Here is a 132537-nt window from a genome sequence, read left to right on the forward strand (position 1 = left end):
AGCATACATGCCAAGCAAGATGGAATCTGGCATACAATTTTGGTTGCCACAATGTAAAAAGGATGTTGAGACTCTAGAAAGAGTGCAGAGAAGAGCAACAAAGATGTTCCAAGGGACTGGAGGCTACAACATATGAAGAACAGTTGCAGGAACTGGCTATGTCTAGTTTAATGAAAAGAAGCATTAGGGGAGACATTATAGCAGTACAGTATTCCAATATCTCAGGGTTTGCCACAAAGAAGAGGGAGTCAAACTATTCTCTAAGGCAGTGGTCCCCAACGTTTTTTCCACCAGGGACCAGTTTCAGCAAGACAATTTTTCTATGGCCCGGTGGGGGCGGAAAGGGGTGTGGTTGGGGGCGGGATTAAGCATGGGGGTGCTGGTCCTCCCCGCCCCTCTTTCCCGCCATCGCCCTGTGGCCGGCAGAACCTGCCTCCCAAGCCCTCTTGCCCAGCGGGGGCTAAGCGCTGGAGACAGGGGGTCAGGCTGGCCCTCCTGCCTCCCCCCAGCCAAAAACGCAAAAGCGCCCCGCGGCAGAAGCCAAAAGAGGCTTGAGCCTCTCGGTCCTTCCCACCCCTCTGTCCCGTCCATCGTCCTGTGGCCGGCAGAACCTGCCTCCCGAGGCCTTTTGCCCGGCGGGAGGTGAAGCGCTGGAGGGAGGGGGTGGCGGCATGAGGGCCGGCAGCTGCTGACTCCACGGACCGGTGCAACATGCCCCGCGGCCCGGTACTGGTCCACGGCCCGGTGGTTGGGGACCCCTGCTCTAAGGCACCTGAGGGTAGAACAAGAAGCAATGGGTGGAAATTAAACAAGGAGAGAAGCAACTTAGAAATAAGGAGAAATTTCCTGACAGTTAAAACAATTAATCAGTGGAACGGCTTGACTGCAGAGGTTGTGAATGCTCCAACACTGGAAGTTTTTAAGAAGATGTTAGATAACCATTTGTCTGAAGTGGTATAGGGTTTCCTGCCTCAGTAGGGGGTTGGTCTAGAACACCTCCAAGATCCCTTCAAACTCTGTTGTTGTTGTGATGATGATGATGATGATGATGATGATGATGATGATGATATCCAGAGAGACCCAGCTGCTCTAGCCTAGAGGTGGAGCTCTGGCCTCATAATCAGGAGGTTGGGAGTTCATTCCTAGGTAGAGGCAGATATTAGGGTCTTCTGTTTGGGCAGGTGGTTGGACTAGATGACCTGCAAGGTCCCTTCCAACTCTCTTATACTGTTAAACCCCAAGGACAGCCAACAATACCCAGTGCTAATTTCTATATAGAAGCTCTCAACGAAGTATCAGAACTGAGAGGTCCTCGGTGCTCTTTGAGTTTGGTTGTTTTTCTGCATGTTTCATTAACCAACCAGGTATTATCATCAGTGCCACCATTACCTAGTTGGGTAATGAAACATCTGCAGGAATACAACCAAGAACTCCTCATTTCAACTCTGAGCTACAAATATTCTATTTTATTAGAACAAGAACTCCAAGGTGTTTTTTTTCTCCCAAAACATAGCATCATGACTCCATGGCCCTGCTATCACCAGGAGATTGAAAGATCTGACCTTGACTAAGTAAGCCATGATTCTGGGATGGAAACCCAAAGCCTGAGACTTTCACAGGTTTACCCTGATGTGAAGACTCACCCCTCCTTCTTTATTCAATAAACAGTAGTAAAACCAAGCAGATTAGCTCAGAATGTACTCTAAACTGTAGACTTTTTTTCAATATGATGGGAAAACCAAAATATGTTATCAAATGCCTTGAAATAACAATGGCCTTCTACCGTCCCTGTCCTATTGTCTTCTTTTGTTACTTTTTATCATTACTTATCTAATGTTTTATTTGTACAAATTATCACCCTATAATTGTTTGACTAAATAAATAAATAAAATAAATAAAATAAATAAATAAAATAAATAAAATAAATAAAATAAATAAAATAAATAAAATAAATAAAATAAATAAAATAAATAAAATAAATAAAATAAATAAAATAAATAAAATAAATAAAATAAATAAAATAAATAAAATAAATAAAATAAATAAAATAAATAAAATAAATAAAATAAATAAAATAAATAAAATAAATAAAATAAATAAAATAAATAAATATTGGCATATGAATGGATTTTAAAAAGGATGCAGACGGCAGGAAGAACTTTGTTTTCAAACAAGTAGTTACATGTCCCCTCCTCAATCTCAAAACACAGGCATTTAGTTAGTATTTTCTGAAGGAACCTAATTGCTTCTTAAAACTTTCACCATATGTTGGTTGAGCTTTTTATTCAAAGTTGACCTCTAATGGAAATAACTGACTTCCTTTCTTTCCATTATGGGTATGTAATTCATCAAGAATGCCTCCACAGACATTGCAGTATTGATACACTGATTAAACAGATGAAAAACAATGTTCTCCCCCCTCCCCCCCCCAGTGTGTTCTGCCAAGAAACATAAGGGAGACAGAGATACAGAATGCAGTATTACATTGCATTGCATTACATTACATTTATACAGTATGTCAATTTGTGTCTTACATCCATTACTTGGGAACTCTCACTAACTATCCTATAATATTAAAATATCAAAAAAATAAACAAATTAAATCAGAAGAGTGCATCGCACACATCAAGAAGGAAAACAATACAAATTCCTCCCTAAACTACTTTAAACATACCATAGGACCTGACAAAATTGTCAGGCTTTTATAACTTTATGAAAGCTCGGGAGAGTTGAAACCACACCAGTCTTAGGGGACACACTGTTCACAAGTCTGGAGCAGCTATCAAGAAAACACATCTAAATCTCATAAGATGACAGTGTTTTACAGCTGCAGCCAGGAGTTTTGTCATTGTTTCATATCTTACATGTCAAGCCAAAACAACAATACATCCGATAAATTATCAGGACCTAAGCTATGAAGGCTGTAAGGGTAGCAACCAACAGCTCCAGAAGTTCAACAGTAGCCAATACAGCATACCATGCAGTCATATGACATAGATAAGTTACAATGAAACTATTACAATTGTGTAGCTACATATAGGACCAATTGTCCCTTCTGACTGGCCTTCAAGTATCATACAAACATCTAAGCAGAAGATAAACAAACTAGAGCACAGATGCCTGTGAAGATCATCATATAATTGATGCACAGAATAGATGGTTAGCCAAGACCCTCCTGGCTATGACTGCCTTCTGCTTCTTGAGCAGCAGCTTAAAGTTGGAGAGAGCCCACAAATTATGGTATATACCAGTTCTAGCTGGAGCAGTGCTATGCCACTGAGAAATAAAATAGGTTAATCATTGTGAGTACAGGTCCTTGAAACAGCCAATTGCTCATGCCAAAGTTAAATTAAGCATCCACTTCCTAATCCAGACCATTATAATCTCCAGATACTAGGACAAGCCCTCTACAGTACACGGCTTGGGATCAAGATATAAAGCTAAGTATTTTCATATATATTGATATTTGCTTTTATGCTGGTGAAATAATCTTACCTAGTGGCCTCATGATGATGATGATGATGATGATGATGATGATGATGATGATGATGATGATGATGATGATGATTTAAATATGTATGGTGCGTGACTCTCAATGATTCAGGATAACTCCGAAAAATCAAATAAAGTACAATAAAGTACAATAAAAACCCTAACCCTAACCCTAGGGAGTTAAGGATTCTCTCTTACCAAAGGGCTTGATGAAGAGCAAGGTCTTCACAGCTTTCCTATATGGTCAAAGCAATGGAAACTGCAGTTTAATGTTTCCAAATGTAAAATAATGCACTTAGGGAAAAGGAATCCTCAATCTGAGTATTGCATTGGCAGTTCTGTGTTAGCAAACACTTCAGAAGAGAAGGATTTATGGGTAGTGATTTCTGACAGTCTCAAAATGGGTGAGCAGTGTGGTCGGGTGGTAGGAAAAGCAAGTAGGATGCTTGGCTGCATAGCTAGAGGTATAACAAGCAGGAACAGGGAGATTGTGATCCCCTTATATAGAGCGCTGGTGAGACCACATTTGGAATACTGTGTTCAGTTCTGGAGACCTCATCTACAAAAAGATATTGACAAAATTGAACGGGTCCAAAGATGGGCTACAAGAATGGTGGAAGGTCTTAAGCATAAACGTATCAGGAAAGACTTAATGAACTCAATCTGTATAGTCTGGAGGACAGAAGGAAAAGGGGGGACATGATCGAAACGTTTAAATATGTTAAAGGGTTAAATAAGGTTCAGGAGGGAAGTGTTTTTAATAGGAAAGTGAACACAAGAACAAGGGGACACAATCTGAAGTTATTTGGAGGAAAGATCAAAAGCAACGTGAGAAAATATTATTTCACTGAAAGAGTAGTAGATCCTTGGAACAAACTTCCAGCAGACGTGGTTGGTAAATCCACAGTAACTGAATTTAAACATGCCTGGGATAAACATATATCCATTGTAAGATAAAATACAGGAAATAGTATAAGGGCAGACTAGATGGACCATGAGATCTTTTTCTGCCGTCAGTCTTCTATGTTTCTATGTTTCTTTATATAATAGCAGAATGGAACATTTGGATCTGGGTGAGGAATCTTTTTCTAGAGGGCAGGAGTTGCCACCATGAAGTAATATAATGTGTTGTCTGTCAGGCCACTCTTAAAGCAAACCAAAGGCAGAATAGCAAAACATAATCGTGATACATCCATTCTCGGAGAAGCCACACAGGAGCTGACAACTGGTTCCACAGTCCAGCTTGAAGTTTTGATGCTTAACTTTAAAGTCTAAAGTGGCTAGGAAGCCAAAATCCTGCAAAAGCCTGGACCTGCCTCTCTGTGATTTCATACTATCATTGTATCTTCAGCAGTTTTTATGGTGATTAAATGTGTTTAGAACTGAATTGTCCCATATTTATACATTTCTATAACATCAAATGGTTAAATAATGTAAATATTGTTCTGACTTTGCAAGTTTCGGTACAGAGTTCTTCAGTATTTAAATATTGTGGTACACCAATAAAGCTAAAACAGCATGTTTTTTAAAAAAGCCTGTCTATCCCCGAAATAAGGATTAAACATTTTAAAGTCTAAATGTGGAAATTTTTAGAAAGAAGTCAAGAACCATCTGCTGCTATACACCTGCAAAATACTGTACTCCCCACAATGACCTAAATTCTGTCAAGAAAGGATAAATAAAATCCATATAGAGCAAAAAATATCCCCTCTGTTTTAGAAAAGAATGAACAATTATTCAAGAGTGGATGAAGAGGTATAGCAGGAGTAATAGTTTATGCAGATGCCTACATCTAAACCACATTTATGTGACTATACAATTATTGCCAAATATATGATTCACAGTCTATTATTGAATAAAATTTATGTTTAATATCATAGTGCAAAATGTAATGAGAACAGATAGGGGTAAAAAACATTTTGGAGGGGGTTTATCAGCTGAACTACCAGTATTTTAAAAATTCACACAATGCACTCTACAACTTGTCTATGGGATGCTGAATCTATCTCCTGTGCTTTTACCAAACATTCAAAACAATCTGTTAGTGCCCCCTGCTGGCCCTGTTATAGTATTTTTCCAAACAGTTTGTTATCTAAGGAAGTAGTCAGAGTTTGCTTTTAATAATTTGTTGATTGTAAAAACTATTAAACACTATCAAATGAATAGGAGTTTGTTGCAGTAAAATCTTGGAATAAATGTGATTGTATAACTCATAACAGTGCATGGGTCGCACAATGTTAATATTCAGTGAACATGAACTTTATTACATGTTCAGTTCATGAGTCTCAACTTGAAAATCCAAAAATGTCTCAGAATCAAATTACCAGAACTTTGAGCCTTATAATTTTGTGGAGCATTGAGCTCTGTGATAGATCCTTCTCCCAATAATTAACAGGTCTTTTCTGCAGTAGTGCTTCCAATATTCTATCCTGTTAATATAAATTCACCCCAGTTAGATAAGAATCAGAGGTGAGTTCCAACTTACTTCACTGCCAGTTTGTGCCCTCCTGCACCATGTGGATGTGCCTCGTGAAGCATGCTCATGCATGCACAGTAACAAAGAAAGTTGGAAGCACAGTGCCAGAACTTGGCTTCTGCACATGCTCAGAAGGATTTTTTCTAAAAAAAAAATATTAAAATTTTTTTAAAAGATGGTGGCACCCACAGACCAGCACTGACCAATCTGATTCAGTGACATCATCATGACATCACTGGGGGGGCGGCGCTACCAGTTCAAGCGAACCAGTCCAAACTGTGAGGAACCCATCCCTGGTAAGAATCCTTGGAGGTCAGAGTGCTACTCTTTGTGATAATTCTGACAAGGTTTTGGTCAAATTCCCTCAATCTGTCAAAGACCTTGGAGTACTCATATCCAATGACCTAGAGCCCACAAAGTCCTAGAGCCCACTGCAACAACATTTCCAAAAAGGCTTTAAGAGTTGTTAACCTAATCCTTCGCAGCTTCTTCTCTGGTAATTTTGAACTGCTAACAAGAGTTTACAAAACATTTGTCAGACCAATCCTAGAATACAGCTCACCTGTATGGAACCCACATTGCATATCTGACATCAACACAATTGAGAGTCCAGAAATATTTCACAAGAGGAGTCCTTCACTCCTCTTCTAACAACAAAATACCTTACTCCGCCAGACTTGAAATTCTTGCTTTAGACAACTTACAACTTACAACTCCATCGTCTGACTTAATTATAGTTCATAAAATCATATACCAAAATGTCCTACCTGTTAACGACTACTTCACCTTCAACCACAACAACACACAAGCACGAAATCGATTTAAACTAAATGTCAACCGCTCCAAACTTGACTGCAAAAAATACGATTTTAGGAACAGAATAATCAATGCCTGGAATGCACTACCTGATTCTGCAGTTTCTACTCCTAATCCCAAAACCTTTAGCCTTAGACTATCTACAATTGACCTCTCCCCCTTTCTAAGAGGTCTGTAAGGGGCGTGCATAAACGCACCACTGTGCCTACCATCCCTGTCCTATTTTCTTTTTTGTTACTTTTTATCATTACTTATCTAATGTTTTATTTGTACAAATTACCACTCTATAATTATTTGACTAAATAAATAAATGAATGAATGAATGAATGAAATTAATTCATTGTTGAATTTAGGACTTTTCCTATTATTCTAACACCCAAACTGTCTGAAAACCATGTTTTAACAAATTACAAAATATAAAAAGTAACATTACCCCAACTGAAAAGAAATACTGAAGTCATTAATAATAAAAAAAATCCTGGAAAAGAAAAGGATTTTTTTCCATCTCCCTAAACATTTGACAAGTGCAGATCTATTGATTTCCTTAGGGAGAAGGGAGATGCAGAGATGCAGTTGGAAGTCTTTTCCCATATTTATTTATTTATATTTATTTATTTATTCAAATTTTTAATGCCACCATTCTCCTTAGATTCAGGATGGCTTACAACATGTTAGCAATAGCACTTTTTAACAGAGCCAGCATATTGCCCCCACAATCAGGGTCCTCATTTTACCCACCTCGGAAGGATGGAAGGCTGAGTCAACGTTGAGCTGGTGATGAGATTTGAACTGCTGACCTGCCGATCTACCAGTCAGCTTTAGCAGCCTTGCACTCTACCCACTGCACCACCTCGGCTCATACATACATCCAATCACCAGTTTCTGGCACCAAATATGTTCTTTAGAAGGCCTTCTCCAGTTAACTGAAGTAACTGACGAGGTTTGTAGTGGTAGAGATTATCTCATGATAATCAGGCCCACCTATGACTTTAACTGTGCTAGGTAGACACCTTTTAGTATAGACATTTTAGTATAGGTATCACATTATCCCTATACTTTGGTTTAGCAGGTGGTTCTGAAGCTAAGTAGATTTGAGTATGGCCAGTGGTGGGCTATGAGCCAGAACGCTAAATTGTGCTCACCACCGTGGCTCCTAAGTTCTTGCAGGACCAGCGCGATTTTGCTGCTGCACCTGTGAAAGTAGCAAAATCGCGTATGGAGCTGCAGGTAAAACCTCACTGAGACACGGGTGCAATTTTGTTACCTCCACAGGTGCAACAGCAAAATCGCACTGGTCCCGGAAGAACTTACGAGCCATGGTATAATAAATAAATAATAAATAAAATAAAATAATGGTTCACTTAACAGCTGTGGCTAGAAAAGTTGCAAAATGGGACAAAATGTTTCTCTTAGCAACCTGAGACAAATGTGTCACTTAACAACCTAAATTTTGAGCTCAATTGTGGTTGTAAGTTGAGGATTCCTATAAAAATGTACAGTATATATTGTCTGCCGTGGCCCTTTAGTTTCCTATGGTGATAAAAGAACTTAAGCCATAAAATACACCTTTATGAATTTGAAGATTGTCTAAAAGATTTCCATCATATTTTTTTCTAAAGAAGTCAGCATTAGTACTATGATATCTTGATAAAATTCAGGGCTGAGGACAAAAAAGAACTAGTGCATAATATTTTGGTATTCTACATGCATGTATTATCCAAAATGTCAGAAAAATAAGCAATCTGAATAGGCATAACAAAAAAAAGTACGTAAAAGCAGATAATTTATTCTAGACCCATTCTTTGTGGGTACACATACACATCAGCACAGTGATTCTGCCTAATGTTGTTGTGGATCAGAATATCTTGTATGAATGATTGAATTGCAACTGTTTATATAAATCCATTCTGTTCATTCATATGGGTTGGTACAAGGGCAGCAGAATAGTACTGCTTCATCTTTAATACAGTGTTGCATTACAGGATGATGATTATTATATCATTCTTGAAAAGCCAGGACTGATAAAAAAAGGTAAAGGGAATGTATTACAAACTGGTGCTGTAGGCATATTTAATAAAGTAGCATAAACCTGTGTGTGTGTGTGTGTTCCAATTTTCTCCCCAAAACTATCCAGCAGTAGGCAGAAAAGGTGAACATTTATTACAGGGAAAACATTAAACCACCACCACCACCTCCTCCTTCTCCTTCATATTTTCTTGGTTATTTTATTTATTATCTTTTACTTAAGCTGCTGAACCATTATTCAAACGTAGCTTCATCTGATATGTTGACATTAAAATAACAACAATTTACAAATAATGTTAATTTGATTTTTTTCTCGGTTTTATTGGATTTCTCAATATCTGGTAGAGCATAGAAAACTTACATGATAGAATAATACTTCAATAGCAAAGGGAGGTACCCAATGATGATAGTCTGTATCTCTGTCTTAATAAACAATAAAATAATGAGGAGGAGGAGGAGGAGGAGGAGGAGGAGGAGGAGGAGGAGGAGGAGGAGGAGTCCTCGGAGAGGGTCAGCATACAAATCTAATAAATTATTATTATAATTAATATGATGATGAAAATAATGCTGGCTGGTTTGTAGACTACTGGGAAGAAATAGCTGGTTCTTGTGGTTGAGTGATAAAGCAGAGGAAAGTCTTCCTGAAGTTCTCTTAGTTGCAAAGAGTTTGCAAGAGCCAGCACTGATTAAATAATTCTATGCTTTATGTCCACCATAAGGAAACCAAACAAAGAAAGAAGGTAAAGAAAGTATTTATGTGATATTATAAAAGTAGCACGCCCAAGTCTACGGAGAGGGACGGCATACAAATCTAATAAATAAATAAATATATATATAATAGGCAGTATCAGAAGAAAGTTCAGAGGTCACCAGAAAAGATAAGGAAGAAATAAATCTTGGAAAGAATATAAGCTAGAGCTCAGAATGTGTAGACAAAAAACCCACAACATTATACAGTTATTATTATTCGTTCTATGACCAGGTTCTTAAGTAGAAAAGTTTGTAAGAAAAAGCAATTTTTCCCATAGGAATCAATGTAAAAGGAAATAATGTGTGCGATTGGGAAACCACAGGGAGGGTGGAGCCCTGTTTCCTCCCAGGAGATTCCTAGAGAGGCCCACTGAGGCTTCTCCCCACATTTCTGGCCCTGTTTCCTCCCAAGAGATTCCTAGAGAGACCTCATGGAGGCTTCTCCCTGCCTTTTCCGGTTACAGTTTCGGGTTTTTAAGTAGAAAATGGTTCTTGAGAAAAGACAAAAAACACGTCAACACCCAGTTCTTATCTAGAAAAGTTTTTAAGTAGAGACGGTTGTAGGTAGAGGTACCAATGTATATTGTAAGTTTACAATAGTGGGTGAGTGTGGTGTGTGTGTGTGTGCAAGGATTGGCTTCTTACATAAGATTGGCTTTAACTCTTTCTCTTCCTTTCATAACTTAAATTTTCCAGAATTACAGAATTTGAGATATTCTTTGTATATCATTCAATTTAAGAAAAAAGTTTGTTGACACATTTGATGTTAGTGTGGACAGCTTTTCTGGCCCACAAATATTATCACACACTGTTGTATGATGATCTAGCAAAACAACAAAAAATAACCCAAAATGTTGACATAAAACAATGTATTTTATTTGCTAGGAACAACGTTGTTTCTTTGAAATTAAAAGGTATCACATTGTTGGTTTCCAGGATAATATAAAACACCCACTTTGACATAATAGATAAGTCTGTTGGAGTAGAAACAGGAGGACTGTAAGTTCTAGTACTTCCTTACGCATACAAGAGTTGGATAAATTGGATAAGTTGTGACAATCATTCTCTCTCAGACCAACCCAACTCATTAGGATTGTTGCCTGGGGAGAAATATGAAGAAGGAACATTACATGTATTATATTCTACAAAAGAATATTTAAAGAATAATATTTGTGATTGCTGATACAGGGCATGTTTTTGTCTAATAGTTTGCCAAGCTGTCTATAAATGGAATATATTGTCCATGTTCACTTCCAATTTATTTTTAGTATATGTTCTCATTTTATAAAAAAATATAAAAAATCATGTTTGGCCATTTTCTTTTATAACTCTGCCATCTTTTGTTTTTTGTTAAATTTGTAGACTTGGCATATCTTTCTTCCAGAAAAGGGAAGCACTATGGATTTCTATAAATGTACAGGATGAGTACATTGAGTTCTTACATTGAAAATGATTGTCCTTAGAGATGTGACTTAGGTGCCTACTGCAAGCTCAGTGAATGGTGACAAATTGAAGGAAGACATCTTTCACAGCAGATTAGATTCATTAACCTGTAACACTTTTTCAGACTTTCTTTCCTCATCATTTTCAGAATTTTATACCATTTAGATATCACTGAGGTGACATACTATACATTCAAACCCATTTTGTAACCCCAGAGCACTCTGTCACAAAAGCCACATCATTTCTGTCATTCATATTCAGTCAGTAGGAAAATTTCTTATGTCTTTTATTTCCACAGTAGGAACTGAACAACAGTTGCACACCTATTATTACTAGTAATACATTTGAATTCTGAGTGCTACTTTTCAGCTTAAAAGATTTGTAGAAGACAATTATTATGAAAGTGAACTACTGGTATCTTAACCATGGGAAAATACACAATTCTCCCTAGGATGGACAATTTCAGTTCATTTTAAATCTTCCTCTTTAGAGGAAAATTCTCAAGTGTTGATGTGTTGAAGCATCTAAAGGAATCAAGCAGGTTTGGCTTATTTAGTTTACCTCAATTTAACCATTTATACTGATGCGAGATTTCTTGACAGCATTTAGTACCAATCTTCTAAGACTGGAGAGCCACAGTGGTCATTGGACTGCTGCATTATTGGCTTCTTCTGAAAGGAACTAGAAACTAAGAAACAGGATCTGTAGACAATACTAAAGGTGGAATTAGAAGACAGGTCCAAAGACAGGATAATAATAAACTAGGAAATGAACCAAATAAACCAAAAAGATGGCAAGTTAAATAGTAAATCAATGTTCCCCAATCCAAGTGTAAAAGCTGCATTTCAGATCATGCAGAACGCAGCCGCGAGAGCCATCGTGGGGCTTCCAAGATTCGCCCACGTTTCTTCAACACTCCGTGGCTTGCATTGGCTGCCAATTGGTTTCCGGTCACAATTCAAAGTGTTGGTTATGACCTTTAAAGCCCTACATGGCAGTGGACCAGAGTACCTTCGGAACTGCCTGCTACCACACGAATCCCAGCGACCAATAAGGTCCCACAGAGTTGGCCTTCTCCGGGTCCCATCGCTTAAACAATGTTGTTTAGCGGTCCCCAGGGGAAGAGCCTTCTCTGTGGCGGCCCCGGCCCTCTGGAACCAACTCCCCCCAGAGATTAGAAATTCCCCCACCCTCCTTGTCTTTCGTAAACTATTCAAGACTCACTTATACCGCCAGGCATGGGGGAGTTGAGAGACCTTTCCCCCAGGCCTTTTTTTAATACTTTGTTTTATGTTTGGTATGAATGTGCTGTTTGGTTTTTAAAATAATGATAGGGTTTTATATGTTTTTTAATATTAGATTTGTTTCATTACTATTTTGTTTTATTACTGTTGTGAGCCGCCCCGAGTCTTCAGAGAGGGGCGGCATACAAATGTAATAAATAATAACAATAATAATAATAATAATAATAATAATAATAATAATAATAATAATAATTTGAGTACCCCTTCATCTTAGACGGTTCTAGCAAATTGATCTCTTACAGCCAAATCTATTGTTAACAGACTTTGAGTGAGGTACAGCAAAGTCAGAAACCAAAGTATAAACCCAAGCAAATTAAAACTAATATCATTAATGGACAGTATCCATTTAATTAAGTCTACATTAAAAATAATCAATTTAGTCATGGAAAACAGTGGAAGCATGCTATAAAATGAGCATGTCATTAAAAGCAGAAAAATGAAACAAATGAAGCAAATGTAACATCAGGAACTAATGAAGGAATAATCCATGGGGCAAAGTGTATTAATCCAGTATATGGAATTCTTGCTAAACCCATTCATGATATAAATATATTTAGCTTTATAAATGGTTTAACAGCAAGTATCATTTTATGGGAAACCACATTCTTAAATAGTTGTTAAATTGCAGAAAAAATGGGGAAGCAATTACAATAAAAAAGTTCTAAAGAAGAAACAATTGGAGAGCCAGTTTAATCCAGTACAGTGTTGGTGAACTTTTTCAGTACCAAGTGCCAAAATGGGAGCACATTCACACATGTAGAAGAATGCCAGAAACTGGAAGAGTAGCTCCCTGGCTATGCACAGACTGGCAAAGACCGAATCAGATCCATGTCACCATCTTGGTGTCACCATCCATGACACTGTCACCAGCAGGTCACTAGCGGTTCAGGCGATCTGGTCTGAACTGGGAAGAACCCATCCCTGCTCAGAAGGATAGAAGGCAGACTCAACCTTGAACAGGTCAGAATCCTATTGCTGGCAGTTGACACAATTAGCCTACAATCCCAACCACTGTGCCATCATAGCTCTTATCAAGGGTAAAGATGAACACACAAAGATGTTATCTTTTTACTGAAACTCAAATTGCACAAATCTACTAAATTACTAGGAGTTTATGAAAGTAATAATAATGTATCTCTCAGAGGTCAACCTTAATTAGTCACAGCAAAAGATCAATATTCCTTAGAAAATTCTGTATTGCCTAAGACAAAGCATAGGAAGTTTATAAAGAGGTTGTTTTCATTTATTTATTTCCTTTGACTAGCATTTCACACAAAAGCACAAGGAAAAGAGTTGTTTGCGGAAAGAGTTGTACCATGCAATTCCTTGTGGCTCTAGATGCGATAAATCATTCTTTCAATAAAGTTGAATACAGGTGCTATCCTGGATTTTAGAAAGTTGTGTGATACTTATATAAATGAGTAAAACACTTCTTCAGTACAGCTGCCCAATTGAAAAGGCACAGGTTGCTGAAGATAGGTTTATGAACACACAGGTTTGATTTGATACATATGAAAGAAGTGGGCTTCATTCCTGGTTGTTGATCAGATACATTTCAAGGCTACCTGTCTCATGCATTGCCCAAAGCATTATCTCATATACCAAAGAGAAGTGATACTGGTAGTTTCCAATTTGCTTGTTGCCTATTCAGTAATCTCAATTTGAGTTATCACAGGAAGAAAGTGTAACATAATTCAAGTCATGTACAATAAATGTTTTATCACATTTATTTTTTAGCCTATGCCAAAGAAACTATGTGTCTCTAAACACATACATAGAAATGAAACATACCAATATGAATCTCTGTGAAAAAATGATGTCATGTCACTGAAAACTCTAAAAAGAGGTTTTTTTCTTTTACAAAAAAGATGACATCTTATTTTGCTAACATCACCATAAACGTATTGATCGTTGTACAGCTCCTAGCATTTTCTAGAGTAACACCAAGAAATCACTAAGAAAGAGCCTTGAGTTCCCTGGTTTGATTTGTTTCAGTAAATTGAAATTCAGTGAATCGTTGCTGCAAGGCCCATCAAGGGACCTATGACAAGCATTGCTTATCATTCTTATCATCCCTGCTAGGCTTTTGCATGCTCCCTGTTGAAGTTTGGTAGAAGATGCTGCTAATTCACCACTGAAAACTATTTTATAAAACCATTATGCCTTAAAGCAGTGATGGCTAACCTTTTTCTTGTCATATGCCAAAATGTGGGGTGCAAAATGCATGTCCATGCCACCACCCATAATGCAATGCACCCCCGCTCATGCATGTATGACCTACCATCAGGGGTGGACTGCTGTCCAGACGGGGGGGGGAGCAGTGGAGTATTGAAAATGGAGCTCCATTCAAGAGCACCCAATTTGCACTGAAAGATGTTGAAAGAAAATGCAGGGCATCCTGCAGAAGCCACGCCCACAGTCTGGTAGTAAAAATTTTGGTAGCCCTTCACTGCCTACCATGCTCCCCCATGCATGTGCATGCTGTTCCCCCATGCTACCTCTGCCCCTCTGTGCATGTGCATGTAACCTTCTGCCTCCCAATTTGGTCCTAATAGGCCTCCCTGCAGTGCCTGGGACCAGAAATAGACTGTGGGGTGATGCTGACCCCAGGGGTGGATTCTAACTTACCTTGCTGCTGGTTTACTTCTTCCCACACCATGTGGGCACAACTCATGGGTGCATATGCACTTTCCACACAATTCAAAATAAATCCCACCCCCAAAATGGTGATCCATGCATTGTGCCAGAAACTCAGCTTCTGCATATGTTCCATATGAATTTAAAATTTTTAAACTCTTTCTTTGGGAACACAATTAGCAAGCACAGAATAGTAAACTATTAATTTAAAAATATAAGAAAATAAGAAGAGCCCTGCTGAATCAGGCCAAAGCCCATCGAGTCCAGCATTCTGTGTCACACAGTGGCACACCAATTGTCCTGGGAATCTTGAGCAGAAAGAGGAGGCAAAACCTTCCCTTTCCCTCGACCCCCAACAAATGGTACTCAAGGGAATCCTGCCTGCTTCAAACAACATAGAGGCGGCACATGGACATCTGTTTCAATAACCACCGATACATTTGGCATCCATGAATATCTCTAATCCTGCTTTGAAGCTATCAAGGCTGACAGCTGTCACAACCTGTTCTGGAAGTGAATTCCATAAACCAACAACCGTCTGGGTGAAGAAATAATTACCTTGATTTGTCCTCACTTTCTTACCTATGAGCTTTAGAGAGTGCCCCCTAAATATTTTTTTCTCTATCCACCTTTTCTATCCTAGGCATGATTTTATACACTTCGATCAAGTCACCCCTTAAACACCATCTTTCAAGGCTGAAAAGACCAAGGCATTGCAACCTGGTTTCATAAGGGAGATGCTCCATTCCCTTGATCATTCTTGTTGCCCTTTTTTTACACCTTTTCCAGTTCCATTATATCCTTCTTGAGGTGCAGAGACCAGAACTGTACACAGTACTCCAAGTTGTGGTCTCACCATCGATTTGTACAGAAGCAATTCAACACTTACCAACTTATTTTCGATTTAAGTATTTAACATGTATCATTAGCAAGATTGGTAATTTCTAATGAACTCTACTTGTTCACTAGAAATCGACACCGATTTGATAATCAATCAATCAATATGACTGAAACAATCATATGTCAAAGAGCAAGATTAAGTTTAAGTTTAAGTTTTATTAGATTTGTATGCTCTGGATGCTCTGGAGAGCAGGGCCTGTGACAGAAAAACCTCTCTTCTGAAATCAACCAGTTGAAATTCTTCAGTGAATAGCATCCATAACATGTCCTTCCTGCATGATTGGATGAAATGAACTGATGTAATTGGGACAAGAAGGTTCTTCTGGTAACCTGAGTCTATGCCATGACATGTTGAATAGGGGCCAAAAGGACACTGTCTCTGGATGCAGCTCATACAGCAGAGATGTTACATGCATAGGCCTAAGGGTGTCCAGAATTCATTGTACAGTGGTCCCTTGACTTTTGTAGGGGATACATTCCAAGACCGCCTGCAAAAGTCAAATTTCCGCAAAGTAGAGATGCTCCCTTCCTTCCTTCCTCCCCCTCCCTCCTCCATTTCTGGTTTTACTTACCCTCAGAACCCGCAGGGGCAATGGGGTGGCAAGCTGGGGGCTTTGCTGCACTCGCTGCCGGCATCTCCCATGGCAGTGGCAGCAGCACCAGTGCTCAGGGTCAGGGCATGGGAAGGGGAAGCTCAAGGCAAGAGGGATCCAGGCCAGGACTTGAAGCTGGGATTCCAGGCCAGTCAGCTGGGAGGTCCAACGCTATCACTAAGTGGGTGGGTGAAGAAGTGACGGGCAGCAGTAAGTGACGGCAGCAGAAAAAGAGGCAGCTGCAGCCTTTGGTGCTTGAGGTGACACTGAGGGTACTGAAGGGTTGTGACAGGCCCACTGCAAGCCATTCCCACAATTAGCGTGCAGCCCCCTGACCCCACAATGCCCTTAGCTCCTCCCCACTTGAGAGATTTAGGGTGGTCTTGTCTGCCACAAGGCTCAGCTTCAAGTGGAGCATACCAATGCTCTGAGAATTAAAGGGGAGGGATCGGGAGGCTGGGGCGGAAGCAGAGCTTTTAATTAAAGAAGCAGGACAGCTGGGGTGGTGGGAGGAGGAGAGTTAAAACACATAGTATTGTACATCGGGCGGCCGCAGAAAAACCATGATGTTCAAAAAAATCACAGAGTATTTTTTCCATTAATATTTTTTTAAAACCCATGGTGTAGCCTTTCCACAAAAGTCCGACCCGCAAAAGTCAAGGGACCACTGTATTCTGTATCATTGTATTCATTATATTCTGTGGCTTCCAGATATTTTCCATAGCAGTTCCATGCAGTGTTGGGTTTCAAAAAAATTTTTACCGCCAGTTCTGTGGGCATGGCTTGGTGGGCAATGTGTGGCTTGGTGGGCGTGGCTTGTTGGCATGGCAGGGGAAGGATACTGTAAAATCTCCACTCCCACCCTACTCCAGGGAAAAGTTACTGCAAAATTCCTATTTCCTCCTGAACAGCTGGGACTCAGGAGACAGAGAATATCTATCTATCTATCTATCTATCTATCTATCTATCTATCTATCTATCTATCTATCTATCTATCTATCTATCTATCAGTTCTCCAGAACTGATCAGAACCTGCAGAAACCCACCTCTGGTTCCATGTAGAGTATATTACAATATTCCATACTGGAAATGATCAGGTCATGAGTGACTGAGAGAAAGGCTCTCCAAGTCTGGAAATGACACAACTTCCTTGGAGATTCCTTGAACTCTCTGCTGCCTTTGACACTTTAAATTATCAGATTTTGTTAGCATGATTGTCATCACTGGGAATAAAGGGGAGTGCCCTCTCCTGGTTTACATCATTTGTGAATTGTGATTGGTCGATCCTTCTCAGTCACATTCCGAGGACTATCATTAAATGTACTGTAGTTCCTATTATAACTGGGGTCCCACAAGGTTCTGTGTTGGGACCATAGTTCCCTCTAAGCTGAGCAGTGAGCAATCGCTCACTTAAAAATCATCATCAACTCAGAGTTTTCCAAACCTGCCCAGAAGCCGAGAGGGAAAGAGTGAGAGGGAAGGAGAGAGAGAGGAAGAGAGGAAGGGAGAGAAACAGATAGAAAAAAGAGAGGAAGGAAAAGAGAAAGAAAAAGAATAGGAGTAAGGAAGAGAGAAAGAAAATCAAAATCTAGTTTGAAACTAGCTCAACTATTTAAGTGGCATTTTGATATTGATAGAGTTGCCCTATTATGAGCTCACTGTTATAGACACACAGTACAGTATTTTATTTTGAAATTCTCTGAGGCAAAACATGGTGGGTTTTTTTATTTGTTTGTTTGTTTGTTTGTTTGTTTGTTTGTTTGTTTATTATTTCTGTGCCACCCAGTCCCGAAGGGACTGCCGCTCAGACACTATAACTTTCCGCCCACCCCAAAAAAATTAGAGGGAACACTGGTTGGGACCTCTCCTTCTTTTGCTATACACATGTCCCTTGGGTGCACTTGTTTCAGATTTGGGGTTTCAACATCACTCTTATGCTGATGACACTCAAATCTTTCAAAGTTTCAAACTACTTGATGCCATGGTGTGGAACTCTGTAACAACTTGTTTTTCCCACCCCGAGTCTTCGGAGAGAAGCGGCATACAAATCTAATAAATTATTATTATTATTATTATTATTATTATTATTATTATTATTATTATTATTATTATTAACTAAAGTATTGTAATGGATGACTGATCATCGATTAAACCTGAATGTGGGCAAGACTGAAGTCCTGATTTTTCGGCCTGATCATCCGGTGGCTCCTCTTGAATGTTCACCTATATATCTACAGGACTTCTCGGTGGCCAGGAACCTTGTGGTGTTGTTGGATGATAGACTGTCTCTGCACCAGCAGAGCAACAGTATTGGAGCAACAGTAACAGTAGCTATTGTAGAATCCGCAGGTTCTTAACAATCAAGACTGCTCACCTAGTCATCCAAGCCCTTGTAACATCACGCTTAGATTATTGTAATAGCTTATTGGCAGGCTTGCCATCTTGTTCACTTCACCCATTATCACTGGTCCAAAATAGTGCTGACCAGGTGGTTCTAAACCTCTCCAGGTCATCCCATATGTCGGCCTCACGTAGATCTCTACATAGGTTGCCAATTCGAGCCAGGGCCCAATTTAAATTGTTAGTGATGGTATTTAAGGCCCTGCACTCAAACACACAAATTACTTGGCAACCTATTTATCTTGGTATACACCATGGTATACACCATCAAGGAACCTACATTCGGCAGGGAAGGGTCAGTTGACTGTTCCACAGACATGTACAGCAACATCAAAATTCTGGGCCTTTCAAGATCAGGCCCCATTCTGTGGAACAGTCTTCCCTTCCAGTTAGCTAGTTATTATTATTATTATTTTTATTATTTATTAGATTTGTATGCCGCCCCTCTTGTGGGAGTCTTCAAATTTTCTAATCTGACTCTTTACATCAAGGTTTTGCCAACTGTAACTTTGTTGAGTAATGGATTTAGACTGTAATCAAGTATACAATACAGAACTCAACAGAATAATTAAACTCAACAGAACTTCCTTTGAAGTAAATGATTACAAGCAGCCCTCAGGCTCCCCTTTTAAAAATCACTTTATCTTGTTGAAACAAGTGTTAATTAAAAGGACTTTTGCTTCTCTATATAGTGCAGTTGATTATAAAATCAATAGTTTATGCTTTGTAGTTGTAGATATAATATGTGTACCATTAAAAATATCTTTTTCAATGAAAGACTGTCTACAGTCAACATAGAAGTTGTCAAAATCCTAATTTGGAATCTTTTGGTCAGGATTGTCTCTGCCACATAACTCCCAGTGACCAATCAGAGCCCACAGGGTCAGCCTTCTCCAGGTCCCATAGGCCAGACAATGCCAAATAGCGGGACCAATTCTGAGGGCCTTCTCTGTGGTGGCTCTGGCTTTCCAAAAAGCTGTGAAAACATGGCTGTGCTAGCAGGCTCGGGGGACACTCGGGGGCCTCTCTGCTTGGCTGCAGAGAGAATGTTGTTGAATGAATGTTGTATCTGGATTTTTTATTGGGTTACATTTACTATTTGTTATGTTATCTATTACAGTGGTACCTCTACCTAAGAACGCCTCTACTTATGAACTTTTCTAGATAAGAACTGGGTGTTCAAGATTTTTTTTGCCTCTTCTCAAGAACCATTTTTCACTTACAAACCTGAGCCTCCGAAACTGTAACCAGAAAAGGTAGGGAGAAGCCTCCATGGAGACTCTCTAGGAATCTCCTGGAAAGAAACAGAGCCAGAAAAGATGGGGAGAAGCCTCTGTGGGGCCTCTCTAGGAATCTCCTGGGAGGAAACAGGGCTGGAAAAGGCAGGGAGAAGCCTCCATGGGGCCTCTCTAGCAATCTCCTGGGAGGAAACAGGGCCTCCACCCTCCCTGTGGTTTTTCCAATTGCACACATTATTTGCCTTTACATTGATTCCTATAGCCGAGGTAACTTTGTGTCAGAATGGTCACGCAATTGGCAACTCCAAATCTCAATTAACAAATGGTCTGTCTTACACACTGGCAAAAAAAATCAGAACACCAAATACAAGCTGGACGGATAAATCCTCACTGACAACCTCCACTCTGTCAAGGATGTAGGAGTTCTCATCTCAAATGCTCACCAGAGCTCAGTGTAACAGCATTGCCAAAAAAAGCATTAAGAGTTGTGAAGCTTCTTCTCTGGTAACATTGTACAGCAAACTAGAGCATACAAAACCTTTGCCAGATCAATTCTTGAACACAGCTTGTCTGCCTGGAATCAACACTGTATATTGGACATTAAACAATTAAACAGAGGTATTTCACAACAAGATTACTCCATTCCTCTGCTTACAGTAGAATCCCTTATGCCACCAGGCTCAACATTTTGGACTTGGATAACCTGGAATGGCACTGCCCATGGTCTGACCTAAACATAGTACAGTACACAAACTTGTATGCTACAATGTCCTACCTGTCAATGGATTCTTTAGCTTCAACCTCAATAATACACAGACAAACAATCAATACAAACTCAAGGTAAAAAGCTCCAAACCTGACTGCAGAAAATACTACTTCAGCACCAGAGTGGTCAACACCTGGTATGTTCGACTAGACTCTGTTGTTACAGCCTCAAACTCTCACAGGTTCAATCTCAAACTATACACCATGGACCTAACCTCATTCTTAAGAGGTCCATAAACAGAAGATGCATAAGTGCACCAGTGTGCCTACTGTCTCTGTCCTACTGTCCCCATTTATTTGTACTCATTTACTTCATTCATGTTCATATTTATACCTGCTATCTTCTACATGTTTGACAAACTAATAAAAAAATACTAAATCCAATTCCTACCGTGTTTCCCCGATAGTAAGACCCCCCTGATTGTAAGACATATGGGGGGTTTCAGGGGGGTCGGCTAATATAAGCCATACCCCGAAAGTAAGACATATGTCTTACTTTTGGGGAAACATGGTACTAAAAGTGAGGGAGGCGTCGGAGTAGTTCGCGGCTCTGGCGAGGGAGCTTCGTGCCCAGGAGAGTCTCCCAAACCCGGCGTGGATAAGGACTCCTCGGCCGGCGGAGGAAGCGCGGCGGCAGCAGCAGGCTCCGGAGGGAGCTCGGGCGGGTGGCGAGAAGACGGGATTCCGGGTGCCGAGCGCCACCTGCCCGCCGTTCACGCCAAGGACAGGCAGCCCCAGTTCCAGCACCTCGGCCTGCTCGCCCAGCCTCTTGCCCGGCGGGAGGGGAAAGGCGGCGGCGGGAGTAGTGGAGGCGAGGCGGAGAAGAAAGAAGCGGCGGCTAGCTGGCGAGGCACCGGCTAGAGGGCTGGACCCCGCCGCTTTGCCGCCACTCCCGCCGCCGCCTTTGCCTCTTGCCCGGCGGGAAAGGCGACGAAAAGGGCTATCGGGTCCCTTCCAATTGCCCGGCCGGCGTCACCTTAGTCAGCAGCGGAAAAGCACAGGAAGCAGCAGGAGAAGCGAAGTTCTTGAATGGTGGCGGCGGCCCTTGATCGCAGCCGATGAGGTTCGGCTTTCTTCGCTTCTCCTGCTGCTTCCTTTGCTTTTCCGCTGCTGACTAAGGCGACGCCGGCCGGGCAATTGGAAGGGACCCGATAGCCCTTTTCGTCGCCTTTCCCGCCAGGCAAGAGGCAAAGGCGGCGGCGGGAGCGGCAGCAAAGCGGCGGGGTCCAGCCCTCTAGCCGGCGCCTCGCCAGCTATCCGCCGCTTCTTTCTTCTCCGCCTCGCCTCCACTACTCCCACCGCCGCCTTTGCTCTCCCCGCCGGGAAAGGTGATGAAAAGGGCTATCGGGTACCTTCCAATTGCCCGGCCGGCATCGCCTTAGTCAGCAGCAGAAAAGCAAAGGAAGCAGCAGGAGAAGCGAAGAAAGCCGAACCTCATCGGCTGCGATCAAGGGCCGCCGCCACCATTCAAGAACTTCCGCGAAAGACGCAGGAGCGGCGGCGGAACGCTGCTTGAACCGCCCCCGCCTTCTGCTTAAAACCCTCGGTTCGTGCCTTTCCTGCCCGCCTCCACTCACCCACGCTTCTGCCACTTCTTTCATCAAGCTCCCCGAACCAAGGATGATGAGCAGCTCAAAGGACCAATCAGCACTTCCTAGCACCAGCTACGGTGGCCAAATAAGACCAAAATCTTCCCGCTTCTGAGTCCTTAAAAGAGGTACAGTACTGTATACTTAAATGATTTATCATGCAGGCTACATTGCCCCCCCCCCCCCGCAAATTGTAAAGTCTAGATTTTATTTATTACATATTTCAAAATAAGAAATTAAAAAATTGCCCGGGACAATATAAGACATACCCCCAAAGTAAGACACAGTGGGGCTTTTGGGGATAAAAAGAAAGTAAGACACTGCCTTACTTTCGGGGAAACACGGTAGTTATATAGCAGCTTAGTAGTTTTCCTTTCTTTTCCCCTTTTTCCTTTAAGACAATTGCTATTTAATTCCAATCCTTTATATGAAAACCAGTTTCCTGACCCATATAGTTGTGCACTCTGAGTTACAAAGATTGGGAAATGCATGTCTTACTAATGAATTCTGATCTGTCATTCCATTTGCTATTTATACTAAACCAGAATGGTGAATAATAACAAAATATAATTGCACACTAGCCAGAAGAGGGCACTATACATTTTAAAGCAAATTCTATTCTTAGAAAATACTTGATGTTGAAATGTTTGTCAGTGAAAATGATTACAGACCTTTGTTTTATCTGATCTATTAATGCATTATTTTTCATGTATTTCATGCATTTATCCTGCAATTTCTAGCATAGAATTACAGTTCTATGCTGCATAATACAACACAAAAACTCTCAGAGAAAAAAAGTAGCATTTTTGTATCTGTGATTCTGGTTACTAAAATAGCTACTTAGTTACTACCCTTATTGTTGAGTAGCAAATTCTGTTATTAATTCTATCTTGATTCCCTGTAACTATACGTTCTGGGGTACAATATAGTTTGCTTGAATACAATTAAAAAGCTGTCAAACAAATATTAGTTAGTATGTTACATATAAAATATACATAGTATATTTCATAGGTCTTCAGACTCAGGCTTAGTGAAACTAATTAGACAAGTGGTTCTTAACCTTCCTAGTACTGTCACCCTTTAATACAGTTCCTCATATTATGGGGACCCCCAACCATAAAATATTATTATTAAGAAATTCAGGGGTGGGTTCTAATTTACTTTGTTGCCAGTTCGCTTCCTCCTTTGCTGTGTGGCTGCACCTCATGTGCGTGTGTGCGCTTTGTGTACGTATGCATGCACAGTGCTGATTTTTTTTTTAAATGCAAAAAAAAGCCAAAAATAAGATGGCGACACACGCACAGTACCAGAAATTTGGCTTTTGTGCATGTTCAGAGGATCTATATATCTATATATCTCTATCTCTCTATTTAATCTATTTATCTAATCTATCTATCTATCTATTTTTCTTTTCTTTCTTTCTTTCTTTCTTTCTTTCTTTCTTTCTTTCTTTCTTTCTTTCTTTCTTTCTTTCTTTCTTTCTTTCTTTCTTTGTAGTAGTCTATTTGCATGTGGATGGTGTTAGATCCACTCAAGAAATGAGACAACTGTAGGCCTGATCTGCTGATCGGTTTATTGTAACAGGAAACATGCAACGGTAACTTGATTCAGAACAAAAGATAAAACATGGCCGTGCCAGGCAAATATTTATACTCCTTGTTGCCAGGCTAAGCCAACCAATCAAATCATAGTATTTTCCCGCCCAAGGAAAGGGGACAGGTAACAAAACCTAACTGTCCTCTGCACACAACAGATGGACCCACCTGGAGAGAGATAGAGGAGTGTCTTGGTTCCTAAGACCATTGGAAATATGTGTCTTCCAACTGTCTTAGGCTAATTTAACCTAACAAAGTTACAAACAACAAACTTCTAATCTGTTTTGCATAACATTTATTATGATTTATTACTAAAATATTTATACTACTAACAATAGAAAAGATTAACATATTTGGGATTCAGAATGCACTTTTATTTTTATTCCCATGTAATAAAGAACAACCCATGATTTTGTGACATCACAAAATTACATGCATTTTTGAGGATTTGGGTCACTTTGGAAAGCAAAATGCACACATTTCAGACAGAAAGTAAGGAAAGTAAAAAATAAGCTGTACAGCTCAAAGCCAGAGAATTTGTAACTAAAGGTCATTTGTGTGATTTTAAAAGTGTTCTAGGTTATAAAAAAATGGGAAGTGGGTGGAATAACCTTATATTTGTTTCCTCTCTCATAAAATAAAATAAAAATAAAATAGCAAAATAAAAACTTTTTAATTAAAATTGCAAAAAAAGCCAAAAACAAGATGGCAACACATGCGCAGTACCAGAAATCCAGCTTCTGTGCAAGCTCAGAAGCTCCCATGGTACTGATATAATTTTTTTTGCAGTAGTCTATTTGCATGTGGGTGGACCCACCTGGAGAACTGGATAGATGAATGGTGTCTGAATTCCTAAGATCATCGGAAATATGTGTTTTCCAATTGTCTTAGGCTCATTCAACCCCCAAAGGGGTTGCAACTCACAGGTCGAGAACAGCTGATTTAGACAGAGAGATGCCAGGAATTTTTTAAATTTTGAATGAATAAATTTTAAAAATGAATAACAAAATAGTACTATTACAAATAATAAGTTACTCACTGGCTAACTGTGAATGTATTGAAAATTAGGAATACTAATGTGGTTGTTTGCTCAAAGCAGAGGAACAAAAGGAAAGGAAGCCCTTTTGCACAGTGTTAAAAATATCTCAGTGTTAAAAATTATGTAATATTGATGGTATGTATACATTGCAACTCTTTCTTGGAGTTTACGACAACATAGTAGTTCTTGACTGTATTTATCTCTGTTTGGAAGAACAAATTTCTAATCTATTTTGAATAATATTTATTATGATTTATTATTAAACTATATTATTAACAGTAGAACAGATAAACATATTTGGGATTCAGAATGCACTTTTTCTTCCCATGTAAAAAAGAGGAACAACCCATGATATAATGACATCACAAAATTACATGTATTTTTGAGGATTTTTGTCATTTTGGAAAGCAAGATGCACACATTTAAGACAGAAAGTAAGGAAAGATTAAAAAAAGGAAAGTAAAAATAAGCTGTACAGATCAAAATCAAAATGTCATCCGTGTGTTTTTGGAAGTGTTCTGGGGTTATAAAAATGGGAAGTGGGTGGACTGCATTTTGTCACTGAGAGGAACCTTATATTTATTTCCTCACTCATAAAAGCCACTTAGTAGCAAAATAAAAACTTTTTAATTAAAAAAAATGTTTCAGTGGTCCTGATTCATTGTTTTCCCTGCTGCACATCATTATACCATGCATTGTAAATTCAATTATATTTTTATGGGGTACCTTTTAAAATAATTGTGTTCCTTTAATTTTAAATTGTATAGTTTTTTTAAGAATTATATTCATTAATTATATTTATTATGTTAATTGCTTTGGGACTTCCAATATATTTTAGTCATTTATTGCTGATGGGCATTGATTTTTCCTAATTAGCAGGAACTGGGATTGGAACAAATGTCTTACAAAACATTCTTTGGGGTAGCGGCTTCAAATTATTGTTGATATTGCTTAAATAAGTCCCTGCAGTGGTTTCCTGTTACCACATCTTGAAAGAATGACTAACCCAGGGGTCAGCATCCCACAGCTCTGGAGCCACATGTGGCTCTTTCATCCTCTGCTCTGGCTCCCTGTCACTCAAAATATGCACTACAACTGCCAATGTGTAACACCCATTGGCATGTGATTTATCAAGCTTTTTGACCCTCTGTAGAGGCATGGGAAGGGTTTTGTGGCTCCCAGTGTTTTCTTTTCTGTGGTAAATGGGTCCAAATGGCTCTCTGAGTGTTTAAGGCTGCCGACCCCTGGACTAGGATTATAGTGTTAGCTATATGTACTTCTTTTCCTATAAAATCTTAATTGCAGTTAATGCACATTATTGAACTTTTTAAAAGTGTCCAAGAAGCACACTGAATACTATACTGTATTTCAATCATAAGTCCAAGAGCTACATATAGTTGGACTATTCACAGAATTTGTCAGAATTCTAAGTAAGCTCTCTCAGAATTTAATCCACATACTTTAGTATATTTTTACAGCAGTTCAGCAATTAGGTCAGGGGTGCAAATGGCTTTTTAAGTGTTTAAGTTTGCCAAATCACTCAGCTGTCTTGCTCTTTCAGGCAGGTTTAGAACTCAGTCTCTTGGTTTTCTAGTCTGATACTTTAGTCAAAGTACATCAAACTGTCTTTCTCATGCTTTGTATAGCAAAGTATCATTTTAAAAAGACTTGTTTGCCAAACTACTTATGTGTTATTTTTTAACATTCCTTATTGTGTTATTTAATATTGAGAACTTTTGATGAAGAGCTCGACCATTGTTGAAGCAGTGCAAACTATTTTAAAACTCTGAACAATTTTCTTCAAACAAACATGTAAAAATAATAGCTGTCTTTTGACAACCAAATATTGCTGAATTTTAGCTGGCCTTATCTCTTTTTAAAAGATTTTTTTTAATAAATAATAAATAAGTGTTCAGTGACATCAGACAACATCCGCACCCCTCCACCAAAATGGGAGCATGTTTTGTATATACCATTTTAACTCAAGAGCAATATATCTATTTACACATTATAAAATAATTCCAATTTATTCCTTATAGCTTGGTCTCGAATTCTACTGACCACATATCCTATTACCTTGTCCCATTGTCCCATCAGTTCCTGCAGATCAGTTTCATCGGCTGAATTCATCCTCTTATCCATAATCTCAAACTGGATATGATCCACCATATACCGATAACAATTTTGTATTGTCTATTTTGTCGCGTCCTTCCAGCCTAGGACTATTACCGCCTGAGCGCTTTCTATCACTGCTTCTTTTATTTCTCGAAATTCTCCCATCCCATTCCTTTTAATACTGCCATTTTCTCTGTAATTGTCCATCATATATTTAACATCCTATTAATATCTTCTTACACTTTTTCCCAAAAGTTCTGCATTACCGGGCATTCCCAAAACATATGCATAAACACTCCCTTATCTAGCCGGCCTTATCTCAAGCAATGTTTAATAGCACTCAAGATCAGAAAGGGGTTCCACTTAGTGGCCGCTACCGGTACTGCCCTCCGGGAACATTGCGGGTCGCGCGGGCCTGTCAGTGTGAGATTTGGCTTCTGTGCATGCGTAGCAAGTGAAATATTTGTGTGTGAGATTTCACTGATTTTTGGCAATTTCTTTGCTTTTGCAGACATGAGGGCATCCTCGTGAGATTTTGCTTGCTGCACATGCACAGAAGCCACATGTGCATGCATCAGGGCACAGAGATGCATGCACATCTCAATTTCCACCACCGGAACACATATCCCAGCGGAGCGCCATTTTTGCATTTTTTTTCCTTGCACATATTAATCCATTTTACATTGTTTCCTATGGGAAACATTGTTTCATCTTATGAACTTTTCGCCTTACAAACCTCCTCTTGGAACCAATTAAGTTCGTATCACTGTATATGAATCTGATAAGTGATGAGTGATAACTTGTTTATTCTAAATCAATAGGGGGGTTCATGGGTGGGCAGTAGGCAGGATGGGGTGGAATGCATTCCACTGGTGGAAATGAAGCTGCATGCCCAGCCCTAGCTGACCGTCGGCAGTCACTTCCGGGATTACCAGTCTCATCTGGGCTCTCCTTTCTTCCCTGCTGCTGCTGCATCTACGCTCCTTGCAGTTTTCCTCTTTCCTCCTTCCTGGCCTCGGACAAGCTTCCTTCTCTCCTGCCTGGCTCCCCTCCAGCCTCACATGGCCACCTCCCAAGGCCAGGAAGGGGGAAAGAGGAAACAAGCAACAAGAGCACAGCAGCAGCAGCAGCAGGGGGAAAAAAGGAAAGCTGAGCCAAGCCGTACCAAAGCTGTCTGGACTGCGGTCTTTTTCTCACTCCGCCCACAGCTAAGATGAAAAGACATCGTGCAGCAATAATAACTATGTAACTCGGCTTTCCAATATTTTTAAATCTCCCCATCCCATCCTCCTCCTCCTCCTTGGAAAGTGGCAGTGAGACCAGTACCAGCAGGAGTTGCAGGGCCCTTTTCCTCCCCCCTCCTTTCTCAACACCCATTCGCCTAGCTATCCAGCCTGAGGCAGGGGGAGACTCAGGAAGGAGAGCAGGGGGAACACAAAGCAAATTGTCACCCCAGCGAACGACACTGGTGAGGTAGTAAGTTGAGGACTTAACAGTTCACTTGAATGATGACAATCATTCAAGCCACTCCCACCTGGTCACATGGCCAGCAAACCACTCCTACCCAGTCACATAACCATCAAGCCACACCCACAAAAAGCCACACCCACAAAATAAGCCACGCCCACCCATTACTGGGTGGGTTGTATGCAAAATGAAGCTAATAAAAATAACACCAGCATTTATTCTACTTTATAACAACATTTAATTTATCATTGCTTGTTCATGACCTAGTTTGTACTAAAGCATAGAGATTATTTAGCTTTGTAGACCGTCAAGCCACTTCAAAATAATAATCATTTTCCATTCCTCACTATATAGTTTGGCTGGATATGTAAAAAGGCATTTGCAACATTCACATCAAAGATGACCTAATTGGGTGTGGCAAAAGGACATACTGTAAGAAATTGCACACACACTAAATAAATTCATTACTTTAGCACACTGAATAGTCCCAATAGATCATTTTACAGCTGTGTAGATAAGTGGGGGCAGAAAGCCAACCCGAACCATTTAAAATCTGATAGTGTAACTGGCCAAACCTCAAGCAACAGCCTACATCTTTGTATAAATATACAAAACAATCTTAAAATGTTTAGATAAATTATACACAGAGTAATTGTGCAGGTTCTTTCCAGAATTTCCTGGTTAAAGGCATGAGTAGACAACCTATAATTAGTAAGCCATCAGAACAATGTATCTACTCAAGAGCTGAGGTGGCGTAATGGTTACAGGCTACTTCAATTGACTGCTAGCTGCAAATTGAGCAAATTGAGAGTTATATTGTCAAAAGATTGTATAGTAGGATTTGGTAGACATTACCCCCAGATTTACAAACAGCTGTAGAAAACTTTAAATTTAGAATTAACCTACACCAGAGACAGAGGAGCTATATATTTTGAAGATCACCAAAATAACTAGATCTTTATCTTTCTACTTTGTTTGTACTTGTGATATGTTTTGACAATTCAAATTATGCACTCTTTTGGAACTGCATCTTAGGTAAATGTTACACAATTCTTTTAAGTTATAGTGCTTTAAATTATCTGTTTATCTTGTACAATATTTATAAAGCTTCATTCTGTTTTATCACTTCATTTAATAATTAACATTTTATAATACCAGCCATATTTCATAATGCTGTGAACTGAAGTTTCAAATGAATATGTTTACCTTTTTCATATCCATGTTCTCCTTTGTTTCAAATACAGTGGTATCTCGTCTTACAAATGCCTCTTCATACAAACTTTTTGAGATATGAACTGGACATTCAGGATTTTTTTGCCTCTTCTCATGAACCATTTTCGTCTTATGAACCCTCGCTTCTCTCCCGGCTGCTGCTGCTATGAGCAGCGGTCAAAACAAGCACATTTAAGTTTGTAGGCTCTGATGATTGCAAGGGAACTGGAGCCAGGCTTTGCCGTGCAGGGTCTCCACCCCTCCATCCCTTCTACTACCATCATGGCAAAGCATCAATGCATTGGAGAAGGGAGAGAACAGGCGGCGGAGGTAGCAGCAGGTGTGGGGCATATTGAAGAGAGTTTGGGCACAGAACATAGCAGGAAGCCAGGGGCATATTGAAGAGAGTTTGGGCACAGAACATAGCAGGAAGCCAGGGGCATATTGAAGAGAGTTTGGGCACAGAACATAGCAGGAAGCCAGGGGCATATTGAAGAGAGTTTGGGCACAGAACATAGCAGGAAGCCAGGGGCATATTGAAGAGAGTTTGGGCACAGAACATAGCAGGAAGCCAGAGGCATATTGAAGAGAGTTTGGGCACAGAACATAGCAGGAAGCCAGGGGCATATTGAAGAGAGTTTGGGCACAGAACATAGCAGGAAGCCAGGGGCATATTGAAGAGGGTTTGGGCACAGAACATAGCAGGAAGCCAGGGGCATATTGAAGAGAGTTTGGGCACAGAACATAGCAGGAAGCCAGGGGCATATTGAAGAGAGTTTGGGCACAGAACATAGCAGGAAGCCAGGGGCATATTGAAGAGGGTTTGGGCACAGAACATAGCAGGAAGCCAGGGGCATATTGAAGAGAGTTTGGGCACAGAACATAGCAGGAAGCCAGAGGCATATTGAAGAGAGTTTGGGCACAGAACATAGCAGGAAGCCAGAGGCATATTGAAGAGAGTTTGGGCACAGAACATAGCAGGAAGCCAGGGGCATATTGAAGAGAGTTTGGGCACAGAACATAGCAGGAAGCCAGGGGCATATTGAAGAGAGTTTGGGCACAGAACATAGCAGGAAGCCAGGGGCATATTGAAGAGGATTTGGGCACAGAACATAGCAGGAAGCCAGGGGCATATTGAAGAGGGTTTGGGCACAGAACATAGCAGGAAGCCAGGGGCATATTGAAGAGAGTTTGGGCACAGAACATAGCAGGAAGCCAGGGGCATATTGAAGAGAGTTTGGGCACAGAACATAGCAGGAAGCCAGGGGCATATTGAAGAGAGTTTGGGCACAGAACATAGCAGGAAGCCAGGGGCATATTGAAGAGACTTTGGGCACAGAACGTAGCAGGAAGCCAGGGGCATATTGAAGAGAGTTTGGGCACAGAACGTAGCAGGAAGCCAGGGGCATATTGAAGAGAGTTTGGGCACAGAACGTAGCAGGAAGCCAGGGGCATATTGAAGAGAGTTTGGGCACAGAACGTAGCAGGAAGCCAGGGGCATATTGAAGAGGGTTTGGGCTTTTACATTGATTCCTATGGGAAACATTGTTTCATCTTATGAACTTTTCTACTTACGAACCTGGTCACGGAATGAATTAAGATCATAAGTCGAGGTACCACTGTAATTACAAATGATATTGATCTGGGAAATATAACTAGGGCCAATCTGAACATCTATTTTCTCATTGAAGATCCAGCATGCTGAGTTTCATGTTGTATCTTTCACAATTAGTCATATGAACCATCTGGTATTGAACATAGTTGCACAGTAGCAGAATGTTTATACTGCCTTATGTTACTTGTAACAATTTATGCTGTTGAAACAATGGCCAGCTCTTCAAGGTAACAAGCCAGGAAATGGAGTTCTCAAGAATAAGTGGGATACTATTAATATAGACCAGTGATGGCGAACCTATTGCACAAGTGCCACAGGTGGCCCACGGAGCCATATCTTCTAGCTTGCGGGCCGTTGCCCTAGCTCAGCTCCAGCGTGCACATGTGTGCCAGCCAGCTGATTTTTGGCTCGCACAGAGGCTCTGGGAGGGCGTTTATGGCTTCCAAGGAGCCTCTGAGGGGATGGGGGAAGGTATTTTTACCCTCCCCCAGCTCCAGGGAAGCCTTTGGAACCTAGGGAGGGCATAACACGAGCCTACTGGACCCAGAAGTTATGAAACAGGCTGTTTGTGGCCTCCAGAGGGTGGGGGAAGCTGTTTTCGCCCTCCCCAGGCATTGAATTATGGGTATGGGCATTCACGCAGGCACAATAGTGCATACACATGATTTTTCAGCACCCAAGGAAAAAAAGGTTCACCATCATTGATGTAGACTATAGGTCTAGTGGTCAGTGGAACAGCTAGAAACCAGGAGACGGTCGCCTGTACAGTAGTCCCACTTCAGCCATTGAAGCCAACTGAGCAACTTTGGGACAGTCAATCTCAACATACCTCATAGTAATGTTTTTGTTGTGGAGGGAGAAAAAAAGGAGTGAAGAATATTATGTATGTTTATCACCTTGAGTTATTTATGAAAACAACAAGTACAATAAAAATAAATATGACAAACAAACAAATCTATGTCAGTGTAAGTTTTTTTCTAATGTTTTCTTCTTGTCCTTTATGTTACTCTAACTGGATTAGTTATTTAAAGGTCACATCTGTAGCAGTTAATATGAAATATGTTACATCTGCATATTCTTGTTTCTAAGGCCATGAAAATACCAAGTATTTTCATCACAGATGCACACCATAGCATAGATAACAAAATAGCAGTAAAAAAAATCAAAATATGTTTAATTAGATATATTACATCATAGATAGATTAATCTAATAGATTAGATTATATTGGTTAATTAGATAAAGCATGGCCGAAAAACCATGGGGACTTTTCTTCCTATTTATTGGCCAATCTCTCATTCTAAAGTTGAAGAGGGAAAAGCAATTAGTCCAGTGATACCTACTAAAGTATGATACTAGTAATTACTTTTATCTTAAATCAACTTTACTAAGTTCATGACCCATAACAAAGCCAAAGAAATAGGATAGCATTCTCACTTCCCAGAACACACAATACTGATTTCAATAATGGTATTTTAGAATAAGGAAAATAAATACATCAGTTTTATTGAATGTAAAACTACTAGACTCACATTGCCAAAAACAGTTCTAGATATCACAGAAGGGTTTAACACAAACCCTTTAGCCTATTATAGTCTGCAACTGAAGAGATTCCTGTCAACGACTACTTCAGCTTCAACCACAACAATACACAAACACACAACAGATACAAACTGAAAGTGAACCGCTCCAAACTTGATTGTAGAAAATACGACTTTAGCAAACCCGGTGGGTAAATCCTGGAATTCACTACCTGACTCTGTACTTTGATCACCAAACCCCAAAACTACCTACCTACCTATCTACCTACCTACCTATCTATCTATTTGACTTATATGCCACCCCTCTCCGTGGACTCAGGGCGGCTTACAACATGTTAATAAAAATATACAATATATAAAACATTTCTAAGCCAATTAATAGTTAATTTTAAAATTATCTTAAATACTAAACATTTAAAATCAAACTGTCACATAGATACTATCACATCAAATACATTCATTGTGCAGAAGCTAGGGTCTAATGACCCCAAGCCGGATGATATAGGTGCGTTTTTAAATTCTTACGGAAGGCAAGGAGGGTGGGGGCAGTGCGAATCTCTGGGGGGAATTGATTCCAGAGGGCCGGGGCTCCCACAGAGAAGGCTCTTCCCCTAGGCCCTGCCAGCCGGCATTGTCTGGCTGATGGGACCCTGAGGAGACCAACTCTGTGGGACCTGACCAGACACATAGATTGCCCACTGTTAATGTCACCTGATTCCTAAGACGTCAGTAAGGAGCTTGCGTAAGAGCATCAGTGTGCCTACCATCCCTGTCCAATTTTTCCCTCCTATCAGTACCCATCCTATGTATATATAAACAATGTTATATCTATGTATGTTACCAATGCGTACTTGACTAAATTAGTAAGTAAGTAAGTAAGTAAGTAAGTAAGTAAGTAAGTAAGTAAGTAAGTAAGTAAGTAAGTAAATAAGTAAGTAAATAAGCAAGCAAGCAAGCAAATAGGATCTCTTATGCAATCTACTTTTACTAGGATCACCCAGAAAGTAATGCATCACAATTTTTTTCCTCAGCCTACAGTATTGATATGAATGCAAAACTTTAGATATACTGTACATTATTTGAATTGCCAGGAGTGCGTGTGTAAATTTTGCATTTCTTCAGACAGCATAGCTGCAGCAGTGGTTCGAAATGGCATCTGTAAGTGAAGTACGTTACAAGCAGTGTAACACATCACTAAACAGGGTTGGGAGGAGGTTACCCTATCCACCCTACAGCCCTGACCTAGCTCCCTCAGACTTCCACTTGTTTGGGCCATTAAAGGATGCCATTCGTGGAAGACATTTTGAGGATGACGAAGAGGTGATTCGCACAGTGCAGAAATGACTTTGTGACCAGAACAAGGAGTGGTACCGACAGGGCATAGACACCCTTGTGTCTCGCTGGAGGAAGGCCATAGAACAGGATGGAGATTATGTGGGAAAATAGGGAATGCAGATGAAACACCATTTTTTCTTGTAAGTTTCATTGTGTTTAATAAATAATTGTTGAAGAAAAAAATGTGGTGCATTACTTTCTGGGTGACCCACGTAGTTGCCACTCAGATCTTTCATTACTCTAAATAGGTAACATGATCCGTGCTTACACTAGCACTGATTATACCACCTAGTTAGGGTAATGAAATGTCTGTCAGAAAACAAGCAAGTTCAGAGAGCACTAAGGTCCCTCTAAGCCAGTGTTTCCCAACCTTGGCCACTTGAAGATATCTGGACTTCAACTCCCAGAATTCCCCAGCCAGCAGGCTGGGGAATTCTGGGAGTTGAAGTCCAAATATCTTCAAGTGGCCAAGGTTGGGAAACACTGCCCTAAACTACAAATATTCTCCTTTATCGATAGTCTTTCTCCCCCGGGGTGCGCTAATCTAGAAAAATAGCGAGTAAAAAACCCAAACTCATTATTATACCATATCTTCTAGCCCCTTGAAAAGACAAAGCCTTGCAAGAGCTGCTCTCGCGGATTATTAAGAATGAACTCATCGCAAGAACATTTCGAGTCACGTGACAAAAAACCCAAATCCCACCCTCCCTCCTCCACTTCGAGCAGCAGAAAGAATTGCAGGAAGGAAGACATGGAAAACCAGCTTCGGCTCTTTGGATTACTTTACTTGGTCAATGCAAATGCGGAGATGAACCGGCTCAATAAAAAAAAAAGAGAGAGAGAGAGGGAGTTCCACCCACAAAGCAGCATCAGCACCCAAAGACAGAACGGGAAGAGGGTGGAGAAAAGAAAGAGAGAGGGGGAGAAGGAATGACGGGGGCGGGGGGGGCGGAGGAAAGAGAGAAAGCGACGAGCCAAGCAGCGTGAAGCCTCGGCGCCTCTTTCTTTTTTGCCCTCCCCTCTTTCGCGCCGTGACGCAAGCTGTCGGGTAACCCGAAACTGCACATTGGCAAGGCGCGCGCACGCGGGGGGGAGCGCGCACAGACCCTGACTCACTCAAATCTTCCCTTCTTCCTCCCTCCCCCCCCGCTTTCAATCTTTTAAAGCCCTCCTTTTTTCATAACTCGGAGCCATCCTCCCCTCCCCGCACCCAAATCCTTCCGAGTGCCTGGAATTTGGTATGACAGAAACTCATTATGCCACTTCCCCGGGAAGACAGATAAGCAGGAGGCGGAGGATTTGACAAGGGGGGGAGGAGGAGGTGGCGCGCTCGCACCTCACCGAAGCCTGGCCCGCCCTCCATTTCTTTCTCAGTCTGACTTTGCCCGCTGGATTCCGGGCTGGTTTTTAAAAAAACCCTTCCCGCCAGCCTGCTTTTCTCAGCAGCCATGAACCGCGGGGGGAAGAAAAACGAGGAGACGCTCATCGAGATGGGGCTGACCAACGACGGTGAGTAGTAGGCCGAGAGGAGAAGGAGGAGGGGGCGGGTGATTTCGTCGTTCCCTCATTTGCAAGAGGGTTGCCCGAGAAGAAATCCCCGTCCTTTCATCTTCGACCAGATCTCGGGAATCCACCGGGCTGCTTCGATCCCCGCCGTTTTCATTGCTTTTCCCTTATTGCGATGCTGAAGGCTTGGGGGGCCCTTCTGCTTTCGGACATAACGGATCCGGAGTGGGTAGGGCGGTCCCGGCCTGACTGGTTAGCCGTGAACGTCCGGTGTTTTGCTTTCATAAAAATTAATGCTTTGGTTTAGGCGTGGGTTTTTTTCCCAGCTGTTCGTCCTTGTGGGGGAGTGAAGATCTGTGAAGTTGAGGTTCTGGAGTCAATCAGAAGAAAAACGTGGATTCGCTAGGCGGCCATAGCAAGAGGGCGGCGCCCTCCTAAAAATGTTGGCATTTCGTTTTTTACCCCACCCACCCAAAAAGCCTCTTCAGATGGTCAACCCTGCGTGCATTGTTCCACAAGATTGCACACTAATACACGTGCAAACAGAGTCTTGAAAAACAGGCAAGCCCTGCCTTCTGTTTAGTAGAAGTAACAGCAGGGAAGATTAGAGAGAATATATGATGGGCAATCGGTAATTTTGAAGTAGTTCGGGAATAAGCATATTTAATCACAATTCTCCAAGAAAGAGAAAAAAAATAGATTGCCCAAAGGAAGAAAAATATAGTCCCAAAGGTGCTTTTCCAGGAGACAACTGAACTTTCTTTTTCTTTTTGTCTTTGAAGACCTTGCACTTCTCATTCAAGAAACTTCTTCAGCTCTGTCTTTAAAGAAGCAAAACATCTGCAAAAGTGCCTTTGGGACAACTAAAGAGAATCTCTACAGACTGTTTTTTAAAAAAAGGCTTGCAGTTTTTTAAATTGTTTTTGAGACCAAAAGATATACTTTATTTGGATTTTATTTGGGCCTAGGCCTTTGTTCAGTTCCTTTTAAGTGAGAAGCATTAAATGCATGAGAGAGATGCTATTGTAGGAGAGGAAGTAATAAAATGATGGGGGTAGGAACACATTTTAATAGAATTGTATAGTGCAGGGGTGTATGACATGTGGACTACAACTCCCAGAATTCCTGAGCCAATCATGCTAGCTCAGGAATTCTGGGAGTTGAAGTCCACATATCATCGAAGAGCCAACTTTGCCTACCCCTGGCATAGTGTATTGGTGGTTATTGAAATGGATGTCCAAGTGCCCCTTCTATGTTGGTTGAGGCAGGCAGGATTCCCTTGAGTACCATTTGTTGGGGGTCAAAGGAAAGGGAGGGTTTTGCCTTCTCTTTCTGCTCAAGATCCCCAAGTACAATTGGTGGGCCACCATGTGACACAGAATGCTGGACTTGATGGAATTTGGCCGGATTCAGCATGGCTCTTCTTATGTTCTTATGAATTGGGAAGAAGGCTTTGTGTCAGCTGTCCAAATAACATCCGAGAATGGCTTTGGCCTGACAGTTTGTCTTTCTTCCCAGGACTGCTTAAAGTCCCATTTCACCTGATGGCATCGGAAGTTACTTTAGATCAGTGCTTCCCAAAATGGGCAGTATCACACCCTGTGTGTGTGTGTGGAATGACTTGTGGTGGGGGGTGCTAAGAGGCAAGGGAGGCAGCAAGGGGATACTAAGAGGCAAGGGTGGTGGCAGAGCAGTGCTGGAGGTCCCTTGCAGGGTGCAATTCTGGGGCTCTGTTGGCCAGCAGACAGGGAAGACCACATGGAAGGCAGGAGAGCATGTCTGGCAGGGAAGGGAATAAATGGAGGATTGGCAGGAGGGGATGCATGTCCCTCCAGGATGGAGAGTGGAGCAAGAGAAGGCACAACAGGGTGCACTGCCCCGGCCCGCTCAACAGCACTTCTTCTGGCCCATCTGCCTCATGGCACTATGAATGAGACAATCGGCTGCACCTTCCTGCCTGACCTTCCTCACCAGGTACTGCTGCACCCTGTCCAGTTCCGTTCACCACTACTTCCCAATAACTTCCCAGTAGACAGATGGAGCAAGGGGGGGCAGGAGCACTTGGGCCCAGCTGTTACTCGACTTACCTTACTGGTGAGGCTCAAAGATCACCCAGCTACTGTCTCCCTGCTCCATCAATACCACCGCCAACCTGGAGACTGCACTCTGGGATGGCACATGATAGGCGATGCACCGCTGCCAAGCAGGAGCTTGATTGCTACTGCTACTGCCTTGGTTGCCTCTCGCCTTCCCGGCTTTGGCTCCAGGACCTTCACGGACTGGAAAGCATTGGGGCACACACCTATGGAGCTCCACTGGCCTCAGGGGTCCACCAGCCCAGTGGGGCAGGGAGAAAGTGGTGCTGCCTGGAGAGCTGGCAGATAGGTGTGTTGGGCAGTCTCCGAGCCTTGCCAGGAGAGTAAAGTGAGCACTGGCCAAAGCACTTTCTTCCTTCTCATGCCACCGAGAAGAGAGAAAGAGAAAGAAAGAAGATTGGGAAAGGCATGGACGTTTCTCATAGGACACACTCACTTTATCACATCCAAATATACCTCCACACATGGAACTATTTTATAAGCCATAAACTCTCTGTCAGGAATCCCCCATTTTGGGACTTGGTGAGTAATTTGGAATTTTAGAAGCATCTCATAGCTTCTGTTACAAGATATTTGCCTTGGGGGAGGTTGCTTTCTACTGCAGAAGAAAGAGAGAGAGGAAGGGAGTGAAGGAAGGAGGAAGGTAGGAAAAGAAAGAGAAGGAGAAAAAAGAAAGATGGAAGGAAGGAAGATAGAAAGGGAGGCAGGAAAGGAGGGAGGAAGGAAGGTTGGGAGGGAGGGAGGGAGGAAGAGAGGGAAGAAGACTTGGGAAACTGGTACCAGTTCATCAAGCCTATCCATCATATTAAGAATTTACTAAACAGTAAAGTAGTTACTAAATTTTACCGAGTTTACTAAGTTAGTAGTTAGTAAGGTTCTTGATAAATGACTATCAAACTTTGAAAACCTGGTATCACTGGATCAGGTTCAACAATTTGGTAGAATTAACAAAACATAGAAACATAGAAGTCTGAGGGCAGAAAAAGACCTCATGGTCCATCTAGTCTGCCCTTATACTATTTTCTGTATTTTATCTTAGGATGGATATATGTTTATTCCAGGCATGTTTAAATTCAGTTACTGTGGATTTATCTACCATGTCTGCTGGAAGTTTGTTCCAAGGATCTACTACTCTTTCAGTAAAATAATATTTTCTCACGTTGCTTTTGATCTTTCCCCCAACTAACTTCAGATTGTGTCCCCTTGTTCTTGTGTTCACTTTCCTATTAAAAACACTTCCCTCCTGGACCTTATTTAACCCTTTAACATGTTTAAATGTTGCAATCATGTCCCCCCTTTTCCTTCTGTCCTCCAGACTATACAGATTGAGTTCATTAAGTCTTTCCTGATACGTTTTATGCTTAAGACCTTCCACCATTCTTGTAGCCCTTCTTTGGACCCGTTCAATTTTGTCAATATCTTTTTATAGGTGAGGTCTCCAGAACTGAACACAGTATTCCAAATGTGGTCTCACCAGCACTCTATATAGCGGGATCATAATCTCCCTCTTCCTGCTTGTTATACCTCTAGCTATGCAGCCAAGCATCCTACTTGCTTTCCCTACCGCCTGACTGCACTGTTCACCCATTTTGAGACTGTCTGAAATCACTACCCCTAAATCCTTTTCTTCTGAAGTTTTTGCTAACACAGAACTGCCAATACAATACAGTGGTACCTCGAGATACGAGTTTAATTCGTTCCGGACCTGCGCTCTTAAGTCGAGCAGCTCTTATCTCGAACGACTTTTCCCCATAGGAATTAATGTAAATAATTTTAATTGGTTCCAGCCCTCAAAAAACTCACAAAGTTAGTCTAAATTATGCAAAAAGACATGTTTTTAATGAAGAAATGTACATGTACATATAAATGAATAATGAAGTTTCTTTCACTTAACTTGTAAACTTTCTTAAACTTTTAAATTTACATATGTACACAGTAGCCTAATCATCTGAAAGAAAGAAAGAAAGAAAGAGGGAAGGGACAGGAACAGAGGAAGGGAGCAAGGAAACTTATGAAAGGGGAGAGTAAGAGAGGAAGGACTGAAGGGAGGGAGGGAGGGAAGAAGGTAGGAAGGAGAAAGAAAAGAAGAAATAGAGGAAGGGAAGGTAAAAGAGAGAAAGAAAAAGAGCAAGAAAGAAAAAGAGAAAGAAAGAAAGAAAGAAAGGGGGAAGGGACAGGAACAGAGGAAGAAAGCAAGGAAACTTATGAAAGGGGAGAGTAAGAGAGGAATGAGTGAAGGGAGGGAGGGAAGAAGGTAGGAAGGAGAAAGAAAAGAAGAAATAGAGGAAGGGAAGGTAAAAGAGAGAAAGAAAAAGAGCAAGAAAGAAAGCAAGAAAGAGAAAGAAAGAAAGAAAGAAAGAAAGGGGGAAGGGACAGGAACAGAGGAAGGAAGGAAGGAAACTTATGAAAGGGGAGAGTAAGAGAGGAAGGACTGAAGGGAGGGAGGGAGGGAAGAAGGTAGGAAGGAGAAAGAAAAGAAGAAATAGAGGAAGGGAAGGTAAAAGAGAGAAAGAAAAAGAGCAAGAAAGAAAGAAAGAGAAAGAAAGAAAGAAAGAAAGGGGGAAGGGACAGGAACAGAGGAAGGAAGCAAGGAAACTTATGAAAGGGGAGAGTAAGAGAGGAATGAGTGAAGGGAGGGAGGGAGGGAAGAAGGTAGGAAGGAGAAAGAAAAGAAGAAATAGAGGAAGGGAAGGTAAAAGAGAGAAAGAGAAAGAAAGAAAGAAAGGCAACTTCAAAGAAAGGCTCACTGAGCATCTCTCACTCTCTCTCTCTTTCTATCCCTCTTTCTTTCTTTCTCTTCCTTTCTCTCTCTCCTCTTCCTTTATCTCCTCTCTCTCTCTCTCCCTCTTTCTCTCCCCCTCTCTCTTTCTCTCTCCCCCTCTTTCTATCTCTTCTTCTCACTTTCTCTCTCTTGCTATCTCTTTCTCTCCCCCTTTCTCACTCTGTTGCTATCTCTCCCCCCTCTCCCTCTCTCTTTCTCCCTCTCCCCCCTCCCTCTTTCTCTCTCTCTCCCCCTCTTTCTATCTCTTCTTCTCACTTTCTCTCTCTTGCTATCTCTCTCTCTCCCCCCTCTCTCTTTCTCTCGGTTAATGCAAAGAGCCGCTGCAGCCCGCCGTCCCCAGGAAAGCAGGACCGCTCCGAAGCCTGCCCATGTCGTGAAGGGGCTCGGCGGGAGAGCACGGAAGAGCAACAGCCGTGGGAGACGAAGGGAGAGAAGCCGGCAGAACCGCCTTGAAGGCATCCAGCCGTCCCAGGCGCGTCTCGGGGTCTGCCTTGGCGCATAACTTTGCTGAGAGCACTTTCGTCCCGGGCTCATCCCCCGCCGCCTGCTTTTCTCTCTCTCCTTCCCTGCGCCGCTGCTCCGCTCGATCGGAGGCTCCGGAGACCTGCCTTTTCTCCCCCTTCCCCGCCGCCACCGCCCGCTGGCTGCGAGCGCTCTGCCAGGCGGCCAGGAGGCATTCAGCGCATGGAGGAATGGGAAGCTCAAACGCCGGTGGCTTCAGCTTCCCATTCCTCCATGCACTTCGCCCTGAATGCTTCCTGGCCGCCTGGCAGAGCGCTCGCAGCCCGCCGTCCCCAGGAAAGCAGGACCGCTCCGAAGCCTGCCCACGTCGCGAAGGGGCTCGGCGGGAGCGGCGCGGGTGTTTTAAAATGTGGCAGCCGGCCTGGGGGGTTCGGGGGCTTCCCCCCGAGCCCCCCAGGCCGGCTGCCACGTTTTAAAACACCCGCGCCACTTCGCAGCTGTCTCCTGAAGCCGAACGCGGAAGTTAGCGTTCGGCTTCAGGAGACAGCTCCTTGGCGCTCGTATCCCGAATGTGAGCTCGGGAGGCGAACAAAAATGTCGCTCCCCTCCCAGCTCTTATCTCGAGTAGCTCGTAAGTAGAGCTGCTCGTATGTCGAGGTTCCACTGTACTCAGATTGAGGATTCCTTTTCCACAAGTGCATTATTTTACATTTGGAAACATTAAACTGCAGTTTCCATTGCTTTGACCATTTATCTAGTAAAGCTAAATCATTTACCATATTACAGACGCCTCCAGGAATATCAACCCTATTGCACACTTTAGATTTTTAAATTGGATTTTGAAAAAAAAAGTGCAGTTAATTGTTGCAGTTTTGAATTTCACTGTTACTATTTCCCTTAGTGGGCCATGTAAACTGCTATTCCTAACAATGCTATTGTGGGGGGCACTAAGGATGACTTTGTAGCACCAAGGGGCAGTGGATTGAAAAAGTTTAGGAACTATTGCTTTAGACCTTCAACTTGATGGTCCTATGTTCCTCTTCCTGTTTGATGTTAACATTTACTTTTGTTGTGATCTTTCTGCTCATTTTCTCCTATTTGTCTTCCATGATGTTCTCATTGGAAAAAGATAAAGCAAGATGGAGTGATTATTGGGTTAGGCTAGGAGAGGGGTTAGCAACCTGCGGCTCTGGAGCTGCATGTGGCTCTTACATCCCTCTGCTTTGGCTCCCTGTCGCTGAAAATATGTGTCACAACTGCCAAGTTTACTGAGCTTTTTGACTCCCAGTAGGCCGACCATCCAAGAAAAGAAAAGTTTCAGAAGAAAACATAATATTTCATTCAACTATATATGCTAGTTTTGTGGATGCTCAGGAAATAGTCAGGCATGGGAAGATTTTTGTGGTGCTTGGTGTTTTCTTTCTGTGGGAAATGGGTCCAAATGGCTCTCTGAGTGTTTAAGGCTGCTGACCCCTGGGTTTAGGATTATAGTGTTAGCTATATGTACTTCTTTTCCTATAAAATGTTAATTGCCATTAACACAGATTATTGAATTTTTTGAGAGTGTCCAAGAAGCACACTGAGTGTTCCAGTCATGTCCAAGAGCTACCTATAGTTGGACTCTTCTCAGAATTTCTCAGAATTCTAAGCCTTCTCAGAATTTAATCCACATACTTTAGTATCTTTTTGCAGCAGTTCAGCAGTTAGGCTGTACATTTTATGGGCAATGAAGTCGATATTAAGACAGATTGTGTTTTCAGGTAGAACATAAGTTTATTTATTTATTTAGAAAACCCATTTGCCATTCATCTTGAGTTGGGGAGGTGGGATTGAAATTTAATTAGTCAACCACCTCGAGCATGAAGCTCCCCCATTGGGTCCCCAAACCATCTTGAGGAGTCAGGTTTTCAGGCTCTTTCAAAACATCAGAGGGTGGGATCTAATCTCAGTTCAGGAGGTAAGATGTTCCAGAGGGCAGGAGCCATGGCAGAGAAGGCTCTTTTCTGGTAGCTCACTAGCCAAAATTCCTTACTGACAGGATCCCCAGTATGCCCCCAATGCCAGCAGAGATGGGATGGACCAGTTGCTGATATGGCTTCTCAAGTAGCCTGGTCGCATACCATGCAGGCCTTTAAACCAGGTAAAATTCAAGCTGTTGAAGCAAACCAATGTGACTTATAAAGCAGTGATATAACATGGTCTACTCTAGAGGCCCTAAGAACTGCCCACACCATTGCACTCTCTGTCAATGCTTTCAAGAATAGAGCAAATTGCAATAGTCCAAACATGAGATGATTAGGGTTTGGATGCCTGAGTGCAGGGTTGAGTGCCATCATGTGCCAGGAGCGGGGGAGTCACACACACATGCACGTCCCCCCCACATGGAATTATGGACGTGGACACGCATCTGCACTCAAGTGCTCCCCCACTCTTGGCACGCGATGGCAAAAGGTTAGTCATCACTGATATAATGTATGTGAAGTAGCTGTGCATCTGAATACTAATAAAAAAAATATGGCTTTCCTTCACGCAGGACTAGATTGGACTCCTTTAAAAAGAAAGGCATATTTTTGCGAGATTTCTTCTGATCTTGACTTAAGTATTAGATATCCAAGTTAATAGCAACTCAACATGTTGACTTTTTAGCTGTACATTATTTGTAAACAGGGCATCACAGTTCATCCTCAATCAGCCCGCTCCCTATTAGGTTCATTTGTTTGTGGTTTTCTTGTCACTTCCAAAGTCACATTTGCTTGGCAAGAGACAGAATATTCTTTGTCACTTTGTCTGGATATTAGAACTTTATGCTTAGGGACATTTGCCTAGTATTTCCTTGTTTGGCCTCCCACTTCAGTATTAAAACATTCCTGTTTAATTTTTTGTTTTTTTAAAGTCAATTTTGTTGATTTTCTCCCATAAGTCTGCGGAGAGGGGCGGCATACAAATCTAATTAATAATAATAATAATAATAATAATAATAATAATAATAATAATAATAATAATTTTCAATCTTTCTGGCATTTACTCCCCCCTCCCATTCCCATTTCTCCTGAATTTTTATGTTGTTCTGTTTTATTAACATTTTGTAAATATATTGTTATATTAATTTATATTACAGACTTTTTTTTACTTTATCTTAGATTTCTAGGTTGTCTTGGGTTGCATGATGAAAAGTATGATAGAAATATAAATCAGTTATGAATAAAAAGCAAAATTACATTGAGTTTTGCTTCTACTAGACATCAAGCATAAGCTATTTGCCAGTGCAGTGAATAAGATAATTCTGGTACTGATATTTCCTTTTTCTGCCTTTGAGTTTCACCCTTTTATTCTGATGAGCCATATTCAACAGCCTACAAAATGCTGAAACATACAATTATGAAATAGTTTAAAATATACACGCAATCCTTGATTTACGGCCACAATTTGAGCCCAAAATTTCTGTTGCTCAGTGATACACTTGTTAAGTGAGTTCTCCCCATTTTATGACTATGCTTGCCACATTTGTTAACTGAATCTCTGCAGTTGTTAAATTAATAACATGGTTGTGAAGTGAATCTGGCTTCCCCATTGACTTTGCTTATCAGATGATTGTAAAATTCGGTAATGTGTCTCTTTGAAACGCAAGCATTATAATAAGTTGTCAAGCATCTGAATGTAAATCACACGGTCAAGCAGATGCAGGTTGGAGATTGGAGATGGGGCAAAAGTTGTGTAATGTGGCTGAATCCTAGGATGGACTTTTGAAAAGTTGTTATAAGTATCCTTATAATTATGAGATGAGATATACAGTACCAGCATAAGTTGAAAGTGAAAGTTTGTTACTATCATGGAAAATATGTTTTCTGTGCTAATTATAATATGATTTGAGAAACATTTCACTTTTCAAAAACATTGTCTAAATTATTTATAGCATTTTAAAGTCATTTTCTGGAAGCAGACTGTAATGGAATTATTTCTCTATGACTAAGGGAAAGGTTAATATTTGCAAAGTACATAGCTGATGGTATTCTAAAAGCTTTTACTGAGCATGTTTTGTAAGAGGAGAAAAATCATTACATTTAATTTTGAACTGCATTTTTTGACTGCTCCTCCTTGAAGAAAACTATAGTGGTAGTTTTTTTTGACATTTTCCCATCAAAAGTAAAGAGCTCATGTTTTCTCTTCAAGCTCTTTATTCAAAAGATGAAGCATGTTATGTTTGAACTGGATGCCCTCCTCTCCCCCTGAAACTTTAGCCTTCTGGTTTGCAATTTTTATTTTGTATCTTGAAGATGTATTAAACTATTCTGATGATATTAGATCCTGGTAATATCAAACAAAACTTTTCTTTCTATCATGCCAGTAAATACCAAGGGCATCCATTGCAAATCAAAGTTTTGTTAAAATGCTAAACAAGCATTATGATTTAAGCACTAACCCTTATTTGTCAAAACATGCCAGTTCAATTAAAAAAATATAAAGAGTAGAGTTCACAACAAAGCATGTATTTTATAATTGGTCATTTTTGTCTCATTGCTATCCCCACACATATTCACAGCATTTGCATATTCAAATATATGGAACACTAATCTCTCAGTCATATAACTGAATATACATATACATTTCCTCAACTTGGGAGCAGTAGAATGGCTAGAGGAAAAGTTTCTATGTCTGTTTGAAAACTGGAAAATATGTTATTTTCTGATAATCTTTTCAATCCATTCCTCAGATGTCATGCTTTTAAAGTGCCTATTTTTAATGACAATGTCAATGAACATGTTACTTAAAACGAATTTTAAAAATTAGTAAAGCTTTTGGGAAGTTATTCAGAGAAGCATTCAAAAGTTCTATTTTTCTGTTTGCTGATTAAAAACATAGACTCTTCCTTATCTTCTGTATGAATGACTGCCTGCCTCTAAAAGAAACTTTGGAATCATGTTACATTTGCTTTGCATATTTCTTTAAGTTTAGGAAAGGTGACTCGGTGTAGATCTCTAAAAAGGCAGGACACAGCCACTCATTTCGTCTCTCCTGCCCTTTGACTGAAAAATGAAGCTGTATTTATTCACCATAAGTCATATACCAGGTTTGATACACTAATTTAAAGAAGATGAGCTAATTTAAAGAACAATGATAGTTATTTTGCTTTTTAAAGTAGCATAGTGGTCTGTTAAAGGGCTAGTAAAAGTATTGTAGGCAATTGTGTTATAGCACTACAGAAATCTTCCTCTCAACTATTTCCTTCAGCTCTGCACAAAGATGGAATTTCTTCTTGCCTCAGGTGAGCAAAAAGATAGAATTTTTGAAATTTAGATGCCTCAAGTATTTGAAGTGTTAGAATGAGGTAAGATACAGATGCATACCAGCAATAAATAATTTTACATAGATTATGGCTATATTTGCATTTCTTGTCATAATTGATTTAATCATGGTTTATTTATCTCAGTTTGGGTTTTTTATGATACATTGTATGTAAACTAATGTACTTTATATTTATTCATAGAATTCTATACATAGAATTAAAATATAAACTCTTAAAACCCAAATTGTGGATGTGGCATGTTTTCTATATAAGGTTGTAGCCTAAGAATGGTTTCTACTTGGACTTAATGTCTTTACTTTTACTTTAAAAGTAATGTTATAGTTATTCTATGCATTGAGGCATATTCCCCATTTTTTATTCTGTGATTGTTATTAAATACTTTTTAAGAAGCTAAAAACTAATTTAATATTAAATTAGAGAAAAAAAGAAAAAATGAAGAGAAAACTAAAATCTTAAAGAAAAAGTAAAAGAAATAGAAAAGAATGAAAAAAGATACACAGTGGTAGTTTTTAATCTTTACGCCAGATTAAGTTTACATCTTAATCTATGGTAACAATATAACTCCTTTTTCTATATCTTGTCTAATCATCCAAACTACAGATCACAAGTTCATTTTTTGTTCCTGTTTCATGAAAAAAAATCAACAACGGGTTTCTGTCAGCATGCATAACCACTTCCATAGTATTACCACAAACTCTTGAAGGAGGGTAATACCGCTTCCATAGTATTACCACAAACTCATGAAGACTACATGATGCCAAACGTTTTGCACATGCTAATAAAACTGGTATAATAAACCTGTTTAAATCTGGCAATTGTCAGATGTGTTAATAGTGTTATATGTGTTGCCATGTAACATGCAATTTATTTCTTCTACACTCTCCCAGTAAACATGAGATAAATTTGGTATTTGGGCCTTATGTATGTCAGAAATTTTTCAGAAGTGCTTCACAAGAGTACACAATCTCCATAAAAACCACAGGGTTCTTTTCTAGGCTCTGAAAATGAGGTTTTAAAGAGTCTTCTCATTAGCTAACATGGTTTAAATCTATGACAATTTCATGAATAGATGGCAGGTATTGCACTAGTGCCTGGTTCAAAATGATTTTTTTAAAAAAATCTTGTTTTGAAGCAGGAACAGCTCTAATGACTATTCTCAAGGTAGTACTTAACCAAATGTATTTTTGGTTTGTTGAACATCTCTTACAGAATAATTAACTTACCCTTGGGATGATGCCTACATTATGTTTATGTGTTTATTATGTATCCAGCTCAACAGTTGCAGTCTCTATGTACAGTATACCTATTTAAAATACGAGATAAGAAATACATTATTATTTTAACCAAGTGACTGAAGTGATACAATGAAGTACAACATCTAATGCATGTTCCCATGGGATACGGAACTTAAACAATTTAAGATTGTGGTTTTTTAAAATTTAATTTTGTGGCATGCATTATCAAGCAGATAATTGTTATTCATTCTCTTGTTGATATTAATGGGCAGAAAGGTCTGAGAAGGGCACTCAGGGAAGTGTGAGATGAAATAAGGCAATTTTAAATTCAGCAGATTGAATTATTTTGTTGCTACAAATGATTCCAATTTCTTTTTTTTTCATTTCTTGATAACATGCTAGATTCATCAACTGTTGACTCCTGTGACAACTAAACCCCAGTGATCTCTTGTTACATAGTTTGTGGAGAACATTTCCTCATTTTCCTATATGAGTTTACTCTGCAGGAGTAATCAATATAGTCATTAAGCATTAACACTGACTGGATAATATATAATTAATCTATGCATGTCTGTATAAAAATACTAGGAAATAAAATAAAATATTCCTTAAAACTTTAACGATTAGCTGCCATTGAAAGATCAAATAAATAATTTTCTTTTGAAATATTAACTTTGAAACTTTGGAAAAATATTTCCCCAGGTAGTGTAGGATTAGGCATTCCTGGCTCAAAATACAGTATATTGTTGAAGACTATTTTCCTAAGCTCATGTTGAATGTAATGATTTTAGGAACTAATTTCAGTTGAAAACAAAATATTTGTGAGATACTTTAATATTAAAATCTGTTACACAGATTATTGTGTTTATCTATAATTTCTTAATTTGGTCAGTGTTTTATTTATTCATTCATTTTAAAAAACATTTTGATAAGAGTATATGCTTTAGGATTCTCCAGGAACCCTAATATTTACAGGTACAGTTCTATTTTATAATTTGGCATTCTAAGTTGTGGATCCATCCCCCCACCCAGCAGAAGTGTTTTAATATCTGGAACATTTCAGAAGTATCAAGAATATGGCAAGATGTTAGAACTGCCTGTGTCAGTGACTGCTCCTAAATTTGGTCATTGGTCTTTAATTTTATTTCTTAGTTTGATTTTGAAAATTATACAGTGGTCTCTGGTTTGTTATTCAAAGAGGTTTTCTAAACTACAAGTTAGGAGATCCAAGAAGCTATAGTTAGCAAATGTTGAGCAAGCCTGACAACTAAATACAGAAAATAGATACTTAAAAACAACAATACCCAAAGCTATGATAAAGCTAACAGCCATTTCTTAATTTGTCATGTGCTTATCCCAAAGCTAAATGATAAAGGGGATTTCACAATTATTTCAAGGAGAGAAAGACTATACTGTATTTCTAAGTTTAAAACTAATCTCAGAAATATATTGGATTTAAACACTTCAAAACCTGGAAGATTATATGGGCTAACTATGGTAGAAATTGTAATCAAATATCTCTGAAGCACTTCATTTGAAGGGGGGTGTTGTGCAATTAAACATTAGAAACACTTAAAATAGCAATTGAAACCAAAACCATAGAAGTGAACTTATTAATAAGCTAATCAACACTAAAAAACCTGTTAAAAATGTCTTTCAAATGTTTTTTTTAAAAGCTAATAGGGAATGCATTTCTAAAAATTAGTTCAACAATGCCTTACAACTTGAAGGCTAGTCTCCTCAGATGATTTCAGTGAATTGAAATTATGATGAAGATTCATCATAAAGAAAGAAGCATGTTTTATCAAATAGAATGGAGCAATCCAAAGTTTTTCAAACTTTCTGATGAGTAGACTTCAACTCTAAGAATTCTGGCTTGGCAATTCAGGGAATTGAAGTCCATACATCTGAAAGTTTCCAAAACGTTGGTCTAATGACCAGCACTTGGTATTGCTTCATATGTAAATTGGCAACCAGCTTTAAACACCAGTGTGATTTTTTTTCACAACTCAACCTGTCAGTATTTACACAACTGAAGTTTCCAGAGCAGGCACAAAGATCCCATAGAATCTATAATAGTGGTTAAACCTAGAGTTATCATCACATATATTTTGAAGGACATGTTCCTGAAAGAGATTCCTTTGTCCTAGCTCATGAATTGATGATGTTCCTAGAATTGCCTCAGTTGGAGAACAATGGTGAGATTTGGGTTCAGAAGCAACCTTAACTACATCTATTCTGACTGAATGGATTTCCATTCAGAATAAGCCAATTTATGATGTCTCTTGAATTAGAACTTTTCGTGATAAACAAGTCTGTCTAATGGTTCATATCCATTTGGTAGGAGTGAAGGTCATAAACAATTATGGCTGGTTTAACTCATGCATTTTCAAACAAGCCATTTAAGCACAAATTGCAGTAACCAGTGTTCAAAAGCATGTGTCACCATAGCTACCCTGAAATAGGCAAGGGAGTTGAGAGATTTGGAAACTGAGAACCAAACAAGCAATGGAAAGAAAGATTTAAGCAGAGAAACATTTAACCAACAGTTAGCAATACCGCAAAGCTACAGCCCATCTAAACCACATCCAAAAGCTACTGTTTTTTCACAACTTGAAAGCCTACTGTGACATTAGCTTGACTGCAGTTCCTAGAGGAGGAAAATCAAAATGTTTCCTTTTTATTCTTGTTGTGATTTAAGTTTCTTAAGAAGGGTGTGAACCACCAGTATCAAACTTGCAACATCATGTTGTCATGACATATCCCAACTGTTTCCTCCTTTTCTAAATGTGTAAGTGTGGCCAGGGCATGATGCATCCAGCCCACGGGCTATGAGTTTGACACCCCTGATATAAACTATATCGTATTTCACGATATAAATAATACATGGCAATTATGACCTTGGCTTTTATGGAATTTCCTCTTTACTATACAGTGGTACCTCATGATACGAACCCCTCATCTTACAAACAGCCCGAGATACGAACCTGGGGTTCAGAAAATTTTTGCCTCTTCTTATGAACTTTTTTCTTCTTATGAACCCGCCGCCGCCGAGAAGCCCCACCGCCTGGCTGTCGCTTTTTGAAACAGCTGGGGGGCTTCCCAGCGTCCTCCTGAACCCAAACGCCAAACCTGAACTTCCGGGTTCGGCCTTTGGGAAGCCACCGAGAAGCCCCCTGGCTGTTTTAAAAGGTGGCAGCCGGGCGGCGGGGCTTCCCAGCAGCCTCCCAAATGCCGAACCCGGATGTTCGGCAAAAGTTCGGGATCGGGAGGCCGCTGGGAAGCCCCGCCGCCCAGCTGTCACCTTTTAAAACAGCCGGAGGGCTTCCTAGTGGCCTCCCGAACCCGAACGCCAAACCCGAACTTCTGGGTTCGGCGTTCGGGAGGCCGCTGGGAAGCCCCACCGCCCAGCTGTCACCTTTTAAAACAGCCGGGGGGCTTCTCGGCGGCCTCCCGAACGCCGAACCCAGAAGTTTGGGTTTGGCGTTTGGGTTCGGAAGGACACTGGGAAGCACCCCCGGCTGTTTCAGAAGGTGACAGCCAGGCGGCGGTGTTTTTTTTCGTTGGTTTTTTTTTCGTTGCACGGATTAATTGATTTTACATTGTTTCCTATGGGAAACAATGTTTCGTCTTACGAAGTTTTCGTCTTACGAACCTCCCCCTGGAACCAATTAGGTTTGTAAGACGAGGTATTACTGTATTTGTGATTGAAACACTTGCCATTTGGTTGTCAAACTCTCCTACAACTTTTCAGAGACAGATTCTGAATACCTTATTACTGTTATCATCCCTAATGCCCCTTTTGTCATTTTGGGAGATCCCAAAAACCTGGTTTTATGTTAACAGACCTGACACTCTTGGAAAACTTGAGTTTTGCTTAGATGGCTCCATTATTGAGGTGTCCATTTTTATCCTCTGTTCCTGTTGGGCTTTGCCTATTTGTTTTTATACTACTTATTTCTTAATGCAAAAAATAGTCATAATAAAAATGGTTTTTTTTTAAAAAAAAGCTTAAAATCTATATTTTTATGACTACTTTTATGAACTATTCACAGAGGTAGGCATTATTGGAATTTAGCCTCTCAACCATCTGGATAGCATCAGGAGACTATTTGGTGGTGTGATTACATCATAGGAAAGATTGATGTGCGTTTATGAAGGTGTTTTTGTAATTTTATGGTGTAATGGAAGTGGGAAGCAAATTATTTATACACCCGCTCTTTCTACCCTTTAAAATAGTCCTGAAATTGTGCCATTAAATTTTGAAAGTAAAACCTGGCACAGTTTGAATATTAAGTTAGGTATGGATATTTAAAACTATTTTTAGTTTAACAGTATGAAATAACAAACTACAATAACTAGAGTTTGACATAGTAATTTGTACTTATTAATTCTGTTAAAATTATCATTTAAGTCTGGCTGACAGAGCAAACTGAGATTAATCTAAAATGAAAATAAATGCTATTCAGTTCTTTCATAAAGCCACACTGGTGACAAAGGGAAGAACTATAGCAGAACATAAGGACCCAGGGGAAGAGCCTTCTCTGTGGCGGTCCCAACCCTCTGGAACCAGCTCCCCCTGGAGATTAGGACTGTCCCCACCCTCCTTGCCTTTCGTAAACTTCTTAAAACCCACCTCTGCCATCAGGCATGGGGGAACTGAGACATATCCCCTTGCCTATGCAGTTTTATATATGGTATGTTTGTGTGTATGCTTTTTTATATAATGGGGTTTTTAGGCTTTTAATGTAAAATTGTTATTTTAGACTTTAATATTAGATTTGCTATTGTATATTGTTTGTCACTGCTGTGAGCCACCCCGAGTCTACGGAGAGGGGTGGCATACAAATCTAATAAATAATAATAATTATTAATAATAATAATAGAATAGAATAGAATAGAATTTTATTGGCCAAGTGTGATTGGACACACAAGGAATTTGTCTTGATGCATATGCTCTCAACGTACATAAAATAAAATATACATTTGTCAAGAATCATGTGATACAACACTTAATGATTGTCATAGGGGTCAAATAAGCAATGAAGAAGCAATATTAATAAAAATCTTAGGATATACGCAACAAGTTACAGTCATACAGTCAACATGGGAGGAAATGGGTGATAGGAATAATGAGAAAAACTAGTAGAATAGAAGTGCAGATTTAGTAGAAAGTCTGACAGTTTTGAGGGAATTATTTGTTTAGTAGAGTGATGGCGTTCGGGAAAAAACTGTTCTTGTGTCTAGTTGTCTTGGTGTGCAGTACTCTGTAGCGACGTTTTGAGGGTAGGAGTTGAAACAATTTGTGTCCAGGATGCGAGGGGTCAGTAAATATTTTACCCGCCCTCTTTTTGGCTCGTGCAGTATACAGGTCCTCAATAATAATAATAATAATAATAATAATAATAATAATAATAATAATAATAGCCATGTTGAATCAGGCCAAAGCCCATTGAGTCCAGCATTCTGTGTCATACAGTTGCCCACAAATTGTACATGGGGATTTTGAGCAGAAACAGAAGGCAAAACCCTCCCTTTCCCTTGACCCCCAACAAATGGTACTCAAGGGAATCCTGCCTGCCTCAACCAACATGTCACATGGACATCCATTTCAATAACCACTGATACACTTGGCATCCATGAATCTGTCTAATCCTGCCTTGAAGCTATCAAGGCTGACAGCTGTCACAATCTCTTCTGGAAGTGAATTCCCTAAACCAACGACCCTCTGGGTGAAGAAATTTTTCCCTTTATTTGTCCTCACTTTCTTACCTATGAGCTTTAGAGAGTGTCCCCTTGCCCTAGTATTGTGTGATAGAGAAAATATTTTTTCCCTATGCACCTTTTCTATCCCATGCATGATTTTATACACAGGGATCAAGTCACCCCTTAAACGTTGTCTTTCAAGGCTGAAGAGACCAAGAAGTTATGCTGGAATCTGTTTCCAGAGTTATACTGTATAGTTCTATATCAAACTAGGTCCTTATTTAATACATTTCAAGATACAGGAATAGTTCAAGGACAAGATATTGTTCATGTCTAATGAGGCAATAATACAAGAAATAAATTGGTTTGAATTAATTTTGTAGTGTTCACAATATATGACAATTATGGTTCATTCTTTTTATGTATATGTTTTGATTCAATTTTAGTACATAATCTCTATGGTCGTCTTGTTACTATTTTTAGAAGTGATTTGTCACTGCCTACTTCCTTGAGCTAACTGAAAGTAGTAGACCCATAGTTACCCAGATGGATTTATTCTTAAGGCAGGACTAGAGTACAAGTTTGCTGGTTTTTCACTTGGTGCCAACCCACAATAATAAATAACTCAGTTATAGGTTAGAGCTCATGTTTGGTTTGTTAAGGACTACTACTGCAACATGTTAAATATAATGATTAATGGAAATATAAACCCATTGATATTTGTTTGAGTAAGTGAAACTGTGTTAGCAAATATATTTTTGATTAGCCACATATCTTTGCAGACTTAAAATATTTGTTGCCTAGGTAATATGAGTTCTGGCTGTGCCAGCACCCTTGCAGTGATGTGATAATGATCTGGCAGCCCATTGTCAGTACATTCCCTCATCATGGGGCTACCTTTGAAAAGTGTTCGGAAACTTCAGATCGTGCAGAATGCAGCTGCGAGAGCAGTCATGGGCTTACCTAGGTATGCCCATGTTTCACCAACACTCTGCAGTCTGCATTGGTTGCTGATCAATTTCCGGTCACAATTCAAAGTGTTGGTTATGACCTTTAAAGCCCTTCATGGCATTGGACCAGAATATCTCCGAGACCGCCTTCTGCCGTACGAATCCCAGCGACCGGTTAGGTCCCACAGAGTGGGCCTTCTCCGGGTCCCGTCAACTAAACAATGTCAGTTGGCGGGCCCCAGGGGAAGAGCCCTCTCTGTGGCGGCCCCGACTCTCTGGAACCTACTCCCCCCAGAGATTAGAACTGCCCCTACTCTCCTTGCCTTTCGTAAGCTCCTTAAAACCCACCTTTTTCATCAGGCATGGGGGAACTGAGACATCTCCCCCGGGCATATACAATTTATGCATGGTATGTTTGTATGTATGTTTGCTTAGTAAATGGTTTTTTAAAAATATTTTAAACTATAATTTAGATTTGTGATGAATTGTTTTATTTTGTTGTGAGCCGCCCCGAGTCTACGGAGAGGGGCGGCATACAAATCTAAATAATAATAATGATATTATTATTATTATTATTATTATTATTTATTATTATTATTATTATTATTATTTATATTTGTATGCCGCCCTCTCCGTAGACTCGGGGCGGCTCACAACAAAATAAAACAATTCATCACAAATCTAAATTATAGTTTAAAATATTTTTAAAAAACCATTTACTAAGCAAACATACATACAAACATACACAGTTTCATGATTGCCATTTGCAACTTTCCCTGTGACTTCCCTAGTAAGTCAAAGGGGAAGCCAACGAAGAAGGTAGCTTCCTCTCCTGCATATACTCTCCCTCAGCCATACTGCAGCCTCATACATTCTATCTTCCTTGTACTGCACATTATCCCCATGTATCCTTCCTGATCCACACTAGGCCTCTCTCACACCTCCATCATATTCACCCCCTCTATCCATGCCACACCCTTGCACACTCTTCCTGATGTGAACTGCACCTCTTGTCTTCCCCCCCATGTATTCTCTGACCCATTTCACAGCCTCACATACCTGATCTATGCCATACCCTCACCTGAGTGATATCTCCCAGATGCCCCCTGAACTCACTGTACCTTTTGCAGGCATCCTGACTCTCATCACACCCACCCCACCATATGTGACATCTTTTGCACACACACCCCTTGCACTGTTATGAATTCTCCCTGATCCAACTGCATATCTCAGGCATTCTCACTTACAGCCCCTCCCTATCTCCCTTACTTGACAACATCTACTTGTCTATGGGCCTGAGACTTACAACTTTGTACTATTTTCCACACTGGCTTTGCTTGTGGAAAGGTGCATACAGGACCTTACCTGTGGGATATACACTTAACAATGCCAACTGGGACTGCAGGGACCACATCTCTTAGTCATGGAAATTCTGGTCCCAATTTTTGTTGTAAGTTGAGGATTGTTGACATGAGTATATAATTATAAGGGGAGGGGGGGGTCTCTAATGTATAAGGGTAAAGATATTTAAAAATTAAAATATCTTTATTTATTATTTATTTATTTATTTATTATTTTTAAAAAATAATTTTTATTAATTTACAAAGAGTTATATACAAAGGGAGGGAACTTTATTTATTTATTTATCAAATTTGTATGCCGCCCCTCTCCATAGACTCGGGGTGGCTAACAACAGTAAAAAACAATATAAAAAAATCTAATATTTAAGTTAATTTAAAAAGAACCCCCAATTTAAGAAACCAATCATACTTACAGACATACCATGCCCAGAGGAGGATAACAGCAAAGAGGAGGGGGCTGAACAGTTGGACGGGGGAGAGGAAAGTCAGGAATGGGATGAAGGAGAACAGCATGAGAGCCCCAGGGGGGGGGGGCTCTCCCCAGCCAGTAGCTTGGAGTCATTAGGTGCGACAGAGGCGTTCAGATCAAAGAAAGGAGCAATTAAAGAAGTATTATCAGCACTGAATTAGGAACAGTTGGGCTTGGGTGTGGTCCTCCTTAGCAGAGTTTAAAAGGCAGGCAAGCCCTTGAAGCAATGTGGAGTGTTATCAGTTGGAGTAACGGTGTTTGTTCGTGATGTCTCTGTTCCTGGCTTGTGGCCCAGCAGTTTGGAAGACCCATGGGAGGTGTAGGTCTGCTATCTACAGCCTCGTCTTGGCAGCAAGAATCCTGTATTGCTGCATGGACTTTTGCCTTCGTGGATATAACATGGTTTATGTATTATACAAGCAAATGAAAACAATGTTTAAAATAGAAAACATGAGAAGTAATCATATTTTTTTCTATATTGTACAGGAGAAGAAACTAATGGACCTTTGTTTGAAAATGCATCAAATACAGATTCAGAATTTCCTGGAAATTCTGAGGTAAGCTTTAATATAAATGATTTTATAAAATGAGAGTGGATATTGACGGAAGTTAATTAATAATAACTATGAACATTGCCAAACTTTACCCATTCAAACCATATTTTTATGTTTTTAAAAATTAGTATTTATTTTAAAAAACTATTTAAATATAATAAGATTGTGCATTCTGTTGCTTGTGGCTCTGCAACCAACCGAATTTTATGTTTGTTGACTTTCCAGCACAATGTAATTAGCAGTTTGCAATCTACCAATAGCCACACTGATAAGCAGCCATTCATAATATTCTGCTTTTAAAAAAGATTTCCGTTCTTTCAATTCCAAGCCAATACTTCTGGAGGAGACTTTAATGAGCAGAGCTGTTTAAGAAATTATTATTATTATTATTATTATTATTATTATTATTATTATTATTTCCATGGTTATATGCATAACTGATTGAAAACAATATTGTTAATTGTCAATAAGTATCCATAGTTCAATAATGGATCTAAATTTTATCCCAGAATGAATTCTGAAGTACAAATTGGTATTTTAAAAACATCATTAATGAGAGTAGATGACCTATAACACTGTTCAGCTTTTTCATTGCTAACCGTTTGCAATATTGTATTTCTTTTCTACATTTGATTGCTAAGCATTTTTTCCCCCAGTTTGGGAATGTTTGTATCTTATGTTCATTTTTCCATTCTTTCCATTAATTTGAGTTAATATATTTTCCTTGCAGGTTCAGTCATTCATATGTGTCCACTAAACACATTTTTAACTAATTAAAATACAGTGTTCCCTCGATTTTTGCAGGTTCGAACTCCGCAAAAAGTCTATAACACGGTTTCTCAAAAATATTAATTAAAAAATACTTTGCAGTTTTCCCTCCATACCATGGTTTTTCCTGCCCGATGGACATCATATGTCATCACCAAACTTTTGTCCGCCTTTAATAAATATATTTTTAATAAACTTTAATAAATAAACATGGTGAGTAATAATCTAAATGGTTGCTAAGGGAATGGGAAATTGCAATTTAGGGGATTAAAGTGTTAAGGGAAGGCTTGTGATACTGTTCATAGCCAAAAATAGAGATACTTCCGCATCTCTACTTCACGGAAATTTGACTTTAGCGGGCAGTCTCGGAATGCATCCCCCGCGAAAATCGAGGTAACACTGTAATATACGTTACATCAATTCTCATGTGTTCCTGTTACTTTTAGGCCATCCTTAGATTAATTCCCTGGAGAATTTAAAAACAGCACTAACCCGTTGACCAAAGCTATGCCAACTTTCATTATTCTGAGTAGAAAATGGCAGTGGGTGCATTTTAATTGGTTTCCCCCATCATGTATACTAAACACAGACTGGTAATCTCACATCCCACTAATAGGGTCTAGGCTGATTTGGAATGAAATCATTTAGCCTGGACTGGGTCATTTTAAAGAGGAACAGAGAAACTAGTTCTCATTTGTTCAATTCCTGTTCTTACCTGTTTATAGAACCTTCCATTTCAGTCAATCCAACTTGTAAGAGCTACTGAGATAATAATAATAATAATAATAATAATAATAATAATAATAATAATAACAATAACAACAACCTCCTCCTCTCCATGCACTGCCTCAACAAAAACAGCCTCAACAAAAGCCAACCTCTGATCCATAGTTCCATTTCCATAATTAGAAATTCAAATAGCTTTAGGTTGATTTAAAATGCATTCCTATTTTTGAAAGTTGGTGAAAGTGTTATCTCAACTTTCACCAACTTTCAAAAATAAGACTGCTTTTTAAATCAACTATTCAGATTTCTAATTATGGAAATGGAACTAGGCATTTCGTAACTTGCTTTGGATACAGTCTGAGAAGAAATTAGAATTGATCTTGAAGGCAAAGAGAAAAATAGTAGTAGCCAATATAGTCTTCTGCAAACAGCATACTGTAGTTCTGTCATGTACCATGATCTGATTCCTTTTACATATCTAGATGCAGAATTTACATATGGGAGGGGGTAAATCTTTGAAGAGGCCTGACTTTTTCTGACATTAATCACTACAGAAGCCAGGCAATCTCTTTCCCATGGTATATACTCTTCAGCACGCTAGGATTAATATGCACTGTTTCATTTTGGAACCGCATAATAGAAATGTCTTTGATTTGTACAGTCATGCACCCTCTTTTCATATTATGGGAAATAATATGAATAGAAGGGTTTATTGACTAGAATATAATATAAATTACATAAATCTAAAACTGATAAACTTAAAACAATCAAAATATAAAATGACATTTATGTAAAAGTGGATAAAAAAGGCATAGAGAGAAAATTTAAACATCTCAAATTCTACATGTATTTGTACACAAATTACATAACAAATGAACTCTGGTTATATAGCTAATTTGTTTCCTTAGTTCACGACTTTTCAAACTTAGAAGTCACAGTGTGATTTGGTAATGTTTTGAACGATCAAAGATAAATACTTTTGTTAATATTTATAACTATTGATTTTTAGGGTATCTTACCAGACTTCAAGCTTACTGTTTTAAAATTTGCTAAGAGATCAGTCAAGGTTTGAATTAATTTTAAAATATTATATTCTAGATACCAAGAACAACAGGGAAAAAAAAACCCTATCCTGAAGTTTCAGTTAGGGTAATTTTCAGAAGTTAACAAAGGGATACAAATCAGTGTTCATAGAAAGATATGAGAAAAAGAAAAATAGAAATGGGAGCCAAGGAAATGATCAAGATAGAAAAAAAGCAAAGAATCAAACCAGTGAAAATTATGCTAAGTGAAAATTGGGATGATGGATAATAAGAGAAGATGGCAAAAAGTAGGGAGCAAGTTTGACATATTTTAGTTGGGGATAGACAATGGAAGAGGGTTGGAAGCAGATGAGGAAATGTGAATGGTTTTAATTTAAAAGGGTAAACGAAGCATCAGATTAAGGCAGTGGGAACTGGACAGCAAGATTTGATAGCTTTTGGCTATAAAGGCTAGATACACATTTATAATAATGTTAAAAGGTGAGAAATTTTCTAGCTCTTTAATTTCAGTTTATGGTCAGCGGACTATATTGCCTACAAGATGTTACCTACAAGATAAATAAAAATATAAAAGAATAACATTTATATAAATGGAAATTTATATAATATTTATATTATATAAATATATTATGGAAATAATATAAATAATATAAATATATTATATTTATATTATATTTATACAAAATATTTATATTATGGAAATGTCACAGGAAAATGCATTTTATTCATAATATTTAATGGTGTTGCTCAAATTAGTTCTAATAGATCACCAAATATGTATACTGTCCACCTTGGTTTTTAAAACAAATTCTCTATGTTTTTATTTTAAGGAAATTTGTGCAAGTACAGAGATGATCATTTATTTACATTTTTGAGACTAATTACAAACTAATAATCTAAGTCTAGTTACTTTTTTTGCTAAAAAACACTAAAACAAAATGCATGTTTATTAAAATTTTAGCCATTACCCAATACATATTCATAAAGTTACTATATCTAAGCAATTGTTTCAGTTTCCCTATTTATACTTCAAACTTATACCTCAAACACTTATTCCCATTTTTAATGTGTCACCATCACATATCAATATAATTTACTTCACTATGTTTAATTGCTGTAGCACTAAATTATGTAAATATTTGTATTGAATTCAACATCATCTTGGAACCTACTGCATTAGGTTTCTGTTTTCTATGGTAGTATGGATTGCATTCAAAAAAACTGCTAGACTTTAAAATTGAATATCTAAATGATACAAATTTGTGTAAGAATATTTAAATAGCTTAAAAACACCATATCAACATTTTTATCAATTCCAAAATATATTATTGAGCCATTCTTTTATGTCGCAAATTTTTAAAATTATATTCCTAAATGTTTGACAATGTAGAGATAATCCATGTGAAGCATAAGTAATTAGTAGCTCCTATCTTGTCTAAATAAGTAAAAGCTGACTATTAGCCTAAGTGATCCCTTGTTGTTTTAAGAATCAAACTGGGAAACCTTCATCACAGCATCAAATAAACAGCCACACTATCACTACCACCCCACCATGCTCATGAGTTCATCAAAGCCTGTCACTCCACAAGCAATTCCATAAACAGACACATTGAACTACAAACCTATGAACCCATCAGAATCCAAACCAACCAGCACTGACCTTCAACCAACCCATGCAACTTCCCCCCACCAGCAGTTCACCTTCCAATGACCTTGACCTGATGTAACCTCCTTATTACAAAACTCATCACAAGACTCATTAATGACTCATACCTGACCCATCACAAGACCCTCATTTGGCACACCCACATCGGAAGCCCTTTTAAACAGAAGAACACTGACACTGAAATCCCCTAAACTCCACTGAAGATGTTACCTAGCCTGGTAACTAAATGTTTAGAAATCACCCCACAAGCTTGGAGAACAAACCTTCATCCTCATCGTGTACCCGAGCCATAGATATTCCCCAGTATTGCAAACAGACAAAAAAAAAATCCACAGAGTTTTATGGTTGCTGCATTTTTATAAGCATCCTGCTGCTTTTGCACCACACTAACAGCATTATATTTTTCCATGATGCCACTGGCAGGGCCTAAGTACCACTGAGTCCACATTGCTCATCTCAGACCTTCAAGGGGTAAGCAGCTACAGGGGAAGTGGTTATATATTCCTGCATGGATGGTATTGTGTTGCACTGTTTGCCAAAATGCAGAAAAAGAAAAAAGAGACAGAGGGGGAAAAAAAAGATTTTTCCAGTTTTTGTGAGATCTTTTCAAGAACCAAATTTATGTTTCAAAAGTCATCAGATTGTAAGTAGCTGATTTCTTCAGTGTGGCTGAAAAAGATTGGAACTTCAATTACAAGAATTCCCAGTTATATGAGAAGACACAATGCACGAAAGATTAGAGGTTAAGTAAACCAGTTTTGTAGGGTTCTTCATTTCTTAAATAATGACTTCATCAGGAGTGATTGCTTAAATACTACTAATTACCTCACTGAAACGATAATCTAGTACAGTGGTACCTCATCATATGAACTTAATTGGTTCCAGGAGGAGGTTCGTAAGGTGAAACGTTCGTAAGATGAAACAATGTTTCCCATAGGAATCAATGTAAAAGCAAATAATGCGGGCAAATCCTTCAGGAAAATCCCAAACTTTAGAAGGGAGGCAAACAGAGGGCAGGGAGGAGCAGCTAAAGGGGGCGGGTGGAAGAAGCAAGGCTAGGCTAAAGGGTGAGTGGGAAGGAAGAAAGGCAAGGCGGGCGCCCCTCCCTTTTCTTTCTTCAAAAGACACTGTTTCAGTGCCTTTGCAAGCACGTTGTTCTCTGCAAAATCTTTCCTCCAAGCTGCCCCTCCCTTTTCTTTCTTAAAAAGACACCCTTTCAGTGCCTTTGCAAGCACGTTGTTCTCTGCAAAATCTTTCCTACTCCAAGCAGCCCCTCCCTTTTCTTTCTTCAAAAAAGGGGAAAAAAAGAAACCCCTTCATCCCAGCAGCAGCGGCTTGGGTTCGTAAGGTGAAAATAGTTCGGAAGAAGAGGCAAAAAAATCTTAAACACCGGGTTCGTATCTTGAAAAGTTCATTAGAAGAGGCATTCGTAAGATGAGGTACCACTGTATTTTCCATTGGAAGCATTTAGGAAAAAAATAACTAAATGTATACTATACAGAAAATAAACATCTTTGAAAAATCTACCTAAAACTGAAAACTGGAAAGGTTTTTATTTTTCTTTTCTCTTTTTTCTTTTTAGAGTTTGGTTTGCTTTGGAATGAGTTTACATTAAGGGTCTGGGGTCTTTTTAAACAAAACTTTGGCTTGTTTATTAACATGAGATTCATTTCTACAGCAACGAAAAATTGCATGCACTCTGTAAGTAAACTGCTTATACATCACTTCCCTGTACATTGCAGTGAAGGATTGAGTTTATATTTTTGGGCAGGGAGATTCTGAGTGGAATATTTTTAAAGCTGAAGTCCAAGCAAGTATAATATAACTTAGTCCTATAAAGTAAACCATTTCTAATGAATGAAAGCAGAATAAAACTGTATATGTTTTCATTACATTGATGTATTCTGAAAATAGACTTAAAATGTACATCTTTTTCCCTTTTACAAGTAATTTAAATGTAATTAATTCTGATGTAATATCAGCTCCCTCCTTGAATTGGGCGGTGTCATACTAACATGTTTTCTATTACTAATATGCTTTTCTTTTGCTATGGGCCTTTTGGTGCATTTATATAACTCATAGTTTTTATGTGGGAGCAGAGTTTCTATTAATTCCTTAAAAATACTATATGGCAAAAAGTATAATAATATTGAAAGAAAATGAAATTAAATCCCGAGAGCAACTAACTCCAGGTTTGTGTTCTCTTTATGAATCTATATTTGAAAGACTGGTGAAAATTTTATTAAGGTTTGTATTACTTTTTATGTAGCAAAATAATTAACCTATGCAATACTTTTTTTTCAAAAGAGTAATAGGAACATTTCTATTGTGTAATAAGGTTTAATGCTGTAATATCTTGAAAAATGTTGAGAGCACAAACAACATGCTCCATTGCTGTGTATATGTAATATAAAAGGATATTAATGTGTGATGTGTGTTCACAGCTTTTCTTTAATATAAGATTTTAATCTAGGAAGGCATGTTTTGTTATGAAAGTGGGAAGTCTCTTGTATTGCAGAAATAATATAATAGCATTTTCTCCTAGGAGAGAGGCAGAAATGACACAGTACAATATTAGAAAGTTGAGTTTCACTGGGAATTCTTCATGCATAATTTGCTTAAGGATCACTTACTTAAAAGACAATCTAAAATTTTCAAGATGTTCCATGTCACCTTCTGCAGTTGTACTAAATGCTGGATTTTCATAATTCTGATCATAACTATATACCAATGTTTTAGCCATGCAATAATGTGCATTTTTGCTGAGAATATATTTCCTTGGAATACTGTAGAACTTACTTTTAAATAAATATATCTGAGACTACAACTGAAAAAACTGCTGAACCTACCACCCTTCTAACAAAATGTATGATCCTACCACCCTTCTATTTGGAGAAACAAATAGTATTTCCTCCTTTTTTTCTGCTATTTTTTCTCCCTTACAAAACAAATAAATGAATCATATCTCCTCACAGAAAGATTTGCATGTGGCTCCTTCAGTCTCTCTAGACTTCTGCATTCAGACCCAGACACATTTTTCAGAGTTTTCTCATTGTTGGTGGTGGTGGTGTGGAAACAGCTGTGGAAATTAATTGAGAGATAAATGGAAATTTATCCAAGTTGAGGTTCCTCCTCCTAAATCAAAATTCTTTCTCCTGCCTCAGAGGTTAAAGGCACTTTGTACTAAATATTGATAAATATTTAGAGACATGTTACATCGTATTTTGAATTTATGGATAAAGAAGGCAAGTATTTAATAGTATCACATTTTGATGAAAACTAAGGACAGGAATAAAATAATACTTATAGCTATTCCTAACCCTGTAAGACAAAGGACACAATATGTGACTAATCTTGCATTATAGCATAACTCTAAAAATATGGAAACTGACTTGGAAGCATATAATTTCTCCAGGTTAGCCCCATGAATATTATTTTGTAGTTCTAGATGAATATTGTTTTGTTATGTGGATTAATTAGCATATATTTCCTAGTAATAGGATAGGAAAATGAATCTTTTATATACTAGACTCATTGCTCCTGAGATTGCGGGTTGTGAGTCCCTCCTGGTGAAGTTGGACTTAGTGGTTCACATGGGCTTGTGTACCTGCCTTCCAGCTGCGTATCGACAGCCCTGCCTGTGCTACTCGAAGGTTGGCAGTGGAGTTCCCCGGACTTATTGTCCTGGGGGACTTCAATTTACCATCGCTCGGCAGGTCCTCCAGGTTAGCACAGGAGTTCATGGCCACCATGACAGTAGTTCAGGATCTGACTCACGAGGAGGGACATGCACCCAACACCCGGAGCCAAAGTTCCCTCTAAGCTGAGCAGTGAGCAATCGCTCACTTAAAAATCATCATCAACTTAGAGTTTTCCAAACCTGCCCAGAAGCCGAGAGGGAAAGAGTGAGAGGGCAGGAGAGAGAGAGGAAGAGAGGAAGAGAGAGAAACAGATAGAAAAAAGAGAGGAAGTAAAAGAGAAAGAAAAAGAATGGGAGTAAGGAAGAGAGAAAGAAAATCAAAATCTAGTTTGAAACCAGCTCAACTATTTAAGTGGCATTTTCATATTGATAGAGTTGCCCTATTATGAGCTCACTGTTATAGACACACAGTATTTTATTTTGAAATTCTCTGAGGTAAAACAGGGTGGGTTTTTATTTATTTGTTTGTTTGTTTATTTATTTATTTATTTATTTATTTAATATTTCTGTGCTGCCCAGTCCCGAAGGGACTGTCGCTCAGACACTATACTTTTCCGCCCACCCCCTAAAAAAATTAGGGGGAACACTGCCCGGAGCAATTGAGTAATGATCTGAGACTAAGGGGCTTAGAAGTGTTGCCTTTGTCATGATCAGACCATTTTCTGCTACGGCTTGACTTCCTGGCTCCAATCCTCCCCCGCAAGGAGGCGGAACTGATTAGATGATTCTGCCCCAGATGCCTAATGGAACCAGAGGGCTTTCAGAGGGCGCTTGGGGTTTTACCAGATTCACTCGTCCACAGCTCGGCAGAGTCCCTTGCTGTGGCCTGGAATAGGGCTGCGACGGAGGCTCTTGACCAAATTGTGCCATTGCGACCTCTCTGTGGCACTAGACCCCGGAGAGTTCCTTGGTTCACCAAGGAACTCCGGGAGTTGAAATGCCAGAAGGAGACGTCTAGAGAAGCGATGGAGGAAGAGTAAGTCCGAATCCGATCAAATACTTGTAAGAGCTCATATTAAGACTTACAAAGTGGCGCTCAAGACAGCAAGATGCATGTATCATGCCACCTTGATTGCATCAGCCAAATCCCACCTGGCCACTCTGTTTAGGGTGACCCGCTCCCTTCTTAACCATGTGGGAGTTGGGGACCCCTTGCAGGGCAGTGCCGAGGAGTTTAATACGTTTTTCACTGATAAAATCACTTGGATCCGGACGGACCTTGACTCCGATTGGATAGCAATGTCAACTGACAACTGGGGCCTGTCCTTGTCCATCTGTCTAAGAGGAGTTTGACTTGGTGACACCTGATGAAGTGGACAAGGTCATTGGAGCTGTGAGTTACACCTCCTGCTTACTGGATCCGTGTCCCTCTTGGTTGGTTTCGGCCAGCCGAGAGGTGACACAGAACTGGGTCCAGATGATATTCAATGCTTGTTTGAGGAGAGGATCCTTCCTGGCTCCCTACAAGGAGGCAATTGTGTGCCCCCTCCTCAAGAAGCTTTTCCTAGACCCAGCTGTGCTTAATAACTACCATACAGTCTCCAAGCTTCCCTTTATGGGGAAGGTTGTCGAGAAAATGGTGTCGCTCCAGCAGTCCTTAGAAGTTTCTGTTTATCTAGGCCCTCAACATTCAGGATTCAGGCCTGGCTACAGCATGGAAACTGCTTTGGTTGCGCTGATGGATAATCTCTGGCGGGAGTGGGATAGGGGCTTGTCCTCTGTCCTGGTGCTTCTTGACCTCTCAGCGGCTTTCGATACTATTGACCATGGTATCCTTCTGCACCAGCTGAAGGGGTTGGGAGTGGGAGGCACTGTTCTTCAGTGGTTCTCATCCTACCTCTCTGGTCCGTCGCAGTCGGTGTTAGTGGGGGTCAGAGGTTGACCTGTAGGTCTCTCCCTTGTGGAGTGCCTCAGGGGTCAGTCATACCCCCCCTGCTATTTAATATCTACATGAAACCGCTGGGTAAGATCATCCAAGGGCATGTGGTGAGGTATCATCAGTATGCTGATGATACTCAGTTATACATCTCTACCCCATGTCCAGTCAGCGAAGCAGTGGAAGTGATGTGCCGGTGCCTGGAGGCTGTTGGTGTCTGGATGGGTGTCAACAAGCTCAAGCTTAACCCTGACAAGATGGAGTGGCTGTGGGTTTTGCCTCCCAAAGACAACTCAATTTGTCCATCCATTACCCTGGGGAGGGGAATTATTGACCCCCTCGGAGAGGGTCCACAACTTGGACGTCCTCCTTGATCCACAGCTAACATTGGAACATCATCTTTCGGTTGTGGCAAGGAGGGCATTTGCACAGGTTCGACTGGTGCACCAATTGTGGCCCTGTTTGTTTGTTTGTTTGTTTGATTGATTGATTGATTGATTGATTGATTGATTGATTTTTATGCCACCCTTCTCCTTAGACTCAGGGTGGCTTACAACATGTTAGCAATAGCACTTTTTAACCGGGCCAGCATATTCCCTCCACAATCCGCGTCCTCATTTTACCCACCTCGGAAGGATGGGAGGCTGAGTCAACCGGTGGTGAGGTTTGAACCACTGACCTACAGATCTACAGTCCACTGACCTACAGATCTACAGTCAACTTCAGTGGCCTGCAGTATAGCACTCTACCTGCTGCACCACCCTGGCTACAATGACAGGGAGTCATTGTTCACAGTCGCTCATGCCCTCATCACCTCAAGGTTCAACTACTGCAATGCTCTCTACATAGGGCTACCTTTGAAAAATGTTCAGAAACTTCAGATCATGCAGAATGTGGCCACGAGAGCTATCATGGGGTTACCTAGATTCGCCCACATCTCTCCAACGCTCCGTGGCCTGCACTGGCTGCCAATTAGTTTCTGGTTGCAATTCAAAGTGTTGGTAATGACCTTTAAAGCCCTACATGGCATCAGACCAGAAAATACTTCTGGAACCGCCTTTTGCCCCATGGATCCCAGCGCCGATAAGGTCCCACAGAGTTGCCCTTCTCCAGGTCCCATCGACTAAACAATGTCGTCTGTTGAGCCCCAGGGGAAGAGTCTTCTCTTTGGCGGCTCCGGCCCTCTGGAATCAACTCCCCCCCAGAGATCAGAACTGCCCCCACCCTCCTTGTCTTTCGTAAATTGCTTAAGACCTGCCTGTATCGCCAGGCATGGGGAATTGAGACACATCCCCCAGGCTTATATAGTTTATGTATGGTATGCTTGTGTTGTATGGTTTTTTAATGATGGGTTTGTTAGATATTTTTTAAATATTAGATTTGTTACATTGTTATATTGTTACTATTCTTGTTGTGAGCCGCCCGGAGTCTGCGGAGAGGGGCAGCATACAAATCTAATAAATTATTATTATTATTATTATTATTATTATTATTATTATTATTATTATATCTGATAAAGAATTAAACTTCTTATATAACTTCTTTAACTTTATATAAAGGTAAAATAAATAATTCAGGAAGTCTATTAATACAAATATGGGTCTTCAACAGACCACTATTGTCCATTCTTATGGCAGAACATCATTCATTCTTGTAACCCCACCAGTTGGATCCAAGATGATAACTTTGATCCATGAATAATAAATATGACAGCATTATGGGAACAATGACTGTATATCTCCTAAGAAGCCTGTGGGTGGTTATTCTGAATACTGCAACATCCTTCATCAATCTGGTTTCCTACAGATGTATTGAAGCATTCCAAAATAGCAGGACTGCAAATTCTGGCAGTTTCATTTCTAGCATAGCTGCCTTGAGTTGGCATGTGCAAATAGGCGGCAATATAAATTTCCTAAAATAAATAAAAAGAAATATCTGAAGGACAGCAGATGATAGAAGCTTTTCTAGAAGACCTAAACAGGCATTTCTTGTCCATTTGTTTCCTTCAGATTGTGAAGTTATTCAATAGCCTGATCATAAACATTTGTAGAGTTAAGGAGGGTTTTTTTAGCGAGAGAGTTTGCTCATATATTAACACACTGTTGGTTATTCCAGAAGCCTGGAAGGGGATTCAATCTGTTCGTGAAGCAACGTCTCAGGGTAAACCATTGACAAATTGTACCACTAACATCTGGATGGCTGCAGTGATAACAAGCTTCATTATGTGATGTCTCTCTTTAATAGGGAACAAGATGAAGTAATGAATGTTAGCTTATACCTTAAATAAATAAATATAAATCACACACACTTAGGAAAAAATCAATATCTGTCAAAGGATATATTCCTAAAGCTGCCCATATAACTCCTGTTTTATGGAATGATATGAAACAGCCTTATTTTATAACTCCTTCATTGCTAAATACACTTCTCAAAAATAAATAAATAAAGGGAACTCTCAAAGAACATATCCTAGATATGAATGAATGAAATATTCTCATTGAATACTTTGTTCTGTACAAAGTTGAATGTGTTGACAACATGCAAAATTAATTGTCAATCAGTGTTGCTTCCTAAGTGGACAGTTTGATTTCACAGAATTTTAATTTATTTGAAGTTATAATGTGTTGTTTAAGTGTTCCCTTTATTTTTTTGAGCAGTATATATTTTGTCACAATTGAAAAAATAATTCTTGGCAAAAGATTTATTTAGTAGCATAGCATTTTAAAAATGCTTAGCCGCCCTGAGTCCACAAGGAGAAGGGCGCCTATAAATCTAACAAATAAAATAAAATAGATATAAGTCATTTATGTACCAAATATGAAGTTATAAATCCAAAATTCCTCTCTAGGCTCTATACTCAGCCTCGTAGTAAAGTAACCGTACGTGTAGGATGCTATACTTACTCAAACATGATCAAAGAGTAGAAGGGCTGCAAGGACCCTTAAAGATTATTTTATTTTATTCCACCCTACTGTAAGAAACCACTAACATCATGCTTTTAGATAAACCATGCCACTGATATCCATACAGATGCCTTAAGTGTGAAATTAGCATACAATTTTTATGAGTCCAAAGAAGTAGCATAGAATTGGGGCAATACCACAGCCACATTCACTCACAAATACATACAGCATTAAAATAAGTAGGCAGCATTTCATTACAATATATTTGTCACACCTAAGCCCATAGATGACACAGTAAATTCTTTATTTGATTACACCTGTTGGAATCTTGTCAGATGAAAGCTATAAATCTATAGCCTCCTGACTTGTCTCCTACTCTAAAGCCCCGAGGCTGAAAGAGCACCCAACTACCATCAAGAAAGCGTTCTCAGGCTTTCGATGGTCAGCCACAATGCACTCTAAATTCACCTACCCTTTCTCTGTGGATGAAATCAATGCAGTCATCAACAGTCTGAAATCCGGCAAAACACCACTTTGAATTTCTAATTCAGTTTGGGAGACTAAGAAGGAATTAGGAGGAAAAATCTTTTCAAACATCCTTTTTAGTGTACACCTCCCACCGTGGGAAAAAAGTCAAAGTAATATTGCTTCTAAAACCTTGGCAAAAGACAGAATAAAAAGCTACTGCCCTATTAAATCTTCTAAGATTTAAAGATTTAAATCTTCTGAGTTCTTGTTACAAATTTCTGGAGAAACTTATCAGTAAACAGAATTGGACCCACAATAGATTCAATTCTGCTCGTGACACAAACCAGCTTTCGTCATAATTAATTAGGTGCTGAACCTAATGGGACATATTGAGGCTAGTTTCCAGCGAGGTTTAAAAACCACAGCTGTTTTCATCGACCTTACTGCAGTATACTATACCATGTGGAAGAAAGGTCTGATTTACAAACTGAGTCACCTCGTCACCTGTAAAATCCTCCATCATTAATAAACAACATGCTCAGCGATAGATCCTTTCAGATCATTAGGGGGGGGACAATGTATGCAACTTAAGAAGACTCAACACTGGCCTTCCACAAGGTTATGTAATGGCACCCACTCTGTTCAATCATTATATCTCAGATATGCCAGCTATAAGAGGTCATAAATTTAGATAAGCAGTTGACCTGGCCCTAACAGTGCAAGATAAAAACTTAAAAGTTTTGGCTGCCTCCTTTCTGAGGACCCGAAGTCAGTAAAATGGTGACTACCTATTTCAATCACAACAACAATCTCACAAATGCCACCCCAAAGCCTTACCTGAATAACAACCTGCTCTACTCCTTTATGATTCTCACCTCAAATATATCAGAGTAACTTTGGATCAGACTCTCTCCTATAAGAAATACCTAGAGAATGTGTCCCTAAAATCAATACCAGGAACAACTTCCTTCAGAAACGAAAAGGATCAAGATCAGTGAAGGCCTGCCATCTTCGGCACTACCAGTGCACCCTATGCACCCGTCGCAGGCACACGTGCACCCGTCAGCATGAGATTTCGCTTCTGTGCATGCGCAGCAAGTGAAATCTTGTGTGAAGACGCTTGTGCGAGTGAAATTTTGGCAATTTTTGCTGATATTTTTGCTTCTGTGCAGAAGCAAAAAATCAGTGAAAAACAGTACAGTACCTCTACCTAAGAATGCCTCTACTTACGAAATTTTCTAGATAAGAACCGTGTGTTTAAGATTTTTTTACCTCTTCTCAAGAACCATTTTCCACTTATAAACCCGAACTTCTGAAACTGTAACCAGAAAAGGCAGGGAGAAGCCTCCATGGGGCCTCTCTAGGAATCTCCTGGAAGGAAACAGGGCCAGAAAAGGAGGGAAAAGCCTCCGTGGGGCCTCTTTAGGAATCTCCTGGGAGGAAACAGGGCCTCCCCCCTCCCTGTGGTTTCCCAAATCATACACATTATTTGCTTTTACATTGATTCCTATGGGAAAAATTGCTTCTTCTTACAGACTTTTCTACTTAAGAACTTGGTCACGGAATGAATTAAGTTCATAAGTAGAGGTACCACTGTATTTCAATGAAGTGCCATCTGAGAATGTTGAAGTGTAGATGGTAGGAAAGACTGACAAGGAACTGTTCTGGACTTTCCCCCTAAAGTTTCCTTAGGCCTTTATCTTCTTTTATTTATAATTTTAATTTATTTATTTTGAGGCAGAGGTACCCAGAGATCTCCTTTTGAAGCTCAGAAATAACAAGTAAATTGAAAAATGTATGACAGCATGATGGTTACTAATCTTTTAAAAGTAAGAAATATGCAAACATTTAAACAATAATATTCCCAAAAATTGTGCAATCATAACTACTTTTCATTCCCATAAAATCTGCAGTCAGGTAGATTTCATTTCTGCGCATCTTGTTTTCCTAAACTATAATACTTACTCTTTATTTTCAGAGCTGCTTCTGTGCTTTCTGCTTTTACACGTTGTCGCTTTATACAGTGAAATGTACACAATTGCACTGGGGCTAAAATAGTTCGGCAACATAAAAGAGCATTTCAAAAGTAGCAACTCTGTGTCCTCGTCAAATGTATGTTGACTAGCTCCTTTATTCTATGGCGAATCTATGACTCGTAGTGTAGGCTTCAGATATTACTGTTTAATAAATATCTTTATAACAGGGTGACTTCATTGTGGTAAATGTCTGCATTTGTGCTTGCTTATTTATGAAAAAAGTCAGTCATGTCAGTGTTTGGTTGTGCAAATGTAAGAAAAATATATTTCGTAACTCTGTTGTAAATATCTGTCTGAAAATAAATGTTATTTAAACCTTATTTGACCTTAGTCCTTTTCTAGAACTGAATGCTTGAAAAAAACTGAAATACATGTGGACATTTAATACATATACAATGGAGGCTTATACAGTGATCCTTTCTGTTCTCTCTAGATTGATAAGAGACACCAAAGCAAGGATTCTGTTTTCTTCAGAGATGGAATACGGAGAGTTGACTTTGTACTTACTTATGTGGATGATCCAAAAGTGGATGCAGAAAAAAAAGTGGTAAGCATCTTTTATTACTTCCGAATTTAAGGAAAACCATGTTTTTCGGAATATTAGTTGGGGGAAAGATCAAAAGCAACATGAGAAAATATTATTTTAATGAAAGAGTAGTAGATCCTTGGAACAAACTTCCAGCAGACGTGGTAGATAAATCCACAGTAACTGAATTTAAACATGCCTGGGATAAACATATATCCATCCTAAGATAAAATACAGAAAATAGTATAAGGGCAGACTAGATGGACCACGAGGTCTTTTTTTGCCGTCAGACTTCTATGTTTCTATGTTTCTATATAAGACAATCCCCCCTCCCAAAAAAGAGGCTGAAAAACTGAATGTAGCTTTTTCAAAGCTTTTTTCCCCAGCCCTAATGAGGTGCTAATGATCTTCCCAGCTTGCAATCTTTTTCATTGCTACACCCTCTGAAGAATGTTTTTTTTCAGGCTTAAGTCTTTGCAGGCTTTTTTCATTGTTACTCACTCCAAATAAGTGTTTTTTTAAGTACTAATCAGGAGATAAAATAATATGCTGAATCTGACCAGTCTAAGGACGCTAGCCAGTTGAACGCCTGGTAGGCAGATTTTTTTGCCCCTATTTTCCTCCCATAAAAGTAAGGTGTCTCTTATACTCCGAAATATATGGTAATTTTGTTTTTTATATAGCAACAACCTATGCAGTTTTGCTTGTATTTTGCTCTTGAATACCGTTCCTGCCATGTCATGGCACAATTCTAATGGGTGCTCTTTACAATGAAAATAATTCTCTTTCATCTCTACAAACCAGAATCTGTTTTTTTCTAAAGTAATTGTTGATATACAGTGATCCCTCTATTATCGCGAGGGTTCCGTTCCAAGACCCCTCGCGATAATCGATTTTTCGGGATGTAGGGTTGCGGAAGTAAAAACACCATCTGCGCATGCGCGCCATCCCCGCCGCCCACGCAAAGGGGAAACCCCATTCGGCTCCTCGTTGCTGCTGCGTTACCGAGCAGATCAGCTGCTGGGCGGCCGAAGGAACCTTCCCTGGGTCTTCCCCCTCTTGCTGGCGGGCGGGCGAGCAGCGGGCATCAGCGAGGAGCCGGGGTTTCCCCTTTGCGTGGGCGGCCGGGAAGACCCAGGTTGGGTGTTCGGGGGGGCGCGGAAGTTCGCCTTTGGCGTTTGGCTTCAGGACTCAGCTTGGAAGCGGCACGGCTGTTTTAAAGGGTCGCAGCCGGCCTGGGGGGCTTCCCAGCACCCCCCCCGAACCCGGGTTGGGGGTTCGGGGGGTGCTGGGAAGCCCCCCAGGCCGGCTGCGACCTTTTAAAACAGCCGCGCCGCTTCCCAGCTGAGTCCTGAAGCCAAACGCGGAAGTGGGGTTTTTTTAATTAATATTTTTTTTAAAATTGCAATATAGCGTTTCGCGAATATCGAGATCGCAAAACTCGAGGGATCACTGTAATGTTAAAATAAATGACATTGGATGATGCCAATTGTGATGCATGCAAAAAAAGGATGTTTTTTTCTTACCAAAGTTTGCTTCACCACTTGTAGGCTTCAGTGATCTCTTATATTATACTATGCAAGGCAAAGCACTTCATCTTAGAACATGGGTGACAAATTTGATCATATCATGTATCATGACATTTTTTGCCTTTGCCGAGCTCGGGGGGAGGGGTGGCCTGCATGTGACACATGCGGCCTGTGGCTACCAGTTTGACAGGCCTGATCTAGATAAGATGCTTCATGTTACAATACTTCATTCTGATGTACTGTATTTTCTGACATTTTTAAGATTTCCTGGCTGAAAGATGCTTCTGCAGTTTCTGATAGCTTTCTCTTATCTGGTATCCTCCAAATATATTTGACTTCAATGCCCATAGTTTCTCTGGCTAAGGATTATTGAAGTCTAGAACAGTGTTTCCCAACCTTTTTTGAGCTGCGGCACATTATTCACATTTTCAAAATCCTGGGGAACATTGAGGGGTGGGTAGGGGTGGGGCGCAAAAAAGTTTGGACAAAAAAATCTCTCTTCCTCCCCTTCGCTCTATTTCTCTCTCCTCCCTCTTTCTCTCCCTTCCTCTTTCTCTCTCTCTCCATCCCTTTCTTTCTCCCTTCCTTCCTCTCTCTTTTGCTCTTTCTCCTTCCTTCCCCCCTATGCTGTCTCTTTCTTTCTTTCCTTTCTTTCTCTCTCATTCTGTCTCTCTTGCTATCTCTTTCTTTCTCTCTTCCTTCCTTCCTCTCTCTTTTGCTCTTTCTCTCTCCCTCCTTCCCCCCTCTTGCTGTCTCTTTCTTTCTTTCTTTCTCTTTCTCTCTCTCTCTCATTCTGTCTCTCTTACTGTCTCTTTCTCTCTCTCTTTCTTTCTTTCTCTCTTCCTTCCTTCCTCTCTCTTTGCTCTCTTTCTCTCTCCCTCCTTCCCCCTCTTGCTGTCTCTTTCTTTCTCTCTCTCTCTCTCATTCTGTCTCTCTTGCTATCTCTTTCTTTCTTCCTTCCTTCCTCTCTTTTGCTCTCTTTCTCTCTCCCTCCTTCCCCTCTTGCTGTCTCTTTCTTTCTTTCTTTCTCTCTCTCTCTCATTCTGTCTCTCTTGCTATCTCTTCCTTCCTTCCTCTCTCTTTTGCTCTTTCTCTCTTCCTCCTTCCCCCCTCTTGCTGTCTCTTTCTTTCTTTCTTTCTCTCTCTTCTCTCTCTCTCTCATTCTGTCTCTCTTGCTATCTCTTTCTCTCTCTTCCTTTCTTTCTCTCTCTTGTTCTCTCTCTTCCTTTCTCCTTTGCGGAGGCCGGCAAAGCTTTTTCCGGGTAGGCTGGCTGGGGGATAGGGCGCGCGCACGCACATACCCCCGACGTTCCAAAGAACCGTCTCCGACCTCCGCTGTGAGAAGCTTTTCTCTGAGCGCTCGCCGCCGTTGCAGCCACCACTGCGGGAGGAGCTGGAGAAAGGGGCAGATCGGGCAGGATGGCGTCAGCGGCGAGAAGCCAGGGGCGCGAGGGGAGCAGAGGCACTGGGGGTGGGGGCAGCCGCGGAGCCGGCCTCCGCACTTTCATCGCTCCCCACCTCAAACTCCAACACCCAGCTCCTTACGCGGAAGAATTAAGCTCTCCTTTTTCCTGCCTTCCTTCTTTGGGGCCCAGCAGGTTTGTGCCGGAAGCAGGAGCCGGGGGACAGCTGCGAGTGGGAGCTCCAGGTCCAAGGCACCGGCAGTGCCCCGCCCAGCTGGAGCTTCCCTAGGAGCTTCGCGGCACCCTAGTGTGCCGCGGCACACCGGTTGGGAAACGCTGGTCTAGAACACTGGGCAACATCAGTATAGAGAAAAAAAAAGTAACCACCAGTTAATGGGTGTGTGTGGGGAATTCCCTGGGTGTGTATGAAAACCGTATGTATGACTGAAAAAAAATCATTCAAATACCAGACACATAAGTCATAGTTACTTCATACCCTCACAAGCTTTTCATATTTCTGACCAAGTGCTTCTCAAAGGCATCTGAGTGTGCTCATAAAATGATAGAAAGTCAAATAGATGCATTTGATTTCAGTTAGATCTAACAGGACTATATTTTTCATTTTAAGAAAAAGTTTTTTTTTTAATTCCCCCCACACCCATTTTTCTTTTTGTTTCCTGTGGGGATAATGACATTTTGTACATAACTGTTTCATAACTGATGTATCCTATAAACAATATGGAAGCATCTTGCACATACAATCATGTGAAAAAGTAAATATAGTAGTAGCAGTAGCATTTAGATTTATATACCACTTCACAGTAGTTTACAGCCCTCTCTAAGCGGTTTACACAAAGTAAGCATATTTCCCCCAACAATCTGGGTCCTCATTTTACTGTCCTGGAAAGATGGAAGGCTGAGTCAACTTTGAGCCTACTGAGATATACCCAATGCAAAGGGTTTTTCTTTTCCCTGTATATATTTATATTTTATCTTTATTCAAACTGAATATAAAAAAGGGGATGATATAATTAAACAACAAAAAAAAAAGCTTATACAATAATTTCTGGTCTTTGCCTCAATCAGGCTTTCCCAAACTTCGGAATTTCTAGGAGTCTGGACTTCCCAGAATTCCATAGTCAACATGACTAATAAAGAAAATTCTGAGTGTTTGAAGTCTATACTCCCAGAAATACCCAAGACTAAACAATGCTGCCCTACTTGTTTCTGAGGAAACTTGATTTTTTTAAAAAATGATAGTTAAATATAATTCCTCCTAAATCAAATATCCATGTTTGTTTCTCAAAGGCATTTCTTATCAGTTCTATTTTTTTAATTGCTGGTTTGTCTATGTTTTATGGTTAGATTGTGTAAATTTTTATTTCTGCATGCTATCTTAGGGGAAGAAATGGTTATCAAATTTATATAGCCATCCATCTCACCAAAGGCAGCTCTGGGTGGCAGGCATCAGATTTACAAACAAGAAATATATATAAAATCAATGTTAAAATATCATAAAAATTATAAACTCTGAGAGAAGAGGGATGCTCATCAGTGGAATCATCTAAGTACCTCATCAGTTCCACTATAGTAAAATCTTAAGGGCTTTTCAGAATGCCAAAAGAGAGCATAATATTTAGAATTTATCTAAATAATACATAATTAGTGAGAAAACATTTATATAATGTATTTCTTATCCATAAAATCATTTCCAATGTATTTTTACTCTGTTCTGTACTATATTTCTGCATCACAGAACTTGGCAATGTTATGTTGATTAACAATAGATGCATTCTTGGAGAAATCTATGCTATGTTTACAAGTTTATGTGCTTTATTTTACGTTCATATTATGCTAAAGGAGCATATTATGCTAACGGAGCATTTAAATTCTTCTGAAAAGTTTCTGGAAAAATGTTTTGCGCTGAATAACCAAATTTGGGGAAAAATTCTCCAAAACCTTTTCTGACCCTTCTTGGATTAAGGAAAACAAGATTATATACAGTACTTTAGTAATTTTTTATCTGAAGAATTTGCTAGCCATTATTTTACATGTTTTAACAAATTTTCTGTGAAAACTTTTAAAAGTTAAAAAAGTCTATGCATGCAACATTTCATGGCCATTTTAACAAGGACTAGACTTCAAAACAACTGCTAGACGGTGCACCTTTTTTAAAAATATGCTTAATGAAGGGCACCCTTTTATTTTAATAGGCTTAGCCATTTTTCTCTCTAAAATCCAGTTTTGAAAACTAGGAATAAATTTTGCAACCTTTCAATAAACAGATCTCCTTCAGAGTTATAAAGTGCTAATTCCCATTGGCAATATATTTAAATAGGGTCAATGAATGGTACAATTTTTGAAGCTCATTTGAATCGACATATGCATTTAAGGCCAACATAAAACTACAACTGCAGTAAGTAGCCACTAATTTTAGGGAATTATTCAGCTTGAAGGGGATTTCACTGAATCATTCTATCAAAACAAGTCTAAAAACAGAATGATACCTTTTCATTACTGATTTAATGTAACTGTACTATTTCAGTTTAGACGTGTCTTATTTCCACAGTGAATTTCTAACTATGGGTAGCATATGGATTGAAAACTGATCCCGTCTCAGTGCTTCATAAGGCAGATGGCTTTGTTTCAAGTGCAAAAGAAGATTACCTTTGATAGCTGCACCTGAAACAACAGTGGAACCATTTTGCACATGCCTAATGGCTATATCAGATCTTCCTGACTTTATAATCTAATTTAACATCTGTCCTAGAAAGAAGAATTCTACTCCCAATGGTCTAAGGCTAATATACATTTTATTAGAAATTGTCATCTACTTAACACTTTGTACATGTGTTGAAATGGAATTGGGGATAAATTAGAACTACTGTGTACAGGACCCATGCCAAATTGTTGATTCCCCAGTTACTATTTTTATAGAAGAGAAGCTGTCTATTTTCTCATGACTCAATTGTGATCTCTTTATATGCAGTGCATAAATACATTATGTTGCTTCAGCTGCTGCTACAAATATGTGGCATCTGAACTCTACAGTTGTGTTTCCCCACCCCCAGTAGTGTTTACTGAATTATGACCTCCATAACTTATCAAACAGTAAAAGAGACAATGGGAGATTTATACTATTAGTCTTGCAAGATTCTGTTAATTCTGTTATTCTGCTTTAGAATAAAATAGAATTAAAATAATCTGGTAAAGTTTCTTATCTGATCCACTGGAAATGTTGACATCAATCTTCATTTTTATAGCCTAATAAGTTAGGGAGGTTTATTTCTCTGGATGATGTGCAGCTGAGGGCTTTGCCCTTTCTTATCTGATCATTCCCTAGGCAGCATCTCTTTTTTCCACCCGATCACCCAAGGTCATTCCCACAAACCATTATAGGAATAAATAACAAAAAAATTATTAAAACTTTGATTTTACAAGGTTACAGACTAAATATCCACATAAATTTGAAATATTATTTAGAATTATTATAGTAATTATAAGAAACCACTCTGTTAAAAATGCTTTTGTTTTGATTTTAAAAAAGAAACAAGGTAAGCCTTTAAAAATTGGGCATTAGAGAATACTAGAAGGAACTCAATATTAGTGTTATGTTTGATTTGTTTGGATTGCATGATTGTTTCGTAATAAGGGTTTTAAATATTGGTTTTTTAAATATTGGATTTGTATTTTGTGTTGTCTGTTGTGAGCCGCTCCGAGTCCTCAGAGAGGGGTGGCATACAAATCTAATTAATAAGAATAAGAATAGAATAGTTTCTATTACTGTAAATCTGTAATGAATTTATTATAAAAGAATCAAATTGTGAAAGGAATATATTGTTGCCCTGTTTAATTTATTTGGAAAAGTACTTGACAAGAAACAAAGGTTTGAATTAAAATTGTATTGCAGGTCTGCTAATGATATCTTTTAAAATATCTGTCCTACTTTAGTGGTTGGAAGCAAGAAAAACTTCAAGAAAGTCAATGTTGAATGTTGAGAATGCTAAAGCCAATCCTTTTTAAAAAACAAAAACAAAACAAAACCTCTAAATATCTGACAAGTGGCAGTACCAATCTGGAAACTATAGGTGAAAAAGTATTTTCTGGGCTGGAAACTCCACAGGAATAGTGACTGTAAACATTAAATAATCTGCTTCTTGAGGGAAAGACTGACAATCTGGACAAACTATTAAAGTGAAGAGACTTTCAGCTGCCAATGAATGCAAGTATTGTCAGTGTCATCATCTTCTCAGCCATAACACATGGCTGTGAACACTAACCACATAAAGGCTAAAGAAAGAAAATGACTGGATTCTGGTGCTGAATAGTATTTTGAGTAGCAAGTGCAAATTATTCAATACTGAAGTAAAAACAATCAGCTTCTTTGAAGGATGAATAAATGATATATATAATGTAGAAACAAGACTTTTTGGAGAGAAATTGCTTGGGATGGTTGAAACAAACCAAAATCAGTTGAAAGAGAGACTAAGATGGTTAGATTCAATCATTAGTTTCACAAGTAGGAGTTTACAAGAATTCAAGGAAGCCATTATTGGCAGTCCTTTTATTCCATCCCAAATAGAATCATTTAAACAACAAACATTTCTGACTCACATATCATCTATTGTTCTACTAATGAAGTAGTACCTATCTGCAATCCAGACAGTGCCATTGTATAGGAAAATAATAATAATAACTTTCCTTTAATTTATCAAAGGAAAGTGTTTTTTTTATTTAATGGATTCTTAAATAATCAAGTAGAAGATTTTTGAGGTTTGTCCAAAGAAAATCAATATATAAGAAACCTTGAAATTAAAATGATGTTACCTTTATATATATATTTGTGATGTAAGCAATGAATAAACCTCTCTGAGATTAAATCAGGTGATTAAATTTTCACTAGAACTTTAAATGCTGTATTCAAAAACTTGTTTTACTTTACTAGTGTTTAAAAATCACAGTTAAATATTATTTTGAGGATGGGCATAGCTATAAAAGATGATATCTTTAATTTGATGATAAGCGCCAATAAATAGTTACTCCATATCACAATCCGACGCCTATTTTGGCACACCTTGTCTATGGACTAGGAATGACCAGGTACTTTGTTCTTTCTCCATGGAGAATCATTGCAACTGAAGTTTGTTTTGTTTTGTTATTAGCACAGTAGAAGGTAGAAAGAACCAAATAGTCCAGCTACCACTTTTAGTTTTTAAAGCAGTGTGTGATCACATCTATTTAAATAATTCTTAAGTAGTTCCATTAGGACTCTCTCTGCTTAATAGGTAACTCCTTAAAAGTTCCAGGAATGTCCTCTCCTACAATGAAAAGTTTATCACTGCCTGGACCCACCTACTAGACACTGTCCTAGAGGCTTTTTATCAACCAGAAGGAATGCAGATCTAATTGGCAAATGGTTACACTGATTTCTTCCTTAGATATTTGGAGTCACTGATTTCTGTTGCTTTTATCTATTTGCAAATATATATGTGCATATATATTTGTTTCACCCATATACTATTTCTGTCTCAAAGCAAGAAACACATAAAAATGTAAAGTGGGATTATGTCAAAGAGGGGTAAAACAAGATTGTGTTGTATTCTCTTGAGTGCAAAATAAGTGAAAGTCCCCTTCCTCTTATTCCAATCTAGTGTGTAACAAATAAAATACTGAAGGGACTGTGATGTCAAGTACATCTTTATAATCATTTATCCAGAATGATTGGAAGTTTGGGGATGGTTGTGGTTGATAATAACTCATAGATGGGGTCTCAATACCCAAAAGAGATCGGTCTACAACATAGGGGTGAATTCACAGCTTCTGCTTGAAGAACAGGTGGAAGTCATAGAAACATAGAAGATTGACGGCAGAAAAAGACCTCATGGTCCATCTAGTCTGCCCTTATATTATTTCCTGTATTTTATCCTAGGGTGGATATATGTTTATCCCAGGCATGTTTAAATTCAGTTACAATCATGGCTAGGAGGGCCTTTAAACAATGTCAGGTTGTGTGCCAGTTGCGGCTTTTCATGGATCAGAGCCCCTGCACTCAGTCATACACAACATGATCATCTCATGCTTGGACTTATGTGATACTCTCTACATGGGGCTATTCTGAAAGAGCATTTGGAAGCAGTGGAACTTCAGTTGGTAGCAAGTGGAACAGCGCAGGCAGTCTTAAAGTGGCCCATGTTATACCACTGTTCCAGAGCTGCACTGGTTATTGGTTCACTATTGTTTACAATACAAGTTGTTAGTTATTAAGTATAAAGCCCTGTACGACATAGGGTCCAGGTTATTTGAGGAACAATCTCCCACCTATGGTACAGGCTTGTCCCACCCATGCCAGCAGAGGAGGCAAGCTGCAGTTCCAATCAATCAAGGAATTCCAACTGAAGTCCAAGAGAAGAGCCTTCTCTGCCATGGCCTCAGCCTTCTGCTATTCATTCCTACTATCCTGTCAAACTCTCCATTCACTCATTCATTCATTTTGGACACAAAATACACATGGGAAACAAGAACACCTCCATCCTAATTTACAAACATTTGTAAGAATGTTGTCGTTATGTGAGGTTTTGTAAACACCCCCCCCCCCCAATTGTGGAGCTGGGATAGGGGTGGCCTGCACATAACACATCTGGCCCATCGCCTGTCATTTTGGCACCCCTAATCCTAGCATATCTGCAGAAACTTTCTTGGGAGAATGAAGAGAAAACAATTACAATATTTTTAGAACTGTTTGCTTTGATTTGAAAATGTATACAGAATGGTGGAACATCACCTTTCTTACAAATTATTATGGAAAAAGAAATCCACCCAAGGAAAGGTCCAATTAACAGTACCAAAGAACATAAGGTCAAAGCAAATTGAAGGTGATTTGAAAAATCTGCTTCATTTAAACCAGAGAACCTATTAGTTAAGTCACCAGGCTAAAAACCAGGAGACTGGAATCATTCACCTTCAGCACAAAGCCAGCTGGGTCATTTTTTCTCAGTCCTAGATTTTCACAAATCTTGCCAAAAAACCTGCAGGGGCTAGTCCAGGAAATTGCTAAGAGTCAAAACTGACTTGAAGATATGCATGCATGCATGCATACAAACAATGTACACAATGTAAATACAGCAGCCTTCAGCTGGAAAACATAATGTACCATTGTAAAAAAATATCTATAGTCCAACAGCACCCACTGCAATGTACTGGTTCAAGGTCAGCCACACTCAGACTCTCATTTAATAGAACAAAGAAGAATGAAAAATATTGTTCCTGATCCAAATCCATTCATAAGAATTCCCGTTTCTTCTTTCCTATTTTATTGTTCTTTTTTCTTAATTTATTGTTAGCAAAATAAAAATGTCAGGCAATGTGTTTAATATTTTACTTGTTTTTATACTTTGGGGGTTATATTTTGTAAGGGCTTCCATCAGGTTTGATCTGGAAAAAAGTAACTGATAATTCATAAAGATGATGCAAAAGAACTGTTTAGAAGTTGATGTATATTAAAACCTCATGTTGGTTGAATAAAAAGTAAACAGCTGTCTGGTGGGTTTTTTTCTCCCTAGGATCGAAGGCGAATATTTGAGAAGAATCTTGTAAAAAAAGGTCTGGAACTAGAAACTGAAGATAAGAAGGTAGGAATTATTGTGGGTTGTTAGTGATTAAAGTAAACAATTAAAAGTATTGAGGCAATGAAAATCGCTTGAAATAGCTGGCTGTGGAATCTTTGCTTTCTGAATACCATGTTTAATTTGTTTGTTTATACTACCATCATTGTAGATAAAAGATGGTAATCAGAAAATAATACTGACAAGTTTCTCCCTGAAGCAACTTTGTACGTAAAAGTACTCCACAATTGGTCTATATTTTTTACAATTTTGTGAGCTTTTGTATTGATATTCTGTCCTTTTCTTGTTAATGGGAGATTGCACTATTTGATATCTTACTTTTATGTCTATCCCAGATTACAAATAATTCCATGCAGGATGGAACTGATTAAAAGTATTTTTTTTAAACTGGATGAAATTGTGCCCATTTACCATCAGGTGATATTGCTAAAATCTCAAGTAAATTGGAAAAAAGAAAAATATAACCAGCAGCTGCAGGGACAAAAAAGATTTGGACATAAAGAGAATGTTTCATGAAAGAAGTAGAAGGTTCAACAATTTATGTTGAACAATTTATGTTCAGATTGTGGGTGCAATCAAAAGGAAATAATTTCAAATATTCATAAGGAATGAATGAATGATGAATTTATTAATATACTAATTTAAATACTAGTAGTGTAAGTGCATCTAACCTTTTCTGCCTTCAATTCTAAAAGGGATACGACTAAAGTACAATGCAGTAAATTGCAAACCGAGACTTGATTCTTACTAATGTTTGTAAATTAGGATGGAGGTGTTCTTGTTTCCCATATGTGTATTTTGTGTCCATGCACTTAAAAGCTACAGGAGGACCTTACCATTAATTGTTTTAGTCCCAGAATGTTTTAGATTGCTACCCCCACCCCCACCCAAAAGATTCCATCCTGGCTGTTTTAGGGACTGTTCCATTTGGACTTTTTCTCTTCCATTTATCCAAGTATGGATAAATAAACAGTAGAAGAATAGCAAGATCAGTGCATATCCCAGCGATTGGTTAGGTTGCACAGAGTTGGCCTACTCCAGGTCCTGTCGGCCAAACAATGTTGGCTGGTGGAACCACGGGGAAGAGCCTTCTCTGTTGTGGCCCTGGTCCTCTAAAATCAACTTCTCCCTGAGATACATTCATCCCCAACCCTCCTTGCCTTTTGAAAAGCACTAAAAATGCACTTATGCTGGTAGGCCTGGGGCTGTTGAGCGATAGTTCTTCACTCCAGCCAGTAGGGTGAATGAGTGATGATCATATTTAGGGGGTATTTTAACTGGATTTTAATATTTTTACTTGTTTTTATCTATGTATTGTTTTTTAATTGTTGTAAGCCGCCCTGAGTCCTCTACAAGAAGGGCGGCCTATAAATTTTAAAAATAAGTAAATGCTGGGAGAAAAATAGAGTCTTGTGAACACTGGAAATATTCAGAGAATATTGTCCTTCCCGGTTTTAGATGGAGATAAAAAGGGTTATTGTCCAAATTCTTAGACTTTACAGCCATTACCATACCTCTGGAGGGCAAATTGCTTAGTTTATTATCATCTTTATTGTTTTGTTTGCAGGAGTCCGAAAATGACAAAACGTATTTTGTGAAGATTCACGCCCCCTGGGAAATTCTGATCACTTATGCAGAAGTGCTGAACATCAAAATGCCCATCAAAGAGAATGATATTCCCTGCGAGGTGGAGAACCCATTGGAATGCATATCCTGGCCATTCAGGCTACCCGAGATTGTGATGCACCCTGAACCTGACTACTTTACAGCATCATTTAGCAAAGAAAGACAAGAATTGTACCTTATTGATGATGAGAATACATTTTTCTCGCCATCTGTGAGAAACAGAATAGTGAGTACTTCATTTATCAATTCAGTGATTGTGTAATGAAACAAGTCAGCCTGTGGCTTAAATAGCAACATGCTGCTTAGCACAACATATGCCTGTGAGGACTGCTGTCAAATCGTCCCTAATACTGTAATGTTGTTGACTTGTGGTTGGTTGGTATACAGAATCATTTGAGAAAAAGTACCCTGAGCATAAAATGGCATCTGCTTTACTTTCCTTGGTTATTCTACCCAGAAGAGGCCTTTGTATTAAATGATATGACTCACTATGATTTACACTACAAAGGATGACTCGGCAATTGCAAAAGGCCCAAATATGGGAGAATTCAGCAGGGTCAACCAAAGGCTCCTCAGCTAAATGTCTTTCTTATTGTGCTGCTAAAACCACTGCCATAGCTTCTATACTTGCTTGATGTAGCCAGAACTTTAGGCAGTATTTTTTCCTCCCAAGGGTGGGGCTCTTTGCCAGTTTATTTCATTGAGGTGTTTCCTGTTTTTTCTCCTTGTTGGAATGGAAGGGTTGCAAATTGCTTGGCCCTTCAGAAGTGTGAAGCAGTACTACTTCTCCATGCAGCTTCGAAGGAGGAAGCATAACCAAACAAGCCAGCTCTTTGAAAGTTTGCAATTGTAACAGGCACACACACACACACAAAGGCACACAATTTTATGTAGTTGAATGAATACAGTCAACTTACAACAGTTCATTTAGTGACCATTCAAAATTACAAAGGCACTCAAAAAAGTGTCATGACTATTTTTCACACTTGTGACCATTGGAGCTTTCCCATGGTCACGTGATCAACCTCAGTATATGACAACTGATTGTACTCATGACAATTGCAATATACTGGGGTCATGTGATCACCTTTTGCGACCTTCTGACCTTCTTTCAATGGGGAAGCCACATTCACTTAACAGCCATGTTATGAACTTAACAACTGCACTGATTCACTTAATAAAGTTTGTAAAATGGGAGAAAATTCACTTAAGAGATGTCTTGCTTAGCAACATAAATTTTGAGTAGAGTTGTAAGTCAAGGACTGTCTGTATATCCCTAATAGAGTCATACTTTTTTCTACTTCTTCAAAAATATATTGAAAAACATAAGGTGGTGTGGCTGCTGTTCAGTTGTTTAAATTCCTAACTGGAAGACTAAAACAGCAAAAGCAATAACATTCCTGCAAACCAACATTTATCTTAGGAAAAATTGCTTCCTCTTACAAGAAGTATTTAGAAATGGTCTCAAAGTTTAATGACAGTATGAGTAATCAAAATGAACATAACATTTCAACAGGGGATGAAGAAAAGTTTTATATTCCCACAGTTTAAATAATATGGCAATAATTTTAAATATGTCCTTCTTTCCCCTTCTCGTCTAGGTTTTTTATATTTTAACAAGATGCCCATATGGAACAGAAGAAGGGAAGAAGAAGTTTGGAATCAAAAGACTTCTAAATAATGGCACCTACTCTGCTGCTTACCCTCTCCATGATGTAGGCATTTTAGTCATTTATTTATTTTCTAGTACTTGCCTATTTTCTGAAGGAAACCTGTCTTTCTTTGGATATTGTATTTGAATACATTTGTCTTTGGTTTCTAATAGGCCAGTATCTATGTTTTTTGTAATTGGGAATATTGTTATGAATTTCTTATATTAAATATACGTGAATGCATATATGTATGCTGAAATAAGTCTATAAATATATCATTAAAAATAAAATTGGAAAGAGAGAAAGAACAATATCCATTTATAGTTGTAGAGTAAAATAATGACAAGCGCATTAGAGGATTAGAGATTAGTATTATGTTGCCCTCTGGTGGCAAGAAATGAACACTTGCTGGATGAATGTGTATTTTCCCTTTAAACACACCCAACATATAATTAGCTTGAAGAACAGTCTTATTCTGAAAAGTTGTAAAGGAATTATTACCTTACATTATAAGGTAATAATTATAAGTCTATCTCTTCAGAAATTGTGGGTGTGACATCACTGGTAGTTTTTAAGACTGGGCAGCCACTTGTCTGAAATGCTTTAGGATTTTCTGCTTAAGCGGGGAGGTTGGAGTAGAGGACCTCTAAGGTCCCTTCCAGCTCTGTTTTGATTGATTCAGAATCATATAACTCTATGTTTGAGATGAAGAAAATCTCTCTAAAATTCTTATGGAATAACAAAATACGTTAACATTTGTCATGCTTTCTCTGTTGTATGCTCTTTTCTTATCTATTTTTATTTCCATTTGATCGACTTTATTTCTGAATCACATGGTCTGAGTTGAGCAGATATAGATGACATACACTTGTATGGGGTTTTTTTCTGCCGAATCACCCTAGTATACCCAAATATATACATACATACATACATACATACATACATACATACATACATACATACATACACACACACACACACGCATGCATGCATGCACACCCGCACCCACTCTATTTCTGTACGGGTGGGAAAATCTCTCTCAATTAAACATAGAAACATATTTGGGTATACCAGGGTGATTCGACAGAAAAAAATATATAATTCTTCCCTGGTACAAACTGAGAGGAGGAGAACCTGTGGTCTAGAGGTTAAAGCTACTTTCTTACAGGCAGACTCTCCAGGTTCAAATCCTGGTAAGGATATGGCTAACTGATGAGAGCAAAATAAGCTTGAAATATTAGTCTCCATTTTCGTTATCAGGAGCTGCCGTCTTTATATATATTATATATATATTATATATAAAATATAAACACACACACACATTCTATTTCTTCGGAGAGGGGCAGCATACGAATCTAATAAATTATTATTATTATTAATTCTGTATGGGTGTCAAAATCTCTCTATTAAACATAGAAACACCCATAAGTTTATTTTGTATGTTGCAATAGTATGGTTGGAGAAATTATGTTGCTATTTATTGATGTACTTTGTTTCTTCTCTATTTTTTTCACATTGATTCAGTGTCAGTACTGGAAGAAGTCAAATGATCCAAAATGTGAAAATGAAAGATATACATTATATAGGGAATGGGCCCGTTTTCCTAGGTTTTACAAGGAACAGCCCTTGGATCTTATAAGGTAAATGATCATCCCTCATATATTAATGGCCATTGGGCCTTTCAGAAATATAGCAATAGCTTTATAGCACACCTGAGATGTTTACACTGTTAGCATATTGCCCCCAAATATTTTACCATCCTTGGAAAGATTTTACCTATTTTGGAAAGATGGAAAACTAAGTCAATCTTGAGCTAGTCAGGATCGAACTCCTGGATATGGGCAGAGTCAGCCTGCACTACTACATTCTAACCACTGCATCATCATTGCTCTAATAGTATATGCTATATTGCTTGCCTGTATTTCTTTTTCTAAACAATATCTCTATACGTGGAATATAAAATAAAAATCAAGCAGTGTATGTGTTCTATCCCAGCATCGAGCACCCCAAAATAAGATGCACACCACCAGATTTAGTACTAAAAGTTTTACTCCTAACAAAAATCTTAGCAGTTTGAGTCTTTTTAAAAAGAGAGTAAAATCTAACCAAGGCTTCAACAAGTTGATTATAATATCTTAGCAGCTGGACAGAGTCCCAAGAATACGTAAACACAATAGTAATTACTATATTGTAGCAAAGTTCCATATTGTAGAGTTAGGAAGGTTGGCTGGAAGCCCGGAGCTAATTAATGAAGACAAAAATATGGTTCTTTTAAAACACAAGCTGGAGACAAGAGCTGTAACAAGATTCAGGAACGAACTGCATTGTTCTCTGCATCAAAGTGTTGCGTGACTCCTCCTTAAATAGCCTGAGGACAAATAGCCCAGTAGCAAGCAGTGCTACTTACGAGGAAGCTTCCTCTTGAGTAACCACTCTTGCTGCCTATAAGCCCTGCGAATCCTAGCATCAAGAAGAGGCTCCTCCTCTTCTAAGTCACTCATCTCAGGAGGTGCAGAAGGCTTTGGTTGCTCTTCAGCCTCTGACACCATGTCCTCCTTGCTGTCAGTCTCAGATGCCAGAAATACTTGTACCATGCCTCCACTATATCTGAGTCCTCTGGATCAATTGATAATTGTGCAGGATGCAAATGGGCCACAACAGTATGCTTGAAAAATAATTTGGAAGACGTGTTTTTGACCATATGCACCTTTCTGTCCATCTCTTTCCCAGCTTTTCACACAAGCCTGGGGGAGAAAAAACCACACCACCCTACAGTAGCTTTAAGTAACTGTAAGAGTAATATAGAACAGTAACATTGCTGGTTGAAGTCAGCAATAGCAGTAGCATTTAGACTTATATGCCATTTCACAGTGCTTAACTTCACTCTCTAAGTGGTTTACAGAGAGTAAGCATATTGCCCCCAACAATCTGGGTCCTCATTTCACCTACCTTGGAAAGATGGAAGGCTGAGTCAATCTTCTTGAGCCTACTGAGATTTGATCTACGAAACAGCTGGCAGCCAATGATCAACAGAAGTAGCTTGCAGTACAGCACTCTTAACAATTGCACCACTGAGATATGTTACATTTGCCAAGGTTGAGAAACAAATACAGAGTTGTTAACAGAGTTAACATATTTTTTTCATTCTCATACAAAAGTCTTAAAAATAACTACTTTAATAGATACAAAAGAGTTTCTGGATTGCCACCTTTTCAAAACATTTTGAAGCATGCAGGGTGATAATACATACCGGTAGTACATAATAGATAGGAGAACTGAATTGACAATAATTCAATATACAGTATTTTAGATATATGGATAGATATCCAGTATTAGAACATTCAGGGGTGAATAAGCTGAGGATTATTTTACAGTAAGTTCCTTTCGGATATGTCTTAGGACATTATATCCTCTGTTGTTATTTTGAGTTTTGCCTTTGTTTATCTTGGATTATTTTCTTGCAGGAAGTATTATGGAGAGAAGATTGGAATTTATTTTGCCTGGTTGGGTTTTTATACCGAAATGCTGTTCTTTGCAGCTCTTGTTGGCTTCATTTGTTTTCTGTACGGTTTGTTCACAATGAATGAAAATATGAGCAGGTAAGTATAATTGACATAGCAACATTAGTGAAATGTTGACCAGTTAATGTTGAAGTCCTCCCTCCCCTCCTCTCTCTTCTTTCTTTCTCTCTTCCTTCCTTCCTTCCTTCCTTCTTTCTTTCTTTCTTTCTTTCTTTCTATTTTGCCGTAATGGCTGATTTGCATATATTGCACAAATCTATGATACTGTGGTAGAACTGTAACCTATGCCATAACAATGGCTCAGATATAGCTTCTTACTATGTATTGAAAGTCAGAGGTTATATCTGATTATAAACAAGTACTATTGTTCCTTTAATCCATTTTATTAAATATACCGCATCTTTGTCCATCTTCTTTAGCAAAGAAATATGTGATCCAAGTATTGGTGGAGAAATTATCATGTGCCCATTGTGTGATCGAAAATGTGATTACTGGAGGCTAAATTCTACTTGTGAGTCTTCACAGGTTTGTAACAATTACATTTCTGCTTTCAAAAATACATACTGTTTCATATATTACTCAATGGATAATGCCTGTTTTTCAATTGTAGTATTCCCATTTGTTTGACAATGTGGCGACCCTCTTTTTTGCAATATTTATGGGCATCTGGGGTAAGTATACTTGTTTCATTATTAATGTTTTCATTAAATTAATGTTAATTTTATGGAGTTGGGGAGTTATTTATTCAGATTTGCTTCTGTGTTTTGATTTGTACACTTCTCACATTTAAATGGGTGTTACAAAAATTCCACAAAATAAAGAAGAGATAAGTAAATATTCTGCACTCGATCAGACTCCATTCCATTTATAGAAAAGCTGTTCAGGATAAAAAGCTTTGTTGAACAACTATGACAAATTGTAAACATCATTGATCTGAAGAAAAACTGAATAGTTGAATTAAACCACTATTTTCAGTTGATTGATAGGGTCAATGTTTTAGGCAAGTTATTATTCTGTTCATGCTGAACATCTTCTATATTATTGCAATATTTCCCTAAACATGTTTTTTAATTGAAATTAATGCAACTGGTTAATTCTGATCATCCAACAGGACCCTGTTGACATAATAATATCCACATTTATAATAAAAAATAATCATTTCTATATCATAATTAACACAATTTTTCTAAGTAAATATTTGTATAAGTAACTATGACTTCTAACTTGTGTCCCGGAGTTGTATGTGCTCTATCACTGGAGTTTATTAAGAATTGCTGGACAAACATTTGTCTGGAATGCTTTAAAGTTACCTGTTTGAACAGGGGGTTGGATTAGAAGACCCCCCCAAGGTGAAATCTACTTAACCTTCCCTACTGGTGTAGAAGCACACAATTTGCATGTATTTGCTCACTTTGTGTGCACACGGGTTACCATCTTGCATGCTTTTTCACCTTCTGTGCATGTGAAGAGGCTTTGCTCATGCATAGAGGATTTTAGAAATAAAATGGCGGTTTCCGGGCAGGTAGACAGAGCCTCACGCTGCTGCTTCTACCAGTTCTCCAAACCACCAGAGGGCGACACTACCAGTATACCCAAATTGGGCTGCATTGGTACCATTTCACCCCTGCTCCAAGGTCCCTTCCAACCCTATTATTTGTTATTTAAACAGTAGAAACTATTTAAGATTATGCTGTCTCAAAATATTTTTAGGCTAATTTTATGTTGGTTAACCTTCTCCGATTGTAGTTACACTTTTCTTGGAATTTTGGAAGCGACGACAAGCTCGACTTGAATATGAGTGGGATTTAGTTGATTTTGAGGAAGAACAGCAACAGCTCCAACTTAGACCAGAGTATGAAGCAAAATGTACACAAAAGAGGAAGAATCCAGTAACTCAGGTGATTTATTTAGAAGATAAAAATTATTTTCAGGTTGTGGAATTAATTGCATTTAGGTAGCTTTTTTGAAGAATCCTTAGGTGAGCTTGCTCTCAAGACCTACTATGCTAGTTGAATTTAAGGTGCCGACTAAGAATACATATTTGTTCCGGAATATGATAGGTGTGTATTGCTTTAACATGTTTTACAATTATACAGTTGTTAAAATGCAATTTCATTTTAAACATCAGCACTTAAGTTATTACCTGAGATTCTGATAACAGGGCACCAGGATTTATCAGGCTTTCCCTATAGGTAACCATATAGTATTTTACTAGGAATATACATTAACATGTTCACTTAATTTACTGTGATCTTGAAATTGGTTCAGCTATTCAGAAAGAAATATGCAGAAATATTAATAGGAAAGTGAACACAAGAACAAGGGGGCACAATCTGACGTTAGTTTGGGGAAAGATCAGAAGCAACGTGAGAAAATATTATTTTACTAAAAGAGGAGTAGATGCTTGGAATGAACTTCCAGCAGACGTGGTTGGTAAATCCACAGTAACTGAATTGAAACATGCCTGGAATAAACATATATCCATCTAAAGATAAAATACAGGAAATAGTATAAGGGCAGACTAGATGGACCGTGAGATCTTTTTCTGCCATCAGTCTTCTATGTTTCTGTGCTGATTTACTTCATATTTTGGTGCACAGTTGCTGCTATAAAGTAAAGCCTTCATTAGGGAAATATAGTACTAGGGAGACTTTCTGGCTTCCTAAATCCAAAGAAATTCTGCTTTTGGGGGTAGCAATGGCACCATCTTAGTTGAGATACTGGAGCACTGCTTTTTCCATATTCATCATTTCATTTGAGGCTTGTTTCAGGAAGCGCTTTTTGCATTTATTCAATACCTGTACTTTCTTATAATGTTAACCCAGAGATCTTAAAACTTGGCAACTTTAAGACTTGTGGACTTCAACTTCCAGAATTCTCCAGCTCTAGCTATGCTGGCTGGAGAATTCTGGTAGTTGAAGTCCACAAGTCTTAAATTTGCCAAGTTTAGAGTTAGTGTTAACCCATTGTTCTTGTTCTGTTCTCAGGAGCAATAGAGAATTTTTTAAACAGTTTTTCATAGGTCTTGTTTTCCAAGATGATTGCCTTTCATTTTTTTCCTACTCAGTCAAGAAATTAAAACAATCCTGATAAATTTGAAGTTTTCTTATTGCATCCTGACTCATATTTATAAAATCCTCTTCTCATCCCTAGGGATAGTATGTGTTTCCCTCAATCTCAGATAATTTTTTAAAGGCCTGGGAGATTTAGAGTTCTGTACAGCATTTTAGCTGTGCAGAACTCTAACTTTCTGGAGAGAGAGCATTTACATTTCTAGGATCAGTTGCAAAAATCACAGTCCAATATCTGCTACTACTACTGGGACTGATTTGGTCTTTACTTTCCATATCTTCTCTAATTCTTCCTTCAGACCTGATACTTCTCCAGCTTTTCATACTCTTTCTTCCTGAGATTTCTGTCACTTCACACTGCTTAATCTATCCCACCTCTTTCTTCTGATCCTTATCCATATGTTTGCTTGATTGGTCAGTACCTTCCTGTCTCTAAATCAGTCCCACAGAATCTTAGTCTTTCTCTAAGATGTCTTCATCTTTCTCTCCCACTCCCTCTCTCTCTGTCTCTCTTTCTCTCATTCTCCCCCCCCTCATTCTCTCTCCACTCATTCTCTCTGGCTCTATCCTCTCTCCCTCTCTTTCTCTGTCTCTCTCTGTGTCATTCTTTCTTTCTCTCTCGCTCTCTCTCTTCATACAAATGTCATTGTCTCTGAAAGCCTAGATAGCACCTTATCTACCTGATAAGGCAGTTAAGATATTTGTACAGTGTGTATTTATAGTCTGCTAATTAAAAAGTGTTTATAATTTGACAATGATGAAGGCCTATTTGAGAAGTGAAATATAAATGCCTCTGTTGATTTGTGTATCTGTACACATTGGATCTTTGTGAGCAAACATGCCAAGTTCATACAGAAGTGACCTTTTCATCCACCCTTTGGAATCATTCTCTTCCAGAAATAAAACTTGTGAAGGATTATATATACAGGCAAAAGGGTTGTGCATTTTTTTGCAAACCAAGCTATGGTTACCTGAACCAGTCCAAAATTCCATTAAAATCAATTGCTATTCACTTTTTAATTATTCCTTTTTCAACTGATGTTTTAGGAGTTAGAACTGTGTAAGAGGAAGAGCATTCATGACTATGGAAAACTGAGCTTGTTATACTTTGGAATATTGTTTTGGGTAAGAGGGCTACACCAATTGCTGCAGTTTAAGAATGGCAAAACTAATAAAACAAGCCATTTCTTCAAGTGGGGCAAAAGGAAAGCATCAGAATATGGAGTGGAGTGGTGGATGGGAGTAGCTACTGAACAATTTGCTGAACAATTAATACAGACAACTGAAACGAAATCTGCTCTCAACTTCGACAGTTCGTTCATAAAGCCTAAAACAAACAAACAAACTATAGGATGACCTGGTAAATGGGCCACCTCCCATTCAGTTTGCCACTCCAGCTTTTCTCCCCAAAGAGGAAATGTGCCATATTATGCCTTTGTGAGGGAAGGGATATGGGATTTGCTTTCTCCTAATGTTTGAGGTTGCTTTCTGCATTGGTCTACATGCAACTATGACTGTGGGTGGTGAAAAGTGCTGTGCTTGCTTGACTATTTCAGGAGCTGGAGCCTTATTTACCTCTAACTAGCCAGGCTGTACGGTTCTGCATCTCAGGAACTACCGTGTTGTTCTGGGTGAGCTCTTTTTGATTCATCATTCTAACACGCCACTGATCACTCTTTAAGCTTGGATGTTTAGCATGCAGGAATGGCCCTATTTGCTTTGGATCTCTTTCACTCATGCTTGTTGCTTCAAGGATTTCTAACTAACACTTTCCAGTTTTATTTTTCTGCTGCCATGCAAAGTACACAATGAATATATAATGCACAGCCTGAGCACCTTCTCCCCACCTCTTTTTAAATAACAGTTTTCTATACACTTCCTTCAGGATTTACCTGAAATGTGTTTAGCAATATGCAGTTGCTACTAGACCTACACAATGTTTTTCCAACTCTGGTTGGTGGATTACATGATAGAATTGCACTGGTATGCTTAACATGATCACGCATGGCATGTTTAAAATGAATTTTTAAAAAACGTTACAGCTACATTGGGACTATAACTCCCATAAAGAACTGCATGCTTAATTCCTCTCTGAATAGAAAGTAGAAGTAAACAGAATTATTATTTTTATTTAAAAAACTAAAAGGAGAAACAATTGATCTACTTCCATTATGGAAGCAGACATATGCATTCAGATAAAGTTTTCTTCCACTTATGTTCTGCATGATAGAACTTTCTAAACATTTATTCACAATGTGCATTTTGCATGGGACACTAATTTATCTGGTTTCAAATCCTAAGTAGTCTTAATTTATGTGGTTGTCTCAGATCTCTTTAATCATAGCGAGCATGATAGCTGTGATAGTTTACCGCCTTGCAGTCTATGCTGCTTTTGCCAGCATCATGGAGAACACAGAAACCCTGCAACCCATTCGAGGTTTGTTGACACCACAACTGGCAACGTCAGTCACTGCATCATTACTCAATTTTGTCATCATTATGATACTGAATTTCCTGTATGAGAGGATAGCCATCTGGATCACAGATATGGGTAGGTATGTTGCCTAATGGCTAAGCTTACACCAGTACGTTTTGTGTGTCCTTCTGCTGTATAGACTGAAATCATCAGCACATGAAAACACAACATGCATAACCTTTTCTGTCAGGATAAAATTCTTTGGGCTTCTTCTTCTTCAGGTATCCCCAGCCCTGGGTCCTATAAGCCTCACTTTCAGGGAATGATGGAATTTATAATCCATCTTATCTGGAGAATGGCAGTTTGCAGAAGGATATTTTATCCCTTATGGCTTTGCTCTTATATTATCTTACTTGTTTTCCAACTGTGTGATTGCTAATTCTTAGCTTGTACCTTCCTAAGAGCTGTGGGTTGAAAGGTGTTAATAATACTTTTATCTGACTGCAAGGGGAGCTCTCAGGAGGTTACTTCGGCAAAATTGCTTCTGTTTTCTCATGATTAACAATATCTGCCTCTTGACAAAAGGCAAGGAAGTTCTTCATGAGATGTCTCTCAAATATTATTTTGCTTGAATAAATGAAAGCTCTGTTTATATTTATATTGTGTATAAATGATAACAAGTATTTACTCCCAAAAATTGATTCTGTGCTAGTTAAATCACTTAGGAATGATAGCAACTTCATTTTCTTGTTCTGTACATATTACACTCTGTGGCAAAAGATAATTTATTCCTTAAGAAAATTTATATGGCCACCTAACTCATACATGGTGACTCTAAGTAGATTCATAGCTCTACCAATGCTCTCTTAGAGAAGTAAACTTTGTAATATTGAAACCTATTGTCATATTCCTGACGTTTCATAAACTTTGATGCTCCATAATATAAAGAGAATTAAATCCTTGTTTATTTTATCTTGCAGAAATACCAAGAACCCACTATGAATATGAAAACAGACTTACTATGAAGATGTTTCTCTTTCAGTTTGTCAACTACTACTCTTCATGTTTCTATGTAGCTTTTTTCAAAGGGAAATTTGTAGGATATCCTAGTTCTTATACATACATGTTCAATCGCTGGAGAAATGAAGAGGTACGTAATAACTTTTAAAATGAATTTTGAGGGGGGGAAAATCTTATCATGCTAAATACCTTGAAGTATAGAACGGAATTCCCCAACCATTCTAGGTTGGTGCCCAGGAGATTGAGGGAAAAGAGTGGATGGTTTTCTGGAAGGGGCAGAGGTTGCACGAGAAATTATGTGCTAAGAACACTCATAATGCTTACACAACTGGGGCCAGGAATGCCTGTAGTTGTCACATGAGTGAGACCATGAGCGCCTGACACCATCGCACAAGACGGCCATATTCCTGTGACACTTGAATTTCTCTAAACTCAAGATGATTCAGAAAATGTTTTGGTAACAAGTTTATTTCCTGAGTTAGAAATCTGCTTTAATCACAAGAAGAATATAAACTCAGAAGATAAAATAGTAAAAGTAGAGTGAAGGCAGAAATGGAAAATGATCCATATAGACAAGCAAATGGACAAACAAATATAACACATATTTCTTCATGGTGTTATTGGTGTAGCATGCATACTCTTTGACCATTTATATGTCCTCATTTTTTTTTGAAAGAAGAATAGCCAAAATACTGATTTTTTTTTAAAATGATTACGTACAATTCTCTATTGGTGAGGTTAAGGCACATGCTAAATGTGGTAGGAAATTGCATCTCCTTGACATGAGTTGTAAAATCTCTCCACTGATAAATCTTTCTGATTAATAGATCGATTTGATTGATTTGCATTCTATAGTCTCCCATCTTGGCAAGTGAGTCTGGGCAGCTGACAATTCAGAAACATATATTCCAATTAAAATCTTATAAACGTTTTAAAAGAATAAAAGCAGTAAAAAGCTAAAAAACATTAAAACATCAAATTCGAACACAAAAAACCAAGACATATGGCCTCTTAACAATATAACCAGGAGGCAGGGCCTTTGGTACATATAGCATCCCAGGCCTGGGAGCAAAGCCAGGTCTTTAAAGTTTTATGGAAGGCTAACAGCTAACATTTGATAGCTAAACAATGGGGAATATTTTCCTTTGTGCCGTTGAAAGAAGAAAGCAAGCTGCCCACACTCTATTGGTTTTTGAAATAACTTCTGTCTTATGTATCTCGCCATTACTCCTGAGGCATACCAAAGCACATTTTGTTTTATTTCTTTACCAGTGTGATCCTGCAGGATGCTTGATAGAACTGACAACCCAGCTCACCATCATCATGGCTGGCAAACAGATCTGGGGTAATATTCAAGAAGCTATAGTCCCGTAAGTAGCTTCTTTATTTATTTATTTATTTATTTGTTTGTTTGTTTGTTTGTTTGTTTGTTTGGATTTCTATGCCGCAGACTTAAGGCGGCTTACAAAAATAGGAATAAAATACAAAATACAGCAAAGGGAAACCCAAACATAAAATTAGTGCTAAAACCCCAGAGTTATAAGAACTAGACATTCACATTCATTCCAACCACAGTCTTACATTCATATCATCGGTCGGAGCAAAATGTTAATGCTTAACGGCTCCAGGCTTGCTGGCAAAGTGAGTTTTTATGACTTTGCAAAAGGCCAGGCAATGTGAATCTCCAGAGGGGGTTGATTCCAGAAGGCCGGTGCTGCCACAGAGAACGCTCTTCCCCAAGGTCCTGCCAACCAGCATTGCTTAGCTCAGTGATTTTCAACCTTTTTTTGAGCTGCGGCACATTTTTTACATTTACAAAATCCTGGGGCACACCACCAACCAAAATGACACAAAATGACACTCTAACACAGTTCATATTATACATATAGTTAATAATATAGTTTCTAAATGTATTTATACTCACTTAGTGTGAAACCTTGGCCTGTTTTGATGAACACAAAAGGGATATCCTAGCAGGAATGGTAGTTTGCGGACCCATGTTTAATTTTCCCATGGCACACCTGACCAATGTGCCGTGGCACACTGGTTGAAAAACACTGGCTTAGCTGACAGGGCCTGGAGAAGGCCAATTCTGTGGGACCTGACTGGCCTCTGGGATTTGTGAGGCAGAAGACAGTCCCATAAGTAACCTGGTCCAATTGGCAACCAATGCAGCTTGCGGAGTGATGGTGAATATGTGCATGCCTTGGGAGGCCCATAATAGCTCACACGACTGCATTTTGCACTAACTGTAGTCTCCCAACATTCTTTAAAGGTAGCCCAATGTAGAGGGCATTGCAGTAATCAAACCTGGAGGTGATGAGGGCATGAATTACTGAGCTATTTGTATGTTTAAAAGACGGTCTATTCATTCATTTGAACTTTGCCATCTTCTCTAGCTTAAGTGTAATGAATCAATTTCAATGTAATCTTTACAGATATCTTGACAGTACTATATTATCAGCTTTCAGATAACAACCATGCTGGTGTACAGGATCCTCTCTTTTTTCCAGATGCTAAGAATAAATCTGGCAGGGAATGGATCAACCGACACAGCTCTGCTGTCCTGTTCTACTTAGATGTAATCATAGGATTTAGACTGTAACTTTTTCTAACCCACATGAGAAATTTATAGTAATTTTTATAGCAGCTATATTGGAAAATACTTTACAGGAAGGGTGCCAAGAATCAAACACAATTGAATGGGGGGGGGGGGGGGCTGAAAATATATGCGGTGTCAATTCATAGAATTATATGATTTTGCTTTAAAACAAACAAACTATTGCAACAGTGATTTCTGTTTTTCCACTATTTAGCTGGATCTGTAATTGGTGGGGTCGTCGAAAGGCAAGGAGCAATCCAGAGAATTTATACAGTCGATGGGAGCAGGATCATGATTTGCAGAGATTTGGACCATTGGGTCTCTTCTATGAATACCTAGAAATGGGTAAGCAGAAAAGACAATGACAAGTAGCACTGGGTAGTACAGCAGTCCCCAACCAGTATTGGGCTGCAGCATGGATGATCCAGTATGCTGTCCTAGCCTAAAAAATGGAGATTTGCACGCATCTCTTTGCCTCTGATGCGTGTATGCCTGTGCCTGCCTGCGATTCGTCTTCTGTGCATCTGCGAGGACACTCACACATGAGATTTCATCAATTTTCAACTTTTTTTTTGCCTGCTTGAAAATTGGCGAAATCATGCACGCACGAGCATGTTCGCATGAGATTTTGCTTCCTGCGCATACGCAGAAGTAGAATCTCACACAAGCGCACTCTGGATGTGTGCACGCTCGCACCGGATCACCAGGAGCGCCCCACTAGCGCCAGGCATGGGGAGCCCTTCATTGACCCCAAAATGTGGTCCGCAGCCCACTACATGCCACGGGCTAATCACCACTGAGCCATGTGAATGGCCAGCCAGTGCACACATGGCTCCACTCATGCAAGCATCAGAGCCATAATTTATAGCCATTCTTGCAGGAGCCATGTTGTGGCACTCATGGCTTCTCTCATGCAAGCATTGCCGCAAACATGTGTTCATGAGCATTCGCCCCTCTCAAAATCATCCCCTCTTTCCTTCCCCCCCCCATTTTGGGCTGCCAATCTGAAACTCTGGTATAGTGAATAAGGATGACACATGAACTCACTTCTGTTGGCTGAAATGCTATATGCATTAAGAGCATTTCACATACACCTTTGGCAGCTTTGACTTACTCTTTGAGTAAAGAGGGGGATAAATCTATTCTTTAGAAGGTATTTATTTATGCAATTATTTATTCAAATTTAAGTGCTGCCCAACTCACAATAACTGTAATGTGGTCCTGTATATAGAAGAGATGTAAAGAACACATTTTTTTAAGCAACTGCCTCCTTTAATTTATGGTTCATGGTTAGGAAAGTGATGAAAAACTAAATTGTAAGCAGTCTGTACTTCGCAAGTCTGTAAAGCAAACAAAAGCTCAAGTAAGATCATAAGCACAGTCATGGTTTAATTTCGGGACCACCTTGTTTAATAACCAAAAACTGTGGCCTCTAAATGAGAACTACCTTCTTTGTACATGAAATACTTATGAGATTCTATGGACCTCTGGGAGTTCTAATAATGTTGTCTGCTTTTTCCTTCAGAACATGTTTACAATTCCTTTGTTGTTATGGTACTAGGATAGCAATTTCATATTGAATCCTCATTCTGGGGAGTGGGAGAATTGTACTTAACAATTTTTATTTTCAAATCAAGAGAAAAAATGCCACACTCATCTTCCTTGTTTTAAAGAATCAAAGATTCTAAAGAAAATTAATATAAGGAATACTAGCTTTCAAAAAAAAGAGTATACATTAAGAAATAGCATTGGAGAAACACTACTTTGCTGTGTTCCATCCAGAGTCACATTATGGATGGCTATATAAATTTGAAATAAGATAGATAGAACAAAAGACAGATAGACAGATCCAAGACTCATAACGCCAACATCTCCTCACCCACAAGAGGACAAAAGACTGAAATTCTAGGAAGAAAGCTGAAGAACTTAGAGGGTGAAATAGGGTTCATCCAATCCATTGAAAGACCCTGAATAGGGAATTAATATTGCAAATGAATGGCTAGTTACCTGAGTGTTGCTCATGGAAGAGATTTGGTTTCTGGGAGCATGGTCTGAATAACATGGATGGTGAAGTGCTGGTACATTAACCACAGATTAATAAAATAATAACATCTGATAAAAACCCGTGCACTGCAAGAGTGAGTGGGAAAGTAACTAAACTAGGTCTTATTTAAATTGCTCAATGAACAATCAGAACATTGACTCATACATTTCACGGCTCTTTCATTAAAGCTGCCACTGTGAAAATAAATAGTTGAGTTTGAATTCTAATTACAGGGAGGCAAATACAATTTTATATGTATAAATGAAATCTGCTGAAATGGTTCCTCATGCTTTGAAATACAGCAGTTCAAGGATGCAGTTTGTTCAAAAGGAAAAAAAACGTGTAAAAAGGGAAAGAGAATTTGCACTGTATTTTTGCCTGAACAAATGTTTTAAAATGTTGATATGGCTATTGTATTGTGCCCTATTTCTAAGCTGTTTAGATGTTGAAAACAGAAAGAAAGCATCTGAAATGTTTTCAAACTAATCCATTAAAAATGCAATTTATTTTTTTAAAAAGAACCTTTCATGATAAAAAATGTCCTTGATAATGGAATGTTATTGGAATGGAATGCCAGGATTGGCCACATAGAGGCACTCAGAGTTAAGAAAATAGAAGTTTATATAATAGAGGTCTAGACAGCTCAAGGATACTCTCAGAAAACTAGAAATTGATGTAATGCAGAGTGTTTTAAATTCTGCCCTAAGAAATTTTACAATCTAAAATAAAGAACCTTGATAAAGGGTGAATATGCATATATGACTGGAGAAACTAAACACATTTCTGCTCATGTAATGGGTTTTGGCTTAATGGTAAGCAGATGTCCTGGATAATTATACTAATGATGCTTTTCATTAAAAAGTCTTTTTCATAGAACAAATTTTAAACTTTGCCTTGAAATCAAATATAGTGATCCCCTGGTTATTGCGTCCCCGACCATTGCGAACAGGCTAATTTGCGATTTTTCAACCCGGAAGTCAAAACACCATCTGCGCATGCGTGCCCTTTTTTTCTATGGGCACGCATGCGTAGATGGCGCCGGGCAGATCAGCTGCTGGGCGGCTTCCCTGGGTCTTCCCCCTCTCCCCCCCCAGCACCCGCTCGCCCGCCGTTTGCCCGGCCACCCGCCGTTCGCCGCTCGCCCGGCCTTCGCCCGGCGACCCGCCGTTCGCCCGCCGTTCGCCGCTCGCCCGTCCTTCGCCCTTCGCCCGGGAAGTTCGCCAGGAGTCAGCGGAGAAGCGGCGCGCCTGTTTTAAAACGATCAGAGCCGGCCTGGGAGGGCTTTCCAGCAACCCCCGAGCCCCCAACCCGGGCTCGGGGGTTGCTGGAAAGCCCTCCCAGGCCGGCTACGATCGTTTTAAAACAGGCGCGCCACTTCTCCGCTGACTCCTAAAGCGGGGAAGTTCACCAGGAGTCAGCGGAGAAGCGGCGCGCCTGTTTTAAAACGATCGGAGCCGGCCTGGGGGATCGGAGCCGGCCTGGGGGATCGGAGCCGGCCTGGGGGGGCAGCAGCAGCGAGGAGTTTGCGTGGGTGGCGGGGAAACCCCAATCTTCGGCTCAGATGGTGTTTTTACTTCCGCAGCGCTACTTCGCGAAAACCCGCTCGTTGCGGAGGGTCCTGGAACGGAACCCCCGCAATGATCGGGGGATCACTGTATACCTAAGTGAAGACGCTTTAGATAGAAAGTTGGATGACACATATACAGAAAATAGAACCTACAGCTTATGAAGACAAGCTATTCCATTAGTTGATTGCTGTAACTTTTTCTCTTTTACTCTTTACTTCTAGGTTTTTTTCTCTGCTTGGTTAATTTCCATCCATTGTTTCTTGTCTTGCATTTAGGTGTTTGGAAAATACTTTGACCCCCTTCATCTTTATAGTATTGGAATGCTATAATATTGGAATGCTAATGGATTAAATAAATAAATAAAAATTTCAATTTATTTATTTTATTTAATTAGATTTGTATGCCGCCCCTCTCCGAGGACTCGGGGCGGCTCACAGCATATATAAAAACAAAACAATAATGTAAATCCAATTAATACTACAATTTAAAAACAATTTAAAAGAAAAAACTTATCAACCAAACATTCAGCAATTATACTTAAGGCATTCAGTGGTCATGGGGAAGATCTAAAAGTCTCAAGCCTAGCAGCAAAGATGAGTTTTTAAGCTATTTCGGAAGGCAAGGAGGGTGGGGGCAGTGCGAATCTCTGGGGAGAGTTGATTCCAGAGGGCCGGGGCTCCCACAGAGAAGGCTCTTACCCTAGGTCCCGCCAGCTGTCATTGTTTGGTCGACGGGACCCTAAGGAGGCAAACTCTGTGGGACCTCACCGGTCGCTAGGATTTGTGCGGCAGAAGGCGGTCTCGGAGATAATCTGGTCCTGTGCCATGTAGGGCTTTATAGTTCATAACCAACACTTTGAATTGTGCCCGTAAACTGATTGGTAGCCAATACAGTCCACAGAGTGATGATGAGATGTGGGCATTTCTTGGAAGGCCCAAGACTGCTCGCACGACTGCATTTTGGACAAGTTGAAGTTTCCGAACACTCTTCAAAGGTAGCCCCATGTAGAGAACATTGCAGTAGTCAAGCCTCGAGGTGATAAGGGCATTGGTGACCGTGAGCAAAGACTCCCTGTCCAAATAGGGCCGCAACTGGTGCACCAGGCGAACCTGGGCAAACGCTCCCCTCGCCACAGCTGAAAGATGGTGTTCTAAAGTTAGCTGTGGATTGAGGAGGACACCCAAGTTGCGACCCCCGGGTGATGGACGGACAGATGGACGTGTCCTTGGGAGGCAGTACCCACAGCCACTCCGTCTTGTCTGGATTGAATCTGAGCCTGTTGGCACCCATCCAGACTCTGACAACCTCCAGACACCGGCACATCACTTCCACTGCTTCGCTGAGTGGACATGGAGTGGAGATGTACAGCTGGATGTCATCAGCGTACTGATGGTAACCTACCCCATGCCCTTGGATGGTCTCACCCAGCGGTTTCATGTAGATATTAAACAGCAGAGAGGACAGAACCAACTCCTGAGGAACCCCACAAGGTAGGGACCTAGGAGTCAACCTCTGCCCCCCCCACTAACACCGACTGTGATCGACCAGAGAGGTAGGAGGAGAACCACCATAAAACAGTGCCTCCCACTCCCAACCCCCCCAATCAGTGCAGAAGGATACCATGATCGATGGTATCGAAAGCCGCTGAAAGGTCAAGAAGCACCAGGACAGAGGATAAACCCCTGTCCCGGGCCCGCCAGAGATCATCCATCAAATAGTATAAAAGTTTTTATACTATTTATAAATAGTATAAAAGTTTTATGTTCTAATCAATTTACACTTCATTCATAAATAACTGCCGCTAACTTAACTTCATCTATTTTAATAAGAACATATAATTTCTGGAGCTTTGAGAAGTGATTCAACTTTAATGAGGTCAGAATAGTGAGTTGCGGTTTGAGATCAAAACATTTGCATATCTCAAATAATTGCTTGCACTTAACTTTATTGATTATTCTTGCACTTAACTTTATTCATGAATGTTTCTAATAGTGTTAAGTACAGTATATGAATCTCAAATATAACTTTTCATAGGTTTAATTCAATTCTTTATCTGCTATTTTCTATCCATACAGTCATTCAGTTTGGATTTATTACTCTGTTTGTGGCCTCTTTTCCTTTGGCACCCCTACTTGCTCTAATGAACAACATCTTGGAGATTAGAGTTGATTCTTGGAAACTTACAACTCAGTTTCGAAGGCCTGTGGCAGCCAAAGCTCATAGCATAGGCATTTGGCAAGAAATCTTAAATGGGATGGCTATCTTGTCTGTTGTCACAAACGTAAGTAAACAAAGCCAACAATAGACAAAACTATTAATAAGAGCTCTTCGAACAGCTAGATCTTAAAAGTAGTGTGGTTCCTTATTAATTTCTTATTTTAATAATTCCTGACTATATTTCTAAAAAGTGATTAATACTGAGATAATCAATCTGTGGTTCTTCTGATGCTATTGTTCAGTATATGTACCACCCTGAGAAAAGGGAAAATAAGATCTGGTGTGTGACATTTGGAATGTCACAGTCTGCAATTCTTAGACTAATAAGTATATTCCAACAAAATCAGGTTTTCTTACAGAAACAAAGTTTCCATCTAGATAAATTTAACTTCAACTGCATTTTATTTATTTATGAAAAAATCATATCTCATTTTTTTAGAACAGAAATTTCAAGCCCTTGCTTCTGATTTTAATGACTCAGAACTATGATCACAGATTGATTAATTCAGTTTGTATCTACTTTTATGTTTAGCTAGATGCTCAGGGAAAAACAGAAGTAAAATACGACTTTCCAAATACCGAGACACAAAGTTAAAAACAATTAGCACGCAAGAGTAATCTCTCCAACCTATGTGGTAAAAATCACTTGAGGAAGGAACTCGTCAATCTCCCACTCCTTGAAGCCGGAAACAGGCTTGTGTGTTTTGTTAGGTTTTAAAATTAAATTGGAAACATTTCATGTTTGTGAAGCTATTGTTCTTCTTCTGTTCCTGGTGTCATTACTTTAGGTTACTAATGGTAAACATGGGTAAATATGGGCAAAACCTTTTAAATCATCAAAGCCACTAGTTTTGGCCTTTTTGAGAGATTAACATAGATATGACATGCAGAATATCTTAATTGTAAATCAATTTATCCTTTATCACCTGGTGGTTAATCAGATAACATGCATAGAATATAAAAAGATATATCTTAATTAACATAAATAACCAATTATTTCCTACAGGCTTTTATTGTTGCCTTCACATCTGATATGATTCCTCGATTGGTATACTATTATGCCTATTTTGTGAATCCTGATTTACCCATGTCTGGATACATTAATAATAGTCTTTCAGTATTCCAAATCTCAGATTTTCCTGAAAAACACAAACCTGAACAGAGTCCAGGCAAATTTACCAGTTGCAGGTTAGTTGCAATTCTTCCATTTTATGCTTTATATTGATATAAATATAATAATTATACATGTTGTAATATCAGTTGTGATTTTCTGATCTTTATACATATATTCTGTTGACATCTTTATGAACTGTCTAGCTGTCAGTTCAATGAAACTGGAGATGGTTGCAGACAAGATGCCTTTATAGTAATTAATATGAGAAATATCAGTGATGGAAATAGGGAAATGTAATTATTTGAATTGTTAATAAATTTAATTCAATTGTAATGCTAAGATATTCCTATGGCTTGTGCCACTTAATTATCTGAATTCATATCAGATAATAGACATTAGTTTGATGGTCACAGAGTTTAAACTTGGTTTACAAACCATGATTTTGACCAGCAATTTTGAATCAAGAACTGGTTTATTCTTGGCTTGAATTTGTAACTCATGTGAGCCTTTGTCAGTCTCTACAACCAGAGGACAAATATAGCTAGAAAGGTTGCATTAACACAATTCTACTGTTTGTTGTTCCTCTTTCTCCAACAAGCTCAAAACATAAGTTAAAACATATTTTCTCTCATGAACTGCAACAAAATACACAGAGTTAGCATATACTGTACTCAATTAAGAAAATTACTGTATTTTAAAGACACCCTATCTTAAAAAATTACAGCATATTTTAAAAATCTCACACAAAGGAATAACAACCTCCATCCCCAAATCTAAAAATTTCCCACTGCAGGTCTCTTCTGTAGATACCACATCCATCAGTAAAACAAACAAACAAAAAGGGGCACACAACCATACAAATCAGTCAAATCATACAAATCCAGGAAACTACACACCTATCATCCTGACCTCAATACTAGGGAAGATTTTGGAAAAGATAATTAAACAACGAATCAATGAACACCTAGAAACAAACAAAGTAATAACTAAACACCAACATGGATTTGTCAAAAACAGATCATGTCAGACTAATCTTATAACATTCTTTGACAAAGTGACAAAATTACTGGACCAGGGGAATGCCGTTGATGTGGTTTACTTGGACTTCAGCAAGACTTTTGACAAAGTAGACCATAACCTACTACTAAATAAACTAGAAAAATATGGGATGGACAGCAACACCTCCAGATGGATTCAAAATTGACTAACTAACCGCACTCAATGTGTAGTGCTCAATGGAACTACATCTATATGGAGGGATGTCTCCAGTGCTACCAGTTTGGGCAAACCGGGAGGAACCCACTTCTGAAATGCACATGAGATGGATGATTGTTGCACAGCGCATTTTTCCAGAGTCTGAGCAAAGATAATTTATTATGTGTACTACTTTTAAGCTTAAATATTCCCCCGTAGTCTCAGTTTCCTTTCTCTCCAGCATTCTTGTCCCACAGATGTCTCATTATGTCTGGTAGAATAGCCTTTCAGTAATTATTTGATTTTCCATAGTTTTTCCCATGGAATTTAGTGTAACATGAAAGGGTTGCCATATTTGTGTTGTAGCTTTTTACTATCTACCATCTCTGTTTCTTTGTTGGTCATATATTTGTCCTATGCAATGATGTCTTTTAGCATTTTTTTTTCTTTTCCACTTGTAGTGTAGAGCCTACTACTACTCATCTTGTATTCTATTGTTCATTGATGCCACCCCATGTTTCACACAGTGCTATCCAGTTCACCTTGTGCTCTCTTTTAATATGTGCACTTTTCCCCTTGTAAATATATTCTCACATTTTGGCTTTTGCTATGCTTGAACAAATGAGAAACATGAGTCAGATTTTGTACTGAAAAAACAAAACAATAACATCGGGATCAAAAGTCCTCCTAACTGACAGCTTTATGTGAATATAAATGCCACAGCAATTGTAATCTTCTGTGCTTCAGAGTAGCTGCTCACCTTTAGATGTTTATATTCAACAGGTACAGGGATTATCGATATCCACCAGATCATGAGAAGCAGTACATGCACACAATGCAAGTCTGGCACATCCTGGCCGCAAAAATGGCTTTTATAATTATTATGGAGGTAAAATGTTTTTATGATTATTGTTAAGTTCTGCTGCTCTCCTCTCCTAAAATTAATATGCTGATATTGAGTTATAGTTAAGGTATATATTTTATATTGTAGTACTTTCAAAAAAATTTCATGGTATGCTGAAGCCTGATTCTACAGTTGCTGAAATTCATTTTTTCCTCGTTAATCTGCATTCAGTACTCCATAATGACAAAGTGAAAACGTAATTTTAGAAATATCTGTAAATGTATTCGAAAGAACAAACTGAAATATCGCCTTGGCATAAGTATTCAGACCCTTTGAAAAAAACATGAAAATTAGCTCAGGTGCCTCCCATTTCTCTTGATAGTTGCTGACATGTTTCTACACCTTGAATGGAGTCAACCTGTGGTTAATTAAATTGATTGGACATAATTTGGAAAGACACATACCTCTCTATAGAAAATGTCACAGTTGCCAATGCATACTGTAGCAGAACAAAAGTCATGAGATCAAAGGAACTGCCTGCAGAGCTCAGATGCAGGATTATTGCAAAGCACAGATCTGGGGAAGACTACAATAAAATTTTTGCTTGCACTAAAGGTTCTTAAAAGCACAGTGATCTTCATAATTTTCAAATGGAAGAGGTTTGGTACGGCCGGGACTCTTCCAAGAGCTGGTCACTTGGTTAAACTGAGCAATTGGAAAAGAGCCTTATTCATTCATTCACTCACTCACTCACTCACTCATTCACTCACTCACTCACTCACTCACTCACTCACTCATTCACTCATTCATTCATTCATTCAGATTTATAGGCCGCCCATCTCATGATGGACTCTGGGTGGCACACAACAATAAATTACTTAGTAAGAAATGATCAAGTGATCAAGAACCCGATGATCACTCTGACTGAGGTCCAGAGATCTGTACAGAGATGGGACAAAGTTCTAGAAGGACAACCATCACTGCAGCCATCCACCCACTCTTCTGGGCTTTGTGGAAGAGTAACTAGATGAAAGCCTTTCCTCAATGCAAAATAGATGAAACCTCACTTGGAATTTGTAAAAAAAAAAGCACCTGAATGATTCTCAGACTGTGAGGAACAAACTAAGTAGGCTTTCATCTGTTTTGCATTGAGGAGAGGCTTTCATCTAGTTACTCTGCTATAAAGCCCAGGTCAGTGGAGGACTTTGTTTTGATAATATGGGAATTGAAATCCTGGTACAATTTGATGCTTAATTATGAAATAATTAGGTACACAAAACTGCCCAGAGTTATGAATGGGTGTTTGTAAAATCTGGAAATTGTAAGTCAGTAAATACACAAAGATCGCCCAGAAAGTAATGCACCACATTTTTTTCTTCAACAATTATTTATTGAACACAATGAAACTTACACACAAGAAAGAATGATGTTTCTTCTACACTCCCTATTTTTCCACATAATCTGTCCTGTTCTATGGCCTTCCTCCAGCGAGATACAAGAACATGTATGCCCTGTATGCCACCACTTATTCTGCTCACGAAGCCATTTCTGCACTGTGCAAATCACCTCTTCGTCATTCTCAAATGGCATCCATTCAGATCCATGCAGATTCTCCATTAACTGTACACAAATGCTTGTGAATGCTCCCAACAGTTTCTTTCTTTGCAGTGAGAAATTCAATGATGACACGCTGCTTGTAACATACATCACTTGCAGATGCCATTTTGAAACACTGAAACACTATCTGTCTGAAGAAATGCAAAATTTACACACGCACCCCTGACAATTCAGTTATAATGTATATCCAAAGTTTCGCATTCATACCATTACTGTAGCCTGAGGGAGGGAAATGGTGCATAACCTTCTGGGCGACCCTCGTATGAAAGTAAAACCTCATTTTACTTCTAGTTCATTAGTATTTACCGCTTACTAATTATTGCTAAATTATATACTATTATTTTCTATGTATCTTCAAAAGCTAGATTTTTACTGGATTTTGTGCACCCCCCTTCCAAAAACACCCTGGTTGGCTTACAATATTTAAAAGAATAAGAAATAAGACATGCTGGACAAAACATCTTAAATAAAATACTTAAAAAATTCAATAGGACATCACAAAACTTCTAATCCCAGGCTTGAGAACAGAGCTAGATTTGAAGATACTTTCAGAGTGCTTGCAGCTTGGGACTCATACATATCTTGGGGATGAGATTTGGGTGTTGCAATACAGAAGGCACATTACTTGGTCCCCAAACGTGGCAATTTTAAGACTTGTGGACTTCAACTTCCAGAATTCTGGGAGTTAAAGTCCACAAGTCTTAAAGTTGCCAAGTTTGAAGATCTCTGCACATGATGATCATGTTTAACTGAGGAAGCCTGACATGCAGTCATGCTGCCCAAATATACCAAACAAAACTGGAGTTAGGCGGTCCCTCAAATTACACAACATTATTTCATGAAGGGCTTTATAGGTGATTTCCAGCACCCAGAATTACAGCCAGTGCAACTTGTGTAGCAGCAATGATGTAGGTAGCAAAGAACCTGCATGTGTATATGCATGAATAAATGGGTTTAGGTACTGGAGTACAAATGAGGAAGCTAGAGTTCTAATCCTACCTTAAGCATGGAAGTCAGCTGGATGTCTTTGCACCAGTCATTATTTCTTAGCCTCAGGAAACAGCATGGCAAACCATTTCCAAAAAATGTAGCATGTACACAAACCCACTGATATACTGGTATATACTGGTATACACACATGCATACTACAAAACATTTCAGGCACTCAGTAAATAATGTATTTGAAATGAGACTTGTGTCAAAAAGTTGCATTTGGAGTATTTTTGCACAGGCTGCTGGCTAGCTAACCATGCAATTCTGGATTATCATGCTTCTTTTCATTAGTGGAGGCAATAAGGGAAAAGGACAAAGGAAACAAAATATGCATTATTATGTTTGGATACAAATACATAAAGGCAGAATTTGCATGATGACACCACTGCCTGTGTCATTTTGGCACCCACAATTCTATGCCTCCTTTGTTCTGGCTTCTCTCAGTCAGTCAATATTTTAAGGTCATTGAACATGTGAACTCTTGTCCCCCATTAAGATATGAAACATAGGCAAATCTATGAACAACTACCATGCATGAACTTATAGATGCATTGTTCTGCAAGCTCAAGGGTTCTCCACAATCATCTTCCTTTTGAGCATGATCATTTTACTACATAAAGATTGTAGTATTTAGACAACTGAATTTGCTCCCAGCATATGCAATATGGCACTTTATTGTTACATTGAACTTGCACCACCAAACTTAGATCTTCTACTTTTGTGAGTGAATAACTCACTCAGGAGTGCTTTTAAATGAGGGAGGCCATTTAAGTTTTACTGATTCAAGTTACCGTATTTTTCAGAATATAAGATGCAACTTTTTCCTCCATAAAAGAGACTGAAAATCTGGGTGTGTCTTATACTCCAAATATAGCTTTTTAAAAGCTTTTCTTTTCAGGTGCTAATCTTCCAAGCTTGCAGCAGTTTTTTTTATTCCTACTCCTTCCAAAAGCAGTTTTTTCCTGCCCTAAATCTTTGTAGGCTTGTTTTCATTCCTATTCCCTCTGAAAAAGGCTTCTTCAGTCCTAACTAGGAGATAAAATAATGTGCAGAAACTGAACAGAATAAGCAAGCTAGCCAGATGAATATCTGTTAGGTAGATTTTCCCTGCTATTTTCCTCCCCCAAAACTAAGGTGCATCATATATGCTGGTGCGTCTTATATTCTGAAAATATGGTAAATTGCAATGGCAGTAGGGACTTTCTTTTATAAATCATGTATCCAACGAATTCACTGGTAACATTAAAATTGGTGCAGAAGAAAGGCATAAATATTTGTTTAAAGTTCAATTCAATTCAATTCAATTTATTAGATTTGTATGCCGCCCCTCTCCGAAGACTGAAGTTGCAGAAGTACTAAACTTTACTTAGCCAAGTGCACATTGCAAACATTTAAAACAATGAAGGAGAAGTGACGCCATGTTTCCATAACTTCTTTTTATGTATTCTTCTCTTTTGTGTTCTCTTCCAGCATGTTGTCTTCATTGTAAAATTCTTTGTGGCCTGGATGATTCCAGATGTCCCCTCTGAGGTGAAGGCTAAAATAAAACGTGAGAAGTACTTAACACAAAGAATCTTACATGAGCATGAGCTCAATAAACTGAAACAGAAGTTGTGTGAAGGTACGACCTGTGCCAGCATGGAAAAGGAAGTCCTAGCTAGTGAAGGAATAGTGGAGTTATCAGAAGCCATGTGACTCGAAGACATGTAACTCAAAGAGTGTCTCTTTGCCTGGAATTCAAGCCTGTGAAAGTTGTTTGTCCAGAATCTCCAATGAGCTCTATCCATAGTATGCCTTGAAAGCTTTCTGGTGTTTTTAACCAATCTACTTCCTAAAAACATTTAGGAAGAAGACAATATGGTTTGACTGTTGGGCAGTCAACAGACCTTTTTTCTCCCTTTGTTTGGGCTCTTTAATTTTGAAGGCTTCAGCTTATGGCACGGCATTCTCTCTTCCACTGCCTTGTCTTTGTAAGACTATGCTTTCTTGGAAATGCTACTATCTTAAGTGCTTTTGTAATGAATGGTTCCCAGATTTCTGTGATGTAAGCAGGAGTTCAAAGTCATAAACTGCCAAGACTGAAAAGGACTTCCCCCTCGTTAGGTTTGAAGAGTTGCCAAGAAAGATATAACATTCTCCTAACCCAGATTTGTTTTTTAAATGAATACATGTATAAATCAAATGATAAGGCCAAGAATCTGATGTGAGGTCTTCCACTTATTGCACGGTCAACTTATGGTGCTACAGATGGAAAGGAAATTATGTTATTTTATTGTCATGATATTTTGAAGAACACCACAGATTAGGCTAGCCCTTACTCATTTTAATATGCCTGTTCCTAAATTTAAAGTCATACTCAGCCTATTAATAACTGTTACCTTTGGCGCAATTGAGAGGATATAGCAAAACAAGAACATATATATATTTGCCTTGCTCAGTATTAAATAAGTACTATTCTGTAACTCTGCTTGCCCATAGGAGCTATTGTGTTCTTTTTAAGCTTTGGTCTTCATAAGGTATTCAAGCATTTAATAATTGGAAAATTTTACGCATATCTTGAATACATTTGTGTTGCACAAATATGCACCTTTAAATGCCTTTTTTGAGGTGGACAGTCCATTTGCCTACTTTTAAAGGCTCAAATAATTGAATTATGGATTATTTTTAATTCGGGTACAATTAGAATTTGGATTATTTTCTAAATCAAAACTCAAAACCAAAAATAATGTGAAATTCAGTTAGAAATTATTTGATAAAAACCCAAACCACTGATTTGATATGAATTTTTGTCCACTAATATGCTATTTTAACATGTTTAAATATTAAAATAGCTTATTTTCAAATATTTAAAGAAGGGCTACCAGCAAAGCCATTTCCTGTGATTTGCCTTAAAAGTTTATCTATTTCTTTGTAAAGAGTATGTATCCTTAGTAATTAATGAATGAAATATTATGCACATTGTTGTTGTCAGAGTCCCAAGGTTAAGAAATTGTGATTGTTTAAATATTGTAAAGGAATGTAACTTTAGAAGGGGTATGTTAAAACAATTTTGCAGATTTATTGTCTTATTTATCAATTTTGTGTGTCTTATGTATGTGAAATTAATTGTAAGCCTTTTACATTGGGTTTCCTTGTTTTGTTATATAATTTTAAAGAAGTACAATTATTTTTGAAAATTCACTACAATTTTATAGCCAAATCTTTTTTGCCATTGCTTAGTGCCTTGTGTATATCACTTAAGAAGCAAAGAATGGATGTGAAAATGTTACTTTTCTTAATTATATAGCATAATGTGATATACAAATCAGTTCATAAGTATCATGAGCTTAGCAGCTTTTATACTCAATCATGTCTATCAGCAACTTATTCAGATAGGAGCACGTTGGGATAATTCTTTATAATCCATTTGAATTGTAATCAAGGAATATAAACATTACTAGATTTGTCAGTCAAAACGAAGCATGTTGGACATCACATTTCACAATGATGAAGTATTTGTACCAATCAGCTGTTAAATATTGGAAATGCCAGTCAACATGTGAATTAGAATTTTTTGTTTCTGATAGTAAAAGAAGCAAAATTATACCCTCAAAATACTATGGAAAATATTTAATCAATGAAAATATTCTTTTTGAGATCTAAAATCTAAAAATAAAAATAATCTAAAAATAAAAACCTGAAATCTAAAAATAACTATTTAGAATGATACTATGTGTCATTTAATTTTTTGCTCAAATTTTCCTGATTTAAATCATTTTATAGGTTTTGAATAATATTAACACAGCATCAGAGCAAAGTAGTATTTGGATTTCAAAACAGATTTCAAAATTGGTATCAAATATTTTGCATCTTCCATCTTTTTTCATATGCAAATACAAAAAAAATCTTTGCACTATGCGCTATGCTGCATAGTGATTCTGATTAGGATAAACAGCAGCATAATACTTTCAAAGATTGGATTTCAGTAACCATCATCCTCTCATCCAGTATCTTATTTATGCTTAAATCATAGAATCAGTGCATAATTTATGGTGTTGGATGTTTGGGAAAATAGTATGATGATAATAATTATTGTCTTTTGAATTGTACCGAGAATTAACCTTACCATCTTTCAGAGATTTTGAATCAATTTTTTATCATCCTAAAACAGCCTTGTTTTTCGTTACTATTTATAATTAGTTTAATGTGCTAAAGAATACCATTTTAATGCAAAAAATATATGTATGGCTAAGATAAAAAATATGTAATGTGAATTTCAATTTGCCAAAGAATGCATTGCAATCACCAAATGTCTATATAGGTAGCCATGGACTCACCCACTTCATAACTGAACATCACTGCTTCTTTCTTTACCAATGTTCTTATAAAACCAAATGGACAATATTCAGCATTTGTATCAATGCTATATTGAAATCCTTGTCATAACACTTTATGGAGCAAACAGTACATCTAACACTATCCTGGTTTCATGAATTATCATTAAAATCTCTCTTTGTATTTAAGGTGTGAAACATTTGTAGGTTTGTTTAAGTTTTTAATGTGCCTTTCTAAACATTTTGTATTACATTCAGATTTTTTAAAGAAATGACATACAAAGAGAAAGAGTGAAATAATATGTGATTGTGTCATATTCCACCATATGTTGTTATTTCACAAGTTCAGATCATTTTCACAAAAGCATTTGTTTTTGTTTCTCTATTCTCTGTCCAGGGTCACTGAAAGCAGGGAAATGGGTAAACAATATTTAAAATAAATGTATCTTAAAGTGTTTATTCCATTGCTGTTTGAGTCATATATGTATCCCAAAGCCAGAGCAGTATATATATAGTGCACCATATTTTCAAACATTTTTTTTCCCCTTGGCTCATTTGGAAAAAAAAAAGTAATTGGTTTTTAATTTGTACATAAATGCTACCTTGAATCTATATGTTTTTGTCTATAATGAATCCCATTATATTCACTGATGATCACTTTCTTGTATGTATGGAATTGCAACTACAGTTCCAGAATTCATTGGCTATATACTGGTTCAATGATTGGCATGAATTTTCCATAAAAGTTGTTTTCAAGAAAAAAAATGGGAAGGAGAAGGAAATGGAACCCACATCTTAAAAGATTGAAAAGAATAACCTGCCAATTTTAGAGCTACCAGAGTTGGTTTGCAAAAATCTAGTTAGGTTAGGTTAGGTTTATTGGATTTATATGCCGCCCCTCTCCGTAAACTCGGGGCGGTTGATTCGATTCTCTTAACAACAGAATTTAACTTGCTTGTATCTTTCTGCTTCCTTCTAGTGTCATCCATATTTATGTAGCCTTAAACATGCATACATAGTATACTTCCGTCAGTGTCATTTTACCAGTTAAATACTTTTTCTGATCTGCTAGAACAATTTTAATATGGACTGCAGTAAACAAAATTTCCTACCTCCCAACTTGTGTTGAGTTGTTAATGCATACTGTCCCATGGCTCATACACCATATTATGCAAATACCATGTTGGGATAGTTTGAAATGTGTATTTTGTTTTGCAAAGTTAACTTTCAAGTACTGCTTGAAAGTTAAGTACTGGTCTCTCAGGGTTTTTGTGGTGCAGATTTGATATCCTATCTAAACCACCCAAATTGCATTGATCTCATGTACTACGTGCTACAATTAAGCAGAATACATATGGCTATCCTTTAGTGCATGTTGGACCTAATCGTGATCCACTCATGCATAATACACATACATCTTTTATAAATTTATTTATTGATTTATTTATTTATTAAATTTGTATGCCACCCCTCTCCGTACACTCGGGGCGGCTCACAACAGTAATAGGAAAAAAAAACCAATGTAGAATACAAATCTAATAATTAAAACTAAAAACCCATAATTTAAAAAACATGCACACAACATACCATACATAAACAATATAGGCCTGGGGAAGTTATATCAGTTCCCCCATGCCTGTAAAGTATCTATATGAAAACAATGTCTGTTTCTCAGTGAGAAAATATATTTCACAAATCTTAGGTATAGGTAAAATTCAGGTAAAATCCAAATAAAGTTAAAGATACTACCAAATATTTCATATTAATGTGGAATCAGTGGTGGGTTGCTCCCGTTTCAGCCTGGTTTTGTGAAGCAGTAGCAGCGATGGTGGGAGACTCTGCCTAGGATGCTTCTGTACATGCAAACAGGCGTGCAAACCAGTAGCAATGGGTTTTAGAACGCACTACTGTGTGGAATGTTTCTTTCCTTGAATAAATAGTATGCAGGACATGATGTAAAGATTCCAAATACATTTGCTATTTAGCTGAAGAGATCTGTGTCCTTGTTTCCATATAAAACTTCTACATAGGTTGGTGTCATGATAAGATCTGCAATACAGCCAGTGGGATTTCCTGCTAACAATGGGATTCAAAATGCATGTAATTCAGTTAAGTTTTTCCAGTTGTAGGGAGGACATTTATCAATGGCAAATAAGTTCAGCTTATTCGGTGACCCTGAGAAATTAAACCTACATTTTTTTTGCTATTATAGCTCTAAAGTTATAATTAACTTAAGAAAGGGCTTTAGCACTGTACCCAGAGGTGAGTGTTGTGCAGTCATCTTCTAAATAGGTCGGTGTATTTTAAATGTTAATCTTTGCAAAAGTGTCCTTAGGATGATCGTTCTAGGTCAGGGACATCAAACTCAATTTCATTGAGGGCCCCATCAGGATTGTATTTGACCTTGAGGGGGATGGAGTAGACATCGCCAGTCAACATCACTTGTGTCAGGGGCACTTATGGTGGTCTGAGTATTCTGCCAGCTGCATGTGGCCATCGCGAGCTTCTGTTTTTACTGGCAAAGTGCTGTGCCATGTTATCTTGACTTGTGATAACACCTGACTATTGGTCTGATAGCTGTTGGTCAGGGCAATATGTACTCAAGACAATACTAATCTACACTTCCATTACTCTGAATGCTGTTCTCCTGGTTCTTTCATTAGAGAACAGAGAAAATCAATCCATGCCCAAGAGAATAATGAAGGAAAATAGCCAAAACAGGATTTTCTTTGTTTCTATGCCAATTACAGGGGGTGAGGGAGATACTGTGCTTTCATTAATTTATTTGACCGATAACACTTTTCTGTTTATAGCATTTCTGTTTATAGTATAGTAATTCTAATACAAAGCATAATTTTAACATAATTAGAAGGACAGTTGCTAAGCATAGTTAAGGAATGCCTTAGGAAACATCAATAATATTTTAATCTGCTAGATTATGTATGGTTGAAAGTTGTGCAAATCCTTTTAAAAAAACTTTTAGGACACAAAAAAACCAAGAACAAAGCAAATTCAACAAATTGAAAGATTGCTCAGTGCTAATCTGTTTCAGCAAATCAACAATAATTGTTTATGTTCAAAAGGCTATATGGAGAATGATATATTCCGATGGATACTGACTTAACATAGTAAGACATATTAAGATTCCATGATTCTAAAAATACCAGGAAAAAATGCAAAATACATAAGAGGGATTTTATAGTATTGCACAGTAATGTATGTTAATGAAATTCTGCAAAGAAATATGCAAGGCATGTAGGTGAAGTTGATACACTTTAGGAGTTAATGAATTAGTATTAGACAAATTAACCTAATGATCCCCCAATTAGGGAAATAAATTAGCTATATTGTGGCTAATGAGAACTACAAGTCTAACTTGCAGCAAAGCAGTGAAATTTTACATGGTGCAGAAGTGGATTCTGTTCACATTGTGAAAAAGCTTTTTCTGGATTGTCTTTTTTATTGTCTACTTATAACCCAATTCTTATAATATATGTTTTAAGGCTGTATTATTTCTTGGTTCCATTTCTGTCTTAAATCCAAAATTTCGGATCTATGACAATGGAAGAAGCAGCACCACAGAATTAAAATCCTATTTATTTCTTATCCATTCCCTCATAAATTGTTCTTGATCCTCAGACCCACCCATTGATTCTATCAAATCGACCTGTTGCTATCTAATTTCTCAACCTGCTTCATCGACAATGAATGATGGCACAAGTGGAAATGTTTGCTGGAGCAGAAGTATTCAAAAGAGAAGGAAAAGACATTTACCTCTGCATTTAGCACAATCTACCAAAGAGAGGTGGGGGTTTCTGCAGCGTTATTGTGGACCTGTCTTTTTCAGGTGACGTGGCTTCTTTATAACTGCAAGCAGCTCTGAGTAAGCTAAGCGACTTCCCTCCATCTCTGCACGTATCCACTGGGTGTTTAAAAATTCTGTGCGTTGTGTATCTGCAGTACATAGTTGCAGTAGGCGTAACTGCATAAAATGTGAATGTGCTCTCCACATATGGATGTCATTTCAGTTTGTGGGAAGAAAACAAATGGAAGCCTGACAAACAACACCTGAAAGAGTTCTCACAGATCGTAATCTTGATGTCTAAAATATAAGAGCAATGTTATTTGTTTTCCCAGAGATGCATAAATATTGTGCTGGATTTTTTTAATTGTTAAATAATCTCAATATGTACATTAAGTGCACTTCAGAAATGACACGTTTGCTTATCTTGCAACACGTCATCTTCTTAAGTGCCTTTGTGAGGGAAAACAATGTTTTAAGTAAGTGCTGAATAAAACCCCCTGAGAGAAAATGTAGAAAAAGTTCCTTTTAGTATAAGATGCTTTTTGCTAGTCTAATTCAAGCTAGTGTAATGTTAACAATTATATATAATTCTTTCTCTTTTTCTCTCAATCCTTTTTCATTCTGGTCATGTTACTTACCGAGTTTCAGGGCAAACCATCTCATTGACATTGTAAACCTAGTCCAAAGACTTAGAAAACAAAATGTTTTTAATGAAAGTTTAATGAAATGCTTTATCAAAAGTATCTACCAATCTGGAAGATTAACTAGGAGCATGACTGAGACAGAGAATTGGGAACTTTGTTTTAGAGTGCAACAACCAATGTGTTGTAATGAAGAAAGTGGAGGCTGCATCAAAGAAATTCCCTTTTAAAGTTGAACATGATCATTCAATTATTTTGGCTAATCAGTGCTATTCTCTCCAGTTGTTGAAACCTTTTCATGCTGAATTCATACTTAGTCTTCCCTGATTCACTGATTCTAATGTGAGAAGTTTTTCACTGAATTTTGTGGCTTGCTTTCTGTTTTTGAACCAGGGTTTGATTCCATGCAAACAAGTGTTTGGATGGGTGTGGCCAGAATTGGATCACTTGTGGAGTGGGGTGTGGGATGGGATGAGAGGGTTTGTCAAGGTATTGGTTGGGGGTGATGCAATGTGTTTGGATAGCTGCACCATGGCTTGAGAAGAGCAAGTGAATTGTAAAAGCAGAGTTGGAATTAAGTGAGAGGATAGGAGCATCATAAAAATGATGGATAGCAGAAGGCATGGCAGATTTTGTGTATATGGCTATATTAGATTGTTTTAACTGTTGTCTTGTACAAGAAAAATACATTTAGCCCTAGATACAGATTTAAAGATAGTTATATATACCGTACTTATATATTATATATAGTATATATAATTATAAGATAAATATATATAATTATGAATCCAAGAGTGTCTCAAGGCAAGCTTGGGAACATACTTCATGGGCAATAAATGCTTCTGGTTAAATATTTTAGTGAAAGATTTCTGAATATACTGTACAATAATTACAGAAGATTGCACAATGGCCTAAAATATATAGTTGCCCTCAACTATGACATCCAATAAAGGAATCTTTAATCAAGGAGATGTTTGTATCCTCCTCTCAAGAGACATTAATGATGGCAATTGAGGTATCTCTGATAATCTCCTGGCCAGAGGCTGCAAGTCAAAGAGGGTAAGAATCCATAAGATTGTATGTATTTATGTACCCTATTTTTCAGACTATAAGACATACCAGAACATAAGACACACCAAGATTTCAAAGTGGTAAACAAGAAGAAAAACATGTTTTTATTCTCCCTGGCCCCCAGGAGCACTCTGTGGGCCTCCGAAATTCCCAGGGGGGGGGGGCAATTTTGAAAAAAAAGAGGACTGTTTTTAGCAAAAATGGGATGCATGGGGCGGGGTTTCAGGGGGCAAAAATTTATACAAAAGTTTACAAGATGAAACAACATTTCCACCCTCTTAGGAGGGAAAAAGTGCATCTTATACTCTGAAAAATATGGTAAGGGGTGCATAGGTGCATGAGTGTATAGGTGGGTGTGATGCTTCAAGGAAGTTGTCCATAGCTTAGTTTTCACAAATTAAAATCCATCCAGTCTTAACTGTACAAGCCTCTTGAAAATTATGTAATGCTTAAAAAGATGGGCAAGAAAACAGATAATAACAAGTTGAACGGATGCAAGTATAGCAATAATGAATGCCTGACTGGACCTAAAGGACCAGGTTGGGAACAGATCATCCTGAGAAGACCTATCTATTAGCTTCTAAGACTAGGCAATAATGTAGTAGCAGGTAATCATCAGTATCAATCAACTATACAAGCAAGGTCATTAGACACCCACATAACTGACTATGCATTAGCTGTGTGTCTCCTAGAGTGCCCAAATTGTGATTTATTTTGTCCACGAAAACCTATTTAAAGTAAGCCTCTAAAAATTCTCTGTAAGAAAAGAGGGAGAAGAATCAGCTATATTATACACACAGAAACACACACGCACACAAAGTCAGGATGACAATGACTTTATGCATGTAATACATCCAGGAAAGAAACTGGCTGTTTGGGTTATTTGGGGGATGGGGCAGTTCCAGATATTGCCATAGATTGCATTTGGCCTTGAAACACCCTTTACACTATATCTAGTTGGCTGCAAGTCTATCTCTACCTCTATTCTAGCCAACAACAACCTCTATTCTAGCTGTTACCATGGAGCTAAGTGATGAGGAGGAATATTTGATTCTTGGAATATGATTGCTAGCAGCTGATGTGAAGCTAATAATTTATTACTTATAGTAGATCATAGTGCAATCAAAAAAGTGCAAATGGCAGTCATAATTAGGAAATAAGCATTGCTATGCCATGGCTTATGGCATTTGAACAAATTGATCTGTTGATTGACAATATCAGGCAAAATATTGGTTGCCTTCCTCCAAACACCTGGGTTGTCAATATGGAGACACTTCAAAAGAAAAAATAATAATTCACTTGTTTCTTTCTTCCCCAACTCTCCTTCCGCTTGACAAAATCTGAATAATTATCATTATTCTGTGATTCAGCTGATGTATTTGCTTTGTGCATTGTCTTAAGCTCTCACACGCACTTCAAAATCCCCCATTCAGATAAAACAAGTTCTCAATAATCTGATCAGTGATTGGGCCTCTTGAATAAGCAATTAGTGTTTCAGTTCTTGCCATTCAATTTCTTCTGCCCTATCTAGAAACTGGCCAATCTCTGTCTCTCTGGTATTTTATACTGTTATAGAAAACCTTGCTGCATTCATTACTGATGACCTACAAAAAACAAGAACTCTCTTCCAACTACATTTAACAATGCATTGTTTAAACCCTGTCCTTGGGAAGAGAAGCGGAAACAGTACTGGGTAGGTACATTTGCAAGAAAGCAGCATACATAATCAGTGAAATGCAAACACTATCCAAGCCATTTAAAACATCATTTTTGTTGCTTTATAGTGTGACTCATTTTGTTTCTTTGGAGGTATGAAATCTTTTCTCTAGAAATATGTGCTTTAGCATTGACCCACTTTAGCACTGACTCACCAAGAAATAAAAGTTGGAGATGTGAAAGTGCACATTTTTCCAATTATATGGAGGGTATGAATTCTAAATTTTTAAGTTTCATCTAACGATAAAATAAAACAGGCCTGAGAGAATCTAGCAAGTGCTTTCTCTCAGGCCTCCCACCTGGAGGCCTCACAGAAGGAAAGATGTAAGCCCAAAAAGCAGCTGAACCTTACACCACCACCCAAGGAAGCATTCATCTGAGGGCAGCAAGTTCTTGGTCTTATCTTCCTGTTACAGGTCGTGTGGCTCGTACCACTATACTCAAGGTCTGGTTTGCACTCAGCCTTAAGAGTGAAGACTGGCATGTGGGTGGGGTGATGTTGGATGGTGCAGCCTTGTGTTCCTGTGTGCGGGCTGCGTTAATTGCTCTTGCCCATATCCAGCCCAGGGGCCAAGATTTCTTCGCGGATCAACAAAATTTTCTCATGGGCCACCAGTAGTCTGCAGACTACAGGTTGATGACCTGTGGACTAGAAAACCTCCAAGGTCCCTTCCAGTTTTATTCTGAATTGAATTGATCTACCATCTTCACCGAAGTTACTTTGTTGGAATCTAGGGAAAACTGTTGCATCTTCTATGAAGCACAATCAAAAACTTCATGGTTCAGTGCACAGCAGAATTAAATATTTTAATTTTTTATTATTAAAGTTGTTTTACTTAGTACTCCATCCACAAGAATTAGCAAATCCCATGTCCGTATTTAACATCTCAAGATTCTTCAGGTTCTGAATTCAAGTTGAATCTGTAAGCAAGATGTATGAACAGGCTTGAAAAACACATTCGTCCTGCAACATGAGAACCATTTAGTATAATCTTTATTTTTTTAGTGGTGAGGGGACAATGAATTCTCGTCACCAGGTATGGATAATAAGCTGCATTTCTGAATAGAAAAGACATGGTTTCTTGAAAAGGTTAGTGAAAAGGCAACTTCCAAGTTCTTCCAACATTGAGCCTCACAGAGAGAAATTATTAGATTACAAAATCGGATCATTAAAACAAAATCCTAAAGAAGGAAATGAGATATATCATTGGCTGAATTAATCAAAGTGTTTGTCCTTGTGAAGACTTGCCTTTCCAGAAATTGAGCCTGGTGTTGCATATTCTATGCAATGGACTACTTATCTATTATATCTATTCTTTTCCATGGAACCTGTCATGGAATAAATGAGATATCAGGGCTATTGGCATTGTTTGTCGGGGGAAACGGCGTGGTCAGCGCCTCGGTGGCAGTGGCTTTTCTTTCGCTCCTGTGGAGAAACACTGATTCCCTACTGTTTCAGGGTGCTGATTCAGTTTGAATCGACCCAAACCTCCCTGGAGGGGTGTTCTTCCAGCTTGTGCCACATGCCCTTAATTACAGGTTAATTAATCCAAGCAGACACCCACAGAGAATATAATGCAAATAAATGTTCTTTATCAACAGAAGAGAAGGAAAAAAACCTCCCTTTTAAACTTCAAAGGTATTTCTTGTACAAACAAGGCAAACTTGGAATACAATCCAAGAATGATGTCCTGTAATAAATCCAAATACTAACCCAGTAACTGGGAATTGGCTCACAGCTACTGTTGTCCAAACACTGATAAACACTCACAATGAATTTTAGTCCAGAGTGCGGAAATCCTAACAAAGTCTTGAATACAGCAAGGCACGGTCTTGACAAACTACGATCAGATAATCTTCCACAACGGCTAAGCCAGCATGCTGCTATTTTATCAGCAGCTCTAATTACTGGAGCCCCACTCAACCAGAGGTGGCCTCTCTTATCTCCTGTATTATGTCTTAAGTTGTTCTCTCCTATGCACAGCTCTACGCATGCGTGGGTCTGTCTTGCGTTCTCATCTGACTCCAAAGAAGATAAGGAAGATTGATCTCCTCCTGGGTTGTCAGGCAAGCCCCCCTCTTCCATCCCACCCACACTTCCTTCATCATCGGATAATTCACTAGCTGACTCTGTCGGGAGTAAAACAGGCCTGTGATATGTGGATGTTTCCTCCACCTCCACATTCCTTGGGGCAGGAGCTGGGCCAGAGCTAACCACAACAGAGGGGAAGAAGGGGACTTGATTTGGTCCCTGTTTGGGGTCGGCAAACCCCAAGGTTGACCAGACTTGGAGCCCCCACCATCAGTGGTGCGAAGGTGGTTAGCCTCCATTAGCAGAGGAGACTGCATGCTAGAAAGAGTTACTTGAAGAATTGGAAGTCATCCAGAAAAGAAAAGAGAATGTAAATTTTGTGCTGGTGTTGTGGCAAGGAGAATTGATTGTCAAGTTGAGCATTGCTGCTGGAGGGAGAAATCTTTTTGTTATTTTCTGCTTATGGAGTACTGGAAAAGGAGCTCAAGAATTTGGGGAGAGCGGCTAAATGGATACTACAATTGCTGTTTTTGTTTTGAATGGGAGTAAAAGTTAATGTCTAAAAATCATATTGGAAGAATATTGGTGAATTTTTAAAATCTTACTTATTTTTAAATTTTTTAAAAATATATTATTTGGATTGAAAAGTTGAAAACTTAAAAAACAACAAGAGATTTAAGGACGGTATGGTTGCCATCTATTGGAAGAGACTGTATTCATGAGAAAGTTTTTGAGTTGTAATTTTTTGTTTACGTAGACTCGACCTTCATGAAACATGCTATCTGGATTAATTAAACCTGTTGTTGCTTCTGCACAAAAAAAAGTGCTTTGTTGGCTTTTTTGTAGGCTGTTTGCTTAAACAGCTGGACAAAATTAGCCATGTCTTATGTAAAGGAAAAGGAGATGGAGAATTTAAGAGAAATAAGAGATTTGTTGGATGAGATTTGCATGGAGATTTCTGAGGATTTTAAAGGTTTCCACCACGAAATGAGATTAATAATTGACATTGGAATTGGAATAGGATTACAAATTGGAGATGGCAAAGAGGACATTGACAACTGTTATAATGGACTTGATTAATTTGGATTTGGAATAGAAAATGCAGAGTAATGGGAGTAGAAGATGTACCAGAACAAGATGGACTTGAAACATATAAAGAGACAATTACTGAACGTGGAAATAAAAATAATTTTGGGATTAAGGATAAATTAATTACATGCTGAGGTGGAACAAGAGAAATCTGGGGGTAAAATTATAAAAACTTCTGAAAAAGGTTTGGTGGATGAAGATTTATTTTTTTGTTAAATTTGTATGCCGCTCCTCTCCGAAGATATCAATGCCCATGTCTTAAATGATGAGTATATTAAGTTAAGCACTGTTAAAGGAAGATATAAGCAAGGTTATCAGATTTTGCCAATTTCAAAAGGAATGGGAATGAAAGAGTGGGAATTTGCAAAGAGGGGATTTTTAAAGGGGACTTTTTATTTAAAGAAGAGATGGGTGAGGAACAAGAAGAAGAAGAGGAAAATGAAAAATAAAAAGAAGCAATATAAAAAATATTAAATATAGACAAGGAAAAGGGGTTTTTTTAAATGGTTGATTGTATTTAGAATATTATAAAATATTTTATAATACTTTATAATAATTTTTAAATTTTAGTAGTTATTTTTTATTTATTTAGTAGTAGATTTATGAATTTTGACAAAATTTATAAGTAAATGAAATATATTAAGGTGACTTAAGTAGGTTTAATTTAGAATTCTAAGGTTTATTCAATTCGGATTAGTGTGTAAAATGAAGTTTACAGATTTGAAAATCAAAGTATTTGTTTTTATTGCTTAGTTTTAATTTATCAAGAGGGGTTTGATGAAATATAATAATGGCATAATAATAAGTAATGAATTTAAATGTTTGTATTTGTTTGTTTTTTAAATTGATAAAGTATAAGTATATAATTTTTATACTGATAAAATTAGGTATAAGGGTTTGTAGTCTCTTTTGAGATTTGTACTAAGAGGGAAGAAGGCACTATGGCTTTGATATTAAGATTGTAAGATGTGAAAGATATCATTAGTTTAAGGAATATTCATGATGGACTTATTTAGACATTAATGGAGATTTATCTGGATGACAAAATTAGAAAGAATGGAATAAGGAGTGTGTGATGATAACTGAAATGAAATAGATGGGATTTAAGAATGTATAATTTGATTATACAGTGATACATTGTCTTACAAACGCCTCGTCATACAAACTTTTCGAGATACAAACCCAGGGTTTAAGATTTTTTTTGCTTCTTCTTACAAACTATTTTCACCTTACAAACCCACTGCCGCTGCTGGGATACCCCGCGTCCAGACCTTCCGTTGCCAGCGAAGCACCCGTTTTTGTGCTGCTGGGATTCCCCTGAGGCTCCCCTCCATAGGAAACCCCACCTCTGGACTTCCGTGTTTTTGTGATGCTGCAGGGGAATTCGGAAGTCCGGAGGTGGGGTTTCCCAGCGAGGGGAGCCTAAATGAAATCGCAGCATCACAAAAACAGGTCTGGAGGTGGGGTTTTGAGGACTTCGGTGTTTTTGTGATGCTGCGATTTCACTGATGCTCCCTTCGCTGGGAAACCCACCACTGGACTTCTATTGCCAGCAAAGCGTTAATTTTTGTGATGCTGAGATTCCCCTACTGGGATTCCCCTGCAGCATTGCAAAAACACAGAAGTCTGGAGGTGGGGTTTCCCATGCATGGGAGCCTCATGGGAATCCCAGCAGGGCAAAAACGGGCGCTTCAGCTGACAAAAGGGGTGAATTTTGGGCTTGCACGCATTAATCACTTTTCCATTGATTCCATTGGGAAACATTGTTTCGTCTTACAAACTTTTCATCTTAAGAACCTCGTCCTGGAACCAATTAAGTTTGTAAGACAAGGTATCACTGTATAAGATTTACTAATCCAAAACTATTTTATAGTAACAAAAGAGAAGGTATATTGTTTTTTGTATTTTATGATGTGGAGGGAAAAATAAATAAAATTACTTTGTCCTTGTGAAGAGTTGCCTTTCCAGAAATAGAGCCTGGTGTTGCATATTCTATGCAATGGACTACTTATCTATTATATCTATTCTTTTCCATGGAACCTGTCATGGAATAAATGAGATATCAGGGCTATTGATAACAATGAGTCAGCGAAAACAGCTTGCTTAATTAACACAAGGGAAAATTCCTTCTTGATCTGTCCAATTTCAGAAATAGGAACAACTACCTTCAATGGATCTTATTCTCTGAAATCTCTCTCTCCTTCTCCCTCCCTCTCTCCTCATCTTAACTGATTCTAAAAATGTCCATGGATTAAGCAGAATCTGGAATCATGCTGTCTGAGAACTCATAGTTATTCTTATCAGGAATGGGGATTTTGCATCATTGCTTCTGCAGTCAAAATCAGAATGTTGTTGACACAAGGGCAGGAACACTAGCAGTACAAGCAACCCTAGTCATCTAGAAACAAATGTTTTTTTATTATTATTACATTATGAATGACTAGAAACAAAGATGTGCAGATGATGCCTGTCAGTGATCTCTGTTTTCTACTCCTCTTCCTCTCCTAATTAAATAGGAGCATCCGTTTGTTTATAGTAACTTGTAAAATAACATGTCTTAAAGTGTTTCAGTATTAAATAAATAATAATAGAAAGTAGAAAATAGTCCAGTATATAAAATAGTCCAGGATATACTGTATATATGGTAGGTAATCAACTAGATCACAGGTGTCAAACTCACAGTGTCATGTTGCCATCACATGACATTTCATGATGTTTTACCCCTTTCCGGAGCTGGGGTGAGCACCCCTGAACTAGATTGACTCCATTTTTGAACCAAGGTACTACAAATTGGGTCCTTACAGAAAGTGTCCAAAATCCAGCATCAATGACTTCCAAGGGAATAAAATTTGGAGAATTGTAGTTACTTCCATTCTACTGGCACTGTTGTGCTGCTGCTGCTGCTGCTGCTGCTGCTTCATATCTTCATTTTTAACCTTCTATAACAGTTTCTCAGTCCCACAATCCTTTGCTCCATCCTCACCCAGCAACAAGGAATTTATTGCTTTATGTGCCCTTCTCCGGCACACAAACATGCTTTTATATCTACAGTGGTGCCTCTACCTAAGAATGCCTCTAATTATGAACTTTTCTAGATAAGAACCGGATGTTCAAGATTTTTTTGCCTGTTCTTACAAACCCGAGCCTCCGAAACTATAACCCGAAAAGGTAGGGAGAAGCCTCCGTGGGACCTCTCTAGGAATCTCATGGGAGAATAAACAGGGCTGAAAAAGGCAGGGAGAGGCCTCTGTGGGGCCTCTCTAGGAATCTCCTGCAGGGAAACAGGGCCGGAAAAGGCAGGGAGAAGGGTTGTGCCTACGTGCAGGAGGAGGGCATTTATTTATTTATTTATTGGATTTATATGCCGCCCCTCTCCGTGGACTCGGGGCAGCTAACAACAGTGATAAAAACATATATAGCAATCCAATAATAAAACAACTAAAAACCCTTATTATAAAAACCAGACATACATACTGACATACCTGTTGTGGTTCCGTCTGAGGCCCCTCAGGGAACGGCTGACCTTCTGTCGGTTTCCAGCTCAGAGGGAGAGGCTGAGGAACAGGAGGTGCAGGCAGACGAGGAGGAGGAATCCCAGGCTGAAGAAGAGGGAGGACAGCCAGAGTCCCCCCAGAGGGAGCTCTCCCCAGCAAGCAGCCTGGATTCCTTAGAGGAAAATGCACAAGCCATAATTGATCTGCGACAGAGAAGAGCTACTCAGAGAAGGGATCAATTGGCTAAGTACTTTCAGCATTAAAGAGGCAACAGCTGGGTTTGGGTGTGGTGCTCTTTGGAAAGGCTAAAAGGCAGACCCACCCTTCCTGGCTTGTGGAGTTTTATCTTTGAGGGTCTTGGGACCTGGCTGTGAACTTTGGCGTCTTGGAATCCTGGTTTGTGCCTTTGACTACTGAAACCTTGGGGTGGGTGTGCCAGCAAGAAGCTTGCTGTATTGTCTGGACATCAGGACTCTGCTGTAAAGTATTATAGCCTGTCTGTTGGGAAGAACAGGTTTTCCTCTGTGTTTATTTTTTCCAGCTATAAAATACTTTTGGCTTTTACCAGAGTGTCTGGCTGTTTTTTCCAGTTGGTGTTGAGGTCTGGGGGAACCCAGACAGAACACATACCCAGTTATACATCTCCACCCCATGTCCAGCCAACGAAGCAGTGGAAGTGATGGGCCGGTGCCTGGAGGATGTTAGGGCCTGGATGAGTGTCAACAAGCTCAAACTCAACCCAGACAAGACGGAGTGGCTGTGGATCTTACCTCCCAAGGACAACTCCATCTGTCCATCCATTACCCTGGGGGGAGAATCACTGGCCCTCTCAGAGAAGGTTCGCAACTTGGGCGTCCTCCTCAATCCACAGCTCACATTAGAGAAACATCTTTCAGTTGTGGCGAGGGGGACGTTTGCCCAGGTTCGCCTTGTGCACCAGTTGCGACCCTACTTGGACCGGGAGTCACTGCTCACGGTCACTCATGCCCTCATCACCTCGAGGCTTGACTACTGTAACGCTCTCTACATGGGGCTATCTTTGAAAAATGTTCGGAAACTTCAGATCGTGCAGAATGCAGCTGCGAGAACAATCATGGGCTTCCCCAAATATGCCCATGTTACACCAACACTCCGCAGTCTGCATTGGTTGCCGATCAGTTTCCGGTCACAATTCAAAGTGTGGGTTATGACCTATAAAGCCCTTCATGGCACCGGACCAGATTACCTCAGGGACCGCCTTCTGCTGCACGAATCCCAGCGACCAGTTAGGTCCCACAGAGTGGATCTTCTCTGGGTCCCGTCAACTAAGCAATGTTGCCTGGCGGGACCCAGGGGAAGAGCCTTCTCTGTGGCGGCCCCGGCCCTCTGGAACCAACTCCCCCCCAGAGATTAGAACTGCCCCCACCCTCCTTGCCTTTCGTAAACAACTTAAAACCCACCTCTGCCGCCAGGCATGGGGGAATTGAGATCCTCTTTCCCCCTAGGCCTTTACAATTCTATGCATGGTATGTATGTATGTATGTTTGGTTTTTATATTAATAGATTTTTAATCATCAATAACAAATTACTATTGTACACTGTTTTATTGTCACTGTTAGCCACCCCGAGTCTCTGGAGAGGGGCGGCATACAAATCCAATAAATAAATAAATAAATAAATAAATAAATAAATAAATAAATAAATAAATAAATAAATAAATAAATAAATAAATAAATAAATAAATAAATAAATAAATAAATAAATAAATAAATAAATAAATAAATAAATAAATAAATAAATAAATAAATAAATAAATAAATAAATAAATAAATAAATAAATAAATAAATAAATAAATAAACTGTAGAGGCCCAGGGGGAAAGGAATATCTCAGTTCCCCCATGCCTGATGGCAGAGGTGGGTTTTAAGGAGCTTACGAAAGGCGAGGAGGGTGGGGGCAATTCTGATCTCTGGAGGGAGTTGGTTCCAGAGGGCCGGGGCCGCCACACAGAAGGATGTATTATGGATGTGGGAACACATGTGCATGCTATCATGCACAAGCCACTCTTTGAGCACGCAAGCCAAGAAAGGTTCGTCATCACTGCGTTAGTGTGAACAAAACCATTACACTTTAAAAAAATCTACATTATGTTCTCCAACATCCAGAGATTTGTTTATTCATAGGTTTAGCAAAAGGGCCCCAAATCCAGGCACTTAATTACAAATTAAATCAAGAAGATAGACATACAAATTAAGGAAATATATTTTTGCAAATACCTGATAATAAATAAGATTAAACAAATCACTTGTTATAATGCATAAAATGTTGATGCTCTTCCCATTGCTTATAATTTCAGTATAATTGTGTGTGCCATTTAGAAAGACAGGGTAAAATTGTCAGAATCAAAGGCATTGTTGTAAATTAATGAGAGAGAATGTTGCCAAACACCATTGTGCTTCCACCAGAGGGCATCCTTAGTAAAAACTTAGTCACACTGTATCTTTAGACCTTCTCATCAAGGCCAATTACATTTATTACACCCCTTTCTTATTATGTCCAATATCAAAATTTTCAAACTGATAGGCCTAATCCCTTATATACAGTAACTGTTATAAGAGAAAACCATTGTTAGATGAATAAGAAATAAAGTAGAACTGATTTTTATTTTACTTTACCCATATTTGAATTCAACAAATTAAGAGGAATAGACTTTTAATTCATTATAAAATATTTTAACAGATTACATTTGAGTCCTCGGAGAGGGCAGCATACAAATCCAATTAATACATAATAAATAAATAAATTTCAGAGAACAAATCTGAAGATAAAAGTATATGATGTTTAATACAAACCTGCCAATTAGTCAATCTGATATGTCTGTGAAGAAAGAAACAGGTGTTATGCAAAACTTGCCATTTAATAATTTTTAGGCTGTGTTCCATGGGTTTGCCAACCAAGCTGCATTAATAGCACATACATTTTTATTTTCTGCTTAACACACCAATATGCTCTTCAAATCTTCCTCAGATTATATTCCTCTCCTAACCCTGTGAAATAGATTTGACAACTGTGGGTTCTGTATCTCCAGCAATAAGCAGGTATTATTTAACATCATGGTGTATAATATAATGTATATTGTGATACTTTCCTGTCACATTACACAAAAAAATTAAAATGCAGCCGCATTTGCTAAGCTTTGATTTATTTGCTGATTTGATTGCCTGCATGTCCAGCTTCATAACTTAAAAGGGCATAGAAATATTCAGACAGTTTTGTTTTACTGCAGCAGAAGCTATGGGAATGCTAGGTGGTGTTTGCACTGCGCAACTGGGTCAGTCTATGCGTCAAAAGATGGAGTCAGACATGGAAATCCTAAAATTAATTGTCAGCGTCTCGTAAAATCCTATTTTCTTTGCAAAGTGTGTTGCTCTTGGAAAACCTGGAGATGGCGAATCTTGACTGGCTCCTTTTGGTTTCCATGGCACCCACTGTTCATTGACTTCACTGTAATGAGTCCGCCCAATTCCCCTAGAACGTTGATGGTGGAGGAAAGCTTCCGATTGCGCTCTCCGTGGTGCTGAAAACAATCTAGAGGACACTGTATTGACACGGCGCTGTTGATGGTGCTGAAATCTCAGAGGGCAGGGTGGAACATTGCAGAGTACGTACAGTAGAGAAGAGTCACCCTTTTGCTCTATGTGGGATCCTCCCCCATTGACTTTAATTTACTCTTCACAGCCCTGGAGGAAGTAGCTGATGTATTGCACACAAATAATGAAATGCTAAGGCTGCTTCTGTGCCAGAGTATGCAGCACAGTTATCAGGGATTCACCTAAACTGGTGTGAGGTGAGCACTGGTAAG

The 132537-nt window shown here is 38.8% G+C and overlaps 1 protein-coding gene across 7 annotated transcripts; it reads left to right on the top strand.

Moving 5' to 3' along the window:
* Window positions 1-35431: 35431 nt before the first annotated feature.
* ANO5 (anoctamin 5) lies at window positions 35432-115306 on the top strand. 7 transcript variants are annotated; one of them, XM_070761856.1, is made up of 21 exons: window positions 35567-35854; window positions 56704-56774; window positions 61398-61445; window positions 72391-72504; window positions 82975-83043; window positions 84605-84889; window positions 86265-86378; window positions 87840-87955; window positions 89780-89914; window positions 90256-90361; window positions 90447-90507; window positions 91583-91734; window positions 93955-94032; window positions 95236-95458; window positions 96304-96473; window positions 97616-97713; window positions 99160-99290; window positions 104633-104838; window positions 105781-105962; window positions 107866-107971; window positions 112007-115306. In XM_070761856.1, the coding sequence occupies exons 1-21, from the start codon at window positions 35794-35796 to the stop codon at window positions 112229-112231; spliced, it is 2751 nt and encodes a 916-aa protein (XP_070617957.1). In that variant the 5' UTR covers window positions 35567-35793; the 3' UTR covers window positions 112232-115306. The 7 variants fall into 7 exon arrangements, with proteins under 7 accessions (XP_070618000.1, XP_070617957.1, XP_070617966.1 ...); XM_070761865.1 differs by lacking the exon at window positions 93955-94032 and adding an exon at window positions 94464-94538 and having other exon boundaries at window positions 35652-35854; XM_070761875.1 differs by lacking the exon at window positions 61398-61445 and adding an exon at window positions 68666-68710 and having other exon boundaries at window positions 35713-35854.
* Window positions 115307-132537: the final 17231 nt, after the last annotated feature.

The sequence above is a fragment of the Erythrolamprus reginae genome, chromosome 1, assembly GCF_031021105.1.
Source record: "Erythrolamprus reginae isolate rEryReg1 chromosome 1, rEryReg1.hap1, whole genome shotgun sequence".
In the NCBI taxonomy this organism is placed as follows: domain Eukaryota; kingdom Metazoa; phylum Chordata; class Lepidosauria; order Squamata; family Dipsadidae; genus Erythrolamprus; species Erythrolamprus reginae.

Coding starts and splice junctions, on each gene's coding strand:
- ANO5 (XM_070761856.1), top strand. CDS start 35,794: ATGAACCGCGGGGGGAAGAAAAACGAGGAGACGCTCATCGAGATGGGG. Junction 72,505..82,974: donor TGGATGCAGAAAAAAAAGTG/GTAAGCATCTTT, acceptor TTTTCTCCCTAG/GATCGAAGGCGAATATTTGA. Junction 97,714..99,159: donor ATTCAAGAAGCTATAGTCCC/GTAAGTAGCTTC, acceptor TCCACTATTTAG/CTGGATCTGTAATTGGTGGG.